The sequence below is a fragment of the Schistocerca piceifrons genome, chromosome 6, assembly GCF_021461385.2.
Source record: "Schistocerca piceifrons isolate TAMUIC-IGC-003096 chromosome 6, iqSchPice1.1, whole genome shotgun sequence".
Lineage (NCBI taxonomy): Eukaryota > Metazoa > Arthropoda > Insecta > Orthoptera > Acrididae > Schistocerca > Schistocerca piceifrons.
In genome coordinates this window covers 489,061,913-489,206,091 of record NC_060143.1, presented here as the reverse complement: position 1 = coordinate 489,206,091, position 144,179 = coordinate 489,061,913, and the positions used below count along the sequence as shown (strand labels likewise).

The 144,179-nt window shown below is 43.5% G+C and overlaps 1 protein-coding gene and 1 non-coding gene across 2 annotated transcripts; one reads left to right on the top strand and one right to left on the bottom strand.

The window, feature by feature from the left end:
- Nucleotides 1-27,573: 27,573 nt before the first annotated feature.
- Trnaw-cca lies at nt 27,574-27,648 on the top strand. Its single transcript has one exon. It is a non-coding gene; the product is annotated as a tRNA-Trp (tRNA).
- Nucleotides 27,649-60,063: 32,415 nt separating this feature from the next.
- LOC124803411 (facilitated trehalose transporter Tret1-2 homolog) lies at nt 60,064-132,725 on the bottom strand. The gene is made up of 4 exons (XM_047264596.1): nt 132,484-132,725; nt 114,693-114,972; nt 79,286-79,570; nt 60,064-61,056 (listed from the first exon to the last, which is right to left on the bottom strand). The coding sequence occupies exons 1-4, from the start codon at nt 132,723-132,725 to the stop codon at nt 60,556-60,558; spliced, it is 1,308 nt and encodes a 435-aa protein (XP_047120552.1). The 3' UTR covers nt 60,064-60,555.
- Nucleotides 132,726-144,179: the final 11,454 nt, after the last annotated feature.

Sequence of the window (144,179 nt, the reverse complement as noted above, 5' to 3'; positions counted from 1 at the left end):
GCACATTGGCTCACATTAGTTGTAATGTTGCATTGCTTGGTAATTTAGATTTACTGTAGCTTGCTTTGCAATTTTCCATTTTTTTGGTCATTGCTGTTTGTGTTACTTATTTTGTGCCGCTGCATTGCCTCGTCCCTTAGTTTAGCATCTGAGCTCAGTAGATTTAAGTTAGCTTAAGAGGGGGTAGCCTCTAAGAGAATGGGTTGCGATGAATTGGAAGAAATGCATTGAGAAGTTATACGAAAAAATGTACAGAAAACAGGTTTAGGTAGGATTTTCTTGGAAATAAATGTTGAGGTAAGAAATGTGTGAACATATAAATACAGAAAGCATGCTTAGATAGAATTTTTTTGGTGGAAACAAAGGATGAAATAAGAGGAAAGATATATGAAGTTTTGGGTTGGACTGCAGTACCAAATGTTACACTGAAAACGAACCCTGTCCTTTCCTATTGGTGTTATCCCACTATGTGATTGTGTACCCTTGTGTATTTGTTTTCTTCCTGTCTCTGTGTAGTTTCATAGAATTTTTTTTCTTTTAATATTAAGCTACATTCACTATGATGAGGAATACTGTTATCCTTGAATATAATTGGCATTAATAATATGTTATTTACTTTGTAAAGATGTTAGACATTATTAATTCTGTTCTGTTTAATGCTCATGTGTGAAGTTGATGTTTCAAAAGTTATTGTGATCTTTTATGTATGTACTCATGTCATAATTCCACTGATATATATGTTAGTTCGATTCTTTTGTAAAGCCTGTACTACAAATGTTATCTGTATTGTTATGTTCTTTAATGATGTATTTTGTACCTTTGTAATTGTATTCTTATGTTATAAAATTGTACTAGACACCAGTTCATCATATTATTAACTTGTAAGTTACATTTCACTGCACACGTTTCTGTTGGTTATAGTATATGGACAGTATGTGAGAAGTAGGGACTGATAGTGTTTGCACGTGTGTTAATAATTCAGCAAGGGACTGGATAACAGCATTGCTGGTTCTAAGGACATTTCAAAAAAAATTTTTTGTGAGTGGACAAGTGGTGGTTTATGGACTTGCTATATTCTCCGCAAGACTCTTCGATGGTGATTGTGCACCTGCACAGTCGCAACAGATGGCTGCTGGCCATCTCTATACATGGACTACAGTGGGTCTGCACCTTCGATGGCCCACCAATACCATTATTTCTACAAGGACTACAGTGGGTCTGCATCTTTGATGGCCCACCAATACCATACTCTCTACCAGGACTACAGTGGGTCTACTCTGTGATGACCTACCTACCAATATTCTTCAAAACGTCGAATGACTCTGCTGTGGGTTTGCTCTGTTGTGGCCCATTATCTGTCAGCATGTCAAGAGTCAGCACTGTCTTTCCGTTGGAAGGACAACACTACTTCTTCAAGACTGCATGGAAATCCACTACTTCTGTGTGCAATTTCTTTTACTAATGAGACTTTGTGAAAAAGAACCTGTAATTACTATTATGATGAATGATCAGGACTATCTTTCTGGACTGTGAGAAAATTTGAGCTTTTGACCAACATTGTATCAATAAGTGTGTGCATTTGATTTCTTTGTTATTGTAATTATGAAAAATTTTATCAGATCATTATTGGCCACTGCCCAATCCAATTTGTAAAATTTTTTGTGGGGAGCATGGGGGCTATGTAAGTAGGCTGTTTAGGTTTTTTTATTGGTAACGCCACCTCTGTATGAAAATCACTGGCTGTGCTGTGTGCAGTCTGTGGCTGCTTTGCATTGTTGTAATACTCGCCATTGTAGCGTTGCGCAGTTGGAGGTGAGCCGCCAGCAGTGGTGGATGTGGGGAGAGAGATGGCGGAGTTTTGAAATTTGTCATGAACTGCTATATTTATATATGATGATATCAAGGTAAATACATTGTTCGTTCTCTATTAATATCTTTCATTTGCTAACTATCCCTATCAGTAGTTAGTGCCTTCAGTAGTTTGAATCTTTTATTTAGCTGGCAGTAGTGGCGCCTGCTGTATTGCAGTAGCTTGAGTAGCGAAGATTTTTGTGAGGTAAGTGATTTGTGAAAGGTATAGTTTACTGTTAGTCAGGGCCCATTCTTTTGTAGGGATTATTGAAAGTCAGATTGCGTTGCGCTAACAAAATATTGTGTGTCAGTTTAAGCACAGTCTTGTATAATTGTTCAAAAGGGGACGTTTCAGAGTGATATGGTACCCCTGATAAGACTTGATACGACTCTGACAGATGACACGTACGTAAGCATCCTGTCTGATCACCTGCATCCATTCATGTCCATTGTGCATTCCAACGGCCTTAGGCAATTCCAGCAGGACAATGCGACATTCCACATGTTCAGAACTATTACAGTGTGGCTCCAGGAACACTCTTCTGGTGTTAAACATTCCCACTGGGCACCAAACTCTCCAGACGTGAACATTATTGAGCATATCAGGTATGCTTTGCAACGTGCTGTGCAGAAGATTTATGGACAGCCGTCCGGCACTACTTAAGACATTAATCGAGTGAATACCACGTCGTGTTGCGGCTCTTATGCGTGCTCGCGGTAGCCCTACATTATATTAGACAGAGGTAGTAGTTTCTTCGGCTCTTGAGTGTAAAAGCCATTAACCTGAAGCGATTCACATTTTTAGCATCACCAGACGCTATTAACTTTGCGAGCAAATAATATTATTTTTAATATAATAAACTTAAAATTTTGTTTTATAATTCTTTTATTGGCATCACACTGACTATAGAATGCGAACAGTCACAAACAAATTTCATAAGCTGTGAGTCACACACAGTCTCAAATAAGAAAAACAAACTGTGCAAGGAAATCTTGTACTCTGACATAAAAATAGGACTCAAATGGTTTTGAAGAAAGGGAAAGAAATTAAAGAGAAGCAGGTGTGATGAGAATGTGTAACAGCGAAGAAAAAACGCTAGCACTAAGGTCTCCAGTATGCTATCTCTCTTCAAAGCTAATTCAGTCTATGAACAGCGAAGACACGAGAAGTATTGTCTACTACTAACGATTACAATGTAACCGCTGATGATGCTCTGCGATGGATGTCAGAACCGGACCACCGAGCGTTGAAAACACGCATTTTTTTTGTGGGTGGCCGAGAAAAGCATTTCAGACACACCAGGGAACGGCGTAACAGGCGTCAATGAAACCACCTTACCACCATTCTAAACTGTCCACATCAATATGGTTCATGCATCTTGTTGTTGACACTCGCGAATAATGAGACAGCTATAACCTTATAAAGAAGGGTATTAGGTGCCTGAAACCGGTAAAGAAATTAAATTTCTTTTATGGAACTGGTTACTGCTTATTTCGATATATAGAAACCATCCCTGCCCTTGGGGTGTTGATTACCCGCACGTCTCGCTGTCGAAAACGACAGTTCACAGTGCAATGAGCAAAAGGACCAGATTATCGACAGATTTTTATACAGATGATTCCCCCCCCCTCCCTCAAGATTCAATCCTTCTCTAACGCCAGCATGGGAGTGCAAACTCACTGAATGTGATTGGACTTTTTTGGAGTGCAATGCGACCGCAAATTTTGCTCTGGTGTACACGGTGCAACCACTAGGGACCGTTCAAAAATACTGGATGATACTCGAATGTGATCTGAAGGAGCAAATGGTGTTTATGCTTTTTTAACTCTCCTGTTTCACGCCCTCCTCTGGCGTGACCACAGCGTCTGTGACATCGACACCTGCGTGAATAAAACGTCAAAGCGTGCCTCTAAGACGGGTTGTCTTAGAGGGACGCTTTTCCGCCACCCCCATCCCCCAACCCCCTCTTGTTCGGCAACACCACCGGTGACACCTGCGTACTTTTCTTGGGCACTTTAAAAACGGTTCCTGGACAGACAGCCATTCACTAATGCCGCATGTTAACGCTCACGTGGAGGCGGCTTCTCACGCGCACCAGAGGACTTTGCGTGAGCCACGCTGATCGACGACTCGACCTCCAGCAACGAATCCAACTGATTAATACTTACATCCTATCACGGGCATGGTATGTAGCACAAATCCTTACGCTACCGAAACAAATCGGCAGAGCCATCTCACGAGCAGTATACTGGCTCTTGTGGCGGCATACACTGTTCAAAGTTGATGCGCAGACTTGTACACTGCCAAAAGTCGATGGTGGCCTTGGACTCATCGACTTTACCCGCAAATGTGCGGCCCTTTTGATTCACCGTATTGCCACTTTGCGTGAAACTGACCCAGGTGGGACAACAGCGGTTCTTTTCGACCGTTATCGCCCACAATCGGCGCGTGCACCAGTATGTTTGACACATATTCCGTTCCGGATGACGACAGTCAAGGACTATTACCTCAATCAAAGTTACGTCCTAACAGTGGCCACTGACAAGGCACGCTCATCGAAGCGCCTTTACCAAGCACTTCGAGGCCAGCCCACACCACATAAATTTGAAGACAGACGACCGTCGGTCATCTGGCATCAAGTTTGGGCTAATATCAATAACCCAGCCCTTCCCACCGACGTCTCAGCGCTATAGTATCGTGTCGTAAACAATTTAATACCCACTAATCATCGTCTGGCGGCCATCCGCCTACGGCCTTCGGCTGCTTGCGGCCGATGTGGTGACGTAGACACCAGAGAGCATCGTCTCTTCTGCCCTCACGTCACAGAAGTGTGGAACCTTGCACGTGTGCTATTAGCGCTGATCGGTGGGACGACACCAGACAATGTGCAAATCGACTGGTTCCTTACCCCTGATATTCAGTCCAACCCCCGAACACGACGTAACGCAATGGTGTGGCTCTTGGGCCACACCATTTTCACGATCTATGACCTTTCCCTCACCGATGCTGTCTCTTTCATGGACTATCTGTGGAGCCAGCATCGCCTGGCGGAATCTGACCAGAAATATACCATTACCTTTGCACGATTTTTGAAAGTTGCAATGGTTCATGGTTATCAAAAGGTGTTCCGGGTTGACTAAGGCACCTCGTCCAGGAATTGCCTGAGTTTACCCCTGGATCTTTGTTGCTCGGACTTTCAAACCACCCTAAACTTGACAATACCCAAGATTTGACGTTGGCCTTCTAGGCATCACTAGAGCAGACTGTTCTATGATACTGATAATATGGCGATTGGTAACATAAGAATTGTGTGAACCTTGCACGAAACACTATTGGGGAAAAAAAATGCCGAGGCGCCGTAGTGGCAGGCATCCCTTTCAACACCTCTTAGATTTCACATGTGGTCGCCAGCGCCACAGCTGAGCGGTGTGGAAATGGTTGCCTTTCTCTGTTAAACTGTCTCAAAATTGAAAAGCTCATTCAGGGGGCGCTTTGCGGCATTATTAACAGTGCATCACCAGCAGTTTGTTGTAATCGTAGGAGTAGACAATACTTTTCGTTTCTTTGCTGTTTACAGACTGAATTAGTTTTGCTGAAGGATAACATAATCGAGACATTACCTTCAGCAGTTTGTGGACGTTGTTCCACTTCTCGTCACGACTGCTGCTCTTCAGAAGCTGTAATCGATCTCGACCTGTACTTCTTCACCAGCTTCATTTTCTTCACAGCTTTTTTGAGTCTTATTTTTCGGTCATTGTACAAGACACCCTTGGTGTCGGTGCATCTGGTTATTATTCGTAACTACACTTTAGAAGCAAATCATAGTTACAGAAATGCAATAACACTCACTGGCCTATACTTAAGGTACTTCGTCTCCTCTGTCTTAGTAATCTGCGAAGTTTTGGAAAGGCTCGTATTAAGGATACTTTTAGTTTATTAAGTTAGATTAGAAGAACATAACGAAGCAATTTTTCATCGGTAATATAATCACTCACATGAAATAAGGCCGTCTGATGATTCACCATAGAGCAGTGTTTATATTCTACGGCGTCCGTCTAGTTCGATGCAATGTTTGTCTGGGCATGCACGCATGTACGAAGAAATAGACTCTGTTGACGATTGACAGCCGTATTAAATTATGAAATGCATTTTCCGAATTCCGATACGTCTGTAGAACAGCTAGACGATTTGCTAGTAACGTATGAAAATTTGTACTAGACCGGGACTCGAACCCGGAATTACCGCTTTATGCGAGTGGACTCCTTAACCGCATCGGCCATCTTTTTTTGTTGGCTTTCTTGTCGCACCCATTTAGCCACCTCAATAGTGTAATACCAGTTATGACGATACGAACATAAGGGCAACACACCACCCAGTCCGCGAGCGGAGGAAATCTCCGACGAGGCCTGGAATCACACCCGGGCCCCTTAGCATAGCAATCCGCCGTGGTGACCACGCAGTTACTTACCACGAAAATGTATGTGGAATGGATGATGGCTCTTTACCTGCAATACCATAATCAACATCGGCCATCCGAGCACGCCTCCAGGACCGACCCGAACTTTCGTCATGTCGTAGTGTCTATGTCCCGTACTGCTCACACACAGATCGTGTAATTACGGCGCAGGGAGAGACGTATTCGTCACAATTCTTTGCTTTGGCGTGGAGTACAGAAGGGCAGTGCTTGTAGTTTACAGTGTCTGTGTAGTTCAAGTCCGCCTCGATAGCTGCGTGGTCAGCGCGGTGGTTTGTCACGTCAAGGCCCCGGGTTCGATTCCCGGCTGCGTCGGAGATTTTCTCAGCTCAGGGACTGGCTGTTGTGTTGTCCTCATTATCATTTCGTCATCATCAGTGGGAGGCAACGGGAAACCACCACTGGAACCACTTCCCTAAACGTCCATGCGGTGGACCTCTCTGACGAGGCTTCTCCCACGACAAGACCTGCCGTAAGGTAGAACACAAAGTTTAAGTAAGTATAGTTCAAAGCATTGTTCCTTCAGAACAGGGAAGGGGCAAGAGCACCCATATCCGAGGGCAACGGGGGTGGTGGCCCCTCCGTAGCTCTCAAGCAAAAGAAAAAATATAGTATAAGTTGTTTGGTTGATTTGGAGGAGAAGACTAAACAACGAGTTCATCGGTCCCATCGGATTATGGAAGGAAGTGGAGATAGTCGGCTGCACATTTTTAAAGGAACCGTCCTGGCATTTGAATGAAGCAATTTACGGAAATCACGGAAAATCTAAATCAAGATGACTGGACGCGGGTTTGAACCGTTGCCCTCCCGAATGCGGGAAGAAAATATAGTGTGATCTGATGTTTTTCTTTCAATTAAATGACTTGAAAGTCGATATTACGACGGTTTTTAACAGGATCATATCTGGAACATTTTACGTCAATTTACAAGTCGTCATTCGTCATCCGAAGTATTAAAAATATGCCGCACCTTCACGTCTAGACTCACCTCTCCCCTCCCACCCTTCAAACTATCGAATGGGTAGGTTAAAGAAATCTAGTAGTTTGGCAGACTTGTAAAAACCCGATACGGAAATATTAAGTATTAGCAGGGCATCTGATGACAGGATAATTCATAGTACTGGGCATTCGTGATGTTGACTCAAGGGACTCCCAATAAAGTTCGCTTTTGCTATTTTCATTCACTAATGTCTTATGACATCATATTCTGGTGCAGCTCGCCACTGTAGAAACAAAAATTGTCAGACACAAGCGTGTCATATGGATAACATATGACGCGCACTGCAGAAGTTCTTATGGAGAGCTCGTTAAAAAGCTGACCATACTGATAACATATTCACAACACATCTACTTCTATGGGGAAATTGTTGTCAATAATGAGTCACAATTTGAAAACGAAGGTAATGTTCATAAACCTCCAGAAAAAGGAATGATTTATAGTATAAATCACTCATCTTTAGTGTGGCACAGAAAGGTACTAAGCCATAAACATCTCTCATCACGTAGCCAGTGATGTAAACAATGTCATACTTAATAAAATGAACTTAAGAGACAAGGTGAGGGTGATGGGCGGGGAGGTGGAGAGAACTTAGGGAAGTAGATATCACTGTAGCTACATATGAGATCAAAGAACCACAACGTAAAATATTCTGTAAATAGTCAACATGTTATCGGATTTTTCAGTGAAAAACTGTACAATAACTCTAAAACTGACTCTTTCCACATATAGGCAAAGGTTGCAGCTACGATAAAACTGACTTGCATACAATAAACCACAGCTACTATGCAGACTCTGAGAAAGTGAGGGTTGCTTCAAAATATTGACAATCAATGGATGTAGACATTCAACACATCATTTCATATAATAGTTATAATGCAGCCAGAGAAATAAATAAAGATGAACTGTACAACAGTGTTATTTAATAGTAAAAAGTATGGAATAGAAAAATGCTACTGTACTCTGTTGGTCCAAGTGATTCTGCTGTGTTGATTCAGATTTCTTTTGAGATCTTTGACAGATTTGTAAACTGAATTTGCTGTGGAAACAATGATTTGTAGCGTAGGCTGATGGCTGTGTTTGTCCCATATTTAATCTACTTTTTAGTTGTAAAAACTATAACTGCGATGTAAAGCGGGTCGTAGCCTTCTGTTCATTGATAGACTACCGGGGAAGTGCAATTACTCTACAAACGAGACTGCTTAAAAATTACATGTGCGACTCATTCTAAAATAGCAAATATGACTAACAGGAGATGTTGTACGTATACAAAGAAGAGCAGCATGAATGGTCACAGGTCTCTTTGACCTGCGGGAGAGTGTCACAGAGATGCTTAAGTTACTCTTCAAGATAGACGTAAACAATTCTGCGAAAGTCTACGAAAAAAGTTTCAAGAGCTGGCTTTAAATGATGACTCTAGGGCCGGCCGCGGTGGTCTACTGGTTCTAGGCGCGCAGTCCGGAACCACGGGACTGCTACGGTCGCAGGTTCGAATCCTGCCTCGGGCATGGATGTGTGTGATGTCTTTAGGTTAGTTAGGTTTAAGTAGTTCTAAGTTCTAGGGGACTGTTGACCACAGAAGTTAAGTCCCATAGTGCTCAGAGCCATTTGAACCATTTGATGACTCTAGGTTTATAATACAACCCTCTATGCATCGTTCAAGAAAATGGTTCAAATGGCTCTGAGCACTATGGGACTTAACATCTGAGGTCATCAGTCCCCTAGAACTTAGAACTACTTAAACCTAACTAACCTAAGGATATCACACACATCCATGCCCGAGGCAGGATTCGAACCTGCGACCGTAGCGGCCGCGCGGTTCCTATGCATCGTTCACATAGGGATCGTGAGGACAAGATGCGAATAATTGTAGCATACCCAGAGACATTCAGACATTATTCATTTCACGCTGCATACGTGAATGGAATGGGAAGAACACCGACGAAGTCATTAGAAATAGAGCACAGTTCAGATAGCGAAAGGATGGGAAAGGAATTCGGCGGTGCCATATCAAAGATCCGTCCCGGCATTCGTCTTAAACAATACAGGGAAATAACGGAAAACATAAATACGTATACCACATGGGAATTTTAACCCCTGTCCTTGCGAATACGAGTCCAATGCCATACCACTGCATCTCCTCGCCACCCTACCCAGTTACACGACGCTGTGTGCAACTGGTCCAGTTACCAGAGTTATGATCGGAGCGACGTTGTTGTGACTCGATAACTCATCAACGAGTTCATTGTTTACGTTATATTTCTATAAACAGGTGCCGACAGTGCTTCATTGTTGTTGTCTTACTGTGGAAGTAGTCTAATGACTGCGTACGTCTTCCGTTCCTGACAGGGACATAAGAATTTAAAAAGGAAACAATAATATGCCAATATTTCTTTAGTTTAACAGAGGAACTGTGAAGCAAAAACAATTCATATTATAGATTTTTTATTTACTTCATACTCTTACTATGCAGTTGCTTTATATCAATTTAACTAACTTTTCTCGTAGTGGACAGGAGCGACACAAAGGAGATGAAATTACTCACGTAATGCTATGCTTAATACTATTTGCACTGTTTTCACAAACCTTATACACTATTATTAATTATTAAGGTGACGAAAATGCTTTTGCCAATTCCAAAATTTCAGCTTCAGACGTCCTGCAAAGTTGGAAGCAGGTGCTTCGATTTCTTGATTTGGATGTTTTATTCGTTTTTATTTAAGTCCCATTTATTTAATGAAATGAAATTTGTAAACAATTCAAACCTGTACTGTTGCCTGTATATCTAGACTGATGGCTGCCATGTATTGTGGCGAACGAGAATATGGACGTTCCGGTTTCGTACCGCTAGCGGTTGCCTCCCCAAGTGCTGTGTAACGTCGTTCCATGGCGTTTCTGGATTTGGATTCCTATTCTCAATTTGTTTTCCCTGGCTCTTTCATCAGTACCATGAGATTTTCCGATATCGTTGGTGACACTCTCAATACCATCTGCTATTATTTAGCTGATTCTGATGTGCAGTATTGGCTTAATAGTATTTGTAGATTGGTCGTGAGAGGTTCAGAAGTAAAGACGCAGTTGATAACTTAGGACATCTTTCCGTAGGACTCGAAAAGTATTGCCGTAGTATGTTATACTTGAAGAGGAACAAGTAGATAAAATATTATAGATTATGGATCTTATTTTGATGCATGTTAACTTGCTTTCTTATACATTGGTGTGTAAAACTTACGGGCGAAAGTACACTACTGGCCATTAAAATTGCTACACCACGAAGATGACGTGCTACAGACGGGAAATTTAACCGACAGGAAGAAGATGCTGTGATATGCAAATGATTAGCTTTTCAGAGCAGTCACACAAGGTTGGCGCCGGTGGCGACACCTACAACTTGCTGACATGAGGAAAGTTTCCAACCGATTTCTCATACACAAATAGCAGTTGACCGGCGTTGCCTGGTAAAACGTTATTGTGATGCCTCGTGTATGGAGGAGAAATGCGTACAATCACGTTTCCGACTTTGATAAAGGTCGGATTGTAGCCTATTGCGATTGCGGTTTATCGTATCGCGACATTGCTGCTCGCGTTAGTCGAAATCGAATGACTGTTAGCAGAATATGGAATCGGTGGTTTCAGGAGGGTAATACGGATCCCAACGGCCTCGTATCACTAGCAGTCGAGATGACAGGCATCTTATCCGCATGGCTGTAACGGATCGTGCAGCCACGTCTCGATCCCTGAGTCAACATATGGGGGCGTTTGCAAGACAACAACCATCTGCACGAACAGTTCGACAACGTTTGCAGCAGCATGTACTATCAGCTCGGAGACCATGGCTGCTGTTACCCTTGACGCTACATCAGAGACAGGAGCGCCTGCGATGGTGTACTCAACGACGAACCTGGGTGCACGAATGGGAAAACGTCATTTTTTCGGATGAATCCAGGTTCTGTTTACAGCATCTTCGTGGTGTAGCAATTTTTATGGCCAGTAGTGTACTTGTCGTCGGGCATAGATACGACTCCTGTCCAGCCGACGTGGCACTAAGGAGCGTGAGATAGAGTGCCTTGGAGTCGTGTTAAATTTGATTGCTGTTTTACTCGCTGTTTCACGTAGGCTCCTTCTTGCCTATTCACAATGTAGCGGTCATCTACCCTCTTGGGCTACATTCAACACAGTTCGTTCTTATTTCACTTTGCCTATGATTCTGCCCCGTGTGAAGTCATCCACAGGTTGTCTCCGAGCCATGTTGTAATGAAAAACACCATCACACCTCACCGTAAGTGCGCGCTGATTGACGTACACTGTCTTCTACAGTTCATTCAAATGCCTCAGGTTGCGGGGTCAGCTCCATTTGGAGATACAGCCACCCTGACTCACACCATGTGATTTCCAGTTTTCTGCGTACGACCGGGAAACATGCTTCCGCACTTTGATAAATTTTTACCGAGTTTCAGCGCTACGTTACGCCGTTGTCAGGACCCACGGCCAAAGAGCAGGAATAAGAATCTCTAGTCCGGTCAAAACAGGGGTAAGCATTCAGCGGCTGGTATCCGCAGATTTCTGTTGGACACACTGTAACACCCCAAGAAACCTGAAAACCCAAATAAGAATGTCATGATAATTTAAAGTAGGGAACAGTGTTATCCTGACATGTACGACAACTTTGACAATAATATAACACCTTAGAGTTTTGATGAACACCAATTTCAATAATTACTGAGTATGTCACGATATAAAGGTAGAAAGAAAGAAAGGTTATTTTTAATTAGTTATAAAACATCTCAGTAATAACTGCAAATCAGTACAACGAAAGTTAAGGCCAAAGTAATATGTCGGTCAGAGATAACATTTATTGTGAAAGAGAGTTGTAAATGCAGCGAAAAGGAAATTCAGTGCGTCTACAATGCTCGATCATGGCAATGTGAGTCGCTTGCTTGCTATCAAGTCGTGAGAGAACACCGTTTGTTATAGTACTACAAACGGAACGCCACGATATTGTTTCTATTAAAAAGTACTATTGCGTGATAGAGATGCTCGGACTTTTTTCTCAAAAAATGGCTCAAATGGCTCTGAGCACTATGGGACTCAACTGCTGAGGTCGTTAGTCCCCTAGAACTTAGAACTAGTTAAAGACTAACTAACCTAAGGACATCACAAACATCCATGCCCGAGGCAGGATTCGAACCTGCGACCGTAGCGGTCTTGCGGTTCCAGACTGCAGCGCCTTTAACCGCACGGCCACTTCGGCCGGCGGACTTTTTTCTCAGTTATTCTGACTTGACAACTTGAACTGAAGTGATATTCTGATAGTGTGCGACGAGTTAATGAACTTTAATTATTGGAGATATTATTGTTGGACTCAACCTTCATCAAAGCGAACAGTTACAACGAAGGATGGACATAGTATCGAAGACTGCAATACCTGATTAGCCTTGAGTAGGAAACATTAATACGACCACACGAAGATAATACAATTACGCCGACTGTAAAAGTTGTCGTAATTGTCACGATCACCGAACTGAAAAGAATCGTAATTTATCTGATCCATCGGTGTGCGTGTGGTGTGATGATTATATACTAACTGCTAAGAAGGAACAATAAAAGTTGTTCGTCTGTAATGGAAATCTCACGTGTTGGCTCCATCATTAATTGAACTATGTGATAGTTGATGATAAAAATTAATTAAGAGTGAATATTTTAATTGAAATAGTGACTTGATGAACATTGAGCATTGAAAGGAGTGTTTTGCCGAAATAATACGAGTATTACGACGCACAAAAACAAGATAGCATTATAGATTATCTCTGGATTTGCGTCATGCCGTAGTGAACAATTCTGCCTAGCAACGTAACAACAACTACTGATTCTGAACTGCAAATGAATTTTTCCTCGCTTCAGTGGTGTGAAACGACGCCGGTGATGAATGATTCACTCAATACTGCAATAACCGGGCATAGCAAATCATCATAAAACCTTAACAGACAATTAAAATCAGCAGTTCGCATCGCTGAGAAGACTGTGCAGACTCGCAAACGGACTTTCATACATTACGCTAGGAACAATTTTCTTTTAGAGATTTTCAGGTGCTGTTCCACTTTACCCGACGGGGACAACCATCACTGCGCGTCGCGTCTCCATTCCACCGACCGAACTGTAGCACTAGCGGCTCAACATCAACAGCGACAGCGAAAAGGGGAGAGGGGACGTCACAACACCGATCCCTTCGATAATAACTTGCCGACTAGAGTCGTCGGTCGTCGGTCAGGGAGCATGATAATTGCGCGATGTAGTGCTGAAATTGGTTGCTCAAATAAAATAACAAATGGAAATTTAGATGGCTGAAGGTTCTGATTCGACATTTTTTATTGAACAGCCGAGGTCCCGCAACCATCTGTATAGAGGTCGAGTTACAGAGAGTTGTTAGTATGTTATGTTACTATATTGTCCTAATTTTTGCGTTGTTGTTGTTTTTGTTGTTGTTGTTGTTGTGGTCTTCAGTCCTGAGACTGGTTTGATGCAGCTCTCCATGCTACTCTATCCTGTGCAAGCTTCTTCATCTCCCAGTACCTGCTGCAGCCTACATCCTTCTGAATCTGCTTAGTGTATTCATCTCTTGGTCTCCCTCTACGATTTTTACCGTCCACACTGCCCTCCAATACTAAATTGGTGATCCCTCGATGTCTCAGAACATGTTCTGCCAACCGATCCCTTCTTCTAGTCAAGTTGTGCCACAAACTTCTCTTCTCCCCAATCCTATTCAATACCTCCTCATTAGTTATGTGATCTACCCCTCTAATCTTCAGCATTCTTCTGTAGCACCTCATTTCGAAAGCTTCTATCCTCTTCTTTTCCAAACTATTTATCGTCCATGTTTCACTTCCATACATGGCTACAGTCCTTACAAATACTTTCAGAAACGACTACCTGATACTTAAATCTATATCGATGTTAACAAACTTCTCTTCTTCAGAAACGCTTTCCTTGCCATTGCCAGTCTTCATTTTATATCCTCTCTACTTCGACCATCGTCAGTTATTTTGCTCCCAAATAGCAAAACTCCTTTACTACTTTCAGTGTTTCATTTCCTAATCTAATTCCCTCAGCATCACCCGATTTAATAAACTACATTCCATTATCCTCGATTTGCTTTTGTTGATGTTCATCTTATTTCCTCCTTTCAAGACACTGTCCATTCCGTTCAACTGCTCTTCCAAGTCCTTTGCTGTCTCTGACAGAATTACAATGTCATCGGCGAACCTCAAAGTTTTTACTTCTCCTCCATGAATTTTAATACCTACTCCGAATTTTTTTTTGTTTCCTTTACTGCTTGCTCAATATACAGATTGAATAACATCGGGGAGAGGCTACAACCCTGTCTCACTCCTTTCCCAACCACTGCTTCCCTTTCATGCCCCTCGACTCTTATAACTGCCATCTGGTTTCTGTACAAATTGTAAATAGCCTTTCGCTCCCTGTATTTTACCCCTGCCACCCTCAAAATTTGAAAGAGAGTATTCCAGTTAACATTGTCAAAAGCTTTCTCTAAGTCTACAAATGCTAGAAACATAGGTTTGCCTTTTCTTAATCTTTCTTCTAAGATAAGTCGTAGGGTCAGTATTGCCTCACATGTTCCAACATTTCTACGGAATCCAAACTGATCTTCCCCGAGGTCGGCTTCTATCAGTTTTTCCAATCGTCTGTAAAGAATTCGCGTTAGTACTTTGCAACTGTGACTTATTAAACTGATAGTTCGGTAATTTTCACATTTTTGCATAGCAGTGTGATAACCGTTATTGGGTTTGTAACCATCATCAGATCTAGGGATTACAGCGACCAAATGTAAACGTGTGTTCAATGCACTCCTGTTTCATTTAGGACTCTTGAAGGTTTGTATCACTGTGTCTTTCGGGAAAATACTTGCTCAGATGTAGGGAGTCTTATTATCAAACCTCGTGAATTCATTTAAGTTGGGGTCGCATTCTGGTATTAGCCTGTATTAATCCCTCGACTCCATGGCCAGTTGCGGTGCTCTCCGATCTACAGAAGCACGGTCGGATGTGCTCCGAGAAGCGAGAGCTAGCCGTGGGTAATCCTGTGCATACCAATAGCAGCTTCCGATACCCTTTTACTGCGAAATTGAAAAGACCCTCTCTCGCTCGTCGGTGGCCTCAATGAATTATTGGCCATCTGAAAGCGAGGGGAAAGAGCATTTAAAACCCGTGCTCGGTCTTCTGTATGCGGCAGGCAGAAGGGCAGACGCGAACTCAGCTAATGGTACGACAAATTCTGCTGCATATTTAAAGGCTGTCTGCCCGTTTCGCGCCGGCAGGAGGAGTGTTCGTGGTTAACGAGACGAAAATGAAACGGTCCCGCCTTCTGAGATAATTCCAGGCACTACACCGCTGCAGAGGTAGATGCACCCGTTCGATATCACAACAAATGTTTGATTTCCGACGTTAACTGAACTGTCTCATACTGTTGACATTTGCTAGCTAATTACAGCGTGAAAAAATCTATAATCTCACCAGACACAATATTACTAACCTGCGTAAAAGAGTACAGTGATGATTTTGGAACATTGCACATGGTACAGAGTTCTTACCTGACGGTCATGTCACTCTCCATCGCTGATGCAAGACGGGCCAGTGAATTGGCGTGTGTGGGGAGTCAGATGTGTCGACGTGGGCACGTGACACAGTGGCAGAAAGGAGCTATCGTGTTTGACCGTGCTCATGTACACACAGTGAATGGAGGTAACCGATTTGTTAGTGTATCGTTCCGGAGTGTCCAACGTGTATGCAGAAAATTATGTACGACTCGCAGCCATATAAAACAAAGCAGACCATAATCGTAAAACATCCTAACAGGCAAGACCAAGGGAGGAGTATCACCCGTTTTCTTTACTTTTTTAAAATTTTGTTAATCAGTATTATGACTCATTTGATGTGGCCCGAATTGCTCTCCCATGCCAAATTTTTCATCTCAGAGTAGCAGTTGCAGCCTAAGTCTTCAATTATTAGCTGCGTATATTCCGATCTCTGTCTTCCTTTTCGTCCTCTACAGTTTTTTTACCCTGTACGGTTCCCACTGGTAGCATGGAGGTTATTCAATGATGTCTTAACAAATGTCCTATCATCCTGTCTCTTGTTCCTGTCTGCGTTTTCCATATATTTCTTTCCTCCCCGATTCTGCGGAAAACCTCCTGACTTCTTTCATCCCTTAACCTATCAGTCCACCTAATTTTCAACATTATTATATAACACCACACCTCACATGCATCAGTTCTCTTTTGTTTCGGTTTTCGCACAGTCCATATTTCACTACCACACAATTCAGTGTTTCAAACCCTCATTTTCAGAAATTTCTTTCTCAAATTATGGAGGCGCGTATGACCCCACTTGCTTTTAGCGCCCTAAATCAAAACAAATTATGGCCTATGTTTGATACGAGTAGACTTCTCTTAGCCAGGAATGCCCTTTTTTCCAGTGTCAGTTTACTTTTTATGTGCTCCTTGGTCCGTCCGTTATGGGTTATTTTGCACCCTAGGCAGCAGAATTCCTCAATTTCGTCTGCTTTGTGATCCTCAATTCTGATACTACGTTTCTCGCTGTTCTCATTTCTGCTACTTCTCATTACTTTTTTCTTTCTTCAATTTAATCTCAGTCAGTTTTCTAAATTCATTAGGTTGTTCATTCCGTTCAACAGGTCCTTTAATTCTTCTTTACCTTCACTGAGGAAAGTAGTGTCATTACCGAATCTTATCATTTATATCATTTCACCTTGAATTTCAATCCCATTCGTGAACGTTTCTTTCATTTTCGCCATTGCTTTTTCGATGTATACATTGAACAGCAGGGGCGAAAGACTACACACTTTTTAATCTGAGTGGTACTTTCATGACCTTCCCGTCTTTCTGTTCCCTCTTGTTTCTTGCAGATAGAATGTCTTTTCCATATTTCCTATAGAGTACCCGCCCTTTGCCTTAGATTTCGGAAAACTTGGTCCATTTTACGTTGTCGAACGCTTTACGTTGTCGAACGCTTTGTTCAGGTCGACAAATCCTATGAACTTGGCTTGATTTTTCCTCGATCATGCTTTCATTATCAACCACAAGGTCAGAATATGTTATTAACAACAATCACAGTGTAATCCTGTCAGTGAATGAATGTGGGCTCCATCTCAACCAGTTACGAGCAAACTTCACGAAAGCATCGACATGTGTTGTACATTTGGTATGGGGTAACACTGAAACGCCATTGCTCCAAGTGACACATACAGGTGCATGTCATCAGCGGGACAAAAACACACAGAATGGGCAGTAGGTGATTGGAGACGTGAAATGTCATCCGGTGATCGCTATTTTTCCTCTTTCAAAATGATGCAGAGTTTCGTGTTCAAATCACCCCGCTTGTGTTTCAAGATTAATTTTATTACAAAACTGACAGAAATATTACTTTCGTCTGTTTGAGTGAAAATTTTTCTTCCATTTAGAACAAATACGACAGAAGACTTTAGAAAATAATATTTGTGAATAATAAGAGTTTAATAAAAGTTCATTATTTTACTTATTGTCTTGATTTCCCGTACTTCATCCAGCCAAATGATTTCTGCTTGCGGGAGAATATTCAGGACTTCATTTAAAATAAGTACTCGAAATGACCATTTGCAAGTAGCATAAGATGTTTAATTCCCTCTTGACATGGTATAGTTTCAGTTTCCCAACATAACAAAATTTCGCAGTACAATTTCCCACCAACTTGGCAGAATCACTACTATATCTGTCAACAGAACAGAACAGACTCCTGACTTCTATAAACACGCGTCAAAACATGCTATATGTGATTAACTATTTCTTTTACAAATGTTTTCAAATTATTGCCCAGGATAAATTATAAAACAAACAAATGACAATAATAATTATTTATTTTAAATATACTTCCAAAATTTAGGAAAATATAGTTATAACAAATTTCTGACATTTGTGACCATATGCTTGTATTACAGAATGAAAATAATAATTTACGATCTGTTTAATACCTAAATAAGAAGTAAATATTTTTATAGCTTTGGTACAATATCTGTGTATAGTGCTATGTAGTTGTCTTGGCGTATTGGTTACTCGAAGTATTTGTATGTGTCAAGTACTACAATTGGTTATCTGAATAGTGTATTCTGGTTCATGGTGAAAACTGGACCACTGACCAGTTCCATTACAGTATGCAGCGCAAAAGACGGGGGGCCATTCATACAGTTTACCGCTAACAAAAACCTGGATGTTTGTTTCAACATTCTCGGTGACCAAGTGTTCCCAGTGTTGCCCTTTCTTCCACATCTTGATGATGAGTATGCCATGCACACGCCGTAATCCGACAACAGCTATGTTCGCAGGAGTCGATGCACATGTTCCAGCTTTGAGAACATTCAGGCAGCGCATCGCGTCTCGCTTGGGACGCTAATCCATCCGACCCTACTTTCATAGAAAATGTCTGGGACTGTTCGGATCAACGGGTTACATGTGGCTTTGCAGTATCTTATCATCAAAGATTAGCTCTAGCTGGAATTCGCATACTTGAAGAAACTTGTGGGTTGTCTTTATCATCATGTACAATTTTCTGATAAGACATCTTTGCCTGTTCCTAAACCAAGCAATTGAAAGACGATTGTACCGTCTTATTCGTAATTGTCCGATGCTTTTTCTTCCCATGTGTCTGTAGTCATAGGTTTTCCTTCTTGGTATCTGGCTTTGATCCATAGGTAGTAGATTGCCATGCCATTCCTTTCTACACTGTTGGATCGTTTCTGTAAGAGGCGGTCAAATAAAAACGAGGCCCATGACAAATAATTAAATTAACTGTTGATTATTTCAAAAGTAATCACCATGACTTTTACTACACTGCTGGAAAGAAATCAGTACACCATTAGGTTTCCAATTCACTCAACATTTGTCGTTGCAAATGTGCGTTTGGAGTACACGAAATGATTACAAATGGTTCAAATGACACATAGCAGCTTTTTTGAACGGAAGCCATGGTAAGTGAACTCGCCTATGTATCCTGTGAAAAATGTTTTCCAGAGCTGTTAACAAATGGCTCTGAGCACTATGGGACTTAACATCTGAGGTCATCAGTCCCATAGAACTTAGAACTACTTAAACCTAACTAACCTAAGGACATCACACACATCCATGCCCGAGGCAGGATTCGAACCTGCGACCGTAGCGTTCGCGCGGTTCCAGACTGTAGCGCCTAGAACCGCTTGGCCACGAAATGATTACATTTACAGATCAGTAGCACAAGCGTTTGTGAGATACCAAGTATCGATCCATGCTGAAGCACGCTTATTATTACACAATGTAACCTCTACGGGCGGCATTGCAGGCGCTGACTCTTACTCCAGTCGATCATATAGAAGGCGATCAGTGTCCTGGGATAAGTTATGCCACGCCTGCTCGACCTGTTCGCGTAATTCTGTAACAGTTTTTGTTTGACAAGTCACATGAGTCACTTCTCGTCCTATCATATCCCACATATGCTCCACTGGTGACAGTCCGGAGATCGTGTTGGCCAGAGAAGTTGCGTCACATCATGCAGAGAACGTTGAGTTTCATGGGTAGGGTGTGGGCGAGCATAATCCTGTTGGAGCAACAAGTCACTTTCTTGTTGCATGAAGTGCAAAAGAACAGGTCTACAACACTCCGCACGTACCGAGCACTGATTAGAAACACGAAAGATGACAGAGAATTCCAGCACACAAGCAGGAGACAGGAAACAGGATAGGATGCTCCAACTTTTTGGGTGTACGTACAGGGTTATTACAAATGATTGAAGCGATTTCACAGCTATACAATAACTTGATTATCTGAGATATTTTCAAAATGCTTTGCACACACATACAAAAACTCAAAAAGCTTTTTTAGGCATCCACAAATGTTCGATATGTGCCCCTTTAGTGATTCGGCAGACATCAAGCCGATAATCAAGTTCCTCCCACACTCGGCGCAGCACGTCCCCATCAATGAGTTCGAAAACATAGTTGATGCGAGCTCGCAGTTATGGCACGTTTCTTGGTAGAGGAGGTTTAAACACTGAATCTTTCACATAACCCCACAGAAAGAAATCGCATGGGGTTAAGTCGGGAGAGCGTGGAGGCCATGACACGAATTGCTGATCATGATCTCCACCACGACCGATCCATCTGTTTTCCAATCTCCTGTTTAAGAAATGCCGAACATCATGATGGAAGTGCGGTGGAGCACCATCCTGTTGAAAGATGAAGTCGGCGCTGTCGGTGTCCAGTTGTGGCATGAGCCAATTTTCCGCGGGCTAAGCGTGAAACTTGCCCGCACGCGTTCAACCGTTTCTTCGCTCACTGCAGGCCGACCCGTTGATTTCCCCTTACAGAGGCATCCAGAAGCTTTAAACTGCGCATACCATCGCCGAATGGAGTTAGCAGTTGGTGAATCTTTGTTGAACTTCGTCCGGAAGTGTCTTTGCACTGTTATGACTGACTGATGTGAGTGCATTTCAAGCACGACATACGCTTTCTCGGCTCCTGTCCCCATTTTGTCTCACTGCGCTCTCGAGCGCTCTGGCGGCAGAAACCTGAAGGGCGGCTTCAACCGAACAAAACTTTATGAGTTTTTCTACGTATCTGTAGTGTGTCGTGACCATATGTCAATCAATGGAGCTACAGTGAATTTATGAAATCGCTTCAATCATTTGTAATAGCCATGTATTGATGAAAATTTGAACTGGAAGCAGCATGTTACTGAGTTCCTCAAACAATTGAGTTTAGCTACTTTTGCTCTTCGTATTATTGCTAATCTTGGAAACAAATGAATCAGCCTCTTTGCTGCCTATTTTGCATATTTCCATATAATATTGTCTTACAGAGTAATTTTCTAAGATTGCTCATCACTTAGAAAGAAATTACTGATAGCAGTAAGAATAACATGTGGTGTTCACCCGCGGTCGACATGTAGGACTCTCCAAGGAGTTAGACATTTTAACTACACCGTAGCAGTACATATATTCATTAACGAAATAAGCCATCACAATTTGAGAAAAACAGTTATATTCATACCTACAAAACTAGACGAAAATATGACCTTTATTACCCATTATTAAAGCTTTCAATAACTCAGAAAGGAGTTCAGTATACCGCAACAAAAGTGTTTGATCATTTGCCCAGTAACATAAAATAACCTAAATCAATTTCTTCCGTTCCATGGGGTAATTTCTATTTAAAAAGTGGTAGCCTGTGAAAAATTTTTATTTTTATCAAGGTTGAAACCACTATCTCTATTAATTAAATTGGACGTCAAGCGAATCTCAATTGCCTCCTTCACTATCGAGTCTGAAAAAGATGATGTAGTTGCCAAAATTTCGACGTTGTCATACAACATACTGTGACCAGTGCCGATACATTGCTCTGCCACTGCCGATTTGTTAGGTTTTATCATCATGGAATCCGGCACTTGGTGTAATAAACTCACAAAGACGTCGTCACCGTGCAGCTCACAATGATATATCGACATGCCAACACAGGTTGCCCACGGAGTCATAGATGTAACTGGCCCATTGTGCACGTCTCTGCCGCCGACCAACGTCTCTGGCGCATTTGCATCTGTGGCCGCATGCGCAGTTGCGCGGTACGCGAGTATAAAGGGACGAAGCGAGCACTGGAGCGGAGGATACGGAGCCTGTACACCTCCCGCAAACTCGATTCTCCTCACCCGCTCGTCTCCCCGATCCTCTCCCACCCCCGCCCGCTGCCGCACCTGTATTCGCACGTCCCACCCGGTCTCCATCTCTCCACCCTCTTTACCCTCTCCCCAGGTGGCTTCCGCCAGCTCCCCCTCCCTGATGATGTCCTCCTCCCCTCCATCTACCCCTCCTATCAGCTTTGACCCTGCTCCACCCCCACTTCCGGTGTCCTTTCCTTTTGGCACCCTCCCTCCCTTCTCTTCCCATCCCTTCTCTTTCTTTTTCCCCCGTCCCCTCCCTCCACCCCTCTTCCCCCGGGCTTCCCCTCCCCCTTCCTCCCTGCCCCCATCTCCCCTGCTCGTGGCATCTCTGCTCTCCCCTCTCGCTCTCCCACTCCCCTTCCTCCTCCTCCACCTCCTCTCTTGGCAGGTCCCTGGACTCGTACACGCTCAGTGAACATTCGCGCGCCGGAAATCATCGCCATCTGTGTGTCGTGTGTGTGCCTCGGTTTGTGTTTAGTGTTCTGTGACCGTCACGCATCAACTGTTCACGTGTGCCGTCGCCGTCATCCGTGCTCTGTGCGCCATGTCACCAAGTGTTTCCTGTTTTTTCGAGTCCAGCGTGAACGGCTTCATGTTTATTGTTTTTTTAAATCTCCTTTTTTTGCCCGCGGTTTTTACTGTAGTGTCTATATCACCCATATGTCTTGTTATTGTTCTGCTTAAGGCTGAAGAGCAGCGTACTATGCTGCTGACAGCCCGCCTGTATCAGGTGATGAAAATTACAATAAAGGAAAAAAAAAGCACTGGAGCGGCAGTCTTGCGGCTCTCTCTGGGGATGGCTGAACGTTATACAGCCGAAATATTAGAAGAAGCAGGAGAATTCTTGCGGCTGCACACCCGGAGCTTAAAGGAACAGTGTTCGCGCCGCCAAAACCTGAAGATTCACATCACAAAGGTGTGCCACTGGATTCAGGTCAGGACTCTGGATAGGCCAGTCCTCAAACCATTGCCTCGCTGATGCTATCTTATGAGAGAGTGAATTGTCGCTCTGATACAATCATCGCCTCTCAACTGTTCCTCTGCTGTGTGCAGTAAAATGTGTTCATATCTTTCCATGCTTAAGTGCAATGAAGGCACCATCTCCTAACCACGAAAAAAACCATATTGTAACACCACTTCACTGCTGGTACTACAGACTACGGCAATCGCCAAAACCAAACTGTTCCTCCGGGTTGTCACAGGGTACAACATGACCCTTCATTCCAAATCACTCGTGTCCAGTCGTCCACTGTCCAGTAGCGTCGCTGTTTTCACCACCTCAACTGACACCATGGACTGCTGAAACACCTGGCTTACGAGGAGTTATTCGACCATTGTACTCCATTCCTTTCAACTCCCTACGCGCAGTCACTGTACCAGCAGGACTCCTGGTAGCGTTTTGGAACTCACGAGTCATCCCTTCGCTGATTTCATGCGATTTCTACAAACACCTTCCACAATGCTCGACAGTCGCTGTCCGTCAGTAGATGAAGTCAGCCTGGTCGTCGCTCAGCTGTGGCTGTTGCTTTGCGTTTCCACTCCACAGTCGCATCATCAAAATTCGCTGTGGGCAGCTTTAGAAAGGGTTTAAATGTCCGTGATGGGTATGCTCAGCTGATGCTAAAGGAATAGAAAAGCACTGAAATCACTCAACAGAGGAAAGTCCACTGATCCTGACGGGATACCAATTCGATTCTACACAGAGAACGCGAAAGAACTTGCCCCCCTTCTAACAGCCGTGTACCGCAAGTCTCTAGAGGAAAGGATGGTTTCAGATGATTGGAAAAGAGCACAGGCAGTTCCAGTTTTCAAGAATGGTGTCGAGCCGATGCGCAAAACTATAGGCCTATATCTCTGATATCGATCTGTTGTAGAATTTTAGAACATGTTTTTTGCTCGCGTATCATGTCATTTCTGGAAACCCAGAATCTACTCTGTAGGAATCAACATGGATTCCGGAAACAGCGATCATGTGAGAGCCAACTTTATTTGTTCATGAGACCCAGAAAATATTAGATACAGGCTCCCAGGTAGATGCCATTTTCCTTGACTTCCGGTAGGCGTTCGATACAGTTCCGCACTGTCGCCCGATAAACAAAGTAAGAGCCTACGGAATATCAGACCAGCTGTGTGGCTGGATTGAAGAGTTTTTAGCAAACTGAACACAGCATGTTGTTCTGAATCGAGAGCTGTCTACAGACGTTAAAGTAACCTCTGGTGTGCCATTGGGGAGTGTTATGGGACCGATGCTTTTCACAATGTATATAAATGACCTAGTAGATAGTGTCGGAAGTTCCATGCGGCATTTCGCGGATGATGCTGTAGTATACAGAAAAGTTGCAGCATTAGAAAATTGCAGCGAAATGCAGGAAGATCTGCGCGGGTAGGCACTTGGTGTAGGGAGTGGCAACTGATCCTTAACATAGACAAATGTAATGTATTGCGAATACATAGAAAGAAGGATCCTTTATTGTATGACTATATGATAGCGGAACAAACACTGGTAGCAGTTACTTCTGTAAAATATCTGGGAGCATGCATACGGAACGATTTGAAGTGGAATGATCACATAAAATTAAGTGTTGGCAAGGCGGGTGCCAGGTTGAGATTCATTGGGAGAGTCCTTAGAAAATGTAGTCCATCAACAAAAGAGGTGGCTTCCAAAACACTCGTTCGACCTATCCTTGAGTATAGCTCATCAGTGTGGGATCCGTACCAGGTCGGGTTGACAGAGGAGGTAGTGAAGATCCAAAGAAGAGCGGCGCGTTTCGTCACTGGGTTATCTGGTAAGCGTGATAGCTTTACGGAGATGTTTAGTAAATGCAAGTGGCAGACTCTGCAAGAGAGGCGCTCTGCATCGCGGTGTAGCTTGCTGTCCAGGTTTCGAGAGGGTGCGTTTCTGGATGAGGTATCGAATATATTGGTTCCCCCTACTTATACCTCCCAAGGAGATCACGAACGTAAAATTAGAGAGATTCGAGCGCGCACGGAGGCTTTCCGGCAGTCATTCTTCCCGCGAACCATACGCGACTGGAACAGGAAACGGAGGTAATGACAGTGGCACAGTGGCTTTCGGAGTATAAATGTAGATGTAGATGTAGATGAAGCTAAAATAACACAAGTTCTGCTTATCATGTCGTATGGGGCCAAATGTTGATCTTGACTTGCGCAAAGGAGCCTCGTACTGACATGCCGCCATTTTGACTCACATGGCATTTTGACGTTCACGGCGCAAATTAAAACACAGTGCGTTCTGTGCTACGTTGAGTTTAAATCAATTATCAGTGAGCAAAGTCGCTTTCGGGAACCTTATTCAGGAAAAAATGCAGCCTATGACAACTTTATTCGCCTGTTATTCAGCCAGTTTAGAGATACAGGGAGCGTGTCGAAAGGGCATTCACCTGCTGGCGGGAAACAAGTGAAGTTGAAGAAATCTGGAAATATCCTATCGATAGATAGATAGATAGATAGATATTCAGCGATCACAGGCGCTGCAGACGTCGCGCTGCCTCCATTCCTTCCTGTTTCGTGCCCGGTTCCTCCAGGTGTCTTCAATTCCCAGGGCTGCTAGGTCCTTCGCCAGGTCGTCCATCCAACGCTGCCTTGGTCGTCCAATGGGGCGTTTGGTGTTTGGTTTCCGCGCTAGTGCCATCTTCGCCTGTCTTCCATCTGGCATACGGGCTACATGGGCCAACCCATTGTATTCATTTGCTCTTTATCTTCTGTAGGACAGTTGGATGTCGCATCAGAAGGTAGATTTCCTCGTTATTCCTCCTCCTCTATCCTCCGTTATCTATAACTGGTCCCCATGTCTTCCTCATTACTCTTCTTTCAAATATTAATAGTTTTTCCCTTTCTCGCTTAGTCATACTCCATATTTCTGAACCGTACATTACTGCTGGGCGTATTCCTGTGTTGTAGATTTTCATCTTAGCGTTCACTGAGATCGATTTAGAGCCAAGTGTCTCTCTGAGGGAATGCATGCATTTCGTTCCCACTGTTATTCTTTCCTTGATGTCCATTTTTATGTTGTTGTCCGTGGTAAACCAAGATCCCAATTATTTGAACTGGTCTAATCTCTTGAACCTCTTGCCCTCTCCTATCAGAAGCCCAAAAAAATCTCTTGCCCTACGATGTCTTAAGTTAGAGATACCAAAGACAACACTCTTCAATAAGATGCACAAGGGGTTACCACTTCATGCCTGAAAAATATCACGTTAGAGAAGAGATAAAATCAATTGATCGCCCTAAACGTACCGGCTTCGAGGGTTTAACGCTGAATGAAATCAATGACAAAACAAATTTTCTTAAACGCTATTTTCAGAGGACTCTGCATTCAACACAAATGCTTGTCTTAATCGTCACCGTTGCCGGACACGGGATTCACAACAACGTAACGTTACGCATGAACATGTCCGTGATTCGCGAAAAGTGAACGTGTAGTATTGGTTACTTTATGATCAAGTTAGAGTACCTCTTTTTTCACCGATACAAACAGGCCTAATTTACGTGGATATGCTTCAGCTGTTTGTGTTCCCTCAAATCACAGAAATTGAACAGCACAAAGGTCAACGTGTAATTTTCATGCAAGACAGCGCCGCACGTCATCAGCAAGTGGGCAACACACAAAGTAGCAGATGTTCCCCTGGTTGGATAGATATAGGTGTGCCTATTACCTGGCCTCCGAGAAGTCAAGATGTTATCAAAAATGGCTCAAATGGCTCTAAGCACTATGGTACTTAACATCAGAGGTCATCAGTCCCCTAAACTTAGAACTACTTAAACCTGCCCGAGGCAGGATTCGAACCTGCGACCGCAGCAGCAGCGCGGTTCCGGACTGAAACGCCTAGAACCGCTCGGCCACAGCGGTCGGCCTAGATCTTATCCTCCTGGACTTCTTTTTCAGGGAATACGTAAAGAAAATTGTATATGCAGAAAAAATTCTAACTTTTCTGTTTCTGCGGGAGTTAATTTCGGCAACCATCACGACTGTAACGCCAGAGATGCTACAAACTACATGGCGTGAAATCGTGTATCGTTTCGATGTCTGCAGAGCAAAAAGTAGAACTCACATCGATAGTTGTAAAGGTATCAAAAAACTCTGTTCTCTACTCTTCCGTTTGACTTTAAATCGTTTCAAAGTAGTGAACAGATTTTCTATAACGCTTGTTGCTGCGTCGTTTTTTGGAACACCCTTCAGGGAGTCTATAAAAAGTTAACTCAAATAACAATACGTCAGGAAGATCAGTAATTAGATTTTTAGTGCTATGCCTTTTGATGCGTTTGTTCAATATATTATCATACTGTACAAAGCAAAAAATATGTTAAACACCATTACTAAATGAAACTTCCTGGCAGATTAAAACTATGTGCCGGACCGAGACTCGAACTCGGGACCTTTGCCTTTCGCGGGAAACTGCTCTACCATCTGAGCTACCCAAGCACGACTCACGCCCCGTCCTCACTGGCGGAAGTAAAGCAGTGAGGACGGGGCGTGAGTCGTGCTTGGGTAGCTCAGTTGGTAGAGCACTTGCCCGCCAAAGGCAAAGGTCCCGAGTTCGAGTCTCGGTCCGGCACACAGATTTAATCTGCCAGGAAGTTTCATATCAGCGCACACTCCGCTGCAGAGTGAAAATCTCATTCTGGAAACCATTACTAAATGTTTGTATAGGAATCAATTTGAGTAACTCAGCTCCCGTTACATGTAAGTCGATATAAAATACTGGTACTTATATGTTGATACATTCTTAAGGTGTTCATAATTAATTCTGTGATCACATACTATACCGTTCTTTCTCTTTGTTAAAGGCATTTTCTTACATTTATCCACATTTAAAGAGAGCTACCATTCATTACACCAACTGAAAATTTTGTCGAAGTCTGTGAATTTCGCTATGATCGTCCAACGACGCATCGTCACTCAACAGTCATATAACATTGCTGTTCCCCTCTGGTATTCGTTTATGTATACAGAAAACATGTCCTATTACAGTTCCTTGTGAGTGGCATTCTACGTTCTTTCCTGTGGAACGTTCGCCGTCCATTATACCACACTGGGTTCTATAACTCCAGTATTCATCTAACCAATAATATACCCAGCAATAACTGTCAAATGGCTGATGATAGTGATAAAGTTGAGAATGAAATCCTAAGAAACTAAGCAATGATCGGAACTATCCTACCCAGTCAAATAATTTAATAAACCTCTTCTATGTGCTCCAATGACTTGAGAAATCTATTACATACATAAGTAGAAAAGCCTTGTCGTCTCTTAGTCACTGTTAAAGATTTACAGCAATATTAATTACTATCTCAGTAATAAATAGGAAACTCTTCCCTGCAAAATTATTTTTATTTGATCACCAAGCGACTTCCGATTTCTTACACTGACAGTCACCTAAGAAGCCGAAAGCCGGTTAGTGACCATCGGGTTCTGCCAAAAACCGACGGAAAATTCAGTTAACTGCTATTCCACGAATTTGCGTATGTTTGTACGAAAGTTGTACGAGTGCTTTATACTCATGAGTAAAGATCGTGTTCCTTTCCCATTTGCTGCTTCCAAGGTGATGTGATCCAGGTTCGTTTAGAAATACAACGTCTTGTGAAATCGAATAATGCTTTGTGTGTGCTGTGTTATTTCTGAAATTGTTTTATTATTTCGTTCAACGTCGGTAGCGGAAGCCAAATGGTCAGCGTCTTGCCTTCTGTGTGAAAGGACATGGGTTCAATCCCCGGTACCTCCTCAGATGTTTTTCTGTGGGAGAGAGGACTCGTACGGAATCCACTCAGCCCTTGCGAGGCCAACTAACGAGCTCCTGAATAGAGAAGCAGCGGCATCATCAGGGTTCGTCTACTCGCTATAAGGGCACAACAGATTGGCGACATGCTGATCACAAGTCGCGCGATCATAAGTCGCTCCTCGTACTGACTTGTATGCAACAGTCGGCGACCGAGCGAGGTGGCGCAGTGGTTAGACACTGGACTCGCATTCGGGAAGACGACGGTTCAATCCCGCGTCCGGCCATCCTGATATAGGTTTTCCGTGATTTCCCTAAATCGCTCCAGGCAAATGCCGGGATGGTTCCTTCCCCGTCCTTCCCTAATCCGATGAGACCGATGACCTCGCTGTCTGGTCTCCTTCCCCAAACCAACCAACCAACCAACAGTCGGCGAGTCGGAGCAGGCATAACGAATAATCCGTGAATTGCTTTTACTTTGGTAACGGAATAATTTCCCGTTTAATTGCCTTCAGTTAACTAGAGTCCTCCTGGAGAACCTGATAGCTACTTTCAGCCACACTCAGTGCAGTTGAGCTTAATGAATTATAATCGGGGAGAGGCTACAACCCTGCCTCACTCCCTTCCCAACCACTGCTTCCCTTTCATGTCCCTCGCCTCTTATAACTGCCATCTGGTTTCTGTACAAATTGTAAATAGCCATTCGCTGCCTGTAGTTTACCCCTACCACCTTCAGAATTTGAAAGAGAGTATTCCAGTCAACATTGTCAAAAGCTTTCTCCAAGTCTACAAATGCTAGAAACGTAGGGTTGCCTTTTCTTAATCTAGCTTCTAAGATAAGTCATAGGGTCAGTATTGCCTTATGTGTTCCCATATTTCTACGGAATTCAAACTGATCTTCCCCGAGGTCGGCTTCTACCAGTTTTTCCATTCGTCTATAAAGAATTCGCGTTAGTATTTTATTTCCTTTACTGCTTGCTCAATATACAGATTGAATAACATCTGAAGACCACAACAACAACAATCCTACGGTGGAAAGAGTTTAACACCAGTGCACGTTGTTGCACTGCAGAAATTTTAGACTGGACATTTGTTTCATTATAGTGACGTTTCATTGAAAGGCGAACTTATTTTCAATTGCGTATGAAAAAAAAAAAAAATACATCCTACAGTTTACAATCCAAAGAGCCCGAAATGTTGAAGTTATCTCTTGCAGGTTGATGCTATAGTGCTTTAGTGTTTTTATTGTGGTGGACCTATTTCGGCTAGATTACCATCTTCAGACCATCTGCGAAAGCTACATAGTATTTTTATTTTATTGTATTATAATTTTGAGATAAACAGATTTTTTTACTTATGTCAATATATTATCAGTGTTGCTATCACTTTGTATTCTGTTATTTTTTGTTTTTTACTTACACGTCAAGTTTCGTAGGACCAAATTGAGGAGAAAATCTCCAAGGTGATGAAACGTGTGAGTACATGAAATTACAAAATAAAAATGGAATAAAAGATAAAAACAAAATGTTTATGAACCCGAAAAAAGTCAACCCATAAGTTTACTTTAACACAATCAACAATACAACAAGAATCAGCTTAATTTTTCAAGGAACTCCTCGACAGAATAAAAGGAATGATTCATGAGGAAACTCTTCAGTTTCGATTTGAAAGCACGTGGATCACTGCTAAGATTTTTGAATCCTTGTGGTAGTTTATTGAAAATGGAGGCAGCAGTACACTGCACACCTTTCGGCACAAGAGTTAAGGAAGTCCGATCAAAATGGGTTCGATTTCTGCCGAGTATTAACGGACTGAAAGCTGCTTATTCTTGGGAATAAGTTAATATTGTTAGCAGGAAATGACAGTATGGAATATACATTATGCGTGGCCAATGTCAAAATACCCTGACTCTTGAAACTGGGTCGATAAGAGGTTCGTGAACTTACACCACTTATTGCCCGAACCGCCCCTTTCTGAGCCAAAAATATCCTTTTAGAATGGTAGGAGTTACCACAAAATATAATACCATACGTCTTAAGCGACTGACAATAAGCTAAGTAGACTAATTTTCGAGTCGAACGATCACTTACTACCGAACGTGGGATTTCCACGACAGTTTACTGTCTATCTGAGCACCTAGAAGTTTGAACTTTTCAGTTTCACTAATCATATGCCTATTCTGATATAACGTGGTGAAGATTTAGGAATCTTATGCTATAAGCTGTTTTATGCTTTGTTGCTGTTGTTAATCGTCCTTTCTAGCATTTTTTGTAACTGGAGGTTTTATCGTCAGATTTGACAAGTTGCCAGTAGTGATTGCTAGCCAAAGATGCTGGATGGTTACAGTTGCTATAGCGTGTTGATGTTATAATTTTGGGTTTTACGTATTATCTTTGTAATAGATCTGGATTTTATTACATAATCCTACTGTTTGTTGTGCAAATTATTAAGCAATGATGAAGAGACGATCCCTCTCAAATGATGTTTCACCGATGGTTTTTGGCGAATTTACAGTGTGTTATTGAACTCTTTAGACAAACGAAGTCATTGCATGGCATTATGTTTGCCTCTGTTATGAGCCTTACGCCTCATCACAATGAATGTAAAGCTGTAACTACAAGCTTCACACCTTTGGACTGCTGTACACTGTTTCGAACGATAACCTTTGCGGCCGACAAGCAATTTTGCTGCGATTGATTGCTTCCTTTCAATACAGTTTTATCAGCTGCATGTGACTGCATGTCAGCTTTTCATTCGCACACGCCCCGTACTCAATTATTGGACGATGCTTCTAACGGACGTCAAGAAAGTTACTGGACGGTGCTTCTAACGAACATCTAGAACAAAAAGGATTTCTGGCTAGATGGTGTAACTGTGCCGACTGCAAGTATACGGTCGACCAGATCCCAGCTCAGTGGCTGAAGAAACTTATTATTTACACAGCGTTAAGAACAAAGGCACAAAACAGGTGAACGACTGTAAGACAGCACGCGGTAATTTTACGGATAATCTCTTCGAGAAAAGTAAAGAATGGTTTTCTGTATGTATTTCAATTCGTGAATCTGTGAACAACGTTCAGTAGGCGGTGCAAAACGTTAACGAAGTTTTATTCGATTTGAGCAGTATATTTCAAAAATGGAAGGAACTCAGCTATCAGTCACAAATCCAATCTGTTTTTTTTATTGCAAATCTAGATTTCAGCTATTGAAAAGTTATTTTCATTGTGCTTAAATCGAGTCATAAACATTCGTCAGGCCTGTGACAACACATGTTACTATACGGCTTTAAGACGTACATGGCCAGATTCTGAAATCCTCTTTCATAGCTACATACCCCTTTCACGTCTAGTTCAATTACCGTCTCATAAATTCTTCTTGCACTCCAGTCTGTTCCATGATCTATTAGTTAGATTTCCTACCTCTCCTAGTATTTTCCAACAAGCGAACAAGCGTCTCTCCATTGCTGTCTCTCCATTGCTCGTTGAGCTGTTCTCAGTTTTTGAATGCTTTCGCCATTAAAAAAGTCGCACTGCCATTAACAAAAATTGGTAATACCTTTTCTTGTGAGACTTATCGGGAGCTTAATTTTGAAAACCACGTTCAGCACTCCAGGCCATTTCCACTCTGAGGTTTAATTCTTATCATATCCATTTACTAGTTTGCTTCGTCTTTCCTGAACGCCTAACTTCCCCAACGAGTCCTATTACTTCATTGTTAATTCGCACTACCACCTTTTCAGTGTCATATAATAATACATATAATGTTAGTCTTGCTCGTATAACGTATCTTATCCAGGAATGAGACGTCACATACAGTGGGGTGACAAGTTATGGGAAAGAACTATGCACATATACAAATGGCAGTAGTATCGCCGACACAAGGTATAAAAGGGCAGTGAATTGGCGGAGCTGTTATTCGTAGTCGGCCGATTCAAATGGAAACGTTTCCGACGTGAATATCGCCGTACGACGGAAATTAACACATTTTGAACGCCGACTGGTAGTTGGAGCTAGACGCATGGGACGTTCCGTTTCGGAAATCGCTAGAGAGTTCAATATTCCGAGATCCACAGTTCAAAAGTGTGCCGAGAATACTAAATTTCAGGCCACGGACAATGCAGTGGCCTACGGTCTTTGCATAAAGATGTCAGTGCTAACAGACAAGGAACACTTCGTGAAAAAAAAAAAAAACGAGGAAATCAATGTCGGACGTCCAACGAACGATTTCAGTTGGTAAGAGCTGACAATAGGGTTCGAGTGAGGCGCAGGCCCCACGAAGCTGGTGGTGGCCCCATAATGATGTGGGTTATGTTTACATGGAATGGAATGGGCCCTCTGGTCCACTTGAACCGATCATCCACAGGAAGTGGTTATGGTCTGCTACTTGGAGACCATTTGCAGCCTTTCATGAACTTCATGTTCCCAAACAACGATGTCATGTCATCAGGCCACAGTTGTTCGCGTTTGGTTTGAAGAACATTCTGGACAGTTCCAGCGAATGATTTGGTCATCCAGATCGTCCTACATGAATCTCATCGAACCTTTATGGGACGTAATAGAGGTCATTTGGTGCACAAACTTCTGCACCGAAAACACTTTCGCAATTATGGTGCAAAAATGGTTCAAATGGATTAAACCTAACTAACCTAAGGAAATCACACACTGCCATGCCCGAGGCAGGATTTGAACCTGCGACTGTAGCGGTCGCCGGTTCCAAACTGAAGCGCCTAGAACCGCTCGGCCACACCGGTCGGCTTTCGCTATAATGGACGGCTACAAGGGCAGCATGGCTCGATATTTCTGCAGGGACTTCGAGTGGGTTATTGAGTTCTTGCCACGTCGAACTGCTGCACTTCGCCGGGTAAAGGTGGTCCGACACTACATTAGGAGGTATCCCACGATTTTTGTCACCTCAATGTATAAAGAAATAAAATAAAATAAATTATCTTCTTGTGCGTCAGGGGGAATTAGCTCTCGCTTACAGCTAGTTTAAATGTAACATATTTACCAGAGAAATAAAGGAAATATGACATAGCAATAGCTCCCAATGCGGTGCCGCTGCCTAATGAAGAGGAGACAGAGAGATTCCGAATCACTGGTTCTTGACGGTTGGTTTGGATTCTAAACGTTGCACTAATGAAAGGTAGTCCTCGGTAAGTGCTGGAACAATTACGAAAATTTTTATTTCTCAAAGCAAATGTCATCTTTATACTACACACTAAACATCAAAGAGAACAATAACACCACAGTCGTTATCTGGAATTTTGTTATTGTTACGGGACTAACACAACGTTTGCTGCCGAACTGTTACTTTGGTACATTATTGCATTTCATTAGAGTGTGATTCGTGGTGTTGAATGAACTGTGGCGTTCACGCTTCGCACGTGAAACCGCAGCGACAGGTGGGTATTGCTTGCATAAATGGTGCTAGGTACTCTTTCCAAGATTGTTCCCTGAATTTCCGTTTCTTAATTCCAGATGTAGCTTTTGTTTCATTTTCTACCAGTCGATTGTTAATTTCATGCTTTCTAAAAATGAATATAGTATACTTTCATTAATAACATTAATGATGATATTAGGGTTCAAAAATGGTTCAAATGGCTCTGAGCACTATGGGACTTAACACCTGAGGTCATCAGTCCCCTAGAACTTAGAACTACTTAAACCCAACTAACCTACGGACATCACACACATCCATGCCCGAGGCAGAATTCAAACCTGTGACCGTAGCAGTCACGCGGTTCCGGACTGAAGCGCCTAGAACCACTCGGCCGCCGCGGCCGGCCTGATGTTAGGGCTATAATGGTTTATATCATAACGGTCTAAAATAATGTTGCAATCAAGCTTAGTGTTACAGAATCGCATATAAGTAGCTTTAAAGGTGATACTTTCGGCAGATATGATTTTTACTATGAAATCATCTTTAGATACGAGGTAGCTGCTTCTGGTACTGTCTTAATACCGTCAAATAAATTGATTTGTATAAAAGCGTATTCGTTTTTTGGAGATTGTAACGTTTTAAACAGATAAAATGCGCCGACCAAGCACCACAAAATCTCGTTTATCCACATTTCCTGGGTAGCTACCTCTGGCACCAAGCTTCTCAATTATTTGTTGGAAAAGTTCTTTGCTCTTGAGTTATGCTCCATTTTTCCCAAGCTAAAAATGGCACACCTGTCAAAAAAAATTTATTTGGAGTCATCAATCTCCTGAATACAGCTCTTTTTTCTGGTCATCAGCCTTCTGACTGGTCTGATGCGGCCCGCCACGAATTCGTCTCCTGTGGCAACCTTTTCATCTCAGACTAGCAGTTGCACCTTACGTCCTCAGTTATTTGCTGGATGTATTCCAGTCTCTGTCTTCTTCTACAATTTTGACACTTTACGGCTTCCTCTAGTTTAATGGAAATAATCCACTGATGTCTTAACAAATATCCTATATCCTGCCACTCCTTCTTGTCAGTGTTTTCCAAACGTTCGTGTCCTCGCCGATTCTGCGGAGAATCTCCTCATTTTTTACCTCATCAGTCGACCTAATTTTCATCATTTTTCTGAAGCATCACATTTTCAAAGGCTTCGATTCTTTTCTGTTCTAGTTTTCCCACACTGCTTGTCTCACTGCCGTACAATGCTGTACTCCAAACATGCGTTCTCAGAAATTTCTTCCTAACGTTAAGACCTATGTTTGATATTAGCAGGCTTGTCTTGGCCGCAATGCCTTTTTCACCAGAGCTAGTTTGGTTTTTACCTTCTCCTTGCACCTTTGCTGCCTAGGTAGCAGAACTCCTTCACCTCGTCTGCCTCATGAACTCCAATTCTAATATTAAGGTTCTCATTACCATGGTCTTTCTTCGACTTACTCTCATTCCATATTCTGTACTCATTACACTATTCATTCCATTCAACACTTTCGGTAATTCTTCTTCACTTTCATTGAGGATAGCAATGTAATCAGCGAATCTTATCATTGATAGCCTTTCACCCCGCATTTTATTCTCACTCTTGAATCTTTCGTTTATTTCGCTCATTGCTTCTTCGCTGTACAGATTGAACAGTAGGGGCCAATTACTGCATTCCTGTCTTACACCCTTTTTAATCCAAGCAATTCGTTCTTGGCCTTCCAGTCTTATTGTTCCCACTTGATTCTTCTACCTGTTGTATATTATCCGCCTTTAACTGTAGCTTACTCTTATTTTTCTCAGAATTTCGAATATCTAGCTCCATTTTACATTTACTTTTTTCCTGGTCGACAAATCCAACGAAAGTGTCTTGATTTTTCTTTAGTCTTGCTTCCATTATCAACAGCAACGTCAGAACTGCCTCTGTGGTGACTCAGTTTTCTTGTACATATTTCTGTGTATTATGATTGTCAGCAACTTGATGAATGACCTGTTAAGCTGATTTTGCAACAATTCTCACACTTGTCGGCTTTTGTAATCGTGTGGATGATGTTTTCGAGGAAGTCTGATGGCATGTCGCCAGTCTCCTACATTCGACACGCCAACGTGAATAGTCGTTTTGTTGCCCCTTCCCCCAATTATTTGACAAATTTCTATGGAATATTATCTGTCCCTTCTGCCTTATTTGATCTTATGTCTTCCAAAGCTCTTTTAAATTCTGATTCTAATACTAAATCCCATAAATCTTCTCTGTCGCCTTCTGTTTCTTCTTGTATCAAGTCTCCATGAAACTCTTCCTCCTCCTCATAGAGACATTAAACGTACTCTTTCCTCCTATACAATCTCTCCTCTGCGTTGAACAGTGGAATTCCCACTGAGCTCTTAATGTTAGCACCCTTCTACATCTACATCTATGTGATTACTCTGGTATTCACAATAAAGTGCCTGGCAGAGGGTTCAGTGAACCACCTTCAAGCTGTCTCTCTACAGTTCCACTCGAGCGGTGTTCGGGAAAAACGAGCTCTTAAATTTTTCTGTGCGAGCCCTGATTTCTCTAATTTTATCGTGATGATCATTTCTCTCTAAGTATATGGGAGCCATCAGAATGTTTTCGCTATCGTAGGAGAAAATAGGTGACTGAAATTTCGTGAGAAGATCCCGACGCAACGAAAAACGCCTTTGTTTTAATGATTGCCACTCCAATTGACGTATCATGTTTGTGTCACCATCTCCCCTACTTCGCGGTAATACAAAACGAGCTGCCCTTCTGTGTACTTTTTCGATGTCATCCGTCAGTCACATCTGATGCGGATCCCACACCGCACAGCAATACTCCAGAACAGGGCGGACAAGCGTGGTGTAAGCAGTCTCTTTAGTAGATCTGTTGCACCTTTTAAGTGTTCTGCCAACGAATCGCAGTCTTTGGTTTGCTCTACCCACAACATTATCTATGTGATCGTTCCAATTTAGAGTATTTGTAACTGTAATCCCTAAGTATTTAGTTGAATTTACAGTCTTTAGATTTGTGTGACTTATCGCATAATCGAAATTTAGCTGATTTCTGTTAGTACTCATGTGAATAACTTCTCACTTTTCTGTATTCAGGGTCAATTGCCACTTTTCGCACCATACAGATATCTTATCTAAATCATTTTGCAATTTGTTTCGGTCATCTGATGACTTTACAAGACGGTAAATGACAGCATCATCTGCAAACAATCTAACACGGCTACTGAGATCTTCTCCCATGTCGTTAATATAGATCAGGAACAATAGAGGGCCTACAACACTTCCTTGGTGAACGCCGGATATCACTTCTGTTTTAATCGATGAGCTTCCGTCTATTACTACAAACTGTAACCTTTCTGACAGGAAATTATGAATCCAGTCGCACAACTGAGGCGATATTCCACAGGCACGCAGTTTGATTAGAAGACACTTGTGAGGAACTCTGTGTCGAAAGCCGTCCAGAAATCTAAAAATATGGAATCAATTTGACATCCAATGTTGATAGCACTCATAACATCATGAGTATAAGGAGCTAGTTGTGTTTCGCAAGAACGATATTTTCTGAATCCGTGCTGACTATGTGTTAATAAATCGTTTTCTTCGAGGTACTTCATAATGTTCGAATACTGTATATGTTCCAAAACCCTACTGCGGATCGACGTTAGTGATATGGGACTGTAATTCAACGGATTACTCCTACTTCCCTTTTTGGGTACTGGTGAGACTTGAACAATTTTCTAGTCTTTAGGTACGGATCTTTCTGTGAGCGAGTGGTTGTTTATAATTGCTAAATATGGAGCTATTGTATCAGCGTACTCCGAGAGGAACCTGACTGGTATACAATCTGGACCAGAAGCCATACCATGCGTTTATTAAGTGATTTAAGCTGCTTTGCAGTTGTTATTGATTGGAATTCAGGAATATTTATTTCGTCTTCTTTGGAGAAGGAGTTTCGGAAAACCGTGTTTAATAACTATGCTTTAGTGGCACTGTCATCAGTGACGTCACCGTTGTTATCGCGCAGTGAACGTATTGATTGCGTCTTGCCACTGGTGTGCTTATAATTTCACCTAAGTTTATTTTGTCTTTCTTATGATCTGAATCCGTCCTTCCAACTATCCATTTTGCCTTAGCTTCCCTGCACTTCCTGTTTATTTCCTAATTGACTTGCATATCTATATTTCTAAATTTCCCGGAACATTTTCGTACTTCCTTCTATCGTCGATCAGGTGATGTATTCCACCTGTTATCCATAGTTTCTTCGTAGTTATCTTCCTTGTCCCTAAGCTCGTCTTTTCAGTTTCTGTGATTGCCCTGTTTACAGCTGTCCATCCCTCTTCAATCCTACTGTCTACTGAGATATTCATAATCGCAGTGTCTACAGCCTCAGAGAACTTCAAACGTATCTCTTAATTTGTAGTATTTCCGCATCCCACTTCTTTGCGTATTTATTTCTCCTTAATGGTCTCTTCGACTGCAGCCTACTCTTCATCACTACTACATTGTCGTCTGAGACTACATCTGCTCCCGGGTACGCCTTGCAGTCAAGTATCTGATTTCGAAATCTCTGGTTGACCATGATGTAATCTAACTGAAATCGCCACGTATCTCTCGGCCATTTTCCAAGTATATGTCGTTCTCCTGTGATCCTTGAACAGAGTATTCGCTATTACTAACTGATATTTATTGCAAAACTCAATTAGTCTTCCTTCTTTCTCGTTTCTACTACCAAGTCAATGTTGTCCCGTAACCCTTTTTTCTGCTCCCTCCCCTAAAATTGCATTCCAATCTCCAATGGCTATTAGATTTTCATCTCCATTTACGTACTGAATTATCCGTTCAATACCCCATATACTTTCTCTATTTCTTCATCTGCTGTTTGCACTGTTGGTGTGTTTACTTGTACCATTGTTGTCAATGTTGGTTTGCTGTTGATTCTGACGGCAATAATCCTATCATTGAACTGTTCTCGGTAAGTCACTCTCTGCCTTGTCTTCCGATTCATAACGAATCCTACGCCCGTTATAACATTTTCTATAGCTGCTGATATTATCCTACACTCTCCTGACAGGAAATCCTTGTCTTCCTTCCATTTCACTTCACTTCTCTGACCGCATTGATTGAGCCATAGTATTTCCCTTTTCAGATTTTCTAACTTTCGTAGTACATTCAGACTTCTGACATTTCATGCTCCATCCTTCCGTTTATCTTATTCTCGTGGTCACTTCCCTCTTGTCAGTCCTTTCCTGCGATCCGAATGAAGTCTTTGGACGGCATTGCTTATGATTTTTATTCAAAATTTAACTAGTGACAGGGTTCGAATCCTGACGCAATTCCTGTACCACGAAAGAACGCTGCAAGGCGAGAATATTCCACTTTTGTGTGACGCTGGATAAAGTACATAATGATATAATGTTGTTACGGAGCCATGTACAATGTGATCACAAATAGTCTGATTAGCTTGTAAGGGCGTTGGAGAGATTGCGCTGAGAAATAATTGTTAAGAAAAAATCCGATACGTTGCACCGTTTCCGAGTTAATTAGCATTGTAGATAGCCAATCACGTCTTTGCTCACTGCTAGCGACACGAGGCTGTTGGGATCCAGCACGGGGTTGCGTATTACCTTCCTGAACCCACCGATTCCATATTCTACTAACAGTCATTGGATCTCGACCAACGCAAGCAGCAATGTCGCGATACGATAAACCGCAATCGCGATAGGCTACAATCCGACCTTTATCAAAGTCGGAGACGCGATGGTACGCATTTCTCCTCCTTACACGAGGCATCACAACAACGTTTCACCAGGCAACGCCGGTCAAGTGCTGTTTGTGTATGAGAAATCGGTTGGAATGTTTCCTCATATCAGCACGTTGTAGGTGTCGCCACCGGCGCCAACCTTGTTTGAGTGCTCTGGAAAGCTAATCATTTGCATATCACAGCATCTTCTTCCTGTTGGTTAAATTTCGCGTCTGTAGCATGTCATCTTCGTGGTGTAGCAATTCTAATGGCCAGTAGTGTACCTATTTCTCGGTGTTCCAAGCCTTAACGTAAGTGCATTAGCCGGGACATCTGCAAACACAACAGGCATGGCAGTATTGTGGGTTGCCTACCTCCGAGGCTGCCACTTCTTCGCTCTCCATTTAAAATATTAGTGATGAGGATGAGCGCTTAGTATGAAGGGGAGCGTTCTTATTTCTTTTGGCGTACTGCTCCCTAACTCGTCACGTTACAAAGTGTTAACCATCCACGTCCAACGCCGTGTTGTGTGCTACTGTGTCTTCTATAAGCAAAATTTAGTTGCTTCATCGCAAGCAGTTTTCAGTTTATCGTTGAAATATTTCCACTCCACACCTTTCACGATGCCTAACTCACTAAAAACAACACTTTGTACTCTGTGTTGTATGTATGTTCTTGTGTATTGGACCTAAGAAAACTGTTCATAGCGTGTTATCACATGGTAATGAAACTGCATGTACGTGGGACTAATAAGTTGCTGGATTTTGATTGGAACAGCGTTCCCCGCATTTTAACAGTAAGGCTCACCACGATCCACAACGTCTCTCTTGTCGAATGAACGCCCGTGACAAAACGCGCTGCTTGTGTCTGTGGTTCATGTGCACTGTCCACATTAGTTGTATCTGATGTCACATCCTGGAGAGCATTCTTCAAGCACCAGTTTTTGTAAGCTGCTAAGGAGGTATGAATTATATTTTCTTTGGATAGTCGAAATGACTCTTGATTCCGGTATCTGCGTTTCCTACAAGTAGTTTAATGCTCCACTTTAAAGCTTGACGGACCGTAGATCCTAAATATTTTATGGTTCAATGTCTTTTTTGTGATTGATCTCTTGATGCAGTCAAAGTAGCATGTGACATCCCCACTTCTTCCTTGAACTAGATTTCTTTCGTTTATGTTAAGGTTCACTTGCTAGGCCATGCACTAATCTGGTCGGTATTCCATATCTTGTTCACTATGGGGGGGGGGGGGGGGCAATATTGCAAGACTGTGTCGAACATTTTTCACGAGACAACGAACATTGCAGGGAACTGGTTACTATAATCAGATGCCTTTTAAATTTCATGGTTGATCAAATTAAGCTGAGTTTCACATGACCGCAGCTTGCTTCGTTGATCCCTACAGAGACGATTTCTCAGACCTTTCTTGCTGCGTTTTTGGCATTAATCCTCCACATTTGACATTGACTGCTGACGTAATGTTATCTTGTCGCATTTTCTTGAAATGTATATATTCTGTTTCCAGTCATTGATCTCATATCCACTTCATTATAATTACCGGTTACGGCGCCAGGGAGACTGGTAATCGTAGTAAAGTGCATTTTCTATCAATAACTGGAAATAGCTGTGGTAAAAATACAACCATGATCGCTGGCTGTGGGATTGACATTTTATCCGTCTTTGCAAAATATTTATTTTTCCTACCAGTTTTAACATTTCTTCCATGAAACATAGTCATTTTATTTTCGAACAGCCACTGGGCATTGATTCCCTCCTCTACTTTAACTAAAACGAAAATTTCTAATCCGTTGCTAGGGGAGCTATGTCACATCTATCGCAAGTCGCTTCTTTAAATAATTGCTAAAAAGTTGTTTTTGGATATGCTGAAGTGTCTAAGTATAACAAGGGAAACTTTTTCATGGCTTATGAATGAAATAATGATAACGAATTTCCAAATAGATTATACAGCACTTGTTGTAAGCTGCAGCCCTTTATCTGTCTACTTGTATCATCGGAAGTGGTGATTGTGGTGTGGTGTGGTGTGGTGTGGTGTGGACAATGTCGTAACAATTCGTTCTTTTAGCATATGGTATTGTCTATACGAGAGCTCACGTAGGATTTTGATATCCCATGCGAAACTTATTCAGCCAATAAGTAGGAGATACAAGAGATATCAAACAGTATGAGAAAAAAAGTGAAGTACCTGAAAGACAGTCTGAGACAGCGTTAGTAGCACCTGACAGGGTTTGAAAGCGGTCCCATTGTGGTCTCTATTTGACCAGCTGGTCGAATCGTGCAACATTCAGCTTTATGGTGCATCTAAGACTTCCTTGGAGGTAGAAAACTTTGCGCTCTTAACGGAACAAAATCAACAGCTGTAAAGGTCATCTCGAGGGTATCCCAAAGAGGTGTGACAGAATCGTTACAAGTTATAATGTATACAAATCATCTAGTACAATGCGTCGGTTCCTCTTTATGGCTGTGCGCAGGTTATGTAGTTGTCTATAAGAAGATAGCAACTGTAGAAGACAGTATAGATTCACAAAAGGACCTAGAGAGGATTGATGGATGGAGCAGGGACTAGCAATTGACCCTGAACGCAAATAAATCTAACGTATTGCCCATATACGTAGAATACGTATCCACTGCCGGAGAACTGTGCTGTTGATTAGATGATGTTGGGGACGGTAACTGTCGTAAAAGATCAAGGAATATCTATCCGGGGTGACATTAAGTGGAATGACTACATAAAATGCTAGGAATGGTAACTGTCGTAAAAGATCAATGTGGGAAGACCTTGAGTGGAATGACAACATAAAACAAATACCGGTAGTAGGAAAAGCAGACACCAGACTGAGAATGAGGAAGAATATTAAGGAAATGTAATTCATCCACCAAAGAAATGGCTTACAAGGCGTTTGTTCGATTGATGATCAATCTGGCACTAAAATAAGAGATTGAGAAGATTCAACAAATAGCTTCCCGTTTCTTCACGGGATCTTTACTCTGAGCGAGTGCGTCACAGAGGTGCAACAAACACCAGTAGCAGACGTTAGAAGAGAGGTGTTGAGCGTCACACAGAGGTTTACTATTAAAATTTTGAGTGTGTACTTCACGGGACGAGCTGGACCACATGCTACTTACTCCACAAGCGTCTCGTGAAATGACTACAACGAGTAAGTTAGGCAAATTATGGCTTATACAGAGGCTTACTGACAATCACTGCAGTCATGGACGGTGCGGCTGATCCCGGCGGAGTTGTACTATTGCAACTCATGGAAACATGGCTGTTTTATGCTGAACGACCCTCTTTGATGTTAACATTAGTCACAGTATGAAAATCAACTAATCATCATTTTTATAATCATGTGATATTACATCTTAACAGACAATGTGGTTGTTTTTATTTTCTTTAAAATTACAAGTAAAGTTAATTGTTTTCGTCAGAGCACCAAACGACGCTCCTACGTACTCCTCTCTCTTCCTACATCCTGATAAAAACTGACTATAAACACCAACAATACGCCCAGAGGCTTTATTGAAGCGGATATCACATGGTTTATCGCACTTCTGGTTTAATATGTAGCCCATTTATATTCAAGCTGGAAAAACGTTATGTCTATTTTTTCTGGTGTCACTTATAACGTTTAAATGTCTCAGGAATTACCTACAATGGAAATGAATTGCTTCTCCTTTTAATATTTATCACTGGTATAAAATTCAGAAATTTATTTCTGTTAACAGAGCAATGTCTGTACAGTACTTATGTCGAAATAAAAAGCAACCGATTTCCGTGATCGGTGGATGTGCAATTATTTCTAGAGGTCTTACGAAAGCACAAGGAAAAGAAATTAATGTATGAGGAGCAGGGATGAAATACTGGGCGGGGGCGGGGGGCAAATGATATGTCGCTTTTATGGGAAAATGTTGTCAAATTTTCCCTGCCTTCAGAACTGCACCACCTCCCTCGGCAAACAGTTTCGACTGCATGTGAATAATACATCGCACCCCGGCAAGAAAACTGACAAGTCGAATAACAGCAGTTTTTAGTTTGTAACTGAAAAAAACAAGTGTGAAGTGCCGAAACGTGTACAGAAATGTAATAGAATTTATTGACAAAAACCTTGGAATTTAAAGGATGCTTACATTACTTCAATATAAGAATAATACAGAATTAATTGGTTAAGACGAGCTTTGCCGGGTTGCGATATGTGCCTCCACTAGCGTCACGCAATGGCGTATTTTGAATACAGTATGTTATTTTAGTTAAATACCGATCTGTTTTTATGAACGATGTTGTCTTTATATGTCGCTGTTATTACCTTAGCATTTAAATTACATTCTAACTGTTTTTGTGTGCTGTCGTATAATTCTGTTTATCTGATCGTTATATACATTTGTTTTGAAGTGATTAAATGAGAAACGAGTTTGTGGATGACATATGTGGTTTCAACTAATACCCAAACAAATTCTGCAACTATTTTCTTAGGAACTGGGTGTGTGTAATTATTATACATAAAAAAATATTGCGATACGTTTCCGACAGCTTTAAACCGTCTTCCCTTGGTTTTTATGTAGCATTATTTATTGCCTAATATCTGCTTATAGACTGGATCCAGCGCAATCGGTAATAATAATAATAATAATAATCACCATCTTCTGAGCCATTTGATATTATTTATTGCCTAATATCTGCTTATGGATTGGATCCAACACACTAAGTAATAATAATAATAATAATAATAATAATAATAATAATCACCATCTTCTGAGCCATTTGATAGCCACTTGTCCATGCATTTAAATTCTCAGTTATTCACATCCAAATTGACCTTGTATGTTTTCAAATGTCAACTACCCAGTTCCCATTATATCGTCGCCTCCTTCATTTAGTGTCTCTTGAAACCCATTCTTCAGCCATTCGTCTACCACAAAGTAAAACTTAGTTCTAAATATCCTGATTTCCTTCGACTGAAATCAGAAGATGAAGCCAAACGCTTGAAATTGAGTTGATATGTAAGAAACAACATGTAAATGTTACTGAAAGCGAATTTTTTAATTTTTATCCGATTAAATACGTGATGTTATCTTAAACATAGAAAGCAGGTGTTGACAGATGGGAAAATTACAGAACTATCAGTTTAATAAGTCACAGCTGCAAAATACTTACACGAATTCTTTACAGACGAATGGAAAAAACTGGCAGAAGCCGACCTCTGGGAAGATCAGTTTGGATTCCGTAGAAATGTTGGAACACGTGAGGCAATACTGACCTTACGACTTATCTTAGAAGAAAGATTAAGGAAAGGCAAACCTACGTTTCTAGTATTTGTAGGCTTAGAGAAAGCTTTTGACAATGTTGATTGGAATACTCTCTTTCAAATTCTGAAGGTGGCAGGGGTAAAATACAGGGAGCGAAAGGCTATTTACAATTTGTACAGAAACTAGATGGCAGTTATAAGAGTCGACGGGCACGAAAGGGAAGCAGCGGTTGGGAAGGGAGTGAGACAGGGTCGTAGCCTCTCCCCGATGTTATTCAATCCGTATATTGAACAAGCAGTAAAGGAAACAAAAGAAAAATTCGGAGTAGGTATTAAAATCCATGGAGAAGAAATAAAAATTTTAATGTTCACTGATGACATTGTAATTGTGTCAGAAACAGCAAAGGACTTGGAAGAGCAGTTGAACGGAATGGACAGTGTCTTGAAAGGCGGATATAAGATGAACACCAACAAAAACAAAACGAGGAGAATGGAATGTTGTCGAATTAAGCCGAGTGATTCTGAGGGAATTAGATTAGGAAATGAGACACTTAAAGTAGTAAAGATGTTTTGCTATTTGGGGAGCAAAATAACTGATGATGGTCGAAGTAGAGAGGATATAAAATGTAGACTGGCAATGGCAAGGAAAGCGTTTCTGAAGAAGAGAAATTTGCTAACAGCGAGTATAGATTTAAGTATCAGGAAGTCGTTTCTGAAAGTATTTGCATGCAGTGTAGCCATGTATTTAAGTGAAACATGGTCGATAAATAGTTTGGACAGGAAGAGAATAGAAGCTTTCGAAATGTGGTGCTACAGAAGAATGCTGAAGATTAGATGGGTAGATCACATAACTAATGAGGAGGTATTGAATAGAATTGGGGAGAAGAGGAGATTGTGGCACAACTTGACAAGAAGAAGGGAGCGGTTGGTAGGACATGTTCTGAGGCATCAGGGGATCACAAATTTAGCATTGGAGGGCAGCGTGGAGGGTAAAAGTCGTAGAGGGAGACCAAGAGATGAATGCAGTAAGCAGATTCAGAAGGATGTAGGTTGCAGTAAATACCTGGGAGATGAAGAAGCTTGCACAGGATAGAATAGCATGGAGAGCTACATCAAACCAGTCTCAGGACTGAAGACCACAACAACAACGACTTCTTAAACATTAGAAGCGGATGAAGTAATGTTAAAATTTTTTTTTTTTACTAACGTATCATAACTATCAAGATGTAGTTGCGCCTATGGAAATAATATCGGATGTGTTTGTCCTTAGTACTCTACAGTGTGAAAATGGAATCACCATGAGTCTTGCACTCCTAGGGAAATTGCTAAATACATGTAGCCACGGCGCTATTTCATTTCTAAGAACACCCAGTATATAAAAATAAAGCATTTCAACACATAAAATTAATTTTATAGCATCCAGGGAGTACATGACAGTGCTATTCAATAGAGTGTAATGATGATTAGAAAGTCCCGGAATTTGTTTCGGTATGAAGGGAACCACCCCCAGTATACAACGTGTGTATTCCGGTTTAAATTCAGTGTAGAGACATGTATGAAAAACAGCTCTGCCGAAGGTCTCATCAGCCTTGCCTTGCACGGGCTAGTGCACCTCAGTCAATACAACTGGACATTGCGCTTTCAGCGTATCGTCAAAGCTAAATAATCCCTAATGAAGCGATCATGTTCAACGTTTTGTATCAATATATCTTAATTTACCCAGCTGTTCAGGTATCTCAATGAACACTAGAGCTCAGACAAATCTGCGTGGAGATTGATTCAACACAAAGACTAAAGCAACACGGATGTATTTGTGCAGTAATGAGCATATAAACAAAAAAATTGAGTCATTCATTCTAATATTTGTTACAGCGCACAGTCAGTAAACGCAGCCAATGCATATATAACAAAAAATAATGTAGAAACTGATAAAGAACTTCCAAATATGGAAGTAGACTAGACAACAAACCAAATATTTTAATTAATTGCGGAAGATTCTTACGATCAAGGCAGCATGACTGATCAGACTGCATTTTTGAAAAATGACTTCCGCCAGTTATTCCATAATGGATATTAAAATCGCAGACAGTCTAAATGTAATAAGAAAAACGTAAGTGGGTCAGCTACATGAGGGACTTGCATCTTGGCCAGGAACTGATCCAAGAGTAGTTTCCGAGCCTGACTGTGGCGGTAACAACCAGCTGACAGTGCACCAGAAATAAACATGCCACTAGTTTTTGCAAACTTCGACATCAACAATGAACACTCCTGTAGCCGCCGGTTACAAGCCAGCCCACAATGACGTGGGCGTTAATGATTCTTCCGCTGTTCGCGTGATACCATCACCGTCCCGACAACATTCGATATACTTAATGGAGGCTACTCGCATGGATGATGCACTGTTTAGGACTTGGATTTTGGATCCCTTCTGCATACTACTGAATATGCGCTATCCACTCGGGTTGGTTTCTCCTTTTGGTCTCAGTTCACAGAGCTACAAACAGCCTACTCGGATCTGAACTTGTGCTGTGATTGTGTGCAGTCGCTTTTTCAATAAATTTGATTTTGGTGATAGAAAAGAGAGAATAACGATCGCCAAACAAGGGCAGTTTTAGTTTTGATGCATTTAAATTTTGAAATACATTGAACTAGTAACAGAAGGAGTTTGCAAATCTATAAATACCTGCAGAGGTTACAATACGGCGATTTTGCCTTCTGACATCGTGTAGATGGGTGGCGGCGAAAATGAACATGCACGGTTGACACAGTTGTACACACCCACTCACGCTCTTTGTTGCACCATTGCTAGGAACTTGATTCCAGTCGCAGTCTTCTAATTCTTCCATATCACCTATCAATTCAGCGGTGGAGTTGAATAATGTTTCTCTGTAGCATTTTGGGAACGATAATTTTCCTCTCAACTTTTAAAATACGTTGCCTACCACACCAGTACGGGGGTTGTCCGTAAAATAAGTTTCCCATGGCGCTAGAGAGCTGAAAAGCGCTGTTACAGTGGATCCCGCGATTCTGTAGTGTACCTTGGTTCCCCGACTCCAAATCCCCTCTCTAGCGAGCTGCCTGAGGAGCTCAGTCTTGGCTTGGCAGCCGCACGTGATGGATCTCCCCCTAGCTTCGACCGCCAGGTGTGAGCTGCGCTCGGTGATCCGTTTCCTGTCTGCAAAAAACATTGCACCGGCAGAAATCCATTCCCAGCTATGCGAAATCTATGGAGACAAGTGTATGAGCGTACAACACGTGCGCAAATGGTGCAGAGGGTTCAAGAACGGGCGTACTGACGTTCATGATGAGGAGCGTCCCGGACGGCCATCTGTTTCTGACGAAACAATCGCAGCCGGTCGAAGTGGCCGTGCGGTTAAAGGCGCTGCAGTCTGGAACCGCAAGACCGCTACGGTTGCAGGTTCGAATCCTGCCTCGGGCATGGTTTTTTTGATGTACTTAGGTTAGTTAGGTTTAACTAGTTCTAAGTTCTAGGGGACTAATGACCTCAGCAGTTGAGTCCCATAGTGCTCAGAGCCATTTGAACCATTTTTTGAAACAATCGCAAAAGTGGAGGCAGCGGTGCTCTTAGATCGAAGAGCGACCGTTCGTGAGCTCTCCGAAATGATCCCTGATGTCAGCAAAACCTCTACTGACAAGATTTTGACGGAGCATCTAGAGTATGCTAAGGTTTGCGCGAGGTGGGTGCCAAGAATGTTGACCGAAGACCACAAAAGTCAACGCGTTGAAGCGGCCCAAGAACTTCTTCAAGATCATGGAACTCATGGCGAGGAATACCTCGACTTCATCGTCACTGGAGACGAGACTTGGGTGCACTATCGCACACCCGAAACCAAAGAACAGTGCAAACAATGGAAGCACCCAGAGTCGCCGAGATTGCAAGAATTCAAACAAACGCAAAGTGTCGGCAACAGTGTTTCGGGACAGCAAGAGGGTATTGTTGTGCGAGTTCTTGGCCACCGGTACAACAATCAACGCTGCCGGGTACTGCGAGACACTGCAAACATTGCGCAGTGCAGTTCAAAACAAGAGGAGGGGTATGCTGTCCAAGGGGGTGGGTTTGCATCAGGATGACGCTCGATCGCACACCGCTAAAGCCACCAACGAGCTCGTAGCAAAATTTGGACTTAGCCCCAAGTGACTACCATCTCTTCCCTGACATGAACAAACACCTGGGTGGAATGCATTTCGACGACAGAGAAGAGCTGGAAGAAGCGGTTCTCAGGTATCTGCGCGCCTTGGCGGAAGATTTTTTTTGACTCGGGCATTCAAAAGCTCGTACACCGCATGCAAAAATGTATTGACCTCAGAGGCGACTATGTAGAAAAATAGGTTAAAATCTGAACTTTCCAAAAATGTACGCATTCATGAAATAAACATGTTTTACACTATGAAAAAACTGGGAACCTTGTTTTACGGACACCCCTCGTACTTCCCCAACATCTCCACATATTAGATAAGGAACAGTTAAATGAAAACAGGAGAGACTGAAAAAAAGTAAACTGTTTATTATTTCAAAAGTAATTCGCAAAACTGTTAATGCATTTGTCGCATCATGAGACAAGACGGTCAGTCCCTTGATGGAAAAATGTTTGCGGTTGCATACGGAACCATGATTGTACCAAGGTGTTCACCTTTTCGTCCTAAGCAAATCGACGCCTCGAATGTCTTTCTTCAGGGCTCCAAAAACGCAGATATCGCAAGCGAAGATATCGGGACTGTATAGTGGTTGTCTAAATGCTTCTCAGCGGAACTTCTTCGGACGCATGTGTTGCCAAGGTTGTTTCGACTGCAGAAGTTTCGCTGGGAAACCCTTACACATACTCCATACAGTCTCGATTTCTCCCCATAAGATTTCCAGATTTTTGGAGGCCTGAAGAAAGACATTCGTGGCCGTCGATTTGCTTGACACGATTCCTGGATACAATCACGGTTCCATAGGCACCCACGAACATTTCTCCATGAAGGCATTGATCATCATCTGTCACAGTGGAATGAACGTATGAAAAGTTACGGCGATTACCTTGGAAGTAATAAACAGTTCCCTTACTCTTTTTCAGTATGTCTAGTTTTCATTTCACTTCCACTTATACATTAAACTCTCACGCGGGAGTTTTTCTCTGTATTTCAGGCCAGTCTCAGCAAATACTATAGCGATTTCGATACGGTTTTCAGTAACAGATAGACTGATTAACGAAGAAGATTTATGTAGACTACCACGCACGAGAGGCTTTCAATAAGTATTCCAATACATTTTCTTCTGAAAGCAGCTTGGTTTTATTCAGGATTACAGTACACCATGTTATTCCCCACTCTTTTGGCTACGAACCCGTACTTTTCTACACAATCTCTGCCTTACGCCACCTTACTGGAGAGCCTATATGGCCGCATGGTACAACTCTATTGGCCGACGTCTTGCTGCATCTTACCCTTAATTGGCCCAAACAGATGGAGGTTGTAAGGAGCGAGATCCGGCTATAGGATGGATGAGGAAGAACAGTCCTGCGAAGTCTTGTGACTCTTTCGCGTGCGAAGACTTGTGTAAGGCCTTGCGTTGTCATGGAGAAAGAGAAGTTCGCTTGAATTTTTGCGGCAACGAACACTTTGAAGCCATTTCTTCAATTTTCCGAGGGTAGCACAGTACACTCCAGAGCTGATCGTTGCTCCACGAGGGAGGACATCAAACAGAATAACCCCATCTGAGACCCATGACTTTGTCGTTTGACGGTGTGGCCTTGAACGTTTTCTTCGAAGGAGAGGTGGTGTGGCGCCACTCCTTAGCTTGCTGTTTCGTTTCCGGTTAGAAGGGATGAAACCACTTTTCATCCCCTATGACGACGTTTGATAAATAACTGTCAAGATCAGCCTCGTAGTGCGCAAGGGATTCCGCGCAGATGGTCCTTCATTCCTCTTCAAAGTCTTCCGTAAGGCATCCATATTTTAGTATCCCAACTGGTCAGTACCACCGAAAGAGACATCCAGTTGTGCAGTGAGATTTTTGATTATGGTCCGTAGTTCGCCTCGAATGAAAGTGTCCGTACGTTCCAACAGTGCAGGAGTCACAGCTGTGGCGGTTGGCCGGCACGAGGGAGATCGGACCGTTTTGCGCGACCTTGTTGCAATGATGACAGACGCCTCGTACAATGACTCACCGAGCTTTTGTCCACTGCCAGGTCTCCGCAGACATTTTGCAAGTGGCTGCAAATATCTGCGATGCTCTGGTTTTCCGCCAAAGGAGACTCAAAGATAGTTCCCAGCTTGGAATGCACGTTCGTCACAGACGCCATTCTGAATGGTGCGTATAGCGCTGCCACCTTTCTGACTTAATGAAACTATAGGGGCTGAAATGGGAATATTCCACGATGTCCCACAACAAATTCCGCGTCTTTTTCAACCGAAAATGGCAGAGAAAAAATGTGTTTCATTACTTAATGAACGTCCTTCGTATTGCTAACAACTCGTCCGGCCCTAGATACTTAGTGCAACACGTGCGAACTTACATATCTGCGGAAGTTACGTATGTCTTCTGTAGAATTCCGTATCTTGTTCTGAAATATAGCGCAGTGATATAGTGCAATAGTTTGCCTTTTGATAAAAAAGTCTACTTTAAGGAAGGCAAGGATTTATAAAGATCTTTTTCGTAAAACCGATCCTTTTTCTTGGTGCTCGAAAGGGTAGATGTGCGTTTGGCACTCCGCAACATTTGGCAATCTCTCGTCATTGATTTAGGTCTGTAGTTTAAAACATCTACCACACTTATTATACAAAAAGGGTTCCTTTGACGGAAGCCAGTGAGTAATTTGCATGGGTGTTCCATCGTCAACTGTAAAGAGCATCACAGAGAACAATATTTTGCTTATTGTCTGAACAGCAGATGCGTTAGTTTATTTGTGTTGTGTATAGATGTACTAGCAATTATAACATTTTTTATTTATTGTTATTTCATCCCCCTCGTGGGGGCTGTCAAGGCACCACATTTCGCTTTCCAATACCGAGCCTCTGTCTTTTTTCTTTTAACAAAAAGTAGAACAGCTAACAAGGATGATTAAAGCTGAAAAGTTTACAGGTGGTTTTAAAAACGACAAAAAGGATGAATTTTTCAGGCGTCTACATTAAAGATGTTAAGACTATTGTCTTTTTTTAATTAAAATCATAGAACTAAAATCTAAATAACAAAAATAAATATATATTAAAACACAAAAAAGGCGACATTCTTCTAAGAAAAAAAAGCACTGAACTTTCACATAATATCTGAATGCGATTCACTGGGAGATAAGGATTTGAGAAGGGGAGAATATGTACTGTAGGGTTGAGGGGTTTGAATAGTAGAAAAATATAGGGTCCATTAGGTAGGACGCTATGGAGGTGAAGGAAGGTATTGGAATGGAAAGTGGGAAAACAGAAGGTGAAGAGGCGCTTGGTGTGTGGGTAGGATAGTTGTATCGGGAGGAAAGGGGTAGGGAGCGATGCAGAGGTAGCAGAAAGGGGCGCCCTGGAGTGGGATAGGAGGGTAAGATCTGTAGTTAGTAGGGCGGATAATTATCGGGGCGGATCCCATTGTGTGGGACAGGGAGTCGGTTGGAGTTGCGTTGGGATAGGATACGGAGTGTTTGTAGGTACAGGGGCGGCGGGAAGCGGTTGTAAAGCCGCAGCAGCATACTGGGATTGTTTATCAGAGGAGAAACAATAGTGTTATGGGAATCTAGTTTGCGGATAGTATACGCGAAGGTGTTCGATCTAGGCAAGGAGGGGTGGGAGGCACTTGCAGAATTTTGGTGGGGCGGATATCCATGCAACACTAGCGCGGGAGTGGATAGGTTACTCCAAGGTTGTGTGGAGGTTATTATAAGTGTGTAATCCCCAACTTAGAGCAGTTACTAGTTTCTGAGAGAATCTATACATATCATAAATTAAAGTTAATAGTTTTTGAGAGAATCTATACGTATTATAAATTAAAGCTCTCTTCTCGTTCTTCTGTCTATTCATTATGGCTAATCTCAGGAACTACGGTGGGGATTTTTATCTGATTTCCACGAATCGAGAGACTGATTCTTGAGGAAAGTTTGCGTATAAAATTAATTACCACTCAGTAATGATAAGTATAGTAAACGCATTGTTATCCGCTACATATTTAATTGGCATTTTGAGTGACACCTCAAGGCAGTGATGGGAGCTGTGAACTGGTCAGCTGCAGAGGAGGCGTCGTCCTGTGGAGAAAGCACTAAGGAGCCAGCCCAGATCAGTGAGCATCGAAGCTTTACAAGGTTCAACGTCGGGTCTGGCGGTCTAGCGGTCAAGTAGGTGCCTAGAAACCAACAGGTCGAGGGATCGACTCCTGATCGGACCACGGAATTCAGTCTGTGTTTTAATCTAGCATTCCGATGCCAATGACGTGCAAATTCGCCAAGAACGACACGTGGTACGGATTCCACGTAAAAATGTAATTCCACTTACTCTGATTGGATGACTGGGGCAGTTTAGGGACACGCAAGTCGCCGACTTGGCACCGTGCCAGTCAGCCACATGAAATTATTATTACCAGAATCTATACATGTCTTGTTCTTTTATACATATTATAAATCAATGCCCGCTCCACGTTTTTCTGTTTGTATGTGAAGGCTAATATAAGGGACAACTTAGAGGTTTTGATACAGTTTTCTCTAACAGATTGATTCGCAAGGAAGGTTTGTGTATGTTGTTACGTGGCATGACAGCATTTTCCAAGAAATGTCGAGTAACCTGTTTAATAACCCAATATGCAGATCCAACGACTAACTCAAATCAAGTGACTAATGCTGCATGAAAACTGCGGGCAGTGATAACAACTGGCAGTGATTAAGGTTGTAGTTAACTCTTCCTCTTTTCCTGTTGGTATAGTGAAGGAGTCTTGTAAGCCTTGAGGCTTTTGGCTGGATGGTGAAATGGAACAGTCACTAGGGGGAACCATGTGTGTCATAAACATGTTTCTGCTGAGAACCGGAGTCTGCCGATCCAGTGCAGCAGGAGCAGCTAGCTATGATGGCCAGCCTATCGTAAAACTTCTTTACGTGTGAAGCGAAAATAATTCATTTTAGTGAAGATACAGACGGGAAGGACAGCAAAAGCATGAGGCTATGAGTGTGGGATCAGCCAATAGGCTTGGAGGAGACATGCTGGAAGATTTGTTCACAATTTTCTAAGGAGATTCGTGATTTGGTCTTAGTAATTATTTTGGTAGTGGGGGAGAGTTCTCATGCATGTGTACCTTCCTTCTCACTGGTCGTAACTAGTAATCTGTAACATAATAAGGGATATTTTCTGTCTTGTTCACCACATCAAATATTTGTAAGTAGGCTGTTTAGGTTTTTATGTTGGTAACGCCACGTAGCGCTTTGTATGAATATCACTGACTGTGCTGTGTGCAGTCTGTGACTGGTCTGCATTGTTGGAATATTTGCTATTATAGTGTTGGGCAGTTGGATGTGAACAGCGCGTAGCGTTGCGCAGTTGGCGGTGAGCCGCCAGCTGTGTTGGATGTGGGGAGAGAGTAGGCGGAGTTTTGAGAGCGGACTATCTGGACGTGTGTCCGTCAGAAAAAGGAAATTTGTAAGACTGGAAGTCATGAACTGATGTATATAATGAATTTTGAACACTATTAAGGTCAACACGTTGTTTGTTCCCTATCAAAATCTTTCATTTGCTAACTATGCCTATCAGTAGTTAGTGCCTTCAGTAGTTAGAATCTTTTATTTAGCTGGCAGTATTGGTGCTCGCTGAATTGCAGTAGTTCGAGTAACGAAGATTTTTGTGAGGTAAGTGATTCGTGGAAGGTATAGGTTATTAAATTAGTCAGGGCCATTGTTTTGTAGGGATTATTGAAAGTCAGATTGCGTTGCGCTAAAAAAAAAAAAAAAAAAATGCTGTGTGTCAGTTTAGTGTTGATCGGACTAAGTAAAGAGAGAAATGTCTGAGTACGTTCAGTTTTGCTCAGCTGTTTAAAAATTAAATAACGTAGAGGTTTTCCAGCACTGTCATTTATAAATTTTTCTAAGGGGATGTTTGAGATTTTCAGCGGAGAAGTAACACAGCCAACCGATTGCACATAATTTTCGAATACATTGACCTAGGTTTCGATACCTCAAGGATGTCTTCATCAGTATTAAATTTTGGCAACAGTGAAGTTACATTGCGGGAAGGCAATAGCCAAAGTTTCGAACAGACAAGCTCAAGTGAAAAACTAAAAATTATAAATGTTACAGCCTTTGGGACGTACACCTTGCAGTGAACAACAGGCAGACATCAGACAGTCTGATATTCAGTGCAAGGAATACGAACGAAAGGTTGGAATATTTTTAATTTTTGTCTTCTCGAAACTTTGGCTATTGCTTTCCCGCAAAGTAATTTTACGGTTGTTAAAATCTCATTTTGATGAAGACATCCTTGGAAGAGTGAAAACCTAGGTCAACCTATAAAAAAATATTTGCAAACTGGTTGGCTGTTTTATTTCTCCGTTGAAACTTATGGACGGCTGCTGAAAGACAGCCATGTTCAAAACTGATAAATCAGATTGTTATAGTGACCCTCAGTTCCCTTTCATAGTTTGATGGATCCCATTTTCAATATGTCCATGGGAGGTGTGGTACCCATACTGCCGTGCTTAATTGGTCCACCATTGGTAATGTCATTAGATTAGCCGTTATCCGTTGAGCGACCTTGCTTTCTTTTAATTCGAACGATCTTATAGGGAGTTTCCTATAACTGGGGATAAAATCTGTAGCACCTCAGGGATGTACTAAGCTGCTCAGCTAATGCTTCACAATACGATAAGTCGTTCGGCCATAGGTACCCATAGCTAGCGGTGTGAAACTTCGGCAGCCGGCCGGTGTGGCCTTGCGGTTCTAGGAGCTGCAGTCTGGAACCGCGTGACCGCTACGGACGCAGGTTCGAATCCTGCCTCGGGCATGGATGTGTGTGATGTCCTTAGGTTAGTTAGGTTTAAGTAGTTCTAAGTTCTAGGGGACTGATGACCACAGATGTTAAGTCCCATAGTGCTCAGAGCCATTTGAACCATTTGAAACTTCGGCAGGCCGCTGGTACACCATAGTACTCATAGATACTTTGCATACATTTAGCATGGTATTGGTTTTGGAATACAATCCCAGAGAAAGTCATTGAAACTACATTATATTTTGCATAAGATAACCAGTTATTTTCAGATATGATGTAGGCAAGTTACACACGCCTGCAACAGGTGGCCGGCCGCGGTGGCAGTGCGGTCCTGGCGCTGCAGTCCAGAACCGCGGGACTGCTACGGTCGCAGGTTCGAATCCTGCCTCGGGCATGGGTGTGTGTGATGTCCTTAGGTTGGTTAGGTTTAAGTAGTTCTAAGTTCTAGGGGACTTATGACCTAAGATGTTGAGTCCCATAGTGCTCAGAGCCATTTGAACCATTTTTTTGCAACAGGTGGCCGTGGTTGTACTACACGGGTTAAAACGCTGATGCCAGACTAGAGCTCCTTGTCCAGGCCGTAAAGGCCCAAGGGATGTTACCGGCCGCCGTGTCACCCTCCTCCATGCGCCCTCAGACGAATACGGTGTGGAGAGGCGTGAGCCGTGAGTGGCTCGTGTTCCCGCCATCATGTATTTTACACCCTGTTTTTAACGTACTTCCATCTCACTACGATAATTTAAATTACTACTGTCACTGAGTTGCTGCTTTGCCTGACCGGGAGCGGCGTTAGCAGCGCCTATCCATCCACACATCCCTTCGCGTAGTACCTTTGCTCGACTGCTATTACTTCCCGCTCGTTGTCTGTTGTAAGTTGGTTGGCCGCAGATCGGGTTGCGAGTTCGGGTCTGCCAGTCAGTGAGAACGCGTCTGGAGCGCAGTCCGGACCTGCCAGTTGGGGCACTAGTGCAGTCGGGTTGGAGCAGCAGTGAGCTCTGGGTCCACATGGCCTCGCATCACTTGAGCTGGGCCACGGTCCTGGTGGATCGTCGGTCGGTCATCCTACCGGACGACGCGTTTTGGCTCGCCGATCGTTCATGAGTCGGCTGTATGTGTGTGTGCGTGTGCGTGCATCGACTCCCGATTTGTCTTCGTGCGTGCTTAGTTACTGTTGGGTATCGTTCAGGCCTTCGTGCAAGTGTTTGTCAGGTTCCGTGTGTAGTTGTGTGATTTTGATTGCTTTAAATCTTGACGGCGTATTGGCTCTGAGAGGTGGGTCGTCTCATTGGGCGACGTGTAACTGGTTCTCCGAGCGCTTCTGGGCCCCTTCAATTACCATCTTGTGGAACTTGGGTCGATCCTTTCCTGGTGCAGGGACGTCGTTTAGCCAGTGGGGGTGTTTCCTCCGCATGGTTGCGTCCGAGCCAGTATTTCCTCCGTCGTGTGTCTGGAAGTGAGTGGGAGACGCACCAGCGGTGCAGTCGCGGACGGACCAGCAGGAGTCGGTCGGTTGTTGCGGACGAGGGAAGTTATCTCCGAGCGGTGCAGTCGGCTGAGGCCGCTGGCAGCCCCTGCGCAGTATCGGAGCGTGTGTGGAACTGTCCGATCGCTACGAGCTTCTTGGTTCACTGACCCAGGACGTCAAGGTTGAGTAGTGGTTTCAACTACCCAAGCCACGTCCATTCATGTTGTGGTGGCTCGTTTCGGTGGTCTGCTGTTGGGGAGGTTTTCCTGTGAGCAACACCGAGTGTTTCTACTGCTGAAATTTAGCCAGCATGCAGTGCAAAAATGGTTCAAATGGATCTGAGCACTATGGGACTTAACAACTATGGTCATCAGTCCCCTAGAACTACTTAAACCTAACTAACCTAAAGACATCACACAACACCCAGTCATCACGAGGCAGAGAAAATCCCGAACCCCGCCGGGAATCGAACCCGGGAACCCGGGCGCGGGAAGCGGGAACGCTACCGCACGACCACGAGCTGCGGACTCTGCTACTTTAAATTTAAGGCTTATGGTTATTGTTTTTATTTTCTTAAAAATTTTGCAAAATTAACTTTGAAATTTATCTTTCATGCTTAAACATCGCGGCCTTCTGCCTTTAAAATATTACGGTAAAATATTTTAAAATTCTGAAACTTAATTGCGGCTCTCAGCCATTTCTATTGCACTTTGCATATGTTGCTTTTTTTAAAATTATTTTATTGCTACCTTAATTGGTTTTTATCTTGTTGACTGTTAAGATTTCTTGTTTGGAGGCCTTCAGCCGTGAAAGAGCTGCATTCAGTAAAGGTCCGGCTATGTGCCGCTTTGGTTGTAAAGGTTATTAAATTACAATAAATGACAATTAGATGGAGAAACTGACCTGAGCCTTTGGCCCTTCCACAATCCTATTATCTATTCTGCCCAGCGGGTTTAGCGGGAGTATCAAGGCGTTTTGCAGACTTTTAAAACCGTGGAGCTGCTACTGCTCGGTCAAGCAGCTCCTTACTTGGCATCATGAGAATCAGTGCATCCCGTTGTCGGACTAGAGGTCTATAGTAATATGGAAAAATAGAAAGAACAGTAACTCTGTGAGAATATCTTTACAAGAAGTCTTGTTCAAGTCAGAACGGCCTCTTCTCATGTAGCCAGTTGTGACGTATAATTTTATATATATATATAAAATTTCGGTGCCTACAGTGTCACGTCTTTCAGTGTCACACAAATTTTTATTTTTAAAGGGGATCACTTAAGACTATTTCCATGGGTTCGCCCCTCAAATTTCTCCCTCATATCACAAAATTGTCGTCTAATGTAGTACAAACTACAAATATATTCCTTTTAAAGCACTGTTTCGTATATAATTTATATTCAAAACATGTGTCACAGAACAAATCCTACATCGAGGATACTTTACACAAGTTTAAGGGAAGAAATGCTTCCGATAATTGTTACAGTATTTAAAGAACATCAAAATATGAACAGGCTGAAATGAACAAACAGTACATGAGACTATGATAATCAATTCAATTGCAAAAAGCTAAGGAGCATATTATTAGCAAAATGAGAAATATGCAAAAGTGAAACGCCAAAATGAGCACTTCTCAATTGGGAGTTAATCAAAACAATCAGAATGGCTGAAAGAGAGCACAATAGAGCCATAAACGAATGAGAGCTAAGCAACTAAGCAAACAAGAGAATAGGCAAAAATGAGATGTCAACAAAATGAGAGCTGGCCGAACTCCGTCGGCACTTATATACGGTTGCGCTCGTGGCGGCACCTCGCCGCCCGTACGCAACACGCGCGCCTGCGATCGCAATGCACTCTCAGCGCTCGCGGCGGCTTCTAGCGGCCGGTACGCAAGTTGTGCGATTGCTGTCGCAGGTGGGCCCTTAGTCCATGACAGGCTCATCCAAGAATTGCGGCCGGCGGGCGCGTCAGTGTAGTTCAGCGCCCCGTCCGCGACCGTGTGTCGCTAGTGTCGGCATAGCAGCGAGAGACAGAGAGAGAGAGAGAGAGAGAGAGAGAGAGAACTGCAGAGCAAGTGAGACCACACAGCACTGCTCTGCGCTGGACTGTCCCGCGGTCAGATCAAACGTAAACAAAATATTGTACTTTAGAATTAATTTTATGTAAGGGAAATAGAGTCTCATTCTTACTGTTAGTAGTTACAAGTAAGTATTTTTTGTTATACTTCGTGCTACAATTTTTTGTGTCCCGTTTCAGAGTTTAGAAATCGGATCCTTAGTTTGCTGTTTTGTACTTAATAATTTTAACTGACCAAGATTGAAAACTTATTAAAATAGAATTAAGGTTATAACGCTCTTTAATTCTTATAGTCAACATTGTTAAAGAAGACAATTAACATTTTATACGTTTTTCTTTTTCGAGGAAACGATTTTGTCTAGGCTTGGTACAATATTCCGTGAGACTGCTAACCTCAAAGAATTGGTGAAATTTTTATCGCCAAGGAATGAACGGTTCTTAGTTTTAGCAACCTTTAAAAGAGCGAAAAAGCGCCCACAAATATACGTGGAACCAAACACTGAGAACTATGGCCGCGTGCTTGTGCAAAAGAGGATATTTCTCTCGTGGAAGACAGCTGTAAAAGTCATCCAAAGTTTTACACATAAGAAAGCGGTCCTTCGGGCGGATATGGCACTGTAGGACAATCAGCTCTAGTTGAAGCACTTGTGAGACGTCCTCTGCCCGAAGGGAAAACGGACGAATAAATATATCTTTCGGCTGGCGTTCGGGCAGTCCGCACGGCCAGCTAAGCGGCGCGGCTCGGCCACTGCAGCAACATACGAATTCGCCCGGGGCGCTGGCCGCGCGCTAGCGTCCCAGGGGCACAGTTTGGACGAGCCTGATCTATGATGTTACAAGGCGCAATTTGCGAGGTCGGTAGATCACTAAGTACTGCTGACATAGACATCCTTGCCACCGTTGAGCTCCCTGAGGATGTCCTCGATGGGGCGACCCTTTGTTTCCGGCAGTACGAACCACTCAATAAGGGTGGAGAGGGCGCACACGGCAGCGAAGAGCCAGAAGGTACCGTAGGTGCCCATGCTTTCCGACATGAGCGGGTACAGCTTGGCCATGGTGCCGCCTGTGAGCGAGATGACGAAGTAGCTGCAGGTGGCAATTAAGCCTCTAATTCTCGGAGGCACGATCTCGGCAATCACGATGTACGGCAGTGCGGCCAGACCAAAGGCCACCATCACCACGTAGACTGAGAGGCACGAGACGGGCAGCCAGCCGATGCTGGACAGGTCCGCCTGGGTCTCCGCCTTCAGGTAGAGGTACACGCCCATCACCGCCACTGACGCGCCGACGGCCGCATTGGAGAGGAACAGCGTCGGGCGACGACCCATGCGGTCCACCAGCGGCGCCGACAGCAAGCCGCCAACCACCTGCACAAACGACAGCCGGCAGAGATGCTGGTAGTCGTACGAGGAATGTACCAGAGCTAGAGTTGTGCTCTACCAAAACTACGGCTTTGCTACACTACACAAATGGCGTAGTGAATGGTAGGATTATCGGTAGTATTGGTAAAATTGATAAGGAAAGAAACATAAATCATGTGTGAGACAGAAACTGGGAGCCAGCAACAACTCAATGTTTCTTTTTTTTTCGTTTGGTTATCTGTTTTGCACATAATTAGAACCGCACATCTTTCAATGTTAATCCATTGAGTAATTTACACTACTGGTCATTAAAATTGCTACACCAAGAAGAAATGCAGATGATAAACGGGTATTCACTGGACAAATATATTATACTAGAACTGACATGTGATTACATTTTCACGAAATTTGGGTGCATAGATCCTGAGAAATCAGGAACGACCTCCTCTGGCGGTAATAACGGCATTGATACGCCTGGGCATTGAGTCAAACATAGCTTGGATGGCGTGTACAAGTACAGCTGCCCATGCAGTTTCAACACGATACCACAGTTCATCAAGAGTAGTGACTTGCGTATTGTGACGAGCCAGTTGCTCGGCCACCATTGACCAGATGTTTCCAATTGGTGAGAGATCTGGAGAATGTGCTGGCCAGGGCAGCAGTCGAACATTTTCGGTATCCAGAAAGGCCCGTACAGGACCTGCAACATGCGGTCGTGCATTATTCTGCTGAAATGTAGGGTTTCGGAGGGATCGAATGAAGGGTAGAGCCACGGGTCGTAACACATCTGAAATGTAACGTCCACTGCTCAAAGTGCCGTCAATGCGAACAAGAGGTGACCGAGACGAGTAACAAATGGCACTCCATACCATCACGCCGGGTGATACGCCAGTATGGCGATGACGAATACACGTTTCCAATGTGCGTTCACCGCGATGTCGCCAGACACGGATGCGACCATCATGATGCTGTAAACAGAGCCTGGATTCATCCGAAAAAATGACGTTTTGCCATTTGTGCACCCAGGTTCGTCGTTCAGTACACCATCGCAGGCGCTCCTGTCTGTGATGCAGCGTCATGGGTAACCGCAGCCATGGTCTCCGAGCTGATAGTCCATGCTGCTCGAAACGTCGTCGAACTGTTCGTGCGAATGGTTGTTGTCTTGCAAACCTCCCCATCTGTTGACTCAGGGACCGAGACGTGGCTGCACGATCCGTTACAGACATGCGGATAAGATGCCTGTCATCTCGACTGCTAATGATATGACGCCGTTTGGATCCAGCACGGCGTTCCCTATTACCCTCCTGAACCCACCGATTCCATATTATGCTAACAGCCATTGGATCTCGACCAACGCGAGCAGCAATGACTCGATACGACAAACCGCACTCACGATAGGCTACAATCCACCTTTATCAAAGTCGGAAACGTGATGGTACGCGTTTCTCCTCCTTACACGAGGCATCACTATAACGTTTCACTAGGTAACGCCGCTCAACTGCTGTTTGTGTATGAGAAATCGGTTGGAAATTTTCCTCATGTCAGCACGTTGTAGGTGTCGCCACTGGCGGCAACTTTATGTGAATGCTCTGAAACACTAATCATTTGCATATCACAGCATCTTCTTCCTGTCGGTTAAATTTCAGGTCTGTAGCACGTCCTCTTCGTGGTGTAGCAATTTTAATGGCCAGTAGTGTATATCCTTATCTAATATGAATTTCATTTTATAAGTAATAAAAATTATTTGTTAGTGTAGTGTTTTACGTAACCATAGTAATTACTTTTGGTGCAAGTACAGTTTAATGCACAAACATAAAAGTATATAATTAACGTTGTTATTTTGTACTCAATGGAACGTTCATCATAATCAAAGGCAAGAGTTTCCTGTTGATTCTGGTAAACGCGGAAGTAGTTTATGAATAACAGAAATATGTTTTACATAATTTCATAGAAGTTTTGCGTTTTTTTTATACTAGCTTTCTGTTGAGCAAATTGCGTTTTCTAGCACTATATGATGAATCTGCGTTGTTTTCTTTATTTTTACCACAACATCCCTCTGTTTCATGTTACAAATCAAGAGTTTTCGAATAAAAGCTGAATTAAACATCGAAAATTTCAGTTTTGCTATAAATACTGATTATTTTGATGTAACAGACAGGAAGATAACTATATAGAACAAAAATGTTCGGTAGCAAATGGAAAGCACTAGTTTACTTTTGTTCTACAGTATTACTTCCGTTTCTCGGCTTACAAGCCATCTTCAGACATTTACTAAGTATTGTCACCAAAGAAATTACAATATTTATAAATAACATTGAAGGAGAAGTTATATTTCTAGATTGAAGCAGAAACATACAGTAAGTAACGTCTTTGACAGTATCGTGGCAGTGCAACGTAAAAAGTACAAATTGAACAGTAAATAAATAAAAAACGGAGTAAAAAGGAAGAAACTTTAACACAAAATAGGAACAGCATGCCTACTTAACAGTTTCAGACAAGGGCGGGGGATCACTCTGGCGAAGATAAGGCCTACCTGCAAATGAGAAAATTCATTGAGATAAGCGACTTTGACAAAGCGCCAATTATTATTAGGCAGGGCCTGTGAACGAGTATCTCCAAAACGGCGAAGCTGGTCGAATGTTCACGTGCTACTGTCGTGAGCATCTAGGCAAAGAGGTAGAAGGGCAGTGAAACTACCAATAGCCGCTATATGGTTGCACGTCCACGACTCTTCATATAACTTGGGATTCGGAGGCTTGTTTGCTCCGTAAAGTAGGATAGGCAGTGATTCGTGGCATTTCTGCCGAAAGAGCACAATGCTGGTGCACGGAAAAGTGTTTCGGAGCATACCGTTCATTGTAGATTGTTGAAATAGAGTTTCGCAGTAGACCACCCAGTAACGGGCGAGTTGTGGCGCCCGGAGTTGGGGCGGCCACACAGGACGGTCGTCAAAGCCGCGGCCCGGCAGCGACCACGTGGTCCTAAACGTTAGCTTAGCAACAGCGTGATGCCGCACAACGACCGGTCCAGCCGCGTGGCTGGGAATTCCATGGTGACGCTGTGTCAATGAAAGAGACTTGTATACCGAGAGTGCCAAAGATGGCGGACTTTGTGAAACCATCATGGCAGACATTTCACAGTTCGTATAGAAATTAATAGTAGCCAGATGAATCATGATACCTCAAAAAGAAACATGTACATTACCATTATTTGCACGAGGATTCTGATGGTGTAATCAGATTTTCAGTATCTTTATTAGCTTAAAGTTTAGTATCTGACGGTAAATTATACAAGTAACACCCAGCAACGAATTTCGAAAATTTAAGCGCTTCATCCGATTTTGTCGATAGCCATGTCTTTAGAAAGCTATTAGTGTAAACCTAAATTGGTATGAATTACAGGCATGTAACTTGAATAATACATGAGTTATTGGAGGTCAAAGTGGCCGATTACTATCGATCGCGTCAGGCCATGAGTACTCCACAGTTACACGAAAAAACGGTAGCAGCATCCTTATAAATACATTTATTCATCTATGTCTTTGTTTATATCCGATATATACTATTCATGAAGAAATTAGTTAAATATTTACTGTGTTATAGAAAGCACAGAGAGATTAGGTTACTGGCCTACCTTTTGTTCTATTCCTATGAGATATGTATGTTCATTTAATTTGTTTATGGATCTAATAATGTGTGTTAAAGCGTGTTTATGGTCCAGCCGTAGGAATATTTATTTAATTTCAAGTTATTTAAATGTAAATCCAGTATTTCGAAAGTGTTTTATGTTTGTGAGTGTACGTTAGCTTGCAGACGTGGAGGGAACGCTCTAGCGAGGTACAGCGCTCGTTACTAAGGGAGGCGACTACCGAAGTGAATGGAAGGGCGTCCGGGAGTCGCACCGGACACGAGGAGGTGCTGGATGCGACGGCGCGGCGAACGTACGGCGCGATAGAGACTTGGAGAGGGTGGAGCGGTTTGCGCGTGATAGCGGCAGATAGAAATACTTTGGACCGCCGACTTGTGCACTTGTGAGATTTCCGTGGCTTCTACAGTGAAGACGTAGTGTGCATTTAGAAGTGAATATCGCCCGAGGTGTGTTGTTGTTCATAACTAATTACCTGCTGTAGGAATCTATTGTTTCCCTGCTATTCAACTAAAATTTTGTTTAATTGCTGGACCATCGACACCAGTAAGTGTTTTGCAGAAATGTACCGCATCCTCAAAAGTACTTCTACTATCGTACTCACCATTTAAAGTCATTAAGATAGTACCTCCAGATTTTATTTAATTGCAATCTTTCATTTATAAACGTATAAACGTCTATGTTACGTTCAAAATTCGCAATTGCCGAGTGATAGGAATTTCGACCAATCGATTCATGTGTGTATTCTTATCGTATACTGTAGAATCAGCAGTATTTGGCCTGTAATGCGGCAACTATGTATCCCAGACCCTAGACAACGAAACCAGCCACAACTTTTAATATTGAAACTATGAGTCAGAGGGTGCATAGTTATTTGAAAGCCCGCAACCCCAACAAGTAGACGCAACGACATCGTCAGCTACGACTGCAGTGAGCAGGAGACTACGGGGATTCGACCGTCGATCAATGGAAACAGGACGGCTCGTCGGCTGAATCACATTTTTGCTACACTAGATCGATGGTAGTCTTCATAACGCCGTCATAGAGGTGAACGGCGGCTCAAAACCTGCAGCACACCACGCACTCGGACTGGTGGGAGAAGTATTCTGGAGCCATAATCGTGCTACTTTGGTTTGAGGAGCATTATAGTGAACTGACGCTGATGTGTCGGCGACCAAATTCGCCTGATGTAAATAATGTAGAATCCATGTGTGTCGCTAACGCGCGCCATCACCGCACACGTTAATCAGCGGATCGTTATTTATGCGAAATACATGACCTGTGTGTAGATATGTAAAGCCACATACTTTTACAAACCTACCAACAAACTGTCGGATCCCTGATATTCAGAATCAGTGATGTACTTGGTTCCAAAGGTTGACAAACAACCTGTTAAACAGGCGGTCATAACATTTCGGCTCATCAGTGTATAGTCAAATTCCACTAGGATTAATGTAGAAATTTAATTATTTATTTGTGAATAACTTGTCTTGGCACTTTCAGTTTCCTCTCCTCTTATTGGAAAATTCGCGGTAAAATTCCTCACAATACACATGTTCAGCGGACGATAGTGTTACAAGTGTGATATCTCTGTTATTATGTGTTAACATAACCGGTTATCTTAAAAGTAAAAGCGAGCCGTGTTGAGCGATAAGTAGCGATCTGGGGATGTAACAGGGTAGACGAGGGGAGTGGAGGTTAGAAGTGCAACAGGAGATAGGTCGCCAAATTTTGGTCATCCACTTACCCCTCCGTAGGTCTGCAAAATGAAGAGTGAGCGGACGATTCCCCACTCTTTGTACCGCACTGTGTCACTATAGGGTGTCCCACGAAGATGTACCAACCCTTCTGCTGCTCACCTATTGAATCACTGATGGTGCAGTGTGCAGACAAGCCTAGGGGTGTTTATTTTCAGCAAAGTGAGTTAACAATACATGAAAAACAGATATGAGATACTAATAATAACAACGCAAGATGCACATATGGACAGAATCTACATAATATTTGCAGACTGTTCTACGCTGCTGGAGAGCAATTGGTTCTTAGTTATCGTGTATGACAGTTTTAGTGTTCTTCCGAGAAAGGCGACTTCCTGCACCATGAACGCTGTTCTCTTTTCAGTTTGCATACAGACTGTATCTTCCCAGCATTTCCTGTCCAGTTCTCAAACTGAGTAGACAAAATAACTTCACTGAACTCGTGTTTATATATTGGGTTTATGTTCGGTTCAGTAAGTGCCTCCTTTCTTGCAATGACAGTCAGGGTTGCTGTCCCAACGTTGTGTAGGGTGTCTCCATACATGTTTTAGCCCTGGAATCTAATTGACTGCAGTAGAATTGTTTTCAGTGATGATATATATGTAACATGATGCTTAAGTCGATATTTTAACATGATAGATATTTTAGTTCATAAATAAATTTACACACAACCTGAGAGCTTGTATTATAGGGAGCTCGTATACAATGGTACTCTCTGTTTCTATGAAAATTGTAACGTTATTTACAAGCACAGTCACCTATTTGTATTCAAGTAATGATGGTCTTAAATAAGACAGACGTGTTGTAACATGTGTTACCAAAAGTATTATTATTGTTGTTAGTTTCCCAAGGTCTGAGTTTAGTGAATCTATTAAGCACTTTCGTGTTCGGCTGTTACCTGAAGATTAGCCCTAAGTTTGTTACTTCGGTTTCAAAAAATGGTTCAAATGGCTCCGAGCACTATGGGACTCAACTGCTGTGGTCATCAGTCCCCTAGAACTTAGAACTAATTAAACCTAACTAACCTAAGGACATCACACACATCCATGCCCGAGGCAGGATTCGAACCTGCGACCGTAGCAGCAGCGCGGCTCCGGACTGGAGCGCCTAGAACCGCACGACCACCGCAGCCGGCTATTACTTCGGTTTATACTTATCTATATTTGATTTATGGATTATATAAGTGATAACTGTCATTTAAATCCTTAGTTGCCTGGGGTCTAGGTTTAATGAGCCCATGTAACTGTGTTCGGTTTTTGATGATTATAAGTTACGTATGTTCAGGCATGTTGAACCCAAAGAGTTCCTGGAGGAATGTATACATATTCGCAAGTGTTGCTGTCAAATACTTATAATGACGTCTTATATTTGTTGTTGGTGCTTAAGTTTTATATTTTATTTGAACGGTCTTCATGTAACATAACATTTGTAATCTTATGATGTAATCTTAATGATCGACAGTTACAACTTGATTTTCTTTCTATAGATTTTACTGTACCCTTTTGTAGCATATGTAGCTGTATGGTTCAATCACTTTTAGACCTGAGTGGCTCTTGTTTTCGATTACTGTTATCTGTTATCAAATCTGTAAACTTAGTGTCACACGTCACCCTACTGACGATTTTTACAAGTCTTTGACCATGAAAGAATCAATAACGGGGATGTTTTTTTTATTATTGTTCTAAAACCGTGTAACGGAAAAAGAAGATTGATGCTGTACTTCATCGTTTCAAGAATGTTATTATATTTTCCTGCCATTATTGCGGCTTCTTGATTTAATATCTGTTAAACATACCATCTAATTTACACAAGGTTCTTTTAATCACCTTTCAATAATCTTGATCGTGTTAAATCACTATAGACTTCTGTAACACGTCGATGTCATGGACGCTGTTTGTTGTCAATATTTACGATTATTGACAACTTTGACTAAAGCATAGATCCTGCATTCTTTATCTGTAGCTCTTCATTTGTTTTTGTAATCTTTGACAGTACTATCTTTGACAGTTAATCTGTAATACGTGCCTCTGTAAGCTGCATTCTTTATTTGTAGGTCTTCATTTGTTGTTGTAATTGCTGACAGTACTGTCTTTGACAGTTAATCTGTAATACGTGTCTCTGTAAGCTTGAACTTACTAGTAAGTACCAGCAAAGGGTCATCTAATACGAGTATTGGGTTTTTATAGTACACAGTGTTTAGAAGGTTATTATGGAGCAAGTACTAGACATGCAGCTACACCCTGTTTGAATTTAATGTATTTTTGAGCAATCGATGCACAGCTTTGGGGGTACTTCCCAGATGATTTTTCGGCACAGATATGTTGCGTTATTTTAAAAGCTTGTCTGTGCATACTACATTTGTTTGTTCTGTTTCTTTATTTTATAATCTCGCATAATGATGATTGCTAAAACTGAAACCGGTTGGGAATAAAGGTGTACACTAAGGTGAGGTGTCGGACCTCCTTTTGCAGCAATTAGTCGTGGCATGGACTCAACAAGTCACTATAAGTCTCCTACAGATGTACTGAGCCGTGCTTCTCTATAGCCGTCCATAACTGCGAAAGTGTTGGCGGTGCAGGGATTTGTGTACCAACTGACCTCTCGTTTATGTCCGATAATTGTTCGACTGGATTCATGTCGGGCTATCTGGATAGCTAAGTAATACACTCGAATTGTTCAGAAGCTTTTTTTTTAAACCAGTCGCGAGCAGTTGTGACCTGGTAAGATGGCGCATTGTCATCCACAAAAATTCCATCGTTGTTTGGGAACATGGAGCCCATGAATAGCTGAAAATGGTCTCCTGTAGCCGAACATAACCATGACCCAGTCTGTTCCATATAAACACAGCCCAAACCATTATGGAGACACCACCACCTTGCAAAATATGCTGTTGACAACTTGGGTCCATGGCTTCGTTAAGTCTGTGCCACACTCGAACCCTTCCATCAGCTCTTTCCAACTGACATCTAGACTTCTCTGACCAGGCTGCGGCTTTGCAGCAGTTCAGCGTCCAGCAGATAGGGTGACGAGCCCGGGAGCGGTGCTGCAGGCGATGTCGTGCTGTTAGCAAAGGCACTCACATCGGTCATCTCCTGCAATAGCCCATTAACGCCTACGTCTCACATTGATTTCTAAGATTATTTCACGCAGTGTTACTTGTCTGTTAGCAGTGACAACTCTACGCAAACGCCGCTGCTCTCGGTTGTTAAGTGAAGGCGGTCGGGCACCGCGTTGTCCGTGGTGAGAGGTTGTGTCTAAAATGTGGTGTTCTCGGCTCACTCTTGACACTGTGGATGTCGGAATACTGAATTATCTAACGTTTTCCGGAATAGAATGTACAGTGCGTCTAGCTCCAACTGTCATTCCGCGTTCAAAGTGTGGTGTCACCGCCAGACACCACACTTGCTAGGTGGTAGCCTTTAAATAGGCCGCGGTCCATTAGTATACGTCGGACCCGCGTGTCGCCACTATCAGTGATTGCAGACCGAGCGCCGCCACACAGGTCTAGAGAGACTTCCTAGCACTCGCCCCAGTTGTACAGCCGACTTTGCTAGCGATGGTTCACTGACAAATTACGCTCTCATTTGCCGAGATGATAGTTAGCATAGCCTTCAGCTACGTCATTTGCTGCGACCTAGCAATGCGCCATTACCAGTTACTATTGATGCTGTAAAACATGTACCGTCAAGAGCGATGTTCACCAATTATGGATTAAAGTTAAGTATTCCACAGCTACGTCCATTTTTTGCTAGTCTCACTTCCTTGTCCTGTTCCAGACCTCACGCCAGCCTGCGTGAGCTAAAACGCGTGCCTTTCGGCTTCCTCTCATAGTGGGTTGGCTCTCTTGCCAATCCACAACACAAAGCCTGTTAATTCTCGTCGTCCGGCCATAATCCCGTCGGAAGCCTTTCACATGTATCACCTGAGTACAAATGTCGGCTCCGGCAGTTCACTACCATTTTATACCTTGTGTATGCGACACTATTTCCATCTGTATATGTGCGTATCGCTGTCCCATGACTTTTTCTTTCATCTCGAGGTAATAGACTTTTAGAAAGAGCAGATTGTTATGCTCCAGCTCTTGCGATCGTGCTACTCGAAAACGGCGTACTTGGTCGGTTTTTCGCTTGTTATTTCTTGAGTATCTATGCAAACTGGTTGAAGGACGGTTAAAGCACGAGTAGATGACCATATATTGTACGTCGGCACCTCATCACAGCACGTGGAGACCTAAGGCTTGTCCGATCTGTAATGCAGAACAGCCAGCGTTCTGTGTCAGGTCTGCCACAGTATACAAAGCAGGTGCGGGCAGAAGTGTCGAGGACCATGCCGTTCACCGCACAGTGTTGATCTTGTGGCTCCACAGCAGATCCATGTTAACCCCATATCAGCGCCAATGGAAGCTGAGAAGCTGTCATCTCGTTGGATGAATAATGTTATTAGACGGTCATCCGGGCAGTCATCTGCTGGAAACGCAGCGCGCCACAAAAACAGCCCGGCAGTGTTAACAAAATGCTAAGGGGTACTTCGGTATACCCAAGGTTTTGGAGTAGCACCTGTCACTAGTAATCTAAACATACTCGGCCACGAGTTCTAACCCTACCACCGCTTAAATTCTAAATAAAAATCGTCAGCATTGGCGGCCGAATGCTTCTGGCATACGAAGTCACCCAGATTCAGCCAACAGCCTCTTCAGTGTGAGCGGAGGAGCGGATAGAGGTCCAGGACACGCTCTTGCCCTCGAGGTGCGAAACTGCAGCAATGATTAACTGCATGAGGATACAGAAAGTAATGAAAACCACTGCAATAAAGACATATAACGCTTATACATAGGACAAAAGATTGGAGGCTAGTCTCCCATTCGGATTTCTGGGGGACTACCAAGGGAGAGGTGACCGTGAGGAAAAGACTGTATGATCAACGAAAGGATAACGTTCTGCGACGTGGGGTGCGGAATGTCAGAAGTTTGAACGTGGCAGGGAAGCTAGAAAATCTGAAAAGGGAAATGCACATGGTTCAAAAATGGTTCAAATGGTTCTGAGCACTATGGGACTTAATATCTGAGGTCATCAGTCCCCTAGAACTTAGAACTACTTAAACCTAACTAACCTACGGACATCACACACGTCCATGTCCGAGGTAGGATTCGTACCTGCGACCGTAGCGGTCGCGCGGTTCCAGACTGTAGCGCCTAGAACCGCTCGGCCACCCCGGCCGGCCTTCAGTTAGTAACAGCGAATAACCAGAGGAGGAGATATACTTGGAAAGAGACGAGAGATACAGCAAGATTTCAGTTAGATTACATCATGGTTAGGCAGAAATTCCGAAACCAGGTACCAGACTGTAAAGCGTACCAACGAGCAGATGTAGACTGGAATCACAATTTGGTAGTGATGAAGAGCAGGCTGAAGTTTAGTAGACCAGTCGCCAAGAATCAGTGCACAAAGAAGTGGAATACGGAAGTACTAAGGAATGAAGAGATATGCATGAAGTTCTCTAAAGCAACAGATACTGCGATAATGAATAGCTCAGTAGGCAGTACAGTGGAAGAGGACTGACCATCTCTAAATAGGGCAATCACAGAGGCTAGAAAGAAAAACGTAGGCGGAAGAAAGGTATCTGTGAAGAAACCATGGGCAACGGAAGGAATACTTCAGTAGATCTATGAAAGAAGGAAGTACAAAAATTTATAGGGAAATTTAGGAATACAGATATACAAGTCGCATATGCCCGAAATAAATAGGAAATGCAGGGAACCTAAAGCAAATAGGCTGCGTGGCAAATGTGAAGAAATCGAAAAAGAAATGATTGTTGGAAGGACTGGTTCAGCGTATAGAAAAGTCAAAACAACCTTCTGTAAAATAAAAAGGGAGGGCGGTAACATTAAGAGTGAATTGGGAATTCCATTCTTAAATGCAGTGGAGACAGCGGATATGTGGTAAGAGGACAGTGAAGGCTACTATGAGGGGGAGGGCTTGTCTGATGACGTGATGGAAGAAGAAATAATACTCGACAGGAAGACGTAGGGGATCCAGTATTAGAAACAGAATTTAAAAGAGCTTTGAATGACTTAAAATCGAACAAGATAGAAGAGATAGACAACATTCTATCAGAATTTCTAAAATCATACGGGGAAGGGGCAACAAAATGACTATTCATGTTGGTGTGTAGAATGTATGGGTCTGGTGATATACCATCTTTCGGGAAATCATGATCGACACAGGTATCGCACGATTACCTTAACAGCTCATGCATCCAAGTTAAGGACAAGAATAGTACAGAGAAGAATGGAAAAGATAATGGAGGATGTGTTAGATGACGAAAAGTTTGGTTTCAGGAATGGTGAAGGCACCAGAGAGTCAGTACTGTCGTTGAGGCTGGTAATGGAAGCAAGCCTATAGAAAAATCAACTCACGTTCATAGCATCCTCAACGTGGAAGAAACGTTCGAGAGACTCAAATGAAAACAAGGACTAAGCTATAGGGAAAGAAGTACTGTATATAAGAGCCAAGAGGTATCACTACGAGTGGAAGATCAAGAACGAAGTGCTCGAATTAAATAGGTTGTAAGACAGGGATGTAGTGTTTCGCTCCTACTGTTCAATGTATAGATCAAAGAAGTAATGACGGAAATAAAAGAAAGGCTGATGAGTGGAACTAAAATTCAAGGTGAAAGCATATCAGTGATAAGGTTCGCTGATGACATTGCTGTACTCAGTGAAAGTGAAGAAGAGTGACAGGATCTGCTGAATGAAACGAACGGTCTAATGAGAAAAGAAGATGGATTGAGAGTAAGTCGACAAAAGACGGAACAAATGAGAAGTAGCAGAAATGACAAGAGAGAGAAACTTAATATCAGAGGATTGGTGATCACAAAGTAGACAATAATAATGAGCGTATGGCATTGGTAGCCGGGAGACCCCTCGCGGGGCGGTTCGGCCGCCGCTCCGCAAGTTCTTTAACGCCACTACGGCGACTTGCGAGAGAATGAGGATGAAATGATGATGAAAGACACACAACACCCAGTCATCTCGAAGCAGAGAAAATCCCTAACCCCTCCGGGAATCGAACCCGGGACCCTGCGCGCGGGAAACGACAACGCTACCGCAAGAGTGCGAGCCGCGGACACGAAGTAGATGAAGCTACGGAATTCTGCTACCTACGCAGCTAAATAGCCCATGATGGACAGAGCAAGAAGGACATCAAAAGCAGACTAGCACTGGCAAAAATGGCATTACTGGCAAAGAGAAATCTACTAGTATCAAACACAGGCCTTAATTTGAGGCAGAAATTTCTGAGAATGTACTTTTGGAACACAGGATTGTACGATAGTGAGACACAGCCCGTTAGAAAACCGAAACGGAAGAGAATCGAAGTATTTGAGATGTGGTGCTACATTAGAATGCTGAAAAGGAAATGGACTGGTAAGATAAGGAGTGAGAAGATTCTCCTTAGAATCGGCGAGGAAAGGAGCTGTCCGCTGAGATAAAGAGGTTAACACGGGAGAGGAATTCGTGGTGGACAGCAACAAACCAGTCAAAGACTGATGACTAGAAAGAAAAAAGAAAAAGCCTGGTGGTGTCATTCACCTTGGTCTCCTTGGGACATGTGGTAGTGGTGACAGGCGCCATGACAGATGTGGATTATGTGAACATTATAGCCGACCACCTGGATCACACTTGACATCTTCACCGTTAGAGATGGCATCTTACAGCGGGGTAACTGTACATATCAACGGGCTACAAGGTGCTACAGTGGTTTGAACAGCACGTTGATGTTTTAGCCTCCAAATTCATCTGAACTGAAACTGATGGAGCATTCGCCCATCATTGTGAATAATCCTCATATTACATACTACTCTACTGGCCATTAAAATTGCTACACCACGAAAATGATGTGCTACAGTCGCGAAATTTAACCAACAGAAAGAAGATGCTGTGATATGCAAATTATTAGCTTTTCAGAGCATTCACACAAGGTTGGCGCTGATGGCGACACGTACAACGTGCTGACATGAGGTAAGTTTCCAACCGATTTCTCACACACAAACAGCAGTTTACCGGCGTTGCCTGGTGAAACGTTTTTGTGATGCCTCGTGTAAGGAGGAGAAATGCGTACTATCAAGTTTCCGACTTTGATAAAGGTCGGATCGTAGCCTATCGCCACTGCGGTTTATCGTATCGCGACATTGCTGCTCGCGTTGGTCGAGATCCAATGACTGTTAGCAGAATTTGGAATCGGTGGGTTCAGGAAGCTAAGACGGAACGCCGTGCTGGATCCCAACGGCCTCGAATCACTAGCAGTCGAGATGATAGGCATCTTATCCGCATGGCTGTAACGGATCGTGCAGCCACGTCTCGATCCCTCAGTTAACAGATGTGGACGTTTGCAAGACAACAACCATCTGCACGAACAGTTCGACGACGTTTGCAGCAGCATGGACTATCAGCTCGAAGACCATGGCTGCGGTTACCCTTGACGCTCCATCACAGACAGGAGCGCCTGCGATGGTGTACTCAACGACGAACCTGGGTGCACGAATGGCAAAACGTGATTTTTTCGGATGATCCAGGTTCTGTTTACAGCATCATGATGGCCGCATCCGTGTTTGGCGACATCGCGGTGAACGCACATTGGAAGCGTGTATTCGCCATCTCCATACTGGCGTATCACCTGGCGTGATGGTATGGGGTGCCATTGGTTACACGTCTGGGTCACATCTTGTTCGCATTGACGGCATTTTGAACAGTGGACGTTACGTTTCAGATGTGTTACGACCCGTGGCTCTACCGTTCATTAGATCCCTGCGAAACCCTACATTTCAGCAGGATAATGCACGACTGCATGTTGCAGATCCTATACGGGCCTTTCTGGATACAGAAAATGTTCGACTGCTGCCCTGGCCAGCACATTCTCCAGATCTCTCACCAATTGAAAACGTCTGGGCAATGGTGGCCGAGCAAGTGGCTCGTCACAATACACCAGTCACTACTCTTGATGAACCATCCAAGCTCCGTGTGACTCAATGCCCAGGCGAGTCAATGCCGTTATTACGGCCAGAGGTGGTTGTTCTGGGTACAGAATTCTCAGGATCTATGCACCCAAATTGCGTGAAAATGTAATCAGATGTCAGCTGTAGTATAATATATTTGTCCAATGACTACCCGTTTATCATCTGAATTTCTTCTTGCTGTACCAATTTTAATGGCCAGTAGTGTATTCCCCGATTAAAATTAGTTGATAGTTGATACCCAGTTTCCTCCAAACAGAGCGTTCAGCGTCACACCCGAATTTTTCAGCGTTGCCGAACTGTCTCAATTAGTCCACTTCGAAATACTTGTTCGGCTTTCTTTCTTGATGTTTTTGAATCCCCAATCCTGTGTCTACCGCTTTTATCTCATATTTCATCACACTTAACACACACGCACATAGGCAGGCACACACACACACACACACACACACACACACACACACACACACACACACACAATGAACGAAATACACACTTTTCTCACACAACTCTAACCAAATAATACTGAATCCCTTAGCAAAAAATGGGATCAGCATCACGTATACATTTATTGTAATCACATAGATCTGCTTACATTAGAGAATTTCTCACGGCGTTGCAGGAAGCCGAATTTTTGAAGGCTGCAGTTTATCGTCGAGACTGGGTCACCGGAGTCGTAAATGCAATAGCCTTCCGCTGTGTAATCGCTTAGGGTGGTGGTTAGCATACAAACTTGATGTGTAGACGGTCGTAAGTCTGAATTTCATTTGAATCGAAATTTTTTATTTTTCTAAATCTAATTAAAAAGTCTGGATTATTATTAACCAGTTAGTTGATTTTAAATGTAATTTTTTATTTATAATACTTTACCAGGACATTTTCATCATAGTGTTACTCTTTTTATTTGCTCTTATCTTTTTCCTATCATTCTTTTTCTTATGGAATCTGCTTGTGTCGCCTATAATGTGTAACCAAGTGCCAACCAGAACTTGGTAACGCGGCAGTATGAGAATAGGTAGTTTCAGGTAACCAGTGACAATGAGATATTAAAGTTTGCTTTTACCGCTGAAACGGTTGTTAGCCTTAAACGCCATGGACAAAGCGATCGTGATTTTAATTCTACCGCCTATTGCTGACCGCCGTTTTTGCGGATACACTGCACTTCACGAAGGTTTGGTTAGGTTAGGACATGAATTTAAATTCAAGGCTACAACACGCGTTGTCTGCCGCAGTTCGATCATTCTGCACTGAACATCAGCTGTCGACAGAGAATCTCCCACTTCCATCATAGCTCGCGGCAGCCGCTTCCCACATTGGTCAACGTTAGACGTTAAGAGCATAGAGAACGAGAACGGAAGTCAGCAGCAGATGTGGCAACACTGTAGCGACAAGTGACATAAGTAAATTATCAAGTACACTACTGGCCATTAAAATTGCTACACCAAGAAGAAATGCAGATGATAAACGGGTAGTCATTGGACAAATATATTACAATAGAACTGACATATGATTACATTTTCATGCAATTTGGGTGCATAGATCCTGAGAAATCAGTACACAGAAGAATCACCTCTTCCCGTAATAACGGCCTTGATACGCCTGGGCATTGAGTCAAACGGAGCTTGGATGGCGTGTACAGGTACAGCTGCCCATGCAGCTTCAACACAATACCACAGTTCATCAAGAGCAGTGACTGGAGTATTGTGACGAGCCAGTTGCTCGGCCACCATTGCCCAGACGTTTTCAATTGGTGAGACATCTGGAGAAAGTGCTGGCCAGGGTAGCAGTCGAACATTTTCTGTATTCAGAAACGTCTGTACAGGACCTGCAACATGCGGTCGTGCATTATCCTGCTGAAATGTGGGGTTTCGCAGGGATCGAATGAAGGATAGAAAATGGTTCAAATGGCTCTGAGCACTATGGGACTAAACTTCTAAGGTCATCAGTCCCCTAGAACTTAGAACTACTTAAACCTAACTGACCTAAGGACATCACACAACACCCAGCCATCACGAGGCAGAGAAAATCCCTGACCCCGCCGGGAATCGAACCCGGGAACCCGGGCGTGGGAAGCGAGAACGCTACCGCACGACCACGAGATGCGGGCGAATGAAGGATAGAGCCACGGGTAGTAACACATCTGAAATGTAACGTCCATTGTTCAAAGTGCCGTCAATGCGACAAGAGGTGACGGAGACGTGTAACCAATGGCACCCCATACCATCACGCCGGGCGTTACGCCAGTATGGCGATGACGAATACACGCTTCCAACGTGCGTTTACCGCCATGTCGCCAAACACGGATGCGACCTTCATGATGCTGTAAACAGAATCTGGATTCATCCGAAAAAATGACGTTTTGCCATTCGTGCACCCAGGTTCGTCGTTGAGTACACCATCGCAGGCGCTCCTCTCTGTGATGCAGCGTCAAGGGTAACCGCAGCCATGGTCTCCGAGCTGATAGTCCATACTGCTGCAAACGTCGTCGAACTGTTCGTGCAGATGGTTGTTGTCTTGCAAACGTCCCCATCTGTTCACTCAGGGATCGAGACGTGGCTGCACGATCAGCTACAGCCATGCGGATAAAATGCCTGTCATCTCGAGTGCAAGTGATACGACGCCGTTGGGATCCAGCTTGGCGTTCCGTATTACCCTCCTGAACCCACCGATTCCATATTCTGCTAACAGTCACTGGATCTCGACCAACGCGAGCAGCAATGTCGCGATAAGATAAACCGCAATCGCGATAGTCTACAATCCGACCTTTATCAAAGTAGGAAACGTGATGGTACGCATTTCTCCTCCTTACACGAGGCATCACAACAACGTCTCAGCAGGCAACGCCGGTTGACTGCTGTTTGTGTATGAGAAATCGGTTGGAAACTTTCCTGATGTGAGCACGTTGTAGGTGTCGCCACCGGGCCAACCTTGTGTTAATGCTCTGAAAAGGTAATATTTGCATATCTACATCTACATCTACATCTACATCTACATCCATACTCCGCAAGCCACCTGATGGTGTGTGGTGGAGGGTACCTTGAGTACCTCTATCGGTTCTCCCTTCTATTCCAGTCTCGGATTATTCGTGGAAAGAAGGACTGTCGGTATGCCTCTGTGTGGGCTCTCTCTGATTTTATCCTGGTGGTCTCTTCGCGAGATATACGCAGGAGGGAGCAATATACTGTTTGACTACTCGATAAAGGTATGTTCTGGAAACTTCATCAATAGCCCGTGCCGAGCTACTGAGCGTCTCTCCTGCAGAGTCTTCTACTGGAGTTTATCCATCATCTCCGTAACGCTTTCGCGATTACCAAATGATCCTGTAACGAAGCGCGCTGCTCTCCGTTGGATCCTCTCTGTCTCTTCTATCAACCCTATCTGGTACGGATCCCACACCGCTGAGCAGCATTCAAGCAGTGGGCGAACAAGCGTACTGTAAACTACTTCCTTTGTTTTCGGATTGCATTTCCTTAGGATTCTTCCAATGAATCTCAGTCTGGCATCTCCTTTACCGACGATCAACTTTATATTATCATTCCATTTTAAATGACTCCTAATGCGTACTGCCAGATAATTTATGGAATTAACTGCTTCCAGTTGCTGACCTGCTATATCTTTCTTTCTATGTATTCGCAGCATATTACACTTGTCTACATTGAGATTCAATTGCCATTGCCTGCACCATGCGTCAATATCACAGCATCTTCTTCCTGTCGGTAAAATATCGCGTCTGTAGCACGTCATCTTCATGGTGTAGCATTTTTAATGGCCAGTAGTGTAATATGGGAAAATAGAAATCTGGCCTGGAGAATGTGCGATGGTACCTGCAGTACGCCTAGGATGATGGTTGCGGTCTTAGGTGACAGGGAGCCGCCAGCTTCGTTGAAGATGAAGACTGCGTAGCTGTCGACGCAGAAGGTGCCGCAGAACTGCTGGTTGAGGAACAGCAGGAGGACGATGGCGACGGCCACGAGGGTGGCCCGGCAGCGGAGGAGCTCGCACAGCGGCCGGCCCTGCTTGGAGCCGCCCGCGTCCAGCGAGGCCTGGATGCACGCCATCTGGCGCTCCACCTCCTCCTCGGAGATTCCGCGTCGGAGCCACCGCAGCGCCTGCCAGTAGGTTCACGTCATCGATCGTTCACACGTTCCATTTACTTGCATAACGATTACTGGCGCGCACTTCTGCTTTTCACTTCGTAAACCGTAGATCGGTTCCCGCATTTTCTCTGCTACATCGAATACACATAGGTCCCGCTGCCCCCTCCCTTTGGTCTTTCGAGCGAATCTACATTAGCCAATGAATAGCGAGGGCGCGGTCGCCTTACTTCGACAGACTTGTCTTCGAAATGAGGAAGTGGAAGTTAGAGTGTAGCAGTCTTTGGGGGAAAACAAGGAGGGAGGAGAGGAAAAAACGAAAAGGGGGGGGAACGAAAGGAGGGAGAGGACTCATAAGGGGAGAGAGGGGCAGGGCAGACGCGAGAGGGAATGGGAAAAGGCAGATAGGGGAAATGCAAAAGGACTTGGGGGAGAGAAGGGGGCAGAGAGAGGGGAGGTGGGGAAAAAAGAGGATGGAAGGGGGGAGAGGGGGCCTGGGAAAAGGACCGACGAATGGAGGGGGAGTGAGGATCAGAGTTGATAGGAGGGATAAATGGAGGGAGAGAGGCCATCATATGGGAGGGGGAGTTGATGGAAGCCACCTTGGGAAAGGAGATGAAGGGTGTAGAGATGGAGGGTAGGGGGGACACGACAGTGTGGCAGGGCGCGGGGCGGGAGAGGAGAGGAGCAACCAGGGGGTGAGGGGGATTAAGGCGGCGGGAGGTGTAGAGGATGCGGATATGTTCGAGGAATAGGAGCAAATGCAGGAAAGGAATGAGGTCATAGAGGATCCGCTTGGGGGACGGGAGGTGTATACGGAAGGCGAGGCGGAGTGCATGACGCTCAAGGATCTGGAGGGACTTATAGAATTTGGGGGGGGGGCAGATATCCAGGCGGGACTGGCATAACAGAGGATGGGACGGATTAAGGATTTGTAGCTGTGGAGGATGGTAGCGGGGTGCAACCCCCATGTCCGCCCAGAGAGGAGTTTGAGGAGTCAGAGGCGGTTGTGGGCTTTAGATTGGATGGAGCGGAGATGAGGGATCCAGGTGAGGTGACGGTCAATGGTGAGGCCAAGGTAGGTGAGGGTGTTTGTTGTTGTGGTCGCGATCACGCAAACAGTTCTGGCCAGGGTGCCTATTCTGTATCTTTCCGCTATTGTGCCGGTCGTTTCGGTACTCAAGAGCACCGAACGGTCTAGTACTCGAATTAGAGCCCCTGCGTTATTCAGTATGCATTTCGGAAGCGATACCGTTCGGGTCTAGAGAACCGAAGCGCTGTAGTCGGATCGCGACGCGCAAGCCAATCAAAAGCAAGCGGCCCCCTATGCGCACTGCAGCACGCACAGCGCCATGAACACAAAGCGGCTAGCAGACGACACAGGCGCGATATTCTTCCAAGTACCGAAAAAAAAGCGTATTTGACTGTATTCTGTAGATTGTCGTAAATGCTGCATTATGTCATCCTATTCTCATTCACACTGACATCGTGTTTAGGATTTTGCGTTTCGGAAAATGAGTTAAAAAAAGTATGTAGTACCACATTGTACTAATACATCTATAAAAACACCCGAAAAATTGATTTCTGAGAGTTTCAGAGAATAAGAAGATAAACAGAATGTGGTTATAACTCGCTCCTAGAGATCCAAATGACTAAGTAGCCCAATTCCCTATATGATACATCAACAATTTGGGTCTTAAAAACAAAATTGAAAAAAAAAACGCATTTTCGAGAGCTCCTGCAGTTCGTCCAAATTTATAACATGTTTCTCATGAATGAAAATGTTTCGTGTATGGTGCTACAGTCTAAAAATATTATGGCAGAGATCTTTCATCTCTGTCTACTGTTGTTGAGGATTCGATAGCAAATAAATACTTGTGACAAGCAAGATTATGGTTCAAATGGTTCAAATGGCTCTGAGCACTATGCGACTTAACTTCTGAGGTCATCAGTCGCCTAGAACTTAGAACTAATTGAACCTAACTAACTTAAGGACATCACACTTATCCATGCCCGAGGCAGGATTCGAACCTGCGACCGTAGCGGTCACGCGGTTCCAGACAGAAGCGCCTAGAACCGCACGGCCACACCGGCCGGCCAGCAAGATTATGAAGATGACTGCTGCTACTTACATTCCCAGTATTTTAAGTTGTTTTCTTACATTCCTGTCTAACCGCATACTCGGAAATCGCTACATTTTCGGAAAGAATGGTGAATTACTTCTGAGAAGAAAAAAATATAAAGGTCAATCTCTGTTGTTTCACTCACAGAAATTTCATATTTCGATTTTTAAACACACAGAAATCACGAAATCATTACTGAGGAAGTGCGCTCTTACATGTGAGTAATAACAAATATTGCAGAAAAATCTTCACTTACGTGAATAACATTGTCTTAGAACGTGTTGCATATATGAAGAGGGAAAAAATATTTTGTACCCCATCCGTGCTCGAAGCCGTGGCCTTTCGTATCGCATACCCGCGCGCTAATCTCTTAGCCACGCCAAACAACAGTAAAGTACAGCTCAATTTTTGTACTATTGCGGAGAGGAACGTAGGCTGACTTCGTTGCCAAACGGTGCTGCGTAAGTCAGAAATGCGTGATAGTTTTGAAGGTTTCCAATATCAGGCTTCACATAATTGCTTTCCATTGTTAAAGTTCTAAACACGTTTAGATACTTACTAACTAAACCATTTGTGGGAAAAAGTACACAAAGTCTCTAGTAACGTCAGTTCACACTCATGTAATATACGTAAGTAGAGCCGATGTCTCGATATTTAATGGTCTTTAAACTCTTATTTGCATAAAAAGTAACACGTATTTTGAAAGAATATTGACCTAAAACTTTTTTTTGATGTAATCATTCACAATAACAACGTAACCTAACCATATTTCTAACAAAGGAAAATACTCTATTATGAACTCACTTTCCCACGCCCGGGTTCCCGAGTTCGATTCCCGGCGGGGTCAGGGATTTTCTCTGCCTTGTGATGACTAGGTGTTGAGTGCTGTCCTTAGGTTAGTTAGGTTTAAGTAGTTCTAAGTTGTAGGGGACTGATGACCATAGATGTTAAGTCCCATAGTGCTCAGAGACATTTGAGCCATTTATGAACTCACTTTCCAACTGGATGCGTCCTCTGGTGATTCTTTAGTAACACAATCACTAAATCCAAAGCTAAAACCTCTAAATATGTTTAAAATAACAAATTATTGGTGTACATAAACCACTGCTCACCGATCGACAGGGCAACACCGAAATCCAAAACCTCTCATTACAATTGTCGTAACATCGGTGGGAGAACCGTTCGGTAACAGGTCTCAGAAGCTTACTGAATATTATATTTCGACAAAGAACCGAAAATGACGTCACTACCTAGGCTAACCTACTACACCGATCGGTATGAACGGTACAGAATAGGGCCCCATGGCATGGTCGCTAGAAGTTGCACGTGATGGTCAGACAGTTGTCTGACTTACACAGAGTTGGCAAAAGTCATGGTAAAGCGTTAAGCACGTATACAGATGGCAGTGGTGTCGAGTACACAAGATATAAAAGATTCGTGCAATGGCAGAGCTGTGAGTCGTTCTCAGGTGAGTCGTGTGAAAAGGTTTGCGACGTGATTCTGGACGCACGACAGGAATTCACAGACATTGAACGCGGAATGGCAATTAGAGTTAGACGCCTGGGACATTGCATTTCGGAAATCATTAAGGAATTCAGTATTCCGATATCCAAAATGTCAAGAGTATGTCGAGAATACCAAATTTCAAGCATTCCCTCTCACTGCAGACAATGCAGTGACCGACGGGATCCACTTAACGACCGAGAGCAGCGGCGTTTGCGTGAGTTGTCAGTTCTGACAGACAAGCAACCCTGCGTGAAACAGCCGCAGTAATCAATGTCGGACGTACGACGAACGATTTCAATTGGTACGAGCTGATGGTAGGGTTCTAGTGTGGCGCAGACCCCACGAAGCCAAGTTGTCAACAATGCACTGTGCAAGTTCGGGGTGGCTCCACGATGGTGCGGGCTCTGTTTACATGGGAGGGACTGAACCGCAATGCTTCTGTTCGGCTGCTTGGGGGTCATCTGCAGCCATCCACGACTACATGTTCTCAGACAACGATGGAATATTTATGGATGACAATGCGCCATGTCACCGTGCCACAGTTGTTCGCGATTGGTTTGAAGAACATTCTGGAATGTTGGAGCGAATGATTTGGCCACTCAGATCGCCCGATATGATTCCGATCGAACATTTATGGAACACAATGGAGGGATCACTTGGTGTACAAAATCCTACATGGGCAACACTTTCGCAATTATGGACATCTGTAAAGGTGGCAAGGGTTAATATTTCTGCAGGGGCTTGCAACGATTTGTTGAGTCAGTACCACGTCGAGTTTCTGCACTACGCCCGGCAAAACGAGGTGCCACATGATATTAGGGGGTATCCCACGACTTTTGTAATCTCAGTGTAAAGTGGTAATGAGTATCGCTGCGACAAGATGCACTGAAATCAGCAAAGGAAGCTATGCATGAGTGCAGTAAGACGTGAGAAAAAAAAAAAAAACATATAATGCTCTTCACTGTCTACTTAGCAACAAAAGCTAAAGTGTACTATTTTCTTGCTACTTGGCGTGTTTCATGGAGCTGTGTGATAGGTTAGGTCTTCTTGTCGAATATGTATAGTCTATTGCAGTCAGAGAGGGAAGCTGGTAGTAGTATCGGCGGAGGCAGCAGAAGTGTGCTCCCTGACGCCGTTGGATAAGCAGCTGCAGCAGCAAGTCGTTTACCCCTGTCTTATTTATTTGTTACATAGTTTAATTCTTAGTTTCTTTGCGTGTTTTTGGGTACTTGCATTGTTTAATTCATAAATTTCAGGCCTATTATAGTATTTGAGAGTTGTAGCATCGCGCTTTAGTGTTTACTTCGTAAATTCTTACTTAAATTGAGTGTGAGTTTCGTATAGGAGGTGTAATTTCGAGTTTTAGTTACTGTAATCGTAAATTCAGGCAGATTGTAGCGCAGTCGTTAGGCATTTGTACAGGTTAGTTCATACATTCTTTGCGTGTCTCCCTTGCGTTATCTAGGCACGGACTCGTCTTTCAGTAACTGTTGTTCAACATCGATTAGAATGGACAGGGACTGTGATTGCTGTGTTCGGATAAGGGCTGAGTTGGCATCCCTTCGCTCACAGCTGCGAGTGGCGCTGACTTCGGTCGCGCAGCTTGAGGCTGTTGCCAATGGGCACCACTGTGGGGAGCCGGACTTGGGTTTCACGGGGATGTCAACCTCGTCCCGTCTGTCCCCAGATCGGTCTGCAGCTGTGGTTGCCCCGGTTGCTGCTCGCAGTGGGGCTGAGCCCTCGCCTGTGGTTGATTGGGAGGTCGTTCCAAGGCGTGGCAGGCAGCGAAAGACGTCCCCGGAGGCTGATCAGAAAGCCTCCCCGGTGCGTCTGACAAACAGGTATCAGGCACTGTCTCTGGCTGAGCCAGATACAGCTGCCTGCCCTGTTTTAGAGGATGATTCTCAGCCTTCAAGGTCCGGGCAATCGCAGAGGGTGGGCTTATTGGTAGTTGGGAGCTCCAATGTTAGGCGCGTAATGGGTCTCCTTAGGGATCTGGCGGCTAAGGAGGGGAAGAAATTCAGTGTGCACTCCGTGTGCATTCCGGGTGGAGTCATTCCTGATGTGGAAAGGGTCCTTCCGGATGCCATGAAGAGCACAGGGTGCAGCTAGCTGCAGGTGGTGGCACATGTAGGCACTAATGACGTGTGTCGCTTTGGATCTGAGGAAATTCTCTCTGGATTCCAGCGGCTATCTGATTTGGTGAAGGCTGCCGGTCTTGCTTACGAGATGAAGGCAGAGCTCACCATCTGCAGCATCGTTGACAGAACCGACTGCGGACCTTTGGTGCAGAGCTGGGTGGAGAGTCTGAATCAGAGGCTCAGACGGTTTTGCGACCGTGTTGGCTGCAGATTCCTTGACTTGCGCCATAGGGTTGTGGGGTTTCGGGTTCCGCTGAATAGGTCAGGAGTTCACCACACTCAGCTGGCGGCTACACGTGTAGCGGAGTCTGTGTGGCGTGGACTGGGCGGTTTTTTAGGTTAGAAGGCCTCGGGAAAGTTCGGGGTGGGCTGCAATCTCAAAGGGTGCATGGCAAATACAGGACGTGCTTGGATCAAGGAACAGTCGGAATTGTAGTTGTAAATTGTTGTAGTTGTGCTGGGAAAGTCCCTGAGCTTCAAGCGCTAATAGAAAGCACAGAAGCTGAAATCGTTATAGGTACAGAAAGCTGGCTAAAGCCTGAAATAAGTTCTGCAGAAATTTTTACGAAGTCTCAGACGGTGTTCAGGAAAGATAGATTAGGCAGAATTGGTGGTGGAGTGTTTGTGTCTGTCAGTAGTGGTTTATCTTGTAGTGAAGTCGAAGTAGATACTCCGTGCGAATTGGTATGGGTGGAGGTTATACTTAACAGCCGAACTAAGTTAATAATTGGCTCCTTCTACCGACCCCCAGACTCCGATGATATAGTTGCTGAACGGTTCAGAGAAAATTTGAGTCTCGTAACAAATAAATACCCCACTCATACAGTTATAGTTGGTGGGGACTTCAACCTTCCCTCGATATGTTGGCAAAAATACTTGTTCAAAACCGGTGGTAGGCAGAAAACATCTTCCGAGATTGTCCTAAATGCTTTCTCCGAAAATTATTTCGAGCAGTTAGTCCACGAACCCATGTGAATTGTTAATGGTTGCGAAAACACACTTGACCTCTTAACCACAAACAATCCAGAGCTAATAGCATCATGACTGATGCAGGGATTAGTGATCACAGGGTCGTTGTAGCTAGGCTCAATACCGTATCTTCCAAACCCACCAGAAACAAACGCAAAATAATTTTATTTATAAAAGCGGATAAAGTGTCACTAGAAGCCCTCCTAAGAGACAATCTCCATTCCTTCCGAACTGACTATGCAAATATAGACGAGATTTGGCTCAAATTCAAAGATATAGTAGCAACAACAATTGAGAGATTCATACCTCATAAATTGGTAAGAGATGGAACTGATCCCCCATGGTACACAAAACAGGTCCGAAAGCTGTTGCAGAGGCAACGGAAAAAGCATGCGAAGTTCAGAAGAACGCGAAATCCCGAAGATTGGCTAAAATTTACAGACGCGCGAAATTTGGCGCGGACTTCAATGCGAGATGCCTTTAATAGGTTCCACAACGAAACATTGTCTCGAAATTTGGTAGAAAATCCGAAGAAATTCTGGTCGTATGTGAAGTACACAAGCGGCAACACGCAGTCAATACCTTCGTTGCGCAGTGCCGATGGTACTGTTACCGACGACTGTGCCGCTAAAGCGGAGTTATTGAACGCAATTTTCCGAAATCCCTTCACCAGGGAAGACGAATGGAATATTCCAGACTTTGAAACACGAACAGCTGTAGCATGAGTTTCTTAGAAGTAGATACCTTAGGGGTTGCGAAGCAACTCAAATCGCTTGATACGGGCAAGTCTTCAGGTCCAGATTGTAGACCGATTAGGTTCGTTTCAGATTACGCTGATACAATAGCTCCCTACTTTGCAATTATATACAACCGCTCGATCACCGATAGATCTGTACCTACAGATTGGAAAATTGCGCAGGTCGCATCAGTGTTTAAGAAGGGTAGTAGGAGTAATCCATCTAACTACAGACCTATATCATTGACGTCGGTTTGCAGTAGGGTTTTGGAGCATATACTGTATTCAAACATTATGAATCACTTCGAAGGGAACGATCTATTGATACGTGATCAGCATGGTTTCAGAAAACATCGTTCTTGTGCATCGCAGCTAGCTCTTTATTCGCACGAAGTAATGGCCGCTATCGACAGGGGATCTCAGGTTGATTCCGTATTTCTAGATTTCTGGAAAGCTTTTGACACCGTTCCTCACAAACGACTTCTAATCAAGCTGCCGGCCTATAGGGTATCGCCTCAGTTGTGCGACTGGATTCATGATTTCCTGTCAGGAAGGTCGCAGTTCGTAGTAATAGACGGCAAATCATCGAGTAAAACTGAAGTGATATCAGGTGTTCCCCAGGGAAGCGTCCTGGGACCTCTGCTGTTCCTGATCTATATAAATGACCTGGGTAACAATCTGAGCAGTTCTCTTAGGTTGTTCGCAGATGATGCTGTAATTTACCGTCTAGTAAGGTCAACCTAAGACCAGTATCAGTTGCAAAGCGATTTAGAAAAGATTGCTGTACGGTGTGGCAGGTGGCAGTTGACGCTAAATAACGAAAAGTGTGAGGTGATCCACGTGAGTTCCAAAAGAAATCCGTTGGAATTCGATTACTTGATAAATAGTACAATTCTCAAGGCTGTCAATTCAACTAAGTACCTGGGTGTTAAAATTACGAAGAACTTCAGTTGGAAAGACCACCTAGATCATATTGTGGGGAAGGCGAGCCAAAGGTTGCGTTTTATTGGCAGGACACTTAGAAGATGCGACAAGTCTACTAAAGAGACAGCTTACACTACACTCGTTCGTCCTCTGTTAGAATATTGCTGCGCGGTGTGGGATGCTTACCAGGTGGGATTGACGGAGGACATCGACAGGGTGCAAAAAAGGGCAGCTCGTTTTGTATTATCACGTAATAGGGGAGAGAGTGCGGCAGGTATGATACGCGAGTTGGGATGGAAGTCATTAAAGCAAAGACGTTTTTCGTCACGGCGAGACCTATTTACGAAATTTCAGTCACCAACTTTCTCTTCCGAATGCGAAAATATTTTGTTGAGCCCAACCTAAATAGGTAGGAATGATCATCAAAACAAAATAAGAGAAATCAGAGCCCGAACAGAAAGGTTTAGGTGTTCATTTTTCCCGCGCGCTGTTCGGGAGTGGAATGGTAGAGAGATAGCATGATTGTGGTTCGATGAACCCTCTGCCAAGCACTTAAATGTGAATTGCAGAGTAGTCATGTAGATGTAGATGTAGTTGTAGAAGAGAGTAGCCAGGCAGGGCCAAGCACAGTTATCCGAAGTAGTTGCAGCGCAGTTGATGGAATTCTGCTCTTTTTGCTAAGGACTTCTACATGTCGTGTTGTGGATGTGGGCTCAGCTACTACTGACAGATTCATTTTAAGTACACGGAACGGTGCTACTCAGTCACCGTATTTGTGTATAGACTTGATCTTTTCGTGGTTACAGTTCTTTCAGAGCAAGCATATAAGGAATTGTAACTGTTTTCTGAATAAAATCAGAAGTTGTAAAACACTCACAGTGTTTGTCATTTCAGTACTTATTCCTTGTCTTACCCTTTATAACGAGGCAAGTAATGTTGTTCACGTTTTACATCCTCATAGAGACGCTACTAGCACGAAATCTGAACAGATATCGTGTGAAACGTGCCTGCCAACTTTCACTAATGTCGCACAGCACCATCTTGGTGTTTATCAAGGAAGATCACCAAACAGTAGTACGTATTTGAGAAGTTATTTTACTTTATTTTGAAAATCAGTTTCAGCGTTTCAGTATGCCACCTTATAGGCCCTTTATATTAAAACAAATATAGGTGTAGTGCATATCAAGGTATACCACAGTTGATTTTACAGAAAATGAAGCATAATGACAAATGTTCTTAAAACCTACAAAATACAGTTAGCAGCGTTAAGGCATGTACCTGTGCGCGTACAGCACAACAGTGTAGGATATGTACACATACTGGTTAGCAACGTAACTATTTTAACATCACAAAGTTATAACAGAACATGCCAAACATCACAAAAGAAAAAAACAGACATTATGTAATCAGAAGCACAAATGAGCAAAGTTTTCTTGAAACAAAAACCTGCATAATTCTTATAGATGAGAAAAACCCTAGTCTGTCCTCATTCGAAGTAAAACATCGCGGTATAATCCATGAAGGACAGGATAGTGTGCATATCCATCGCCTGCGTATTATCACTACTGATGATGTATCAGAATTAGTTGTCACAACATCAAAAACAAAACCAGAAGCAAAACCCAACGGCAGGCGACATATTAAGTGGAAAACGGTATGCAAAGAACATGCGAGGAACATTTATAAAATGACTCGAGAGCATATTAATACAGCAAATCAAAATAAAAAGATATGCCTTGTTGTCCAATACATGAATTAATATGCGGGCAAAAACAAGTGTGTAGCAAACAAGGATCTCAGACCCATATCGTTAAGAGGATATGATAATGTAATACTATTTCCCTGGGAGCATAAGGTATCACACTATCGACCCAGCTATAAAATGACGGCCCATCCAAATAGGAACTGACGCATTGCAAGCTATATCGCGACAGGTAGTGCGGAAACGGAGCAAGCTAAAAGTAAGGTAAGTGTGCGAAGATCAACAGGACACCAAAGTATAAGCCCAATAATTGAGAAACGTCCTGGCACAAAAAGCAGTGTCTGTGTGTGTGTGTGTCTGTGTGTGTGTGTGTGTCTGTGTGTCTGTGTGTCTGTGTGTGTGTGTGTGTGTGTGTGTGTGTGTGTGTGTGTGTGTGTGTGAGGGGGGAGGGGGGGACAGTGAGTGAAAAAACTGAGTTGTTAAATTGAGCCGGCCGGAGTGGCCGTGCGGTTCTAGGCGCTACAGTCTGGAACTGCGAGACCGCTACGGTCGCAGGTTCGAATCCTGCCACGGGCATGGATGCGTGGGATGTCCTTAGGTTAGTTAGGTTTAATTAGTTCTAAGTGAGGTCGGTCGCTTGACGGCGCGTTCGGCGCGGCCCTGCCCGTTGCCGGCGCGCCGTAAGGCACAGAGGCTCGCTCTGGGGCGTATCGCTTCTAGTCGGGCTTGCCGCGGCACTCCTCACAGGAGAAGTGATGCGTCTCTCATAGCCTCTCCTTCCCAAGTGGCTCTTTCCGCCTTCCCGTGTTGCCAGATGTTAAGCTCGGCATTCTGCCTTGCGACAAAAGGGAGAGCTGCGACCCAACCCGATGCGAAAGCGAAGGGTGCGCGGCACAGGGGGAGCTGTGTCGAGGGACCGAACACCAGTCCCTTTCTGTTCGCAGGGCACAGACCAGCAGGTGCTCTGCATGCCGGCGATCTCGTTTGTCGGCGTGGGATCGCGGCGCGAGTCGGCAAGGGTGCTTCGCCGCGCCCCTGGGTAACCGGGGCGTGTTCTGCGAAACCCAGGAGGTGGTGACATCGCCTGGGCCAGGTTAGACGGGTTCAGACCGCCGAACGTCTGGGGGACCGGCCCGCCACCTGAGTAGGAGTGGGTCCTTGGCCGAGAGGTGGAAACTCGGACGAGTAGGCGGCGAAGGGCAAGAGGTGCATCCGCCTCTCCGGAGTGCGGGGTACAGTTGCCGAGGAGCGTCGCGTGAAATCGTCGATGACGGAGTCACCGAGGGGGACCAGTGCACTGGCGACGGTGCGCTGAACCCGGCAGTTCGGAAGTGCCCTTGACATAGGGGCGAGGTGGGTGGGCGAGCTGCAGAAGTGTCCCCCCCCCCCCCCCCCATGCCAGAGGAGCCGGTCCGGGGTAAGAGACGGGCTCCCACCACCTTTGTATCACCCATACAAAATGCAAAATGGTGACACCAGAAACGAGTGATACGAGTGCGCTTTCGAGAGCTTCTCTTGCGCCTGATCCCTCTCCACAGGACGAGGTGGGACAGGCAGGGGAGAATTACCCAGTGATAAAGAGGCACGCTAAAATTACGCCGCTCCTGGAGCAAACCATAAAAAATGGGAAAATAAGCCAGGCAGCAATCTCGCAAATAAAAAATGAATTGGCTGCATGGGGCAATTGCTGACGCAAAACGGGAAGGACGTGTAGAGGAGCTAGAAAAAGATAATACCCGATTGAGACAACAATAACAGCAACCGAGCAAGACCTGGGCGGCTGTGACTGCACAAGCCCCCGCCAGACAAAACAACACGAAAGAGACCATAGACAGGGTGACTAAGAAACAAGAGACGGCGGTCTTTCTCAGGACCTTGCCTGGACGAGATACAAGCGTCAAAAGAATCCAGGAACTTTTAACCACCACAATTGACCCTGTGAAAGACAAAATAAAGATTAAGCGAGTTAAACCAAGCCGCAACTCGGTAATTGTAGAAGTTGCGTCTGAGTAGGACAAAAACAAGCTGCTTGAGAACCCGAAATTAAGCGCAGTTGTAAAGTGTGAACCGCCATAACAGAGGAACCCCTTAATCATACTGTACGATGTTTCTACAGTAGTGACAAACGAGGAACTATGTGAGGCAATTAGGAAGCAAAATTTTGAGAGCATGAACGAAAATGATTTCAAAAACAGCTTCAAATTGAGATTTAAGACGGGTACTCGGGACCGTGATGTCGTACATCACGTTGCCGAGGTCTCTACAAGAATGTGGAGGCAAATAACAGCAATGGCAAGACTCTACGTGGGATACCACGCAATAAACACTAAAGACTACATTGTGGTACCTCGTTGTCACAATTACGGCGACTTGGACCACATTCTGAGGCACTGCACCAGGGGGTCGGCCTGCTCCAAATGCGGTGATAGTGGTCACACCCGAAAAGATTGTAAGGCCACAGGCGTCTGCATCCCCTGCAAGAGTCGTGGCAAAAAGTCTTGTGGAGCCACAGAACGGAACTGCCATACCTACAGGATGCTCGAACAAAGATTAATATCGCGAATTGATTATGGTTGAAAACGGCATACCAAGCAGGATGCCAAAGCATAAATCCCCGAGCAAAAGGAGGAGGGATGCTATGAGAGCAAGCAGATTCAGGAAATTCCTGAAGTCGCTTACCAGCGCTGACGTACCAACAGTCGACACATCAATACCCCACTGGGGACATTAGCATTCAAACTGAACTCCCCTTAGTGGTCAGAGCACCCTCCTCCCAATGCCGGGACACGCTGCCGACTAAAGATCCAGAACGGCAAGAGCATCCTGTGGTAGCGACAGATAAAGCTGCAAAACCTGTTCAAGTAAACAAGATAACAAGCTCCACCGCCAACTCCGTCACAAAAGACAGCCGGGTGGTCAGGTTGCCACCCGCAGATCCGGTGAGGGTGTACCCGCTTCTCGAGCACACCATGCAACTAGCCAGGCTGGAGCAGCCGACTATCCTGACCACTGCCTTACGACATGTGGTCCGAGTAGGACATGACAACGGACGGAGGGTAACCTTCTCGGTGATGGAGGCTGTGGACAGAATACAATTAAAGTCAGTGAACCTCCCCACTGACTTCGGAGCACTGCGCGACCTACTCAAAAAGGTTTTTGAAAGACGAGGAGAAAAATTTGACCTGGATGAAATCTACCATCAAGCAGTGATGGACGACTAGCATAAGACTGGAACAAAACCTGGCCACATGACCACATACACATTTACTTTCCATGACGACCAAAATAAAAATAGGACAACTCAATACTCATAACAGTCGACTAGTGATGCAGGAGCTCCGTAAGGAAGTGGTGGAAAAGAGACTGGACATACTCTGTTTACAGGAGCTGTAGTCTCTGGCTGGAAAAGTTGCGTTCACTGCCGCAACATGGCAAACCGTCAGCAGTGGTGACATCCCCAGAGCGGCCATCCTGGTAACAAACACCGTACTGCGTGCAACACCTCTGTCACAGTACTCCAATAGTCACTGCAACGTCGTGGAGATACAATCTCCTGCTGGAATTGTAATTATCATTAACATGTACTTCCAGTACGGAGACAGAATCGAACAGCACATAGACCATCTAGTGAGTGTGGCCACGGCGTTGCGGGGACGCAAAATCATCATAACTGCTGACATAAACGCCAAATTCCCCCTATGGTACAGTGGCACAAGGGATGAAAATGGTGCTAAAGCAGAAGAAATGATTATGGCTCTTCAACTAGTGGTGGCAAACAGACCAGGCAATCCCCCCACCTACGTGGCCAGAGGGGGTCAGGGTACAAACATTGATGTGACGTTGGTCATGCCAAACGCAGTAAATATAGTCAAAGAGTGGAGAGTGGTAGACAACGCCACCACTAGTGATCACAATTTAATTACCTGTATTGTAGGAGATAGAGAGTGCCACTGGGCCATGGGGTGGGAGGTGCAAAGAAACTTTAGGAAAACAGATTTGGAACGCCTAGCCAGAGAGTGCGACATTCCTCCATTACCAGAAGGGGCCGCACGACAGGACTTTAACGTGGACGACAGAGCCGAGGGGCTGGTACGCGCAATAACAAGGGCGATTAAGGCAGCCGTACCAACCAAGAGGAGGGCCATGGCGGCCACACCGTCACCATGGTCAGCCGAGCTACAAGAACTGCGTCAGTCTGTCAGAAGACTGAGAAAGCACTACCAGCGCAGTGTCGTCTGGTGGGAAAAGCAAAGATGGCAAAAGATAAGTTCCAAAAAGAGCTACAGAAGACCAGAATAAAAAGTTGGAAAACTTTTGTAACCAACCAGTTGGCCCTCGACCCTTGGGGTGTGCCATATAGATTGGTGAGGGAGAAGATCCGCTCCCCAACGATGATATCAACGATCAGGCACGGGGACGGGATGATGGAATCCTGGCAGGAAACTGCCGAGGTCCTCCTCCGGTCCCTGTTGCCTGACGATGACGACACTGAAGAGCAGCGTCAGTTACGGAATGAAGACCTTGCTAGGTATGTAAATGACGAAGCGGTCTTCCCCTTCTCTGAGGAGGAGGTTGCTGCTCTCATCAAGTCTCTAAAGAAAGGAAAAGCCCCCAGGCCAGACGGCATTGTGGCGGAGGTGGTGCAGTTCTTAGCCCCACAGCTAGTTGCGCCGCTCACATATCTCTTCAACAAATGCCTAAGGCAGGGCAGATTTCCAAAAATATGGAAAGCCGCAAATGTGGTAATCATTAAGAAAGGCCCTGAGAAGGACCCTGCTGAGGCAAAATCCTACAGGGCCATTTGTCTGCCGGATGGCTTTGGCAAACTTCTCGAAAAATTATTAGCTGACAGACTGACTGCACACCGCATGCTGCATGGGATGAGCAACAGGCAATTCGGTTTCAGGCCGGGGCGATCGGCATCTGATGCAATCGCCTTGGCGGCCGAGGTCTGCGGCTCAGCCCCGTGTAAGTATGTTGTTGGCATCATGGTGGATATCAGTGGCGCCTTTGACAACCTTTGGTGGCCTTCGCTTTTCTCCTGCCTTCGGGAGAAAGAGTGCCCAGGGTTACTATATGGCTGTCTGAGGAGCTATTGTGAGGATCGGGAGGTATGGCTATAATCCCCTAGCGGGAAAGTCGGGAAAACTATCACCAAGGGTTGCCCCCAGGGCTCCGTGTTGGGTCCCCTTTTCTGGGACATCCACATGGAGCCTCTTCTGGACAGCCTGCAACAGAGCGAAGAGGTGCTAGAGGTGATAGCCTACGCTGATGACCTCCTCCTGCTGGTCGGCGGCCGAAGTCGCGAGGACATAGAACCGAAAATAGAGAGAGCAATAGACAAACTACAACTATGGTGCCACAACACCAAGATGACTATCTCACCAACCAAGTCGACTTATCTATTACTCAAAGGGCAGCTAATGAGAAATCCGACCATGAGAATTGACTGTTCTTCGGAGACGAGAAACGCGCTACTTGGGAATCATCATCGATGAAAGGTGGAACTTCGCAAGGCACATTGAAACCGAAATCAGAAAGCACTACGACTACTACATAACCTGATTTCCATCGGACATAAGAGGTTTCACCTTCCGGCTCATCTAATTAAGCTTTATCATAATAGTATACTGACGTCAATAGTGGGTTACGGCTCGGGAGTCTGGGCTCACAGGCTCACGAGGGTGGTGCCCGCCGTGACGGTGAGAAGAGTACAAAGGAACATGTTACTAAGGTCCGTGGGAGCATACAGAACATGTCCGGGAGGAGCCCTGTTAATCATAATGGGGCTCTGTCCCCTGGATATAAAGGTAAGGGAACAGGCCGCATGGTACTGGGCCAAGAAAGATAATATCACAAAAGTAGAGGAAATTATGGGGGCACCAGTTAGGGAAAAAGGGGAGATACGGGGAAGGGGTGAAGATCTATGGCAGGAGATATGGGAATCAGATGAATCTCGTAGAAGAACCTTTCAGCTCCTACCAGATGTTAAGGAAAGAATGAAAATGAAATACTTCGAGCCAACTCGGGGATTGTTCCACTTTCTCACTGGTCATGGCCCCTATCCGACTTATCTATGTCGGTTTGGGAAAAAGGCGACGCCCGCGTGCGACTCTGGCGCATCGGAGGGTACTCCTGACCATGTGGTTTACGAGTGCCCCCTTTTCGATGATGTAGCCGACACACTAAGACGACAGCTACCAAGTACAAACACTTCTAAGACAAGAGGAGACCTTTCAAAGACTGAACACGCTAGCCAAAGAGGTATCACAAACAGTATTAACAACTTTTCTGAGAGACCTTCGTGACTAGATAAACAGAAATCACCGATTGTGACCACTACCCCAATCCCGTACCGCCTGTTCGTGGATAGGCCGACTTCACAGTTGGAATCCGCCACGTGCAGGACTAGGGGGACTGGGGTGATCCTCATCACGAACTGAGACAACGCACCGACTATGACGTAGAATAGGTAGTAGATTTAGTTAAATAGAATAGGATAGTAAGTTAGGAACCTGCAGCGATAAATAACTTCTTGCCTGCCCTGTGCCAGGGGCATGCTCATAGGGATTAGCTCTATGAGCGAGGCATCCAAGTAGGTTTATATTATTAACACTGGCACAACTGTAACTCTGCAGGCAGTTAATACTAACCTTTCGTAGATACTAGAAATTATGCGAACACTAGTAAAATTAGAAGTAGTCTGCCTAGTAAAAAATATAGTACTGTCTGTAGTCAAGTAGAATGTAGAAGCTGCTATTATAAAACTACAAATATAAGACCCACTAATCATTAAGGTGGTGGGTCATTTTGTATAATTATTGTTGTTTTTATGAAATAACGAATTCTTTTTTTTTTAAAAAAAAGTGCTAGGGGACTGATGACCTCAGAAGTTGAGTACCATAGTGCTCAGAGCCATTTGAACCATTTTTTTCTTAAATTGGTTCAGACTAAAAACCAATCATGGAGTGGAAAAATACTATATCAAAACCTTGCAAAATCTGGGGAAAATCAAGCTGATAAAATAAACAATGTATTGTCAGAATCGTAAATATGTCAGAAGTCTCGAGCCGCACAGAAAGAACTTGGACTCACAACAGTAGCACATAACAATCTCTATACTCATAGCTATCATCAGGTCTATATCAATCCAAAATCCATAAACACCGTAAAATGTGCGTATATGGTGAGAACATCGTATCATTTCCTGTCAGGTGTACAGTGAAGCAAAAGTCACAAAGTTAGAACTATGCTAAACTAACTCATCGCTAGTCATGACATGCAGTGAAAAAAGTACCGAATATTCCACATGCGACCTGATGAGTATGTCAGTTTGAGTCTAGAAATGTAATGGGCTAAAAACGATACGCAGAGAAATTGATTACAACAAACCACACAATAAGGAAACAGTAACACCACCACCGTCCTAAATATGAAGAAGTCCTCACTATCTTAAGGACAGTCCCCTCATTGAAGTTTACAAACTTACAAAAGGACTAAAACATGGTCAGTATTAAAAACGACCTACATACCAATAGTATAAAGCCTTACAACACGAGATACAAAGAGGTACAGAAACAACCAAGATCTATGAGATAAATCACTATATTCGTGTAGCGATTTTTTTCCATCATATATTAATTGGGTGTCCATCAGTATATGTATATATTAATTGGGTGTCAACCCTGTCTTTCACTGCGGATGTACACCATGCCCGATATCTTACGGGAATCAGGAACTGCGAATAAATGGTTCATGGGTAGGTGACGCTATGTCAGTAGTGTGTAACAGGCTGGGAACTCGGGAGCCGGCCGATGTGGCCGAGCGGTTCTAGGCGCTTCAGTCCGGTACCTCGCTGCTGCTACGGTCGCAGGTTCGACTCCTGCCTCGGGCATGGATGTGTGTGATGTCCTTAGGTTAGTTAGGCTTAAGTAGTTCTTATGTCTAGGGGACTGATGACCTCAGATGTTAAGTCCCATAGTGCTTAGAGCCATTTGAACCATTTTTTTTTCTGGGAAATCGGATGGCCGAGACAGTTAAGGTGACAGCTCGCGTTTAGTGGGCGATCCTGGTTCGAATCCTAGTCCTTCACATCTTCATCTTTTACCATTCATTCATTTGAAATCCCAAATGCGGCCAACGTCATTAACGGAAGTTACCGGTGAAATTTCAACGCAGTCCTAAAAAAAATCGTAGGGGGCTGAAAATTTGTTTCATAACAAAACTTGGCGTGCTGAATTCAGTGGGTAAATCAAGTTTTCTAAACAACTTTTTCTTCAGACTTTTTCAGATCCATGCGTGGAGTTGTTGGTAATCATGGTGTGTATTCACAAAAATAAAGTTTGAGGCAAAAATGTTTAAAATTGACAGAGGAGTAACATTTGTTTTATTGTGACCAATTTGACTTTTTTCACAAAGTTGAGGTACAGTTATTTTTCTGTCAGTAGATAGATGCATATGGTGCAGAAATTTAATTGAAACGTTAAATTTATGTGAATATCTCTGTATATGTGCATAGTCTGTACGAACATCCGTAATCGGGGATGCATATGTGCCTAATATATATGTGCATCCGAAATACCTCCATTCCATACCAAGAAGTCCCTTCCATATAGCCTAGCCACCCACGCTCATCACATCTGCAGTCACGAGTGGTCCCTCCCGAAATATACTGATGGTCTCACTGAGGCCTTCACAGACTGTAATTATCCTCCCAAACTTGCACACCACTTTCCAAAGTCCCACCGTCTGGCCACAGAGAGCATTCCCCTCGTAACTCAGTACCATCCAGGATTGGAACAATAAGGAAGTGCAACTATGATTTTCATTTTTTTGCAGTATCCAGATACGTGTATTCACCTTAGCGGCGGACTCAATTGTAAATTGGAAACTAAGTATTTATAAAGATTTATGGCCCAGAGTCTGTGGCGGCGTGGTGTGAGGTTCTTAGAGCGAGCAGATGATGAAAGATTCGAATAAAGCCCAGTTAATTTACATGACTTTATTCATACCACGATGCATACACTCTAGCGGTAACGCTCCTGCAGTGTACAGTTGGCCAAGTCTTACTCGACATGGAAGGCCGACGACTGACGACAGCACGACGCCTGGCGGCCAGAAAAGACCTATTTTTATTCCACATGGCCAGCTATACCCGCGGTCGACAACCCACCCATGCAGAATCAGCGGAAATGGAAATGTGTAATGTAATATGTAAACTAAAAATTCTGTGCCAACCTATTCGTCGGTCATCTAGATGAATCCTTCCTAAACAGCCAGAATCCTAAACCCTCACCTGGTTCAGATTCACTGATGACATCTTTGCGATCTGGATCGAGGGTGACATGAACGTCAATAACTTCTTCCCTATTTGCTTCACCTGGTCCTACTCAGCCAACAAGCCACCGTCCCAGTTATTTTACGCTTAATTCTTGTCACATATTATAAACACAGAATTTTTATAATTTTTTTTACACTTTTCGTATGTATATAGTGTTAAAAACGTCATTATTTTTAAAACTTTTGGAAAAAAATCAGAATGACAGAAACAAAAAAATGGTACTGCTCCATCAATTTTATAAACTTTTGGTTCAAACATTTTTGTGAATACATTACGTGACAGCCTACAACTCCACGTTTAGGTTTGAAAAAAAAATGTTAATATTTTTCAAAACTCAATACTCAAATAATCTGATGAAAAAATTTTGTTTAGTAAATTGGATTTACCCACAGAATTCAGCATGCTGAGACCTGTTACGAAACAAATTTTCATTCCCCTGCAATTTATTTGCAATCAGCTTGAAATTTCACTGGTACCTCCACTTTTTTCCTTTGAGCAATCGTTTTCTAGATGTTCGTGAAGCGTTGAACTGAAACAGGAATTTGATATCAGCCCGGCATACTCCTAGTGGGATGTGGGAAACCACCTAAAAACCACATCCAGACTAACTTGCGCACCAAACCCCGTTGTTAATACATGTGGCGGATCTGTTCCGGAGCCGGCGCACCTCCCCGTCACGGAAGCTGCGCTTTAACACGCACGGCTATATGGACGGGTACCTCCTACCGAAACTAATCGTCAGTAAAGCATTATTCACCCAAAAGCAGCTTATGGTGGTGACATGAATTCCTTCAAACGTATCTCGTATGTTAATTGGAGTTGATCACAACCTTTTTTTCCGAATGAGCTCTAAGGGACTCTTCTCTCAAATGAAAAGGGATGGATGGTAGATCTGGGACTGAAATGATGTAATTTTACCTGTCCTTTCTTTTGTTTCAGGTAAGTGAAGAGGGAATGTCTCCAGTTTTGGCGATGCCACTGTAGCCTACTATAGCAGCCGTTATCTCCTGACGCGTAGTCAGCAACGCAGGGGGCGTAATAAACAGTGCGAAAGAGAAGACACGTTGCTGCTGTTGTGCGCACATCACTGAGGAACTCCTGGCTTGTACAGCGCGACGCTGCATGATTCTGTGAGTGTTATCGTTTTCGATTAAGTGTTTTTGTTTAGTGATTGATTTGTAAGAGAGAGTGTTTCGAGTATGTTTAAGGAGTGTTATGATGGCTGTAATGGGACCAATCTTTAGATAAAAGAGACTGAATTAATCCTCCATGCTTTCCCCTCGGAATGCAATTGCAACAAACTTGACTGTCGAAATGTTGTAGAAAAGATGCTGTGAACGTTAGGAACACTATAATATGTTCTCGTCTTTTCGAAGAAACAGGTTATGTTGAGGAACTTGTTAAACGTGCTAAATTTATAACGAAAAGAAGTATTTAGGACATGTATTTACATCGTGCCTTCTTGCCTTGTAGTGATGGCCCGCCATTTCCATCAGAAGTAAGTTATAAACGTTTTAACAAATGTGCTATACGTAAATGAAGCCTGAAGAGTTAAGGAAAGCTTTCACCATGGAAGAGGAACTGTTAAATGTACATTTATTGTGTTGTTTGTTATCCTCTAGATATAGTTAGTTAATAGAGTTCCTAGTGGCACTGTTAATTCACAAATTATTACGTTTTACAACAGAACACTGAAATTTAGCCGTCTCACTGGATATCATCAACAGAGAAGGCAAAGAAGAGGTACCTCACCCCCGATTAGCAAGGTAGTGGTATACATTATCGCTTTACAAGATTTGTGTAAATTCTGTGTAATAACTTAGATTAGATACAACAGTGAAGATCACTGACTGTACAAAACCGTTGAGGCTTTCGTGGTCAGTTGTCGACTCCAGTCCACCACCAAAAATGCTGGGTGAGCCCTTGAAAGTGGCAGCCACTTGCGCTGGTGAAACATTAGAAAAGTCGTTAAACCAACGTCGTGCGAAGATCTCGAGACAGAAGTCAACAGGCTGTGTTCGTTTGTCAGCATTGGAACTCCAACTATCTAGCAACATTCTTCGATAGTGCCAAAATTGGGCGTCTTTCACATACCACATAGCAGCTTTTTTGAACGGAAGCCATGGTAAGTGAACTCGCCTATGTATCCTGTGAAAAATGTTTTCCAAAGCTGTTAACAAATGGCTCTGAGCACTATGGGACTTAACTTCTGAGGTCATCAGTCCCCTAGAACTCAGAACTACTTAAACCTAACTAACCTAAGGACATCACACACATCCATGCCCGAGGCAGGATTCGAACCTGCGACTGTAGCGGTCGTTCGGTTCCAGACTGTAGCGTCTAGAACCGCTCGGTCACCCCGGCCGGCAGAGCTGTTAACGTTTTCGAAGTAATTCCCCGTTATGTGGCTGAAATCCAACAACATGCATCAAGTTGCTGAAAAATCCAAGGGTGGTGTTACAAAAGTATAAAAACGTGTGTCAAAAAATAGCTAATTCAAATGCTTTCTAGAATTATGGAAAACTGAAACGATAGTATTCACCTACCAATTAAAGTTTTATTAATGTTGTGATGCATTCAAACTGAAAATTACCTTATCTAGATCTCCTCACTAAAACCTGTCTCAGAGTCAACTTAGAAAACCTTGTGTTCGTTTCCGACATTCACTTGATAGAAACCGGCAAAAACAAATTTTGCAGTTTTGAGCCCTATGTGTGTTTCGAGTGATACTTGCTTGTAGCAAAGAAAGGAAAACTGGAACATGGAAAGAGCGTATAGAGGGTCTATACAAAAGAGATGAACTAGAATGCAGTATTATAGAAACAGGACGTAGATGAACATGAAGTGGGAGATACGATATTTCGAGAAGAATTTGACAGAGCACTGAAAGACCTAAGTTGAAACAAGGCGCCGGGAGTAGATGAGATCCCGTCAGAACTACTGAGAGCCTTGGGAGAGCCAACCACGACGAAACTCTTCCATCTGGTGAGCAAAATGTATGAGACAGGCGAAATACCCTCAGACTTCAAGAAGAATTTAATAATTCCAATTGCAAAGAAGGCAGGTTCACAGGTGAGATTATTTTCGAAGTATAAGTTTAAGAAGTCATGATTGCAAAATATTAACACGAATTCTTTGCAGAGGAATGGAAAAACTGGTAGAAGCCGACCTCACAGAAGATCAGTTTGGATTTCAGAGAATTTTGGAACACATGAATCAATAGTGACCCTGTGGTTGTCTTAGAAGATAGGTTAAGGAAAGGCAAACCTGTGTTTATAGCGTTTGTAGATTTAGAGAAAGCCTTTGACAATGAAGAATGGAATACTAGCAAGGGCAAAATACAGGGATCGCAAGACTATTTGCGACATGTACAGAACTCAAAGGACAGTTATAAGAGTCATAGAGTTTGAAAGGGAAGCTGAGGTTTGAGAAGGGAGTGACATAGGATTGTAGCCCATCCCCGATATTAGTCAATCTGTACATTGACCCATGGTCGTGGTCTAGCGCTAGCTAGCGTCTTTGATCCATAATCAAAACGTCTCCGGCCCCGGGTTCGAATCCCGCCTCTGCTTAATTCTTGATTAATAATCAGCATTGGCGGCCGAAGACTTCCGGCATAAGAAGTCACCCTCATTCTGCCAACGGCCTTGTCAAAGAGGGTGGAGGAGCGGACAGATGTTCAGGCCACTCTCTTGTCCTAGGGGTGGGAAGTGCCCCTAAAGGCGGAAGAATCAGCAATGATCAATGGCATGAGGGTGATGAAGACAATGGAAACTACTGCATTAAAGACACGTAACGTGTATTCACAGGACATGTGGCCTGTAATTGAAGAAGTGTCATGAAGACCTCTCCATTAGCAAAAGATTCTGGAATAGTCCCCCATTCGGATCTCCGGGAGGGGACTGCCAAGGGGGAGGTTACCATGAGAAAAAGACTGAATAATCAACGGAAGGATAACGTTCAACGAGTCGGGGCGTGGAATGTCAGAAGCTTGAACGTGATAGGGAAACTAGAAAATAGGAAAACGAAAATGCAAAGGCTCAATCTAGGTATAGTAGGGATCAGTGAAGTAAAGTGGAAAGAAGACAAGGATTTCTGGCCAGATGAGTATAGGGTAATATCAACAGCAGCAGGATTCGTTATGAATAGGAACGTAGGGCAGAGAGTGTGTTACTGTGGACAGTTCAGTGAAAGGGTTGTTCTTATCAGAACCTACAGCAAACCAACACCGACGACGATAGTTCAGGTGTACATGTCGACGTCGCAAGCTGAAGATGAAGAGATAGAGAAAGTGTATGAGGATATTGAAAGAGTAGTACAGTATGTAAAGGGGGGATGAAAATCTAATAGTCATGGGGGACTGAAATGCAGATGTAGAGGATGGAGTAGAAGGAAAGGATAATATGGGCTTGGGACAAGGAATGAGAGAAGAGAAAGACTAATTGGTTTCTGTAACAGGTTTCATCTAGTAACAGCGAATACCCTGTTCAAGAATCAAAAGAGGAGGGGGTATACTTGAGAAAGGCGGGATGATACGGGAAGATTTCGGTTAGATTACATCACGATCAGACAGAGATTCCGAAATCAGATACTGGGTTGTAGGGGTTACCCAGGATCAGATATAGACTCAGATCACAATATAGTAGTGATGAAGAGTAGGCCGAAGTTTAAGACATTAGTCTGGAAGAATCAATACGCAAAGAAGTGAGATATGGAAGTTCTAAGAAATGAGATACGTTTGAAGTTCTCTAACGCTATAGATACAGTAATAAGGAATAGCGCAGTAGGCAGTACAGTTGAAGAGGAATGGACATCTCTAAAAAGGGCCATCACAGATGTTGGGAAGGAAAACATAGGTACAAAGAGGGTAACTGCGAAGAAACCATGGGTAACAAAAGAAATACTTGATCGGTGAAAGGAGGAAGTACAAAAATGTTCCGGGAAACTCGGGAATAAAATAAATAGTAAGTGCAGGGAAGCAAAGACGAAATGGCATCGAAAAGGAAATGATTGTCGGAAGTACAGACTCAGAGACTCAGCATACAGGAAAGTCAAAACAACCTTCGGTGACATTAAAAGCAAGGGTGGTAACATTAAGACTGCAACGGGAATTCCACTGTTAAAGCAGCGGAGAGAGCGGATATGTGGAAAGAATATATAGGCCTCTATGAGGGGGAAGATTTGTCTGATAGAAGAAGATACAGGAGTTGTTTTAGAAGAGGTAGGGAATCCAGTATTAGAACCAGAATTTAAAAGAGCTTTGGAGGGCTAAAGATCAAATAAGGCAGAAGGGATAGATAACATTCCATGAGAATTTCTAAAATCATTGGGGAAAGTGGCAACAAAACGACTATTCACGTTGGTTTGTAGTATGTATGAGTCCGTCGACATACCATCTGACTTTTGGAAAAGCGTCATCCACACAATTCCGAAGACGACAAGAGCTGGCATGTGCGAGAATTATCACACAATCAACTTAACAGCTCATGCATCCAAGTTTCTTACAAGAATAATATACAGAAGAATGGAAAGGAAACTTGAGGATGTGTTAGACGACGACCAGTTTGGCTTTAGGAAAAGTAGAGGCAAGAGAGGCAATTCTGACGTTCCGGTTAATAAATAAAGCAAGACTAAAGAAAGATCAAGGCACGTTCATGGTATTTGTCGACGTGGAAAAAGCGTTCGACAATGTAAAATGGTGCAAGATGTTCGAAATTCAAAAAAAAAAAAAAAAAAAAAATAGGCGTAAGCTATAGGGAGAGACGGGTCATATACAATATGGACAACAACCAAGAGGGAATAATAAGAGTGGACGACCAAGAACGAAGTACTCGGATTAAAAAGAGTGTAAGACGAGGATGTAGCCTTTCGCTCCTACTGTTCAATCTGTACATCGCGGAAGCAATGGTGGAAACAAAAGAAAGGTTCAGGAGTGGAATTAAAATTCAATATCAATGACACGATTTCGCTGATGACATTGCTATCCTGAGTGAAAGTGAAGAAGAATTACATTACATGCTGAACGGAATGAACATTCTAATCAGAACACAGTATGGCCTGGGAGTAAATCGAAGAAAGACGAAGGTAGTGAGAAGTAGTAGAAATGAGAACAGCGAGAAACTTAACATCAGGACTGATAGTCGCGAAGTAGATGAAATTAAGAGATTCTGTTTCCTAGGCAGTAAAATAACCAATGACGGATGGAACAAGGAGGACATCAAAAGCAGATTAGCCATGGCAAATAGGCATTCCTGGCCATGAGAAGACTACTAATATCAAATATCGGCGTTAATTTGAGGAAGAAATTTCTGGGAATGTACGTCTAAGTACAGCATTGTATGGTAGTGAAACATGGACTGTGAGAAAGCCGGAACAGAAGACAATCGAAGCATTTGAGATGTTGTGCTACAGACGAATGTTGAAAATTAGGTGGACTGAGGTTCTACGCAGAAGCGGAGAGGAAAGGAATATGTGGAAAGCACTGATAAGGAGAAGGGACAGGATGGTAGGATATCCGTTAAGATATGAGGGAATGACTGCCATGGTACTTCATGGAGCTGTAGAGAGCAAAAACAGCAGAGGAAGAGAGAGATTGAAATACATCCAGCAAATAATTGAGGACGTAGGATGCAAGTGCTACTCTGAGATGACGAGGTTAGCACAGGAGAGGAATTCGTGGCGGGCCGCATCAAACCAGTCAGACGGCTGATGGAAAGTAGTATTACCAAATAGAAAACAGCCAGACCTTCTTTAATAACAGCGCAGTTAAGTAAAATTATCAAATAGAAAGCAGGCAGGGCTTCAATCATAACAGCTTCAGTTAAGTAAAATTACCAAATGCAAACAGGGAGGTCTTCAAAAACAATAGCTTCTGTTAAGTTATATTACCAAATAGAAAAGAGACAGGTCTCCAATACTAACAGCTTCAGTTAAGTAAAATCACCAAATGGAAAACAGGCAGGCCTTCTTTAATAACAGCTTCAGTTAACTAAAATTACTAACTAGATAATAGAGTAGGCCTTCATGAATAACTGTTATAGTTAAGCAACCAAGAGTGCGAACTGTCTCCTCACAGGATGTGCAACAGAATACTTATACGCAAGGAGCACAAGACTACACAAAAATTAAAGGCCAAGAAAGATTACAATGGGAGGACCGTCCTTCCAAGGCGCTTTTCGTTCGGTACAGACCGGCAAAAGAAATATTAACACAGCAAGGCTAATTACGTGCAGGCAACAATAATTAGCCAAACGGTATAGCCGCATCACGGCAAGATGCTGCCTTTACAACGATGGCGAAATGTCCGAAAGAAAACTAGGCTGCCAAACCCAGTTATACAGCCTCAGTAATTGCAGATTTTAGACCCAAGCATCTTTTAAGCCAATATAATTAACAGAGCGGTGACGTCAGCTATGCCTGAAGTTATCTCGAAGCTGCACTCGTCCGTATTATTAGACAAAGCTACTTATCTGGTGTCCGAAGGCGTTTAACAGGGAGGTCGAATAAAACCCAACCATCTAGGTACTGAGCGACGACGGGGAGTCGGGCCACAGCGTCGAAAAAACACGTTATCTCTCCGACTCGAGGAACACAATCGGCTGACATAGTTTAAGATATCCTGTTGACAAACAACCAAGCCCAGTATCCACTTTGGAAAACTAAGAACAGCCACAATTCAAGGAACCAACTGGCGGTGAAATAGATCAGCTATGAAATCGCAATGATTGCAACAGACCTACAGCTAACAACAAGAAGATAACAGTTAAGACTTCAAAATCCAAATATAACTGAAGTTCGCGAATAGAAGTTGAAATCTGCCGGTTCCAAAGGGGACCCAGATTTCAGCACAGCGGAACTGACTTCAACTCTCTCATAGGTGTGCCACGTTCCATAAGCTGTTTGACGAGGCTACGCGTGAAGACGACACTCGAAGTCAGCCACGGATTGAAATCCGACCGTCTGCAATCACTCGCCAGACTCTGTGCCCAAGACATTTGTTCAAGTACTCGTCTTACTGGCCGGGCGGACCTCTCACACGGTCGTCCCCCCTCCGTTACCACTGCTCAGCTCCCACGCCGAAAACACCTCCCGTGCCTATCAACAACCTCAAGTAAAGATCACAGTGGCCTCAAACCAGAGGAAATCACACGACAGATCGAGCTAGTGGCGCCAGGAAACCGAAAGGCGACGTCAGCAATCAAGCCACGGCTCAAACCCCCCCCCCCCCCCCCCTGAAACCACTGGACCCCAGTCGAGCCTACAGAAGAAGAAGGAGAAGGTTAGTTGACGAGCTTAAGTTGATTAAGGTGCACCCAGAGGACCTTACCAGTGGCCAGATACCTGACAAACAAGTTAACCGGACCCAGAAGTTGGATGATAGAGAATGGGATGAAGCGAGGAGTGAACTTCCAGAGCTTGGCACCACCCCTCGCCTGACTGGCACAGTTCTTCCCGAATACTTTATCCCCTACCTTGCCTTGAAAGGGACGTCTATTCCTATGATAACGCCGTCCCTGGAGGCGGTGGGCTAACCTAATGTTATTCCTGGCCCGTTCTCAATTTTCCCTAAGATTTTCAGTAGTATCGTACGAAGGTAGGAGGTCGTTGATATCCCACAAGTTGGACAGAGCGGAATTGATGGGATACGCAAACAAGAGAGCGGTAGGAGCTGCCCTGGAGCCGGCCGGTGTGACCGTGCGGTTCTAAGCGCTTAAGTTTGGAATCGCGTGACCGCTACGGTCGCAGGTTCGAATCCTGCCTCGGGCATGGATGTGTGTGATGTCCTTAGGTTAGTTAGGTTTAAGTAGTTCTAAGTTCTAGGGGACTGATGACCTGAGAAGTTAAGTCCCATAGTGCTCAGAGCCATTTGAACCATTTTTTGAGCTGCCCTGGATGCTTCGTGCTGCGCAGTGTTAAATGCAAAATTCAGCCAAGGCAAGGTGGTCGCCCACTTACTCGGCGACTTATGATGGTAAATGATAAAAGTTAAGATTGCGATTCACTCCCTCGGCAAAAGATGGCTGGTGATAATATGGCGTGATGGTTAGGTGCTTAACAGCGTTACGAACGTAAAATACCGGGGCGTTATCGCTACCAAGAGCCTTAGGGGGTCCAAACCAGCTGAAGATGTTGGTCAGATACGCAATGGTAATGGCCGCCGTGAGCCCACGACTAGGGATTAACCATAAAAATCTGGAAAAAGCGTCAACAACCTCCATAATACATCGGTTCTCGTTCTTGACACGAGAAAGAGGCCCTACGTAATCGATAAAGAGTTTGTCCACAGGATTCTCCTCGCACTCGGATAGTAACAACCCTTTCGGAGGACTATTACTGGTTTTAGCATTTTTACATGCGTCAGACACACCTACTAATCGCCTGATATCCTTATACAATGTAGGCCAAGTGAGGTGAGCCTTGACTTTTTACAAGGTCTTATAAAGGTCCAGATGTCCTCCCACTAGAGAATTATGAAATAATGGAATAGGGAAGGCACCAGAAGGATTCCATTGAATTCATAGCAGGCGTATTTGGTGGCCAAAACATCAACATAATTTGTCTATAATGTTCCTCAGACCACTCTAGCATGGTTCTGGCTCCCAGACACGGACAGTTTGACTGTTGAAAGATGACATCACCCTCAAGAAACACATCAAGCATCAAAGGATGCTGGTGGTCCGCACCTGAAATGATGTCTTCGGTTACTACGCAGGTCTCATGCAAGCACAGGAGGATGTTTTCCATAGCATAATACTGCTTCCACGAGCCTGCGCCCGTGGTGTGCTGAATGTTTGGAGCCGACATTCGCCCGGATGACGGCGTTTGTGGAGACGACCATAGACCTGGTGTAGCGAGAAACACGGTTCATTCGTAGAGCCGACACGTCCACATTGATCCACGGCCGAATTCGGCTAGTCCCGTGCCCACTGCAATCGTGACTGACGATGTCGTCCGGTCAATACGTGAACGCTAGGAATCGTCTGCTGCGGAGCTCCATGTTCAACAATGTACCATGAACGGTGTGCTCCAAAACACTTGTGCGTGTCCCAGCATTGTGTACTTTTGGCAGAGACACCACAGATCACCATGTATCCTACTCTACGGAGCAAACAAGCCTATGAACCCCACATTCTGTGAAAAGTCCTGGGCGTCCAATCATTTTGCGCCTAGCGGAAGTTTCACTGTTCTTCTACCACTTTCCGTAAATGCTCACGACACTAGAACGAAATATTCGGCCAGCTTCGCGGTTTCAGAGATACTCATTCACAGGCTCTGCATGATAAATATCTGCCCTTTGTCAGGGTCGCTTATCTTAATGGATTTCCCCATTTGCAGCCCATATCTTCGTTTGCGTGACCCCCCATCCGTCTCAGCTCCGCTTAAATACTTCCGTCATCGCGTCACGTGCCTGCAACGCCACCAGGCGGTATCCAGTGCCTTGGTGAGCAGTGGTCGTTATGTTTTGACTGTTCAGTATACACGGCACTAAATGATGAAATAGTAATACATATACAAATTGGAAAAACCTATTCAGCAGGATAGTCTGTCGCCCCTTATTGTGCCAGGCGCCAACTAAAACATGTAATTGTCTTCATTAATGCAGAAAAGCTGTAATAAAAGTTATACAGCAAATTAACATACATATAGCGACGAGAGAAAAATAGCAGTGAACACACAAAACAAACAACACTGAATGTAAAAATTGTAACACAGACAAAACGGAACAGAAACCTGTCAACAGGAGTCACGTTAATACTGTAATTAGATTACATTAATATAGAAAAACAGTAAATCAAGCCGCGTGGAGTGGCCGCGTGGTTTGAGACGCCATGTCAAGGACAGCGCGGTCCCTCCCGCCGCAGGTTCGAGTCCTCCGCGGGCATCTGTGTATGTGCTGTTAAAAAGAAATGGCTCTGAGCACTATGGGAGTTAACATCTGAGGACATCAGTTCCCTAGACTTAGAACTACTTAAACCTAACTGACCTAAGGACATCACACACATCCATGCCCGAGGCAGGATTCGAACCTGCGACCGTAGCGGTCGCGCAGATCCAGACTGAAGCGCCTAGAACCCCTTGGCCACAGCGGCCGGCTGTGTGTGCTGTTCTTAGGATAAGTTAGTTTAAGTACTGTGTAAGTCTAGAGACCGATGACCTCAGCAGTTTGGTCCCATAGGAATTCACACACACACACACACACACACACACACACACACACACACACACACACAGTAAATCAAGTAATACAGCTAATACATACACAGTACAAAAACACAAAATTTAAAAATTAGAATAATTATGCGAAACATGAATCGTCTTGTGACATCTGAGACGTGGAATATTTCGCGTAATTAGCTAACAATTGGTGGCGCTGCCCTGGGACATCGGGGTCAAGTACACATTCCGAGACCAACTTCTGAGACCAGCTTTCTTAGCAGCGCCAGTGAGGGGACGACTATCTCTGACAATAATCTTTCCTATCTTCCGTTTTCTTTCTCTCCTTAAAAATTAATGTTTTATAATTTTCCGTTTTGTTATTTCACGTAATATAACAAATGGTTCAAATGGCTCTAAGCACTATGGGACCTAACATCCGAGGTCATCAGTCCCCTAGAACTTAGAACTACTTAAACTTAACTAGCCTGAGAACATCACACACATCCATGCCCGAGGCAGAATTCGAACCTGCGATCGTAGCAGGCGCGCGTTTCCAGACTGAAGCGCATAGAACCACTCGGCCACAGCGGCCGGCATGTAATATAATTTCAAGAAGTAATCACAGCTGTAACTTAAACAAAAAGAGAAAAAAGACCTCCAAGCAATCACCCATCCACGCTGTGCTGCATGGGCTACAGTGCCGGTGGCCTGCGCTCCGTAATCAAATTTCATTGTGTGGTGAGGCGTGGCTACCAGCCAAGTAGAGTGGAGCACTACGACTTGAACGAATTTATCGGATGGCGAGTACTACTTGTCTAAACGCAGCCTTGAAAATAAAAATGCGGCCAGCCTTGTAAATCCGCGTGAATTAATAGCTGTAGAAATGTTTTTAGCATTCAGACTGCAGATAAAATTGCACTGACAGTCACAAATCTTTGGAAATGACAAATGAAAAAGATTTATGTTCAGGAATGTGTGATAACAGATTATGATCGTGTCGTCACAAGACGTCACTCGTCCATGGCAGTTTGAAAAGCCGCGCGAACAGAGTTGAGGCTGTGTAAGCATGACTCCATGAGGGCGCTGATAGCAGGAGCGCCACGACTCCAGCGCTGGAGGGTTGGTGTGCGAAGTCGCTGTACACATCGGCCGGAACTGGAGGTATGACTGAGCGAGTAACGTGAGAGGGAATACGGATTTCCACCGAGCAGCCGAACAGTACGGGTTTAACTGGTCTAGTCGTCGGTCGGTAACAAGAGTACGCTGCCCGAAGTGGAAGTAGGGCGTGCCCGCTGCTGTTAGCCACAGAGCACTCTGTTACTGGCGCTTCCTGGAGCGCACAAACTGGGGCAGCGTCTTAACCCATGGAGCTGCATCTGACATCAGGAGGTGCAATGTGGTGCAATGTGGCTCAAGATAGGCAGCCTGTAGTGGGACTAGATCGTATTGACCCACTAACCTCGTTAAGTCGTGCATCTATCTTTTTTACGTGTGGGCTGTTAAGCTAGAAAGGAGCACAGTACTCTGCTGCTGAGTATGCCAAAGCGAGTGCTCATACCCGGACAATGTCTGCTGACGATCCTCAACGAGAGCCACAGAGATTATGGAGAACGTTGTGTCTAATTTTGAGCTTAGCTGATTTTCGTGTCAAGTGCTCCTTGAAAGAAAGCGTCCTATCTAAAGTGATACGTTGGTATTTTGGATGCATATTATGAGGAAGTTTGTCTCCTTCGTATAAGTCGATGGCTCTGGACAGATGAAGACATGAAACTTCTGTTTCATTTGAATTTAGTTGTGGCCTCCATTTACGGAAATAGTGGCTTAAGATGTCTATATCAGGAGTTAGGATTCCTTCAGCTGATCCAAAGGTTTTGTGTTTGGTAATATTGCCCAGTCGTCTTCACAGCCAAACTTTCTGGACTGTGTTGGAGGAATATCAGATACATTTAAATTAAACAAGAGAGGAGCAAAGACGGAGCCCTGTGGTAAGCCATTATCCAATACTTTTGGGCAGCTAGTGTCTTTTTCTGTAGTCACTGTAATTGACCTTACAGATGACACGTTGTCAACTAATTTTGCTGTTCGTCTGCATGGGATGATTTGCAATAATTTATAAAGAATCTCTGATAATAAGTTTGTGCTTGGTGCTCTGATCGATGTGTAGCAAATTTATTTTTAAATATGGTACGTCTTTTATAGTACTCATGGGAAATCGTCAATTCTTGTGAGTTCTAAACATAACAAACGGGAAGTCGCGAGACAAGAGATAACAATCGCCTATGAGTGACTGCAGCAAGGCAAGGAGCAAGGATAAGAAAGGGATAAAGGGAGAAGGAGTATCTGAAAGGGGCACCAGTACGTCACACAGAGTCTATAGCAGACCGTCCACTCGGCCTCCGAAGAAAAGTGCACAGTTAGAGCAGAGGAATGATGAGCGCCCTTCGACTCCAGCGGGTGACGACGAAGGGGAAAACTGAATAAGACTCGGGAGCAGGACATTCTGAGAGGTCTATTACAGCCAGAATAGGAATCACACAGTTACATTCAATGTTCCGATAAAAATCAGTGAAGCCAACTTCCGAGACAATATCGCTGCATCACAAACAACTGGACTACAGATGATTAACGGGTATTTGAGGGGTACTGGTTTTCTGGCAGACACCTTGTACTTTTACGAACTCTTTGGTCCACTTGGGATTTCAAGGAATGCAAGGAGAGCACTAGCACGAACACGTTGGAGTGCAAGGAACGCAGTTAGGTGACGCTCATTCTAAGACCTCTGATTCCAAGATGACGGGAGTGATAATCCTTGCCATATGACAAGCCCCTCCATCCTTATCCGTGACGTCATCGCTTTCATCACTGATATCTTTCTAATTATCAGTGACGCTATCAAGCCACGCGCTCTTTCCACCTCCTCGTTTGGAATCGAATTGCTCAAGTGTGATAATGCCCTGCATCCCCACCCCTTCTTTTTGGAAATTTTGTGGTAAGATCTTATGGGACCAAACTGCTGAGGTCGTCGGTTCTTAAGCTTACACACCACTTAACCTAGCTTAAACTAACTTACACTAAGGACAACACACACACCCATGCCCGAGGAGGACTCGAACCACCGATGGGGGGGGGGGGGGGGGGGATCCGTGCGAACCGTGACAGGACGCCCCTTTTTTCCAAGCAGTCACACTGAAGTATTAAAACGGCCTATCTAATCAGCATGCTCTAGCCTACATGTTACAGCGCTGTTTCAAGGCTGAGACAGTTCCTCAGTGATGTCACAACGCCAGCGAGTAGCAGCACAGAAGACTTAATGCACAGCCTTATTTCTGCTACACAACTCACATCAGCATACCTTTCTGGTATGCTGATGGAAACTGGTGTTGGCCAGCTTGTACGGCATTTTGGGTACAAAGTAATATACATAGTGGTGTTATGAACACTTTTGTCCACACTGAAATTGAAGGAATGCAAGGAAAGCAATGCAATGTAAGGAATGCAATCAAGCTGGTCTGATTCAAAGACCTTTCATTCCAAAATGGCGGCAGCCATGATGCTTGTCATGTGACAAGCCCCTCCCTTCTTATCTGTGATTTTATCACTCTTATCAGTGATATCAACATACTTATCACTGATATCATCAAGCCACACACCCTATCTGCTCCCCCTTTTAGAATAGAAAGCCAAGATGGCAGAAATAGCCCAAGTGTGTTAATTCCTTGCATCCCTGACTGCCTTCTTTCCAAGCAATTAAAATGGGATATCTAATCAGCATGCTCTAGCCCACAGGTTACAGAACTGTCCAAAGCTGAGGCTATTCCTCAGCGATGTCTCAATGCCAGCCAATAGCTATGAAGAATGCTAAACGCACAGCCATATTTTTGATACATATCTTGTCTCAGCAAACCTTTCTGGCACCATGATGGTGGCCGGTGCTGGCCAGCACACACAGCGTTTTGGGCACGAATTAGTACAAGTTAGCTGGCCGGGGTGGCCGAGCGGTTCTAGGCACTACAGTCTGGATCTGCGGGACCGCTACGGCCGCAGGTTCAAATCCAGTTTCGGGGATGGATGTGTGTGATGTCCTTAGGCTAGCTATGTTTAGGTAGTTCTAAGTTCTAGGGGACTGATGACCTCAGAAGTTACGTCCCATTGTGAACAGAGCCATTTGAACCATTTCTGAGTACAAGTTGTACGGTTAGGGATCCTTTGGTCCACTTTGTAATTCAAGGAATGCTGTAATGTGACCGCTATGGAGTGAAAGGAATACAGTCAAGTGGCCCAAACCTCTGATTCCAAGATGGTAGCAGCCATGACCATTTCCACGTCACAGTTCCCTCAATCTTTATCTGTGATATCATCGGTGATGTCATCATCCGTATCAGTGGCGTCATCAAATCACATGCCCTTTTCGTTTCCCCTTTTGGAATCGAAATACAAGATGGTAGAAATAGCTTATGTATGTTAATGCCCTGGATCCCCCACCCCTTCCTTCCAAGTAATCACACTGAAGTATTAAACCGAGGCAGCTAATCAGCATACCTTTCTGGCGTCCTGATGGCGGCCGGTGCTGGCCAGCTTGTACGGCGTTTCAGGCACGAAGGGGAAGCAGATGACGTACAGGAGGAGCGGCGCCATGTTGGCGTAGAGGACGGCGCGGTAGGGCAGGCAGGCACCCAGCACGTAGCCGCAAAGTATGCCGCAGTTGCAGAGTAGCGACAGCATGCAGCCGAGGGCGCCGCGCGCCCCGTCGCTCGCAGTCTCGCCCACGTAAAGCGTCACCAACAGTGCTGAGCACATGCCGTGCACGCTCGCCAGAAACCTACCGTCACACCATCACCCGATGTTAACTACATTCCCTGCGTGATAATAATGACTGAAAACTTACAACAACATTTATTTTCCGACAAAATAGTCTGGAGCTTCTCGAACCATCATCACCTGACAACGTGCAATGTCCCTTGCGCTTTTTGTGAACTACAATTCCTGATCACATATCATTTCTTGCCAATCACGATCAGCCTAGAGACCGACGCTCTGTCCAATTTAACCGTGTAATATGCTATGGACTGCATTGTAAGCTACTGGCAAATACGTTCAGGGACAAAAGTCAAGGGATAGCGATATGCACATATGCAGATGACAGTAGTATTGCGTACACAATGTACAAAGGGGCATTGAATTTCTGGAGCTGTCATTTGTACTCAGATGATTCATGTGAAAAGGTTTCTGAAATGATTACGGCCGTACAATGGGAATTAACAGACTTTGAATGCAGAGTGGTAGTTGGGGATATCCCATTTCGGAAACCGTTAGGAAATCCAGTATTCTGAGATCCACAGTGTTAAGAGTGTGCTGAGAACGCCCAGTCTGTGGCATTACCTCTCACCACGGACACTGCAGTGGCTGAAGGCCTTCATTTAACGACTGAGAGCAGCAGCGTTTGTGTAGAGTTGTCACTGCTAACACACAAGCAACACTGTATGAAATAATCGCAGAAATCAATGTGGGACGTACGAGAAACGTATTCTTTAGCACAGTGCCGCGAAATATGGCGGTAATGGGCTATGGGAGCAGACAGTAATGTTATGTGAGCCTCACTGCCCTTTTTTTTAACTAATGTGTGCCTGATTTTATTCTGAGTAGCTCAGTAATGTATGTAAATACCGTAAATTAAATGTGATTCAAAAAGTACTTGAGGTGAAGAGAAGCGCAGCTGGTCAGCAAGAAATTCTTTAGAGCACAATCCCCACAACGATGGTGGTTGTGAATCTTTGAGTATGGCCTCTAAAAAAAAGACGATTTATTAAAAAACAGAGGACTGTTATTCTGTATCTTGTGGAAAGAGGACGTGTTGTTAGGCCGTCGCTCAGAACGTATTGTTACATGTAATGAAAATTGTTATTTTAGTGATAAAACCGAGTAAATTATGTGCAACAATTGCCAAACATTTATGTACACAAATTTTCTGGAAGTGAAGGGTGGAAATATCTTGTTTTTGGAAAAGGAGGTGAACTTCATTGTCGTCGCCGTCTATCAATCGACAGAATTGTAAATGTACAAAGTTCACTAAAATACAGGAAAAGAAATGCATTCTCTATAGCTTTCATTCAATACATAACAACCTCTCATAATTTCTTAATTACAGTAATTGGATTATGTTCTTGTACAATAGCATGGTGCTGAGCTCCACTGACCAATTTTGATGTAGCAGGACGTGTAGTTTGAAGGAAGTTTGTGTGCCAAGCAATCCCCTTTTCACACGAAAAACAGATTGCTGTTCGATCTTATTAACTTACAACAATGGTCCCTTAGGTATGAGAGGCCACAAAAACTTGGGCTCAAAGCTATCCGCAATACGGCCAAGTAACTAACAGAGTCGTATTTTAAGCTTTAAACAACAATAACTTCCTCCAAATTGTAATATGTCACCAACCGGTGCAGAAACTGATCATTCAAGGAGGCAGCAACCAAAGTTCTGGTACCAATTACGACTTAAAAATCTCAATCAAAAATCAATCTCTATCTCTCTCTCTCTCTCCAAACACATATATAAATATTCATATTATTAAGATGAAAGTCATTTTACGCTAACGGCATGACATCACTTGCAATGCCTCTCCTGGGCCCTCTGATCGTATTGATAACACCCTAGACGACTGGATAACCATGGACTGTTCAGATGATTCTCGATTTCAGTTGGTAAGAGCTGATGGTAGGATTCTAGTGTGGCACATACCCCATGAAGCTATGGGTCTGTCAACAAGTCACAGTACAATATGTTGGTGGCTCCATAATGGTGTTTGCTGTGTTTACATGGAATGGACTGGGTTCTTTGGTCAAAGTGAACCTATCACTGACTGGAAATGGTTATGTTCGGTTACTTGCAGACCATTTGCAGCCATTTACGGACTCCATGCACCCAAAGACCTGTGGAGTTTTCGCCGGGCTACAGTTCATCACGACTGGTTTCAGAAACATTCTGGACAATTTAAGCAAATTATTCGGTTTCCCAAATTGCATCACATGAATCCCATCAAACATTTCTGGGACATAATCAAGAGGTCAGTTGGTGCACCAAATCCTGCACCGGCAACAATTTCGCAATTATGGACTGCTATAGAGATAGCATGGCTCAATATTTCTGTAGGGGACTTCCAGGGACTTGTTGAGTCCATGCTACATCGAGCTGCTGCACTACGCTGGGCAAAAGGTGGTCTGACACGATAATAGGAGGTATCCCATGACTTTTTTCAACTCAGTGTATGTTTCCCAGTCAGTCTTCATTTCTGTTCAGTCGTGATCAATCGCTGGACCGACGCCCTTTCGAATTAAATCGCGTAATCTGCTATGGACCACATTGCACACAAACTGGAAAATACATCTTACAAAACAAAAACCGTATACAGCTGTATGATAATCTTTAATGGGACACTGCTGGTTTCATCCTGAGGTATATATCTATACAGAAAAAAATCTGAATGGCAATCCACATGGTTCAGCAGAACCACATCATATCAGTACAATCACAAAACCCAAATAATGCCAATCACTAAACTAACATATAGTATTTTAAGGCATTAAAGATATGAGTGCAGGAAAGAAGAAATACCTATCCTTCACCTGAAAAACGACATTACCAGCCAAAAATCAGAGGCTAAGGTTTTAGTAACCAATATAATGGAACAGCCAAACACAGTGTAGTTTCATCTTGACTCTCCCCAAAATGATATAATTATTTGTTCAAAAATTATGTTTGCAGTATTACCACATCTAAAATACGTCAGCGACACACACACACAAACACACACACACAAAAACACGCACACACAATCCTGTATTACGAAATATGACGCCAAAAGTATTTTAAACTATATTATCATTACTGACTACAATAAATCCTGCCATCCTGTCTAAGACAGACAATGGCACGGCCTTATGGTTTGAGGTGCAATAAATACAATTTTCTTTCACTTTTGGTGTTCCTGGAGGGTACGCTAACCAGCACTTGGTATGTGCAGAATGCTGTGAGACCCATTCTTTTGCTGTTCTTGCAACTGGAAGATAATGTTTTGTTCCAACAAGATAATGCTCTGCTGCACACTTCCTGTGAAATTTAACGTGCCCTGCAAGACGAGCAGCAACTCCTCTGGCCAACACATTCTCTGGTCTTGTTTCTGATGAAGCATGTGTGGGATATGATGGGACAAGAAGTGACTCGTGTGACTCATCAGCCACCGGCCACTGTGACCGAGCGGTTCTAGACGCTCCAGTCCAGGTTCGAATCCTGCCTCGGGTATGGCTGTGTGTGATGTCCTTAGGTTAGTTAGGTTTAAGAAGTTCTAAGTCTAGGGGACTGATGACCTCAGATGTTAAGCCCCATAGCGCTTAGAATCATTTGAACCATTTTGAGTCATTAGCCAATCATGATAATGATCTGTAAATGTAATCAATTAATGTACTCCATATGCACTGTAGCTACCTTAATCTTGAATAAATTGGAAATCTCTAAAAGTATTTTTTTTTTTTTTTGGGAATGTAGTTTGAAGGGAATTTTGATATACATTGGGGCAAGTTGATGCAGTTTGAAGGGCAAGTTGATTTACTTTTGGAGCAATCTGATTCAGTCTGAAGGGCTACTTGATACAGTTTCAGGAACAGTTTGATACAGTTCATGAGTAAGTTGTACAGTTTCAGGGGCTAGTTGCTACATTGTAAGGGAGGTGGGGAAGTAGATACAATTTCGCTGTGGCATGAAGGGTAATTTCAGTGACCTGTTCCATTTCTTCAAATAATGATCCGTTCTATTTTTTTAAACATTGACTAGCTGTGGTTCTGAAATGGTTATCTGTTTCGTTTCTTAGTCATGTAGGAGAGTGGTGTCCACTCAAGAGGGAATGTTGGCCATACAAGAAGGAACAGTGGTCACCCATGGTAGTCTACCACCATTACCCATTCACTGTCACCTGTTATCATTCACCCACTACCTGTTAACTTTTTACCATTTACTGTTACCTCTTACCCGTTTACTGTTATCCATTAGCTGTTTAACGTTTACTGTTACTCATTTTCCGGTTATCATTTACTGTTTACCTGTCACCATACACCAGTCACCATTTATAGTTTACCATTTATTGTTACACATTATCTGTTCACAATTTCTTGTTACCCATTACCTTTTATCCATTTACCATTACCCATTATGCACTGATCATTCACCATTTACTATTACCATTTCGTATTGACCATTTAGTTTTCACCATTTACCATTGTGCATTTACCATTCATGTTTGCATTTCACAGTGCACCATTCATATCCACTCTCTTTTGAGCATCATTCTCTGCATTGACCACAACTCTCTTGCCTATCCATCGACAGCCATCATTCTCTCCACTGACTATAATTCTCCAGTGCCCATCATTCTCTCCATTCACAATTATTTTCTCCATTGCCCATAATAGTCCACTGACTATCTTTCTCTCCAGCGACCATGATTCTCCACTGATCCTCATTCTCTCCACAGACAATCATTCTGTCTACTGACTATAATTGTCCACTAGCCATAATTTCCCATTAACCATTATTCTCCGCTCAACATCATTCTCTCCACCTGACAGTATACCGGGTAACAGTGATCAGATATTTCCACGCCTACCTCATCTACTGTACTGCCCCACCTTTATCTTTAATCACACATGCACAATGGTTCCACATTTGCCTCATCATCATCTATCTGATTTATACACAACAGTAAATTTCCTCTCACTGTAATGCTTAGTTTAATGAGGCAACAACGTTACATATTACAGAGGGGAAGGTAGGCTGTAATATCTACTTTAATGAGGAAACGACATTATAATAAATTACAGGGGGCATACAGATTTCCCCCTCTAGTTTCCGCAGCTTAACATAGAAGATAAGAACGTTTTGCACTGTGCTGGGGGTAGGCATCTTGATATTACTGTATGGATTCCAAGATGTATGGTGAGTTGCTTAGTGCTGTGTTGTCATCGTTTACTTTGCTAATTATTGGTGCCCGTTAGGCTTTAGGTTAGATCTGCAGCAGTGTTTGTATCTGTGTTTTTATATACAGTTTATACAGTTTATATACAGTTTTATTTAGATGAGTCTAATGTCTGGTACAGATGTCGTACTACTGCCTTCTACTAATCTATAATTGTTTAAGTAGTGCCAACAGGCGACCTAGGTGTAAAGTAAGTTCCACAGACAATTTACATGTGGAAAAATTTAATTTGAAGGTTCATAGAGCTTGAAAAGTTTGGTACCTCGGTCCAGCGTTCGTCGTAATGAGTGTTGTTTAACATAGAAGTTTTTATTAGCAGTATCGATATGCAAGCTTTGTTCATTAAGTAATCCATAGGATTTAGACGTAGCAATATTAATCTGAAGATCCACTGTGGTTACCAATTGAGAGAAATCTTACGTATTTAGAGAAATAATACAAAGTTACTTTGCTTTAATTTTCATAGACATATGTAATCATACTTGCATATTATGATAATCAGCCTCCATGTGTGTTTATATTTTTGCACTGCATAAATAACAAATAATTTTATCAAGGAATTTACTTGCGAGATATCGATTCTGTCATTGTCTTTAGTGAAGTTACGTCTGTGCCGCTGCCTTTTGTGTGTGTTTTTATTTATAAACAAAGCAATCATTTTTCAGTGTAAATGATGTATTGATGAGTCCTTGTCACGCTGAGTTGCTGCACTACGCTTGGAAAAAGAAGATCCGACACGGTATTGAGATGTTTTCCATTACTTTCGTCACGTCAGAGTACAGCGCCGACATTGGTGCGCTTGTTCGATACCCAAGGGCTCCGACTTCGATACCCAGTGCTTCTTGGAAGTTACTAGTTGTTGAGTGTCAGTTATAGATAGAAAGTTTAAGGTATAACAGCATAATGTAAGGATGCGGTAATCTGAGCTCAATTTTTAAATGGTGAGTGGTATTCTGAACAGACTGAAAGTGTCGCTTTGGGTTGCCCTCTCTCACTCCTGGTGGCCAATCTATTTACGGAAGATTTTGACGAGAAAAGTGCTCTGCAATTTCAAAACCGTGGTTGCTCTGGAGATGTGTTGGTGATATATTCGTAGTGTGGCCCCACGGTGGGGATAAAATGCTGGAGGCTTTGGAGAATCTTACTTACATTGAGACAATTTCAAGTTTGCCGTGGAGTGGGAGAGGAATGGCTGTCTACCTTATCTGGACGGAGTAGGTTGACGGATTGAGGATGAGTGTTACCTTAATGCCAACCATGAAGATTTATATTTGCTGGTCCCAGCTGCAGACTAAGCCAAGGAAGTTGAAAAGTGAAGAGATTTAAAGCCTACCATGTTCCTACCATATACGGCAACTGTTTCTTCAAAAGCTTCCAGAAACTTAAAGAAGGATAAAGTGCGTGTGATACTTTTCCGTGGTCAGGCAGGCTGCTCAGACGAGACAAGGGCTTGCATCTCTATTACTCATGTAAAACACTCGTTTCTCGTCTGCTCTCTGAGGGAATGTTTTGTTCTGGACCTTCGCTGCCTGCCAGTCTGATAGATGCCACCAATTTTAATGATTAATCCATTCGATAAACAGTGCGTGTAGAGGCTCCATGTATTTTTTGAGTACTTCCATTTTTGTTGCATTAGTTTTATGCAGACTGGCGCTGATATGTCGACCGTGTTATCTGCGACGAGTGCGCATGTTGCTCCAATGTATAACTTTATATCTAGTGCTTTCAGCCTTTACTTATTTAACTAGGCATCCTTGGTCACTCGAAAATCAGTCGCCGACTCGCCTTTAAGATGGCCGTGAGATTAACCGGCGAAATATCAGAAGATTAGTTCTTTGTGTCCCGGACGCATACGGAGAACCACTGAATATTCCTCCAGCCGGGAAAATTTCAAGAACCATATCATGAGATACTTGAAGTGCTTCATTCTGCCCATTTCAAATAAGAAACTAAAACTGACTGGAGATTTAGAGAGGTAAGCTAAATATACAGAAGACTTAGTGTTATTGGCTAATACAGAAACACCAGAGTGAACTTGAACTCCTTGACACTGAATCACATGTAGCCTGTTGTGTCGCTACGGTTCGTCTTCAGAATAGTTCAAATGGCTCTGAGCACTATGGGACTTAACATCTGAGGTCCTCAGTCCCCTAGAACTTAGAACTACGTAAACCTAACTAACCTAAGGACATCACACACATCCATTCCCGAGGCAGAATTCGAACCTGCGACCGTAGCGGTCACGCGGTTCCATACCGAAGTGCCTAGAATCGCGCGGCCACATCAGCCGGCTGTTCGTCTCGGATTTGGCGCAAACGACTAGTGAGTTTACTCCATAGAATTACTATGCACATTTACTTTGGACGAGGACCTGCAGAGAATGGACACTTCGTGCTGGGATTGGCTGTTGACTCGTGAGGTGCTGCGCATAAATATGCCGAATGACTGTTATTGATGTGTTGGCAGAAGAGCCAACACCGTGTTGCTAGAGGAGGCCGAAATGCACGCGTTTAAGCTCACGCAAACTGGCGTGAGGTCTGGAACAGGACAATGTAATTAATATAGCCAATAAGGTACGTTGTTGCTGGAATACTTAACTTTAATCCATAATTGGTGTACATCGCTCTTGACGGTACATTAATAACAATCTCAATATAAACTGGTAATGGCGCCTTGCTAGGTCGTAGCAAATGACGTAGCTGAAGGCTATGCTAACTATCGTCTCGGCAAATGAGAGCGTAATTGTCAGTGTAGCATCGCTAGCAAAGTCGGCTGTACAACTGGGGCGAGTGCTAGGACGTCTCTCTAGACCTGCCGTGTGGCGGCGCTCGGTCTGCAATCACTGACAGTGGCGACACGCGGGTCCGACGTATACTACCGGACCGCGGCCGATTTAAAGGCTACCACCTAGCAAGTGTGGTGTCTGGCGGTGACACCACAGTTATTATAATGTTACATGATTGCAGAAAAATAACTGACAGCAGTCACATCCATCAAATATCTAGGAGTATGCGTTCAATTGCGATATAAAGAGGAACGATCATATGAAACTAATCGTGGTCAAGGGCGCCGACTTGGGTGCTTATCAGTGGCGGAGCTCCCACATCCTTTGAAGCCATTATCTCAACAATCAAAACGATAACAATCCAGATTACATGAAAAAAAAACACTGAAATCTTAACCACCCCGCTGTTATGTTAATAATAATAATTAAAAAAAGTTGTTCACGTAGTCTGTAACAAGCAGCTTCCTTGTACCTTGCGCCGGCCGGGGTGGCCGAGCGGTTCTAGGGACTACAGTCTGGAACCGCGCGACCACTACGGTCGCAGGTTCGAATCCTGCCTCGGGCATGGATGTGTGTGATGTCCTTAGGTTAGTTAGGTTTAAGTAGTTCTAAGTTCTAGGGGACTGATGACCTCAGAAGTCAAGTCCCATAGTGCTCAGAGCCGTTTGAACCATTTTGAACCTTGTATCTTGGATTACTCTTTATTGCTGCTCAATACTGATAAGCAAATATTTTAAAACAATTATTAACGAATGTAGTATATTGCAGCGCGTCACTTGTAAGGAAACATGAAAGCAATCCGAAAAGGCGGGATCCCGTTCACAGTATAGTACGACTGTTATTCTGGGGAGCTGATTCGTGGGAGAGGATCAAACAGCGAGATCATACTTCTCCTCGGATTAGGGAAGGAAGTCGGCTGTGCCCTTTCAAAGGAACCATCTCAGCATTTGCCTGAAGCGAGTTGGGGAAATCAGAGAAAACCTAAATCAGGATTACTGGGCGCGGGTTTGAACCGTTGTCCTCCCGAATGCGAGTCTAGAGTGCTAACCACTGCGCAACTTCGCTCGGTATTCTGGTGAGTGCGTTTGACTTGGCCAGAGAAAGACAAGCAACGGGGAGGGGGGGGGGGGGGTTGCTTCGTTGCCTTTGCTCAAAGACGTCCGAAACAAACAGATATGTCCTAGAGGTCAGAAATTTTAGCTTTCATCTCAGTGTTTCAATAGGTGACAAAATTTATTTTATTTTCTTTTTACCAAAGCAAAAATTTTATGGGTGCGGCGCACCCACAAGATTATGTATGTGGGTCCTCGAGCCCTGGCGTACCCAGGTAGTCGACGAGCATGATCTCGGCGGGACAGACGCCCGACTGAGGTTCACTGAAAGAATCTCAGGAAGTGTGGTCCACCTGCAGAGAGATAACTTGCTAAACCCTCTTTCAACCAATACTTGAATAATACCTACTTCGTCATTCTGAGACCCATACCAGATAGGGCCAATAGAAGAAACAGAGAAAATCCAAAGAAGAGCAGCGCATTTCGTTACAGGTTTATTCAGTAGGCGTGAAAGCAAGCAACATGGTTATTCTCAGGCAACTGAAGCGTCTGCTACAGGAGAGGCGTTCTGCATGATGTTGCCGTTTACTGTTTGAGTTCAGACTGCAGAATTTCCTAGAAACGTCAGCCAGTATATTGCTGCTGCCTACGTATATCTCGCGAAAAGATCGTGAAGATAAAATTGGAGAGATTCGAGCTCACACGGGGGTTTATCAGCAGTCGTTCTTCCCGGGAACCATACACGAATGGAACAGGAAAAGGGAGAACTGACAGCGGTTCACAAAGCACACTCCGTCACCGCTGTAAGGTGGCTTGCGGAATATGCAAGAAGATGTAGCTGTGCATATACTCTTCCAAACAACATCAAACAAAATACATGTTCTGTATACCTTCATTCCTATCCAGTTGTTGCGTAAACAACCGTGCCCTCGACGTCGTTTTGATGCGATAGCTCTCTCACAAACTTATTAATTGGTAAATTTTCTGTAATTAAACACCGCCTGTCATGACTGATGTAAAATTCTTGTTTTTTCGTCGTGTTATTTATATAGTGTGTCAGAGAAGCCCGCGTACTTCTTTTAACTGTTCAGTAATGAAGTTGTTGCTCTAACGGTACGGCTTTGAAACTGACGAAAAGCGCTGTTGTTAGTATTGTTTTGCTTCGGCTCTGTATAGAATTGTTTCAGTTGCGAATCATGGCTGATGTTATCGGACGCAGTTACAGTGCTGAGAGGCGATTAGTGGTGGCTCTGTGGATGCACGAACGCACACAGACGCAGCAAAAAAGGACGGAGATAACGAGGAAGTTTAGACGTCGGTTTCGCAAGGCCCTAAGTCGTTAAGCAATTTGATTTCATTGGGAAAAACGTAATTTTATTTCAAGCAGTGTCGAAGACAGGCTGTGTACGTGACGTAAGAAAATGAGAGAGGAGACGAGTGCCGCAGTCGCTCAGTCCGTTGTAATGTCTCTGATGTTTGGTCACTTAACAGTGATATAAAATGTCTGACAGGCAGCGAAGTGAAATCTGAAAAGGAACTGAAAATGTTTCTCTTGACAACTTTTCGTGTCGCGTCTGTGATGTGATAGTGATACGCAAAAGAACAAGGAGTCCAAGCGCTCCCCCCCCCCCTCCCCCATGAAAAGCACGACCACACCATAACACCAGCGCCTCCGAATTTTACTGTTGCTACTACACACGCTGGCAGATGACGTTCACCGGGCATTCGCCATACCCACACACTGCCATCGTCACTCCACACAACATTTTCCCACTATTCAATCGTTCAATGTTTACCCACCTTACACCAAGCGAGGCGTCATTTGACATTTACATGCTTGATGTGTGGTTTGTGAGCAGCCGCTCGACCATGAAATCCAAGTTTTATCACCTCCCACCTAACTGTCTTAGTACTTCTAGTGGATCCTAATGCAGTTTGAAATTCCTGTGCGATGGTCTGCATAGATGTCAGCCTATTACCACATTACGACCCTCATCAACTGTCGGTGTCCGCAGCTCGTGGTCGTGCGGTAGCGTTCTCGCTTCCCACGCCCGGGTTCGATTCCTGGCGGGGTCAGGGATTTTCTCTGCCTCGTGACGACTGGGTGTTGTGTGATGTCCTTAGGTTAGTTAGGTTTAAGTAGTTCTACGTTCTAGGGGACTGATGACCATAGATGTTAAGTCCCATAGTGCTCAGAGCCTTCGACTGTCGGCGGCATCTGTCTGTCAACAGACGAGGTCGGGCTGTACGCTTTTGTGCTGTACGTGTCCCTTCACGTTTCCACTCACTATCGAATCGGAAACAGTGGACCTAGGGATGTGTAGGACTGTGTCAATCTCGTGTATAGACCCCAATCACCTGACCACGTTTGAAATCCGTGAGTATCGGGGAGCGGCCCCATTCTGCTCTCTCACTATGTCTAATGACTACTGAGGTCGCTAATATGGAGTTCCTGGCAGTTGGTGGCAGCACAATGCACCTAAAATGAAAAGCGTATTATTTCGGGGGTGTACGGATACTTTTGATCGCATAGTGTAAGTGATTTACATTGCAAGATCACAGGTCAACGTAAGTGCGAGGTAAGCCATTGCAGATATGAAATGCTGGTACATTAATAAACTGCTTAACCGCCAGAATGTAGAATGCGAGCATGCAAACGTTCATCATTTTGTTGTACAAGTGCCGAATTTCAGAGTGTGTGATGAAGTTCTATGCCTGTCGCACTGGGTCGGGCAATACAAGGACGGTCAGTGACGCTTGTGGATGACGCTGGAGTTGTCGTTCGCTGATGTTCCACATGTGCTCTATCGAAAACAGATCTGGTGATCGAGTAGTCCGAGGCAACATGTCAACACAATGTAGAACATGTTGGATTACAACAGCGGTATGTGGGCGAGCGTTATCCTGCTGGGAAACATCCCCTGAATTGGTGTTCATGAATGGTAGGCCAACAGTTCGAATCATCAGACTGACTACAAATTTGCAGTCAGGATGTTTGGGATAACCACGGGAGCGCTCCTGCTGTCACAGAAATCGCACCCAGACCGTAACTCCAGGTGTAGGTCCAGTATGTCTCGCACGCAGACAGGTTCTTTCCAGGCCGTCAACTGACAACTTTCTAACCAACATATGGCCATCACTGGCACAGAGGCAGAACGAGCTTTCATCAGAAAATACAACAGAACTACACACTGCCCTCTAATGAGCTCTCGCTTGACACCAATGAGTGGAACGCACGATACAATGCGTCTGGCTGGGAACTGTACTTAACGTAATCGATTTGTAACAGCCTGTCGTGTCACTGTGGTGCAACTGCTGCAGATGTAGTATAACGTGTCAAATGTGTCAGTCATATGCCGAACACGATGGTCTTCCCTCCCGGTAGTGCCACGAGGACGTCCGGAGCCCGCAGTCTTATTGCGACAGCACACTCTCGTGACCGCTGCTAGCAGTCACGTACATTGGCTACATGCCTATCAAGTCTTTCTGCGATATCGTAGAAGGAACATCCAGCTTGTCGTAGCTCTGTTACATGACCTCGGTCAAACTCAATGAGGTGTTGATAATGACACCTTTGTCGCCTTATAGTCATTCTTGAGCAACATTAAGTCACGACTCAAGCTGATAAAAGCGATCCCTTGCCGCAAGACAAGTAAGTTTCTGGAAAACATGTTGAAAAATCGCTACTTCAGTGTGAACGTAGGTCAATCTACGAGTAAATCCTACTCAATAAACAATGAGCTCCCACAGGGATCAGTGTTGGCTCCCCTTCTCTTCAACCTATACACGAGCGACATGCCAGCAACTAAATCGCAAAAATTCTGCTATGCAGATGACATTGCAATAGCCACTCAGAGCAAGACATTCGAAGAGGGGGAAGCTACTCTGTCAACGGATCTTCAACTTCTTAACCAATATTATACGAAATGGAGATTCTGCCCAAATTCAAATAAAACTGAGGTAATCGTATTCCACCTGAACAATCATGAGGGCCACACCGGATTAGCCGTGCGGTCTGAGGCGCTGCAGTCATGGACTGTGCGGCTGGTCCCGGCGGCGGTTCGAGTCCTCCCTCGGGCATGGGTGTGTGTGTTTGTCCTTAGGATACTTTAGGTTATGTAGTGTGTAAGCTTAGGGACTGATGACCTTAGCAGTTAAGTCCCATAAGATTTCACACACATCATCATCATCATCATCATCATCATCATCAATCATGAGGCAAAATGAGAGTTACAAGTAACAGTCTGCAGTGAGCGATTGACGCACAACAGCCATCCAAAATATCTAGGAATCACTCTGACCGGTCAATAACCTATAAAAAACACCTAGAAATAACCAGTCAAAAGATAAAAAATCGAAATAATATATTAAGAACGCTGACTGGAACCTCCTGGAGAGCTCAAGCTAACACCCTACGCACCGCAGCACAATCTCTTGTTTACTCGGTGGCACAATATGCGCCCAGTCTGGTACAAGAGCACACACACGAAGAAAATAGATGTCCAGCTTAATACCACCATGAGGATTGTCTCATGAACTCTGCAATCAACTCCGCTGGCCTGGCTTCATGCCCTTTGCAATATAGCTCCTCCTTCCTTCATTAGGCAACAAGCAGCTATCCGAGAATGGAAGAAAATTAATGACCCCTCTGTCTCTGAAGATATACCTATCCGAAAAATATTGAACCATCTACCAACTACCCGCCTAAAATCCAGGTAACCTATATGGGAAGACGAAGTCCTCAGATTCCCAGAAAGGTGCGGCACAGCAAGGGAATGGAGGCAATATTGGTCGCTGAATAATCACCATCCTCTCATCACTGATTTTGATCCTTCGATACCGGTGGAAGGAATGCAAATGCCCAGAAGAACTTGATGCAGACTTAACCGTGTGAGGCCATTCTCCACAAATGGAAACTCACTGGTGACCCACGATGCGACTGTGGTGCAGAAGAATAAGCAATTCCTCACCTGATCTTCGAATGTCCTGCGAGGAGGTTTGAAGGAGAATGGAGGGATATCATGAATGATACTCCACGTGCTGTTCAGCGGGTCACCTGCTTAGATGTGGACTTGTGTAATAGCTGCAGTGGCTGTCTCCCTAATCTTTCGCATATGATTGTTTGCAATCAATCATTTAATAAAATATTTGTAATTCGTTGATTATATTAATTAATAGTATGTGTGCAATTTTACTCTGTAGATGCCACGCGCTAAATAGAAATAAATAAAAACGACGTCCAATCTCGAAGCTAACTAATGATCACGACCGTTACAGCATGAATATTAAAGCAAACCTGATTTGCGTCCTCATAGTGGGTCTACAAGAGCCACTCTTATGCGTCTGGTGCGAAATTTGAACAGACACCATGTTTCAGATGTAGAAACACGCCTACCAACTTTCGTTTATGTCGCACAGTTCCTTATTGGTTTTGTGACTTTTCTGCCGTATGTGTATGTCTGACAGACAGCAAAGTGAAATTTGAAAACGAGCTGAAATCGTTTCTCCTTGACATCTCACTGTGTTGAATAGTTTAATTCCTGTTATTGTCATGTGTAGATGGTGTTGGGTAGGAATTGCTAACTCGTACCTATACTTTTCATAATAATAATAATGAAAATAAAAACAATACAAAAAACTTATAAATGAGCAGCATATAGCCGTGTTTACAAATTAATGTGAAAGTAGAATGACTCGTTCCACACCATAAAGATATACAGGGTGGTCCATTGATAGTGACCGGGCCAAATATCTCACGAAATAAGCGTCAAACGAAAAAACTACAAAGAACGAAACTTGTCTAGCTTGAAGGGGGAAACCAGATGGCGCTATGGTTGGCCCGCTAGATGGCGCTGCCATAGGTCAAACGGATATCAACTGCGTTTTTTAAAATATGAACCACCACTTTTTATTACATATTCGTGTAGTACGTAAAGAAGTATGAATGTTTTAGTTGGACCACTTTTTTCGCTTTGTGATAGATGGCGCTGTAATAGTGACAAACATATGGCTCACAATTTTAGACGAACAGTTGGTAACAGGTAGGTTTTTTAAATTAAAATACAGAACGTAGGTATGTTTGAGCATTTTATTTCGGTTGTTCCAATGTGATACATGTACCTTTGTGAATTTATCATTTCTGAGAACGCATGCTGTTACAGCGTGATTACCTGTAAATACCACATTAATGCAATAAATGATCAAAATGATGTCCGTCAACCTCAATGCATTTGGCAGTACGTGTAACGACATTCCTCTCAACAGCGAGTAGTTCGCCTTCCGTAATGTTCGCACATGCATTGACAATGCGCTGGCGCAAGTTGTCAGGCGTTGTCGGTGGATCACGATAGCAAACATCCTTCAACTTTCCCCACAGAAAGAAATCCGGGGACGTCAGATCTGGTGAACGTGCGGGCCGTGGTATGGCGCCTCGACGACCAATCTACCTGTCATGAAATATGCTATTCAATACCGCTTCAACCGCACGCGAGCTATGTGCCGGACATCCATCATGTTGGAAGTACATCGCCATTCTGTCATGCAGTGAAACATCTTGTAGTAACATCGGTAGAACATTACGTAGGAAATCAGCATACATTGCACCATTTAGATTGCCATCGATAAAATGTGGGCCAATTATCCTTCCTCCCATAATGCCGCACCATACGTTAACCCGCCAAGGTCGCTGATGTTCCACTTGTCGCAGCCATCGTGGATTTTCCGTTGCTCAATAGTGCATATTATGCCGGTTTACGTTACCGCTGTTGGTGAACGACGATTTGTCGCTAAATAGAACGCGTGCAAAAGATCTGTCATCGCCCCGTAATTTATCTTGTCCCCAGTGGCAGAACTGTACACGACGTTCAAAGTCGTCGCCATGCAATTCCTGGTGCATAGAAATATGGTACGGGTGCAATCGATGTCGATGTAGCATTCTCAACACCGACGTTTTTGAGATTCCCGATTCTCGCGCAATTTGTCTGCTACTGATGTGCGGATTAGCCGCGACAGCAGCTAAAACACCTACTTGGGCACCATCATTAGTTGCTGGTCGTGGTTGATGTTTCATATGTGGCTGAACACTTCCTGTTTCCTTAGATAACGTAACTATCCGGCGAACGGTCTGGACACTTGGATGATGTCGTCCAGGGTACCGAGCAGCATACATAGCACACGCCCGTTGGGCATTTTGATCACAATAGCCATACATCAACACGATATCGAACTTTTCCGCAATTGGTAAACGTTCCATTTTAACACGGGTAATGTATCACGAAGCAAATACCGTCCGCACTGGCGCTTTTCGTGGATGATGCTGTAGTATACAGAGAAGTTGCAGCGTTAGAAAATTTCAGCGAAATGTAGGAAAATCTGCAGCGGATAGGCACTTGGTGCAGGGAGTGGGAACTGACCCTTAACATAGACAAATGTAATGTATTGCGAATACAAAGAAAGAAGGATCCTTTACTGTATGATTATATGATAGCGGAACATACACTGGTAGCAGTTACTTCTGTAAAATATCTGAGAGTATGCGTGCGGAATGATTTGAAGTGGAATGATCATATAAAATTAATTGTTGGTAAGGTGGGTGCCAGGTTGAGATTTATTGGGAGAGTCCTTAGAAAGTGTAGTCCATCAACTAAGGAGGTGGCTTACAAAACACTCGTTCGACCTATACTTGAGTATTGCTCATCAGTGTGGGATCCGTACCAGGTCGGGATGACAGAGGAGATAGAGAAGATCCAAAGAAGAGCGGCGCGTTTCGTCACAGGGTTATTTGGTAAGCGTGATAGCGTTACGGAGATGTTCAGCAAACTCAAGTGGCAGACTCTTCAAGAGAGGCGCTCTGCATCGCGGTGTAGCTTGCTGTCCAGGTTTTGAGAGGGTGCGTTTCTGGATGAGTTATCAAATAATTGCTTCCCCCTGCTTATACCTCCCGAGGAGATCACAAATGTAAAATTAGAGAGATTCGAGCGCGCACGGAGGCTTTCCGGCAGTCGTTCTTCCCGCGAACCATACGCGACTGGAACAGAAAAGGGAGGTAATGACAGTGGCATGTAAAGTGCCCTCCGCCACACACCGTTGGGTGGCTTGCGGAGTATAAATGTAGATGTAGATGTTAGTGATACCACGTACTTATACGTCTGTGACTATTACAGCGCCATCGATCACAAAGCGGAAAAAGTGGTCCAACTACAACATTCATATTTCTGTATGTACTACACGAATATGTAATAAAAAAAGGGGGTTCCTATTTTAAAAAAAACGCAGTCGATATCCGTTTGACCTGCGGCAGAGCCATCTAGCGGCCCAACCATAGCGCCATCTGGTTTCCCCCTTCAAGCTAGACGAGTTTCGTTCCTTGTAGTTTTTTCGTTTGATGCTTATTTCGTGGGATATTTGGCCCTGTTACTATCCCTGTGTAGTGCAAATGATGCATGGAACATGAAACTGGCTAACTAACTTGCCTAGCGGTATAGAGAGCTGCGACCTCGGTGGACGACATGAGGACGACGCACGCCGCAAGCTGTAGCGGCGCGGCGAGGTATCCGAGTGTCTTGCGGTCGACGTGCGAGGTGAGTGCGGCCAACAGGGGCAGCACGCAGAGACCGCCGAGCGGCAGCATCGACGCCACCCAGGATGCCTGGTCCGCCGTCAGCGGCTGGGCGCGGAGGCCGCTCTCTGCAGACATCAGCTGCGGCAGCGCCATCGCCGTCCACGCCACGTGCGTCCCCAGGGCGAATGTGTTCAGGTTCACTGCACATTAGCAAATGACTCCATGATTTGGTGAAATTATTACCATGTTTCCTGTTCTGCCTCTCACAAGGGAACCTCCCCATCGCACCCCCCTCAGATTTGGTTATAAGTTGGCACAGTGGATAGGACTTGAAAAACGGAACACAGATCAATCGAGAAAATAGGAAGAAACTTCCTGGCAGATTAAAACTGTGTGCCCGACCGAGACTCGAACTCGGGACCTTTGCCTTTCGCGGGCAAGTGCTCTACCAACTGAGCTACCGAAGCACGACTGACGCCCGGTACTCACAGCTTTAATTCTGCCAGTACCTCGTCTCCTACCTTCCAAACTTTACAGAAGCTCTCCTGCGAACCTTGCAGAACTAGCACTCCTGAAAGAAAGGATATTGCGGAGACATGGCTTAGCCACAGCCTGGGGGATGTTTTCATTCTGGAAATAGGAAGAAGTTGTGTGGAACTATGAAAAAAATAAGCAAAATATACAAACTGAGTAGCCCATGCGTAAGATAGGCAACATCAAGGATGGTGTGAGGTCAGGGGCGCCGTGGTCCCGCGGTTAGCGTGAGCAGCTGCGGAACAAGAGGTCCTTGGCTAAAGTCTTCTCTCGAGTGGCATCTTTACTTCATTTATTTTCGCAAAGTTATGATCTGTCCGTTCGTTCATTGACGTCTCTGTTCACTGTAATAAGTTTAGTGTCAGTGTTTTGCGACCGCACCGCGAAACCGTGCGATTAGTAGACGAAAGGACGTGCCTCTCCAATGGGAACCGAAAACGTTTGATCGCAACGTCATAGGTCAACCGATTCCTCCACAGGAAAACACGTCTGAAATATTCTATACGACAATGGTGACGCCATGTGCGTCACATGACAGGAATATGTTGTCGAATGGTTAGAAAGATTCTTCTACCTTGCACGATTTAAGATTTCTTGTGGATGTGATAATCACTCCCAAAAAAGTGATGAAAACATAACGGACGGACAGATAATAATTGTCTGAAAATAAAAAATCTAAATTTTTCGCTCGAGGGCAGACTTGAACCAAGGACCTCTGGTTCCCCAGCTGCTCACCCTAACCGCGGTGCCACGGCTGCCCTAAGCTCACACAGTCCTTAATGTTGCCTATCTTGCGCATGGACTACTCAGTTTGTATACTTTGCTTATTTTTTCATAGTTCCACACAACTTCGTCCTGTTTTCTTGATTGATCTGTGTTCACTTTTTCAAGGCCTATCCACTGTGCAACTTATAACTAAATCTGAGGGGGGTGCGATGGGGAGGTTCCCTTCTCAGCAGACAATAACTGGCACATCCGTTCTTGATATGACGCACAAGGAAACACCATCAACTCGGCCTCGGTCCTAAATAATGAAAAGTGTGAAGTCATCAACATGAGTACCAAAAGGAATCCGCTGAATTTCGGTTACACGATAGATCACACTAATGTAAAGGCTGTAACGTCAAATAAATACTGGGTGATCAGAAACTCAGTATAAATTTGAAAACTGAATAAATCACGGAATAATGTAGATAGAGAGGCACAAATTGACACACATGCTTGGAATGACGTGGGATTTTATTAGAACAAAAAAAAAAAAAAAAAAAAAAAAAAAAAAAATACAAAAGTTCAAAAAATGTCCAACAGATGGCGCTTCATCTGATCAGAATAGCAATAATTAACATAACAAAGTAAGACAAAGCAATGATGATGTTCTGTACAGGAAATGCTCAATATGCCCACCATCATTCCTCAACAATAGCTGTAGTCGAGGAATAATGTTGTGAACAGCACTGTAAAGCATGTCCGAAGTTACGGCGAGGCATTGTCCGGAGTTATGGCGAGGCATTGGCGTCGGATGTTGTCTTTCAGCATCCCTAGAGATGTCGGTCGATCACGGTACACTTGCGCCTTCAGGTAACCCCAAAGCCAATAATCGCACGGACTGAGGTCTGGGGACCTGGTAGGCCAAGCATGACGAAAGTGGCGGCTGAGCACACGATGATCACCAAACGACGCGCGCAAGAGATCTTTCACGCGTCTAGCAATATGGGGTGGAGCGCCATCCTGCATAAACATCGTATGTTCCAGCAGGTGTTTATCAGCCAGGCTGGGGATGATGCGATTCTGTAACATATCGGCGTACCTCTCAGCGTCACGGTAGCTGTTTTGCTGTCCAGCGCCATCTGTCGGACATTTTGTGAACTTTTTTTTTTTTTTTTTGTTCTAATAAAACCCCATGTCATTCCTAGCATGTGTGTCAAATTTTACCTCTCTATCTACTTTATTCCGTGGTTTATTAAGTTTTCAAATTTATACTAACTTATTGATCACCCTGTACTTGCGGATTACAATTACGAATAACTTAAGTTGCAACGATCACATAGATAATGTTGTGGATAAAGCAAACCAAAGACTACGATTTATTGGTAGAACACTGAGAAAATACAACAGGTCGACTAGGGCGGACTCCTCTACGTCCTTTTCAAGAGCACTGCTGTGCGTTGTGGAAGCCACATCAGATAGGATCGACGGGGTACATCGAAAAAGTTCAAAGAAGGGCAGCTCGTTTTGTACTACCGCGAAATAGGGGAGAGGATGCCACTGATATGATACTTGAATTCGGGTGACTATCATTAAAACAAAGGCGTTTTTCGTTAAGCAGGATCTTATCATGAAATATCATCTTTCTCCTCGGAGCGTGAAAACATTTTGCTAGCGCCCACCTACGTAGGGAGGAATGATCATCATAATAAAATAAGAGAAATCAGAGCTCGCACGGAAAGATTTAAGTGTTACTTTTAGCGCGCACTTTTCGACAATGGAACGGAGGCGAAACAGCTTGAAGGTGGTCCGATGAACCCCCTGCCAGGCACTTAATTGTGAATTGCAGAGTAATCATGTAGATGTGGACGTAGATTTAGGTGCAAGGGGAAAAAAAGCACACGTGCAAGATATCAGTCTCAACAATCGATCCCGCGTAAAAGTATGCAATTATGAGTGGTTTTTAAACACTCGATGCAAGACACGCCCCCCCCCCCCCCCCCCTATTTCCACAAATTCACCAGAAGTGTCTCAGTTTAGCAAGTGAGTCAATAGAGGATGTTATACGAGGGGTACAGTATGACTAGCCGTACTTTTCAGTCCGACCTCTTTGCGGAATTAATACAATCTTTGCCGAGAAGCACTCGAAAATTATGTCTTTCGCAGAAGCGATGTCAGAGCCGTCGGATGCTGTGTGAGTACAATTCTACTTCCTGTTATTCTAAGTGATGAAGGGGTAAGCTATATCATTCGGAATAACGTTCAGAAGAGATCCCTTTAGCATGTATTTATTTACTAAACACCATAAACCACTAACATCGACACAATAAGCATTAACTCATCCGCGTCACGGATTGCGCGACCCCTGCCTCCGGCGGTTCGTGTCCTCCCTCGGGCAAGGGTGTGGGTGTTGTTCGTGGCATAAGTTAGCTTAAGTTAGTTTATGCAATGTGTAAGTCTATGGACCGATGACCTCTGTAGTTTGGTCCCTTAGGAATTCACATACATTAGAACATTAGATTAGGTAAAACCTGTCAGTGAGTGCCGACTACGGCTCGCAGCCTGTACCTCGTGATATTTCGTAGCCATTCGTACATTTTCGTCAGCTTAAACATTAATCATTTATTTATTAAGATGATCGATTTATGGCACTGTAATATTGCTGTAACGACCTGTAGGCTTCTCCTAATATCTGTATAGGAAATAGCACCTTTTACTAGCAAATATTTATTAATCAGAGTTACGTGCTTCGCACCAGAATAACTTGATTTCCTGACGTACCTCGCTGCTGACGTAACGAGCGTTCTCATGTCTAGCCACAGCGCCTCGCACCACCGTCATTGGCAATACCATGTGGTCCACCGGCTCCTTCAGACAGCGCGGGAACTGAAATCTTACTCTTGACTGTGTCCGTTCTGCAGTGCCGCTTTATTCACTGAAAGCTACTTGATATCTGCATACGCGATACAAAATTGTACAACTGTGAAATAAGGAAATATGAAATAAAATATGGCTTGAACAGAACGGTACCATGAAGCGCGCGCATCGATTTTTTTCACTCACTCCGCTCGCCCGACCATACCCGCTCAGTGTTCGAGAACTAAGTACTGAACAGTGGACTGAAAACCAGTGTCCTGCTAATAAAGAATAGCGCAACTCCTGCAAATGTACTTCACTTTTATCACTGGATGTAAGATGATATGGTCGGTCACTGATGTAGTCGCCTCGACACCAAGCGTATTAGAAGATTGGTTGGAATGCTGATGCACACAACTGCCTGTAAGGAAGAGAATGCCTTTGAAGGATATTGTTAAGCTGGCGAAGTTCACGTCCAGAAGTCGTATCGACTTGGTAAACCTGCGCACAAAATCCCTGAATATGCAAAAGTGAAATATATCCGTCTGCTGACAGTTTTTTGCTCCATATGGTGGTATCGTCAATGCAGAAACTGCCTTGTCTTTATGTCTGTCCTCTTAGTGTGTTGTTAATCTCTAGTGGTTGGGAAACGAGTCCACTGTTAAAAGTACTCTGTCACCATCTTATACAATTTTGGAAAACACCTCCTGTCGCCATTTTCAGAAGACGAGGCGACTGCTACAGCACGAAACAAACTTTTGACTTGCTGCTCAAAAATCCTAACTGGCTCTGTTAGAACTAAGAACATAGGTGACATATAATGCTCATCTGCAAATACCGTTGGCAATGTTATATAGCTGCACGTCGTGTTCCCGATGGACTGCAAGACGTGTCGACGTCTTTTGTCCCCTTTTTGGAAAAGATCGACCAGACGTTGTTTCTAAATTAAAATCTCCGTGATACATGTTGTACATGTTCTGTCTACCGACAGTGTTTTCGTAATAGCACTGGCGTTAGCGACAAACTTCTCACATTCAGTAAGTATGGCTGCTTCATGTTTTTTACTCGTAGTAACATAAATTACTTTCCTTCTAGAAAACGTACATCCACCCAACCGATGATACAAACATTTTTAGCCTAACTTCACTGCAGCGTGAACACCACACTGCTGTATATTAACGTGGATCATCTTTTTCCTGAATACGTTATTAAATTTATCTCGACAATAGAAAGCTTTTCTTAATGCATACCCTGGTTTTCAAGATCTCTACTCCAGATGTACAGATATGTTTTTTGTTTTAATTACTTAAAGTTCCTTTTGACGGTCCTGAGAGACAGATTCTCCTTCTTTCCATTTTTCCAAAAGGCGAAAGCTATCTCTGCTACGGACAGGGACAAATCGCTATCCGATGATATCAAATCTTCAATGCGGGGTTCATCATAACTTACTCCCGCGTTTTCGCACTCCTGTCCCTCTGTACTAGTGTCGCTGATCGATAGGACAGCACAACGTAACTATGTAATGGCCACAACACTGCTGTAGGGCTTACATTGCATTTTGTTCCTTTACTGCGAATAGACCATCTGCAAATACCGTTGGCACTGTTATATAGCTGCGCGTCGTGTTCCCGATGGACTGCAAGACGTGTCGACGTCTTTTGTCCCTTTTTTGAAAAAGATCGAACAGATGTCAGTTCTTCATTCTTTGTTCTCTTTTCTTCCAGTATCCAGTCATCTGTTCACTATGTTTCTTCTTTCTGTCCTCAGATCGTCCTACCTCGGAATCCTTCCATTTCCAATAGTTTTTCCCGAAAGGCTTCTCTGTTGTTTACATCTACTGTTTTTACATTGTTTCTTTCTCAATCCTTTTTAACTTCGTTCACCCAGCTTGTTGTGGACTTCTTCCCCACAAATATTTGAAAATCTTAATATTTAATTTAAAGGCTTGCATTGGAAATAAATGTCCATTTGAAATATTTTCTATATTTTGGTACATTTCAGCTTTACTTCGCAATGTCCAACCTTCTGCTGCTTTATATGAATGCGTGATGTCTGTTCCTTCAGACAAGTCCAAAAGAACAGACACCACGCATTCATATAATTGATTTGCCTGAGATGGGCAATGGATCCAGCTTTTTCAGTGCGGGTGCACAAGTACGTCCGACCTCCTGCGGGAATCTCAGAGTAGCGAGAATGGAGGAAATAAACAGGGACTCCGGACAGGTGGCCCTCAGTGGGAATGTGCGTCGGTTGTGAGGCGTGCGGAGGTAGTCCGCATGTTTGCGATAACACTGTGTCCCGCTTGGTGCAGTGGTTACCGCAATTGCCTCGTAAACAAGAGAGCCTTCGTTCGAATCCCCGTCTAGTACATATTTTCACTCGTCGCCGCAGATTCTGCGTAATATCCGGATGCAGATAACAGCAGTACTCCCTTCCCTTCTATTTTCTTTCTCCTCCCCTCCAACTTCCATTTACACTTAATGTCCTCTGTGTTTTGTGTTCCTGATGTTTTCCTTATAATTCGCCCTTCTAGTACTTCTAATTTACTTGAATTATAGTTCAATTCCACGCATTCGTCTGCATAAAAGGCATTCTGGCTTCACTACTGTGTTGTAATGCCTCATTTTTGCATTTTCGGATAGGCGTCTTTTTTGTAGAGGTCTTTGGTGACACCATAATGCTCTCCTCAATTTACGCAGCCTTTCCTCTATTGCGAATATTTCCAAAGCATTTTCTTGGATTATGTCCCCTAGATATTTCAATTTCTTTTTAACCTTCCTATTTGGTCAATATCTGTTTTTTGGAATTTTGGAGTCTCCTTAACGTTTGCTAAAAACTTTGTTTTTCTGCAGAAATTCTTAAGCCAGTTCTGCTGGCTACTTCTTCCAGGAGGTTAATTTGTGTTATAGCAGTTGCCACATTTTCAGAAAGTATAGCATAAACATCTGCAAATGGAAGACAATTGATTTCGATCTTTTTACTTCCTCTTCCTAACCATGTCAGCGAAATATTGAGTTCAATACGTTTTTCGTTCCAAATTCTCACAGTGTTCACAAACACACTATTAAAAAGGATTGGGGATAGGCCGTTACTTGTCGTACACCCATTTTTATCTTGAGAGGTTGTGAAATGTCTCCCGTACATTTTGGTTTACAGACTGTATCTGTGTTTCAGAGATTAGGTTTGCCAGTCTAGACTTTATGCCAGATTCTCGAATTATTTTTCCTGTAGTTTCTCTGTCAATAGAATCAAAAGTATTTTTGAAATCCACAAACATAACTACAATGTCCTTTGAATGAAGTAATGTGTGGCGAATTACTGACTTGAGATTAAATATTTATTCTGATCATGACCTTCCCTTCCTAAAACCACTTTGATACGGTAAAACGTGAACTAGGCAGCTGAAGATAAACCCGTCGTTTCTAGACCGGTAACGAAACTATTTAAATAAATAAGTAGCACTGTAAAAAGTGACTGGTTATCTTTTATATTTTATGTAAGAGTCAATATATTTTGTACACAGCCACTGGTTCAAAATGTCAGTTTTTGACAAAATAGCATTAACCTTGACAGTTACCTAAACGGCTTTGTAGTGTTGTTTCTACTCTGATTAATAAAATCTTGGAAAATACTTTATACGCTACTGGCAGTAAAGAGATTCCTCGGTAGTTGTTTACATCATGTTTGTTACCTTTTTTGTGGACTGGATGTACCACTAGCTTTGTTGTTTTTGAGGATATAATTAGTTCTTCAATTTCTTCTACAGTGGTGGTAAATATCCTGTCTACATTGTATTATTATTATTATTACTTTCTTTTCTCAGACGTTATGTCTGGTCAAAAATGGAAAGTGACGCGGACCTTGATGAAGCGTGACTTCCTTTTAACTGTACAGTATATGTTATATTGCATTTAGCGACTTTTGGGTGATTGAATATGTATCAATAATTACGGATTTCTGTAGTTGTATATATAAGTTTGGATGTAGCTGTATTGCATTGATGTACTGGTGGATATTGTGTGGTATGACTGCTGTAGTTGATAGTATAATTGGTATAATGTCAACTTTATCCTGATGCCACATGTCCTTGACTTCCTCAGCCAGTTGGATGTATTTTTCAATTTTTTCTCCTGTTTTCTTTTGTATATTAGTTGTATTGGGTATGGATATTTCGATTAGTTGTGTTACTTTCTTCTTTTTATTGGTGAGTATGATGTCAGGTTTGTTATGTGGTGTTGTTTTATCTGTTATAATGGTTCTGTGTCAATACAATTTGTATTCATCATTCTCCAGTACATTTTGTGGTGCATACTTGTATGTGGGAACGTGTTGTTTTATAAGTTTATGTTGTAAGGCAAGCTGTTGATGTATTATTTTTGCTATCCTGTATTTGGTAGTATTGTACATCCGCTTGTGACGTGATCTACTGTTTCTATTTGTTGTTTGCAAAGTCCGCATTTATCTGTTGTGGTACTGGGATGCTTAATAATATGCTTGCTCTAATATCTGGTGTTTATTGTTTGATCCTGTATTGCAATAATGAATCCTTCCATCTCACTGTATATATTGCCTTTTCTTAGCCATGTGTTGGATGCGTCTTGATCGATGTGTGGCTGTGTTAGATGATACGGGTGCTTGCCATGTAGTGTTTTCTTTTTCCAATTTACTTTCTTCGTATCTGTTGATGTTGTGTGATCTAGAGGGTTCTAGAAGTGGTTATGAAATTGCAGGGGTGTAGCAGATGTATTTATATGACTGATTGCTTTGTGTATTTTGCTAGTTTCTGCTCGTTCTAGAAAGAATTTTCTTAAATTGTCTACTTGTCCATAATGTAGGTTTTTTATGTCGATAAATCCCCTTCCTCCTTCCTTTCTGCTTAATTTGAATCTTTCTGTTGTTGAATGTATGTGATGTACTCTATATTTGTGGCATTGTGATCGTGTAAGTGTATTGAGTGCTTCTAGGTCTGTGTTACTCCATTTCACTACTCCAAATGAGTAGGTCAATATTGGTATAGCATAAGTATTTATAGCTTTTGTCTTGTTTCTTGCTGTCAATTCTGTTTTCAGTATTTTTGTTAGTCTTTGTCTATATTTTTCTTTTTGTTCTTCTTTAATATTTGTATTATCTATTCCTATTTATTGTCTGTATCCTAGATATTTATAGGCATCTGTTTTTTCCATCGCTTCTATGCAGTCGCTGTGGTTAACCAATATGTAATCTTCTTGTTTAGTGTGTTTTCCCTTGACTATGCTATTTTTCTTACATTTGTCTGTTCGAAAAGCCATATTTATATCATTGCTGAATACTTCTGTTATCTTTAGTAATTGGTTGAGTTGTTGATTTGTTGCTGCCAGTAGTTTTAGATCATCCATGTATAGCAAATGTGTGATTTTGTGTTGGTATGTGCCAGTAATATTGTATCTATAATTTGTATTATTTAGCATGTTGGATAGTGGGTTCAGAGCAAGGCAGAACCAGAAAGGACTTAATGAGTCTCCTTGGTATATTCCACGCTTAATCTGTATTGGCTGTGATGTGATATTATTTGCATTTTGTTTGGATATTAAGTGTGGTTTTCCAATTTTTCATTGCTATGTTTATCAACTGTATCAATTTAGGATCTACTTTGTATATTTCCAATATTTGTAGTAACCATGAGTGGGGTACACTATCAAAAGCTTTTTGGTAATCAATGTATGTGTAGTGTAGCGACCTTTGTTTAGTTTTAGCTTGATATGTCACCTCTGCATCTATTATCAGTTGTTCTTTACATCCTCATGCTCCTTTGCAACAGACTTTTTGTTCTTCATTTATAATTTTGTTCTGTGTTGTATGTGTTATTAATTTCTGTGTAATGACTGAAGTTAATATTTAGTATATTGTTGATAGGCATGTTATGGGACGATATTTAGCTGGGTTTGCTGTGTCTGCTTGATCTTTAGGTTTCAGATGAGTTATTCCATGTGTAAGTGTATCAGGGAATATGTATGGGTCTGGAATGTAACTGTTAAATAATTTAGTTAGATGTGAATGTGTTGAGTTGAACTTCTTTAGCCAGAAATTTGGTATTTTATCTTTTCCAGGGGCTTTCCAATTGTGAGTAGAATTAATTGCTTGGGGGACTTCATGTTGCAAAATTATCACTTCAGGCATCCACGGTATCATCTCGTATGTGTCTGTTTCTGCTTGTATCCACCGTGCATGCCTGTTATGTTGTACCGGGTTTGACCATACGTTGCTCCAGAAGTGTTCCATGTCTGTTATGCTTGGTGGATTGTCTATTTTAATGTGTGTGTTGTCTATTGTCTGGTAACATTTCTTTTGGTTTGTGTTGAATGTTTGGTTTTCTTTCCTTCTATTTTCACTCTTTTTGTATCTTCTAAGTCGTTTGGCCAATGCTTGTAATTTCTGCTTCTTTTCATCTAATTGCTCTATCGCTTCTTGTTGTGAGATTTTACCTAACCTTTTTCGTTTTTTTTCTGACATTTCATTTCTTATACATTGTGTTAGCTGTCCGATGTTTTTTCTCAATTTTTCTATTCTGATCTGTAGCCTGTGTTGCCATGCTGGTTTTGTGGGTTTCTTCGGTGTGTTGGTTGGTTCTGATCTCTGCCTAGTGTGTATATTTAGTGTAGTGAGTGCTCCTATATAAACCAGTAGTTGTAACTCTTCCATAGTTGTGTTTTCATTTATTTTGTTGTGTATTATTGTGTTGATAGTTCTTATTGTCGTTTCGACTTGTGGGTTATTTGGCGGTCTATGCAAGAATGGTCTAATGTCTGTATTTGTGTCTTTGTATTCTATATATGTCTGCTGAAATTTCTCTTCTATATCTAACATGTGTGTCACTTCGTGTTCTATTTGTGTTTGTTCTGGTGGCTGTCTTAAGATTTCGTTTTCCTCTGATTGTTTAATTGATGCATGTTGGTCTTTGTTTGTTTGCTCTGGGATGTTTGTGTCCATTACTGTATTTTCTTCTTCTTCTGATTGCACATTATTTTGTTCCAGTATTTGTTGTACTTGTTGTTTGATGTTTTCTAATTGTGACTGGGGTATCCTGTTATATTAGATTATTACATGGATCTGATCAGCTTTTCGTTGTTCTGTTAAAAATTTTAATTCTGGGTATCTGGTAATAAATGTTGTGTATACTTGTGATCTGTATCCAGTTGTGTTGGTTCCTAGGTTTCTTACTTGGTAATAACAGAACATGAGGTGTCGATTAACTTCATCTGACCATCTCATCCTCTGTCATTGTTTTCCTTCTAGGGTGGTTGCAGGAAGCATATCCTGCAAAACACCTCTATTTCGATTTAAATCATTTTCCAGTTGGCTAGCAATGTCGTTACCATTGTGGGCGGGCATAGGGTTCAAGCGTCGTCCCCGACCATGACGGCGCTTGTCCGAGGCTTCATTAGTTCTGTCCTGAACCAAGTAATCACACTAAAAGGGGGGTTAGCCCTATTAGTGGTTTGTTCTTTTCGTCGCCTTTTACGAGTGGCAGAACAT

What these genes read in the sequence shown, in the direction of transcription:
- LOC124803411 (XM_047264596.1), bottom strand. Translation starts at nt 132,725, where the DNA reads ATGGCGCTGCCGCAGCTGATGTCTGCAGAGAGCGGCCTCCGCGCCCAG. An exon ending in GCCATCAGGACGCCAGAAAG is followed by an intron (nt 79,571 to 114,692) that starts GTATGCTGATTA and finishes ACCTACTGGCAG; the next exon opens with GCGCTGCGGTGGCTCCGACG. An exon ending in TCATCCTAGGCGTACTGCAG is followed by an intron (nt 61,057 to 79,285) that starts GTACCATCGCAC and finishes TCGTTTGTGCAG; the next exon opens with GTGGTTGGCGGCTTGCTGTC.